At 43.4% G+C, this 144,179-nt stretch overlaps 4 protein-coding genes across 6 annotated transcripts in view; 2 read left to right on the top strand and 2 right to left on the bottom strand.

Moving 5' to 3' along the window:
* Positions 1-27,884, bottom strand: part of CTNNBIP1 (catenin beta interacting protein 1) — a 58,715-nt gene extending 30,831 nt beyond the window's left edge. Inside the window, exons 1-2 of one of the 2 annotated variants that reach the window (XM_043995146.1) lie at positions 19,884-19,911; positions 1,637-1,720 (exon numbers count right to left, since the gene is read on the bottom strand). The gene's annotated coding sequence lies outside the window, so the exon portion shown is untranslated. Of the gene's footprint in view, positions 1-1,636; positions 1,721-19,883; positions 19,912-27,614 lie in introns of those variants that run through there. The other variant, XM_043995147.1, reaches the window with a different exon arrangement.
* Positions 27,885-55,247: 27,363 nt separating this feature from the next.
* On the bottom strand, positions 55,248-71,629 carry LZIC (leucine zipper and CTNNBIP1 domain containing). Of its 2 annotated transcripts, XM_043994973.1 has the most exons (8): positions 71,495-71,549; positions 66,925-67,074; positions 65,522-65,656; positions 61,788-61,923; positions 61,391-61,489; positions 59,768-59,863; positions 57,690-57,771; positions 55,248-57,144 (listed from the first exon to the last, which is right to left on the bottom strand). In XM_043994973.1, exons 3-8 carry the CDS (start codon positions 65,620-65,622, stop codon positions 57,086-57,088), a joined length of 573 nt encoding a protein of 190 aa, XP_043850908.1. In that variant the 5' UTR covers positions 65,623-65,656; positions 66,925-67,074; positions 71,495-71,549; the 3' UTR covers positions 55,248-57,085. The 2 variants fall into 2 exon arrangements, with proteins under 2 accessions (XP_043850908.1, XP_043850907.1); XM_043994972.1 differs by lacking the exon at positions 66,925-67,074 and having other exon boundaries at positions 71,495-71,629.
* NMNAT1 (nicotinamide nucleotide adenylyltransferase 1) lies at positions 71,629-106,603 on the top strand. The gene is made up of 5 exons (XM_043994971.1): positions 71,629-71,752; positions 99,129-99,266; positions 102,116-102,299; positions 104,402-104,547; positions 104,827-106,603. The coding sequence occupies exons 2-5, from the start codon at positions 99,149-99,151 to the stop codon at positions 105,213-105,215; spliced, it is 837 nt and encodes a 278-aa protein (XP_043850906.1). The 5' UTR covers positions 71,629-71,752; positions 99,129-99,148; the 3' UTR covers positions 105,216-106,603.
* Positions 106,604-120,802: 14,199 nt separating this feature from the next.
* RBP7 (retinol binding protein 7) lies at positions 120,803-139,815 on the top strand. The gene is made up of 4 exons (XM_043997224.1): positions 120,803-120,964; positions 136,258-136,436; positions 136,530-136,631; positions 139,580-139,815. Exons 1-4 carry the CDS (start codon positions 120,892-120,894, stop codon positions 139,628-139,630), a joined length of 405 nt encoding a protein of 134 aa, XP_043853159.1. The 5' UTR covers positions 120,803-120,891; the 3' UTR covers positions 139,631-139,815.
* Positions 139,816-144,179: the final 4,364 nt, after the last annotated feature.

Raw genomic sequence — 144,179 nt, 5'->3', positions numbered from 1 at the left:
AAGGTATCATCAGAGGTAGCCCTGAAGCTCGAATTCTGAAAGAAGCAAGAGATTCTAAGAGATGGGGAGGAGGGAGTGCACTCCCAGGATGAGGGGCAGGCCAATGCAAAGGCATGGAGATGGAAATGGATATCACATCTGAAGAACCGCAAAAAAGGCCTGTCTGACTAGACTACCGAATGCAGAAAGGTATGTAATGTATGATGAGGCTGGAAAGCTAGGTTGGGTCCTGAGTGTGGAAAACTACAAGACAAACAGAGGAGGTTATACTTGACCCTAAGATCAATCGAAGCAATTGAGGTTGCTGAATAGGAAGGGAGGGACATGGACAGACCTGCAATTTGCTACATTTAGGGAAAAATCACTCTGGTAGAGTCCTGTAGAGGAAGGGCTGGAGTGGAAAGAGGCTTTAGAATTAGAAGGCTATTTTATACAGACCTGTACTAGTGTGAGGGCTATGAGAGGTGAGAAAATGAGATGAATATGAGATGTTGCTGAGAGAGAAACAACAAAAATTTGGATAAATGGGGTAAAAAGTTGAGGAAGGGACGAAAAAAGAAAACAAAGCATTCATTAATCACCAGGAACTGAGCTAAGTGCTATACAATATTATCTCACTGGATCCTCACAACAATCTCTAGAAGGTAAGTGCTATTATCATCCCCCCCCCACTTTTACGAGGAGAAAACTGAGGCAGTGAGAGGTTAAGTGATTTGCCCGAGGTACACAAATAGGAAATTACATGAGGCCAGGGAACTCGGTCTTCCCAACTGTAGGCCCGGCACTCATCCACTGTGCCACCTAAGCTGCCTGAAGTGAAAGATATCGTCCTACTCACCCCCTGAGGATATCCCTCGTTTTGAACCAGGATGATGGGCAGGATGGTGGTGCCCTTGACAGAAAACAGGATGTTCAGAAGAGGGGAAGGAAGGCTGGTGGGGAGGAGGAAGGAAAAGACAACGAGATCCAGAGAGGTCGGTGACTTACCCAGGGTCTCAGAGCTAGTCAGGTACAGAGCCGGGCCCCAGAACCTCGGGGGATCTTCCCAACACAGTACCCAGGGTACTGTGAGGTTCATCTTGGGGTAAGTAGGCTACTTACTGAGAATTCTTTGTATTCACCAGGCTACTTTCCCTTTGGATCTCTACCCCAGAAATGTCACCCATTTGAAGAAAAAGACTACAAAACTCAACTCTTCTTCTGTAGCCACTACTAGCCATGAATATAAACATGATGCTCTTACTAGTTTATCTGAATCTACCTACTGGAAATTCATTCTTTTTTTTTTTTTAAATCATAATAAGGCACACTGACAAAAACCATCATGATACAGAATGCGTTCTTGGGTTTGCTGGGAAACTCATTTCAGGCAACGTCCAACTAGGCGATTTCTTTCAGAAAAAAACAAACAAAAACCCCGCCTGCCATAGCCAGAAATCTCTGCTGTTGTCTCAACACATCGCTTTTGCCATAAAAACCTAACAGACTGAGACCATGTCTTGAGAAAACTAAAACCTGTAGATTAAGGTGAAGAAACAAAAGGGTAGTCACTTAACCTTGCTTGAGTTGAGAAGCAGCAGCCTTGACATTCCCACCCTCCCCGGGCTACCTGGGTCACAATTCCAAGCCCTCTTACCTGCTTTTGGAAATCAGCTTCGGCCAAATGGATGCTTAGTTGTGGTCAGGAGAATCACAGGGTGGGAGAAAAGGAGGTGCTGCCCTGTGGAAAAAATATAACCCAATCACACACATGGAAGAGGGTGGGAAAAGAGGGTGGCACCTCTGCCAGCTTCAAATCCTGAGGAAAGCTCTGTCTCGTCATCCCTCACAGTGTTCCAAGAACAGCTGGCTCCCCCACAGGTCCAGAAATACCTGTGTTTCTGGCAAGCCCAAAGGGAACCAGCACCTGGGGGGAAGAGGACAGTGAGGTGGTGATGCTTACTCAGCATTTCCGGCAGAGAATCAGGTCAGCCAGCCTGGTATCACACACACCCAGGCCAGCAGGAGGCCCAGGCCCAGAGTGAATCACTCTAGGACAGCTGATTGACAGATTTCCAGGTTCAAGAAGATTTAGTTCCACCCCACACATGCCCAAACCCAAACCCAAACAAACAAAAAAGCTGGAAATCAGTACTTAATCTCTCTGTGTGCTTACGTATTACATCTTGTAATTTTATCTTACATACATCACACGATTTACATATAAAATACCCTTTGCTGATAGATCTGCAAAACCTACCAGCCAGCGCCAAATTTCTGCTAGCCCCATCAAAATTTCTACCAGCTCATAAACCCGCCCAAACCTAATCATGATAAAGAAAGTTTTCTAAATGCACCTCCCTTTCCCTTCTTTGTCCAGGTGGGGGAATTATGGGAATTAAATGCCATATACACTTTCAGACTCATGCTTACTCATCATAGGTTGCTTTTGTTGAACTTCTTTTCCTCTTTTTAATGTTTTGTGACAGGAGAGGAGGAAAAAGAGACAAGACCAGAAATTAAGGTGATGTAAAGTCCAAAGAGTAATAAAGTTAAAAAACCCCACAACATTGTCTGCCTGTCGTGTATACCCCCTCTCTTCTCTCACCTTTCCAAAGTAACCTAAAGCCATCAGAGGAATCACAGCACCATAGATTTGGAACTGGAGAGGACCTTGGGGGGGGGGTCATCTAATCCAACCCCCTCATTTTACAGATGAGGCAACCAAGGCTCAAAGCAATGAAGTGACTTGGTCATGGTGACACAACTAGTAAACGTCAGAGTCAAGATTTGAACTAGGTCTTCCTGATTCCCAGGTCAGCACCCTATCTACTGTGCCCCCCCTCTCATTCTATGCCAACAAACAAACCAAACCAAACCAAATCTATGTGCCAGGGACAGGACAGAGGTAGAGCTAACCAGTGTCTGCATGCTCTCCTAGGCAACTGGGGGGAGGGGCAGATCACTAAAATACATGCAGAAGGCCACAAGATTAGGGTCCCTGCTCCCCCACTGTTCTTTCTTTTGTCCTACCACGTAAAGCAAGGGATTTATAGTCAGCCTACCCCCATCTTCTAAATGGGAGTCACCAAAACAGGAAACAGGTGTTGAATTCTCACCTCACACTTAGCTACCTACTATGGGCAAGGCACGGTGCTATGGTCTACCACTCACTGTGTCTACACAAAAGGCTAGCTCTGCTCAAGTTTGCTACCAATGGCTAAGAAAGATGCTCAGTCCTGAGGAGGTGAAGTGACCTAACCCTTCCCTAAGGTAAATCCCAATCTCCTGTCTGCCTACTCAATCTGTTTAATGGGTTTTAATGTGCAGAGCCCGAACTGAGGCCTGGCCCCACAGCTGATCATTCACCAGCAGCATCAAAACATGCCACTTTCAGGACAGCCCCCCATGCATAATAATGAATGCTTTTTTATTCCCCTCAGTGTCAAAACTCTAAGATCCCAAGGAGCCTAAGAAATCTGCCCTCCCCCCAAGGCCCTGAATCCTTCTGAGCGTAAAAGAACTAGTCTTCTACTTCTGAAGGGCTCAGTTTCTGCCAACATGACCAATTATCCTCTCCTGTTGATGTGGCCCTAAGCTAAGAACCAAAAAGGCACACTGTGCATTCATGACAGAAGGGACGAAATGGCCCTTTCCATGCTTCTCAAGGCACCGGCTTCTTTTTCCCTTGTCTCGAATCCATGACCCGTCGGCCAAACTCTCTTGTCTACCCTCACCCAGAGTTTTTTGAAAAGCAACTGACACAGGCCAGGAAAGTCTTCCCAAACTGGGGAGGGGGTTTGGAAGGTGGGAAGAGGAGGAGCTAAGGAATAATCCTGACATTTCTGCTTCTGGTTCCTGTTGGTTAGTGATAACTGAGTACGTGCAAACTAACCTATTTTAAACCATCCAAAACTAGAGGCTGGCCCCCTTAGATATCTGGTCCTTTGGTCACTTTTACCATCCCCTAGTCATCCAGGCACCCACATAGGCCTACACCACTGACCTGCTCCCCCTTACCTAGACCAGCACAAAATGGAGGCCTGGATCTCTATCCTGAGATCTTCCGGAATCCTGGCTTCAGTCATTCAGGAAACTAATTCATTCATTGTTAGGACTCCCACTCCTGGGCCCAGCCCAGATGACTGGAAAATGAGTATATACAAGGTAGGCCATTTAGCCCAGTGCACCCATTGGCTGGCTCTCTCCCTCCCTCTTGGAAACTTCTTCCCTATACGTGTTTTCTTCCTTATGAGAATATCAGCTCCTTAATCTTTGCCATCCTAATACTTAGCATAGCACCTGACACAGTAAGCATTTAATGTTTTCTCATTCATATATATAAGCTCATTAAAATGATATTTATTGACCATCTTTTCTGAGCATTAAACATGTTGCTTGACATTGTGAGGGATACAAGTAAAATGTGTAATCTCTTGCAATCAAGGAAATTGTCATCTTGATGAAAAGACAAAAATGCATGTGAAAGTTATGTATATATTATCATATTTTTATGTGCTAAAATGAGTGTCACAGGCATTCTGAAGAGGAAGCAATAAATACAGATGGAAATTTTAGAAGTAGGCCTTCTGGAGAAAGTGGGGTCTTGACCTGAACTTGAAAGAAGAAGAAATGTAACAGATGGTAAAGAAAGAGTCAAGGCAGAGATAGTCAAAGGCATCAAGTGCTCTAAAAAAGAGGAAAACAAAGGCTGGGGAGAGATGCTGAGATGCAGTGAGGATGTGGTGGACTCCAGCTTCTGTAGAGAGGTAGGGGACGAAGCTAGACTGCAAAGGTTGGGGTGGAACTGCTGCTGGTCTGTGTGGTGCCTGCACACACTCTGTGTCAAACTATGCTAAGTCCAAAGGCAGCAATCACGGGACACCCAGAATGGGGCTACTAGGATCACTCAGGGCTCCAGAGGTCCTCTCTTCCCCCATGATCATCACTTGATATTCATTCAGCCAGACTCAATTGGCCTTATAAGGGGGTGGTACAGGTAGTACAAAAGAGTCCCTTAAAAGTCTGACACACGGGGCAGCTAGGTGGCGCGTGGATAAAGCACCGGCCCTGGATTCAGGAGTACCTGAGTTCAAATCGGCTCAGACACTTGACACTTACTAGCTGTGAGACCATGGGTACGCTCACTTAACCCACATTGCCCCACAAACACAAACAAAACAAACAAAAAAAGTCTGACACACAATTTAGAACTAAGCCCAAAGGGCTATGGGCTGTGCATACCCTTTGACCCCAGTAAGACCACTACTAGGTCTGAATCCCAAAGAGATCATAAAGAGGGAACGGGACACACACGTACAAAATCTTTATAGCAGCTCCTTTCATGGCGGCACCCAAAACACTGGAAATCAAGGGGATGCCATCAATTGTCTGGAATGGCTGAACAAATTATTGGCATATTTATGGTAATGTGAATAACTATCGTGCTGTAAGAAATGAAGAGCAGGCAGATTTCAGAAAAACCTGAAGACTTACGTAGACTGATGCTGAGTGAACGTGAGCAGAACCAGGAGAACATTGTACACAGTGACAACAACATTGTGCGATGATCAGCTGGCTCAGCTGTGACAGACTTAGCTCTTCTAAGAAAGACAAAGATCCCAAGACAATTCAAAGGACTCATGATGAGAAAATGCCCTCCACATCAGAAAAAAAAAAAAATCCGAACGCAGATTGAAAAACATACTGTTTCCACTTTTGTTGGGGTTTTTTTCTTTTTGAGTTTTCCCCTTTTGTTCTGCTTTTTCTTTCACAAATGACTAAAGCAGAAATATGTTTAATGTGATTGTACATATATAACCTATATCGGTTTGCTTTCTGTATTGGGGATGGAGGAGTGAAGGGAGGGGGAAAGAAAAATTTGGAACTAAAAATCTTATAAAAACAAATGTTGAAAACGATCTTTATATACAACTGGAAATAATAAATACTTTATAATTAAAACAAAGAAAATATATAATTTTTTAAATCTGCAGCACATCTCTCACCAGTCCATAACAGAATCCAGGGGAAAGTGGGATTGGTGAATCAGGTCATTCACAGCTTCTGAAAGTCTCTTTGCTAGAGTCTTCAAGATGTTCCCCCTTTGGCTATAGGGGAAGCTTTGTGATGGCTCCACGTGGAGCTCAGCCTTGAGTCTGGAACCTGCCTGTCTTGCCTCTTGATGCAGACACTGCTATCTCAGGGGACTCGGGGGAGCGATACTAGGATGCCATGGGAGATCCAAATCCTCTGGATTTTTTCAAGCTCCAAGGGCCCTCCTCTGACAAGAGGCACAGGAAGGAGGTCAAAGTCAAGTTCAAGGCTCTCTGCCCTCTGCTCTCCCCCAGCAGTTCTTTCTTAAGTGTTTGGCTAGAACTCTCATTTCCCTAGGAGTTTATATAGACCCCAGAAGTGTGCCCAAGTCCCTCAGACAATCTAAATAGACTTTTTGTCACATGAAGGGGAGCTGTACAGGCTAAGTCACCACTTAGTGATCAATCAGATGTGCTTTTACTTAATCAATTTTGTAGCAAGGATTCTTATCTCTTACTTTAGAAGTAAGTTTAGGCTGACCCCCACCTTCACATCTGAAGAAGAAGAAAGAGAGAGGTGCTAGTGAAGGGGCATAGGAGAGCCAAGAGAAGGGCTTTTCAAGTGGCTGCTGTTATGATCTCTGTGTGTATAAAAAAAAATTTCCCTTTTATTTTCAGTTCCAAATTCCCTCCCTCCCCTCTCCCTCCTCTTGGTGACCCTTGAGAAGGCAAGAAATATTATACCCTTCATACATATGAAGTCATACAAAACACACTTCCAGTGTTAGCCATGTTGGGGGGGGGTGAAAGCAAGAAAATGAAGAAAGTGAAAAAAAATTGCTTCAATCTGCACTGACAGATCAGTTCTCTCTGTGGAAGTAGACAGTATTTTTCATCATGGGTCCTTTGGAATGTCATGGGCCACTACATTGTTGTTGTGTGGATATTTGAAGGTGAAGAAGCTGGAAAATGAGGCTGAAGAAGAGGATAACTAAGAAAGAGATCCATCAGGGGCTCCGGAAAGGACAGCATCTAAGGACTCAAGTCACAGAGAAAAATCTGAATGTAGCCCTGAAAGGACATGTGAAAAGACTGGATATGTCTCCTCCTTTGGGAATGGGATGAAGGGAGGACAGAAGTAAACAGAGTAGACTGAGGTGGAAGGGAAGGTAGATGAATGGGTCTCATCGATACAGAACTAGGATGGGGGGGGGTGGAGAGGGAATGGAAGGAAGCTTGATGACAACAGAAAACATCTGAAGCAAGTCCTGTGAGCAGTGGAGCAGGGAATTCAGTGGTGTGATCAAGCCAGATAGCATGACTTTCTAGGGAACTGGGGCTTCCAACAAAATGTCTTTCACCAAAGTGCATACGGTAGCACCTGGGAGCTAGATGGATTCTTTAGCTTATGGGGAAATCCATGGTGGCACACATGGCAATGCTCATCAAATCATAGCTCACAAAAAAACCCACCAAGCACTCTTTAGGTTTAAGGCAGAGATTACTCTGACCAACATGCCCTTCCTTGGTGGTAGGGCCCAAAAGGCTGTTCTTTTCTTTTCTTTTTTTTTTTTTGGCAGGGCAATGAGGGTTAAGTGACCTGCCCAGGGTCACACAGCTAGTAAGTGTCAAGTGTCTGAGGCCAGATTTGAACTCATTTCCTCCTGAATCCAGGGCCGGTGTTCTATACACTGTGCCACCTAGCTGCCCCAAGGGCCGTGCTTTCTATAAGGAGCGTGATTACAGTATCCACCAGTAAATAAACATGAGGGAAGCCCCCATGTGCCAGGCACTTCACTAAGAGTGCTGGGGATACAAAGAAAGAAAGAAAAAAGGCAGTCCCTGCCCTCAAAGGGCTCAAAGTCTAATGAGGGGGACAACATGCAAACAACTCTGTCCAAACAAGTTACAGACAGGACAGATTGGCAATAATGGACAGAGGGGAGAGGTTAGCATTAAGAGAGATTGGCAAAGGCTGTTTATAGCTGGGACTTAAAGGAAGCCAGGGAAGCCGGAAGGTGGAGATGAGGAGGAAGAGAATTCCAGACATGACAGAGAGCCAGAGAGAATGTCCGGAGTCAGGAGATAGAGTGTCCAGGGAGATGCAACATCACATATCATTAGTCTTCAGTGGGGAGCCATAGCTTCATAGCTAGGGGAGTAGAATACATGCTTTGATCAAGGACCCTCTTATTGAGGAATTCACTGCTCCCACAATGAACCCTCACTTGCTCACTACCAGGAGGTAATCCAAGAGGCTCAGCTTCTGCTCTCCCCTAATCCTCTCTGGAAGACTACTTCCCAAGGAGTAGGCCACCACACTTAGAGCCGCTACCACTCACCAAAATAAACCCCTCAAGCAGGAAGGATCAAAGGAGAAATCGATCCCCTTCCCACACAGATTTTTCTTTTTTGCCTTATCCCAGAGAGTATTCAGGCTGTGACCAGGTTGTACAAAAAGTAGCAAAGGAAGCCACTTCAATTCACACACGTCCCCCCTGTTAATAGCACTCAAGTATATATATGATCACTGACAAGAGGTCTGATTTTATTTCATTAGACCCTTAGAGAAAACAGGAGCTAAGATCACTGTGGAACAGTGTCTGGAGGATCGAGGGCAGGGGGGAGTGAACCCAAGGTGTGAAGGGACTTGGTCAGGAAGGACACTTGTTACCTAGCTGTCAGGATTAGAAAGCCACAGAAATAGGAGTTGGAAAGCTGAAGAAAAATGCAGTGGGAGTGTACTGATGCTGCGTGAAGTGAGCAGAATGAGGAGAACACTGTACACAGTAAGAGCAACAGTGTTCGATGATCAACTGTGATAGACCATGCAAAAGGGCTCATGATAGAAAATGTTCTCCACGTCCAGAAAAAAGACCTGCAGAATCTGAATGAAGCTTGAAGCATACTGTTTCCACTTTTTGTTGTTGTTGTTTTTTCTTTTTTGAGGTTTTTCCCTTTTGTTCTGATGCTTCTTTTACAACATGACTAATGCAGAAATATGTTTAATGTGATTGTACACACATAATCTATATCAGATTGCTTTCTGTTTGGGGAGGGAGAAAAATTTGGAACTCAAAATCTTATGAAAACAAATGTTGAAAACTATCTTTACATGTAACTGGAAAAATAAAATACTATTAAGATTGGAAAAAATGCAGTGGGAAAGCTCAACATCTCTGCCTAATTCTTCCCTATCAGTGTCAAGGAGGCCAGGCTGAGGGGTGCAGAGAAATGTTAGTGCCCCCCAAAGGAGGGCAAATTTTGAAAATTAAACAGGTGAGGCTGGACCAAATTTTTCTATTTTACCTACTCTTCTCCCTTCCCCCACACCCTATAAAAAGACCTCAGAGCCAGAGAATTCAGAGAACAACAAAATGAAGCAGAAAATGGAAATGTGGCCTCCTGCTGGGATCTCACCCACCAGGTGGGCAGCACCTTAAGAGCTTCAAGGCAGCTCTGATACTCTCACAACATCAAACCCAGAAAACCAGAGAATGGCCACATATCCTGCTCTCAGTAATTAAACTTCAATCATCAATCCTCAGACCTCATGAGTAACCCCACCCCACTGCCCATGATAATTCCATAGTTCTTAGACGCATTAATATCGATCACACAAAATTTGGGATTGAGCTGCATTCAGCACCTCACAGTATTTTTAGTAGATTTACTATTGGTCTTTCTTACAAAATGGTAGCACGGGGGCTGCTAGGTGGTGCAGTGGGTAGAGCACCAGCCCTGGATTCAAGAGGACCTGAGTTCAAATCCGACCTCAGACATTTAACACTTACTAGCTGTGTGACCCTGGGCAAGTCACTTAACCCCAATTGCCTCACTAAAAAAAAAAAAAAAAAGTAGCACGTACAAGCAGTAGCAGCACAATCTGGGGACTTGGCTTGGAGGTACAAAATGTACCCTGTTGAGGTCACTGACTCTAATCCATTCCTGGAGGGCAGGGGCAGGGGAAATGATCCCCCACCCCCACCCCGCAACAATTGCATGAAGCAAGATAGGAGGGGAGGAGGGAGGAACTCATCCAAGATGATCTAATTAAGATCATAGAAATAGAGCCTAGTCCTGTGAGCTCACTAGTGTAGGGAGCAGTTGGTGAGGAACTTTATCAACCAATGTAGAGAAGCACCTTCTTTGCAATTTATACTCTTAGCTGCATAAAGCATGGAGAAGTGAAGTGACCTGCCCAGAGTCAAAAAGCCAGAATGTGCATATCTGTATATATTCTAGCTCCTGTTGCAGACACTGACCTCATCTGGTCCAGGGATGCTACTAAGATGTCTATATGACAATAGGAACTCCTCCAAAGTTTTGAAGGTTTTCATCTGGTCAATGGAAGTGAGGAGGGATGGCAGAGGAGGCCAAGATCAGGCCAAAGTGCTTCCCTTCCCTCACTCTGAACAACTCCTTTTCAGGAGACTTAGGGAGGATGGCACTTCACTCACTGTTGGCTGGAATCTCTATGTCCCAAGTTTTATATTAGTCTATTCCTGATCAAGTTTCCTCAACTGATCTGGACAAAGTCACTCCGCTTCATGGAATGGCTCTTCAGAGGTATTTAAATTTATCAAGGCCTTTTCAAACTTAGTTGTAATGCTTTTAAGTAACTTGATTCAACTAAGATGAATTCTATGCATTTAAAGCATCAGGACACAGCATTGTTAATTACTTAATTTAGGTAGTATGCAGTCATTTATTGATTATTGAATTTACCCTCCCCTTTATTTAAAACCTATCATCGGGGCATATAGGTGGCACAGTGGATAGAGTACTGGCCCTGGATTCAGAAGGACCTGAGTTCAAATCCAGCCTCAGCCACTTAACACTTACTAGCTGTGTGACCCTGGGCAAGTCACTTAACTCTAATCGCCTCACCAAAACAAACAAACAAAAAAAACCCCACCTATCATCATGTATGATAATGTAAAACATTACCATATTTGTCATTTTATACAAGAAAACCTGATTAAAGATGAAAGAAAGTGAGAAAAAAAAAAAGCCAGCATGTGCCAGAGGTAAGACTTGAACCCAGGTCTTCCTATCTTGAGGGTTAACTCTCTCAATCCACTATGACATATTGCCTCTCATGTACAAAATAGATACAAAAAGAATCCAAAGTCATTTGACAACAAATATGGGCATGTACTAACCACAGGGCTGGGGAAGGATCCCAAAAGGTTTTGTGTGTATAGAAGGTGGGATCTGGCAGGAGCAGGAATTTACCACGTTGTTGGCAGCTGTGTCCTCGTCTGCAAAGGGGGAACAAGAAGCCTTATGGCGCCTAACTCTCAGGGTGGTGGTTGAGAAGCTCAAATGAGATCATTGGCACATCTTAGAGCCAGCTCTAAATGTCAGCAACTATTCCATGGGTGCTTCTGCCCACGGCAAAGCACACAGTGCCCCGGCGAGGGCACAGCCTCGATCAGAGGGGATGAGGAGGCAGCCAGGACAGAACATACACCTCTATTCCAACACAGGATACTGGACAGGAAGAAAAGGAAAGAACAGCTGGCATTTCCCCACCTCCATGAAGATTAAGCTGTCCAGCACACTTCCTCGGGTGGGGCTCTCTGGAGGGAAGACCAGCCAGAGTCAATATTACTTAAGAGTCACAAAGGAAATATCCCAGCTGCAGGAAGATCTTGCTTTAGGTAACTTTAAGGGTCTGTGTGTATGAAGACATGCATGTACAAATGTGAATCTACACTGGAGGTCTCTGTGAAGGGCTGGCGATGAGAAGGCAAGTTCCCAATGCTGCGGTCCTGTTCACATGCTAAGACGGCGCTTCCACGGAGCAGTTGTCCTCCTGATCTGGGCCTAATTTAGAATGAAGGCACTCTTCATAGTTTGCTCTCTTGTCAAGCCCTAAACCACACAAAGCCCACCTTCTGACAGCTCAGAAGAAAAACTGGCAAGCCAGCTGGGCCCGAGGCAGCATCCCCGCCCCCAGCAGCACGCCAATGGCCGCAGGCCAGCCTGCCTGAAGAGGCAAGAGGCTGCAGCTCCAGAAGCAACACCACACCAAGGGTAGCCATTAGTCTCTCGTTGTAGCCCAAAGGAATTCAGTGGTTCCACCCCTGCTCACAAGTGGGTGAGCCAGGAGAGAAGGAAAACAAGGCAGCTCTCTGCTTCACTGATTTAGAAGGATACCCCCCCCCCAGCACAGCTGGAGCCCTGAACTCTGGCAGAGCTAAAGCATGAAACCTGAAGTCAGGAGCCACAAATTCGCTCCAATTCAATCTGACTTGTGCCTTCATTCTGCCATGGGAAGTCCATGGTAAGGGTAGATTGCTCATCTCCCCAACATGCTATTGATTAATGGCACAACCTTCCACCCTAATTCCTGTTGCCTCCCATTCTGGGGGTGACATTCACCCAATAATGCACATTTGGAATCCTATCACCTTCAAAAGTCGTCCAGGTTTTTTCATTAGCCAATGTCAGGGGGGGAAAAGACCCATGGGATGGGTAACTGGGATCCCTTCTTGTTCCAGGCTATAGCTTACATTCAGATTGCACTTAAGGGTTTACAACCATCTTATGAGATGGGTAGGTTCTTACCCCCATTTTACAGATGAGGAGACTGAGGGTCAGAGAGATGAAGTGCCTCACCCATGATCATACAGGCAATAAGCACTGGGTCAAGAATCTGAACCCAGGTCACTCCTGATTTCAAGCCCAGGCTTCCTTCAACCACACCACTTGGCTTCTCTAATCCAGAAGCTAGGACTCCTCCACAGTGTGCTGATAGCCCTTGAGAGAGATTCTGGTTCTTCTGTGTGAGGCCAAGTCCATTAAATCTCAAGCTGAAATCAACCCTGGGTTGGAAAGTCAGTCCCAAAAGCGCTCTCAGGAGGAGGCCCTCCATAGACATAAGTCGCATATGACGGATGTCGCCCCTCGGGAATTAACTAGGATAGATTTTATGTATTAGAAATTCCATCCACCCTGCCCACTTAGATTCATGCTCTGTTCCCCTTCCTTCTCCCCCAAATCACAGTATTAAATCAGAAATATCAAAACAAAAACAGGAAAGGAAAAAGAAGAGTTGATGCTATTTACTTATGGGGAGGAGACCATTCAAACTTCCCACATGCTGAATCAATGTGTTTACTTAGGACTGGTGACAGTCACACAGGAGCAAGCCTTGTTTTCTACTGGGGGAAGATGCACAAGTTGGAGCCAGCCGCAGCATGGCCTGTTGCCCAGCTGCCCAACACTGCTGAGGAGCATCCAATTACAGGGCCCCCTCCCCACTTTCTGCCTCTCTCCACTCCACTCCCCCCACTGCTTTTCCTCCAGTAAAGTTTCCTATAATTAGTTCAAATAAACAAGCTTCCTGCACTGAGTTCATTGCATTCCCCTAAGAATCACAGCAACTGGGAAACCCTCCAGCTTCCTGTTGGGAGGATTAGGTCATTAAATCAATTGGGTCGCCTGTAGGATGAGTGCTCAGCCGTCAGCTCCCTGGTCAAAGACTCAGCTCCATGCATGCAGCAGGCCAAGGACCATCTCTCTCCCCAAAAGCCTCCTCTTTCGGTAAACCTGAAGGACAGAAGTGAGACTACCTACCCTGAGGATCCTTGCCCTATAATCTTGCTGTGGATCTCCTTATCAGCAATAACAGGGCACTTATACACATGCACATTTCTCCTGCAGAACAGAATGAAGGGTTCCTGAACAGCAGACAACCAAAAGACAAAGCTGAGGAGCTTTTTCTTTTTAAAGACAGGAGTGAGATTCATTAAAAAATCCTTAGACTAGAGGCCTTCATGCTGTTGGCATGAGCACTATTTATTAGCAGGAATACTGTGGGGGTGTATGTATCACACAGACCCACAGATCCATGATTCTTTTAATGTGGGTATGACCAACAACGGTACAGATCACAGCTCATCCTATCCAACCCTTGTCCTTGTCCTCCCATCAAAGCACCAGCATGGTAGGGGCCCTTCAAGTTCTCTTGACCTTGCTTACCAATAGAGCATACCGGCTGTCCACTGGCTGATTAGACCTTACTAGCCTAGCATGGGCAGTCCATCATTTTTTCCCATCATTCGTCTCTCTGACAATCTCCTCCAGGCCACTTCTCCAGCACAATTCCTCACTGGCCACATGCTTTAGCTTGTTCCCACCCACTGCACCCCTCTCTTCAATGCCCTCTGAGTGATCCTCAACTTCAACCCCTCTTAAAAATTTTTATTTATGAACTTAATCATCAAGCTCAAACATTTCAATACACAAAGAACAAAAAAGGTTGCACGTGAACCTGTGAACTTCTGTTATGTGGTTTAAGGTAGCCGTTACTACCTTACTAACCTAAATTAACTTAAAGTCACCCCATTTGGTTCCTTTTCTCAACTTTGTTTCTGTGTATTCTGAAAATGTTTTATTGCCACTGTTCCTTTTTTTTTTTTTTTGCTTCTCACATCTCAGTGACAACTCTTCCCCTTCCCCCAACCCCTCCCAACAAATACAGTTAAGGCACTGCACTTCCATTCAGCAGAGACTCTAGTATTCTGTCCCTTTCAACTACACAAAATCATGAAAGAACATTGGTGTGAGAGAGAGGCCTTGGTTTCAGATTGGGGGGGGGGGGCTCCTTAAAAAACAGTACCACTTGGGGCAGCTAGGTGGCGCAGTGGATAGAGCACCGGCCCTGGATTCAGGAGTACCTGAGTTCAAATCCGGCCTCAGATACTTCACACTTATTAGCTGTGTGACCCTGGGCAAGTTACTTAACCCCAATTGCCTCACCCCCCCCAAAAAAAACAAACAAAAAAACCCAGTACCACTGGATCCTAAGGGCAATCTGGCCCCTCCTCCCCTGTGCAAGACAAAGACGTGTCAAACACTGGGCCGAACCAGATTAAGATGTAATTGGGGAATACTTAGCAAAATAAACAAAAATACAATAGCACATGGATAATATTCCATTTTAAAGCTCAGTCAAGATGAGGCCTGCAGAGATCTTGAAGTATGAATGAGTTTGACACTCGGCTACCCAACTGCATGACACAGTCTGTATGATCCCACTTGGATTTTTCACTGTGAATGATCATGTTGAAGTGCTCTGAATGATTAAGGAATGGGTCTAATTAAGATATTTAGGAATAAATAATGATGATGGTTAGCATTTATATACCATTTTATGGCTTACAAAACATTTTGCAAATATTACCTGATTGGATCTTCACAAGAACCTTGGGAGGTAAGTGTTATTATATAACCCCCAACATACAGAAAAGGAAATAGAGGAGGGCAGAGGTGAAGTGACTTGCCCAGGGTCACATAATGAGTAAGTGTCTGAAGTTGGATTTGTAATCAGATCTTCTTGACTCCAGGCCCTGAATTCCAACCACTGTGCTGCCTCAGTTTCAGGACTTGCCTCAGCCCAGCATTATCCCACAAAAAGAAGCATCTAAGGGCCTTACTGGTTACAGGTAATCCCTCTATGCTGCATACCCTGCCTGAGAGTGAGTGATAAACCACCTTTGGTAAGCATAGGACTCCCTGTTGTTTCAACTGGACAAAGGCATAATCAGAGGGTAAAACAAAGGAAATTTCTATCCCTTAAAACATGCAAGGAATGCCACGAGTTCAAGCTATGTATGGTAGAATGTACTGGGAGAGAGGCTTTAAGGAAACTTTTTGCTCTATTGAATCATGTTGTTTTAGTTTTTTATAGTCAACAATTCCTCACAGTGAGATCTTGTAATTCTCTATACAGGATTGTGTGACTGTCAAGATGGGGTTGGTTATAGAATTGTTGTTTGTCCTTTGTTCTCGAAGAAGACCATGACACCAGGAGGTTGTCATGACTTGCACTGAATTGGATTTAAGTGAGGGAGGGCTGTCCAAGGTCACCAGCCTCACTCTCTCCTCCAGAGCCATCTGGGTCCAGTGGCAAGATAAATAATAGCAGGACAACCAGAGATGGCCCAGGGATGGTTTTTTTTTTTGGGGGGGGAGGGGTTGGTGAGGCAATTGGGGTTAAGTGACTTGTCCAGGGTCACACAGCTAGTAAGTGTTCAGTGACTGAGGCCAGATTTGAACTCAGGTCCTCCTGAATTCAGGGCTAGTGCTTTATCCCCTGCACCAACTAGCTGCCCCACCCCCCATGTTTTTTAAGGCAATTGGGCTTAAGTGACTTGCCCAGGGTCACACAGCTAGTAAGTGTCTGAGGTGAGATTTGAACTCTGGTCCTCTTGACTTCAGGGCCAGTGCTCTATCCACTGCTCCACCTAGCTGCCCCAGCTATGGAATATCATTTGTGCCAAGCTACCTATTTGGTTCTTATTCCTATGCAGGGAACATTTTTACCAATCAAGACCTCTTTGGGGTTCTTAATGGCCAAGACAGTAGAGCCTAAGCTCTGCCAGGTTTTACCGAGTCAGAAAACCAGAGTGTAGGCCCCCTATCCAACCATGGCTCCATTTGAAGATGACCATCATAGATAGGAATGAAGTCCACCAGGTGATGGGCTTTTTGGCCACAGCTGTCCTTTAAGATCATCAATCAATCAACAAGCATTATTAAGCTCCCACCATGGGCCAGGCATTATTCTAAGTGCTGGAGAGGCAACGACAAAAGTCAAACAGTCCCTGTCCTCAGGGAGCTTACTTTCTCCCCCTCTCATTTGCCCCAAGGGGCAATAAGGGTTAAGGGACTTGCCCAGAGTCACACAGCTAGTAAGTGTCAAGTGTCTGAGACCAGATTTGAACTCTGGTCCTCTTAAATCCAGGGCTGGTGCTTTATCCACTGCACCACCTAGTTGCCCTGGGAGCTTACTTTCTAACAAGGGAGACACTATGTACATAGAGAAGTGTAAACAAAATAAACAAAAGGTAGTTAAATTCAAAGATGCCATCTATTAAGAAGGAGAGAGTGCAATCAATGTGCATTGATGGGAGTCCTGCCTTTGCAGATTTTCAGAATGACTTTAGTATATAGAGACACACAGAGAGTGCATATACACACTACAAGTTTACAGGGAGAAAAACATACACACTGTTTATACACAGATGTGTATGTGTATACATATATGTGTGTATATATTATATATATTTTATATATGTTTCTAGTCTGTTATTAGTTGTGTTCAAATAAGTGCACCTGGTGTTTCACAAGCATAAGCCCTTCCCATTTCTCTCTTCACACTCCCAAATAAATAATCCCAGGAGGAAGGAAATCTCAGCTCAAGACACCCTGTTGGGTAGGACTCAGTTTCCTTCCTCCCCAAGCATTTCACCATTTGATACACGACGTAATTCAAACACAGAAGAAAGTCAGAATCCCCAGGAAGTTTATACAATTAACTGTATATAGTTGAAGCAGGGCACTGCAATCCTATGGCCCAAAACTCTCAACAGATCACAAACCTAGTCTATGCTATATTTTTACTCATGTCTGAGCGGAAGGTGAGGAGCCTGACAGCCTAGGATTGTGGGTACAAGAAGATGAGAACAGACACACAGCAGCAACATGATGAAGAAACAAAAAAAAAAAAAGGACACCAAACCCTTCAAAAGCCCCCTTATGGTTTGTCCTCCCAACTCCAATATTATTTCTGGCCAGATAAGGAACTTTAATATAGGACCACAGGGAGCTAACTTCCTGCTTTGGTATCCAGGCTAAGCCACAAGGCCCCCAGGTGGATACAAGCTCTAGACCTATGCCGTGCCAAACACCCAGAATCAGGCACACCCTGATGAACTGGCTTTAGAAGCCCAATCCTTATTATCCATCAGTAATTATGCTGCCCCGTTCCCAAACTCATGAAACCATTAGTCACCAAATTAAATGGGAGCTGGAGCCTAGGCAGGAATTAGCTTGCAGAAGCTCCCAGGTCAAATGACTCCAGGTTTTATAGGCTAAAAAAGATTGTCTCACTCCCAGAATGAAACCTGGGAGGCTTTTACAAGTCTGGACCTAGAGAGCACACACAGAGTTTGTCCTTCTTACACACAAATTATCAACTGAAAAGAAAAAAACAACAGGATATTAACTTGGTGAAAAGTTAATGTAATTACAATCACGAAGTCATAGAATCTTTGAGTTTAAAGGGACCGTGGTCTCTTAGTCTAACCCCAACCAGAAGCACAAAAGAAAAAAGTTAATTTATCTCTAAGGTAATGTAATGTTCCTCCTCCTGAGGATGAAAGCCAGTCAAAAAACCTCTCTCTAGAACTATATAGCAAAACAAATTTTATTTAGGCCACACGTTTGTTATGCAAAAAATTTCCAGCACAAAAGCAGATGAAAAAGCAGATCTAAGTAGTATTATCTGAAAGTACTTCACCATTGAAAGTGTTCGTTCAAATGTCACTGGTAAACAAGAGTTCTGAACTAGTACAGAACAGCAAGGTCAGCCCCAAGTAAATGTGCTCTTCCCAAAGAAGGTGGCCCTTTCCAGCAGGGGCCAAAGGTCAGGAGGGATCTAGGGATAAAGCACACAGAGGATAGCAGCCAACTCTTTGGAAAAGGGTAAAGTAGAAGATGGGTAGTTTACAATAAAAAAGTCACCCAAGTAGGAACTCCCTGAGCTAAGAGCAAACACAATGCGAGAGGTTACAGATGATGAAGACAAGAGTTGAGGGGAAAGCTCATCAGCAATGGGCAGCCCAGACAAACTGTGGCAGCCCTGCCTCTCTGTGAACTCTGGGGGCTCATCACCGGTACCACAAGCCTACAGGCCCCAGAACTGGACCTGCAAGGTTGTATGGAGTCTGGGAAAGAAAGAAGCCCAGCAAGTGCCTCTTTATCTGGCTGAGCAGCAGAGTGCAGGTAGAGAAAGAATCCCTCTGAGAATTCTACCTGTCATCTGGTGCAAGCTGGACTCCGCTTCAGGGAGCCCTGGAAGGCAACTTCCACACAAGAAAGTACTCAGGGACACAAGTCCACTGATTCCAGCACTGAGGGATCATGGGACCACAGGATCATAGATTTAGTGCCAGGCTGCCGAGATCAGCCCTTTCATTTGACAGAGGAGGACACTGAGGCCCAAAGTGGTGAAATGCCTTGCTCCAAGTTCCCAGGTAGTCGGAAGTGCCAGAGGGGGGTTCTGAGCCCAGGTCCTCCGACTCCAAACCCAGTGTTCTTCTCTGGCACCAGGCTGTCTCCATTAGAGCCCGTCTGCGCCTTCCTTTGGGTCTCCAGCATGAGCACCACGCCTGGCACACAGTAGGTATTTAATAAATGCTTACTGGATTGGATTGTCAGAAACTCACAGACTCTGGCCCCCAAAAGTCTCAACTGAAGCCTCTCCCTTTCTCGGAACGCACTGATCGTTAACTAGGTCACACTGCCTCGCTCTCAATGCTCACACAGACAAAGGGCAGTCAGCTCTCCTCTGCACTCCTCTGGGATTCCCCTTCAATCACACTCTGAAGCTCTCTCTTGGCTCCTGCTGAAGATGAAGCTTAGTAGTACCACGAGCCCTCATGAAGCAATCATTGTGTGGAGAAGGGGGGGAAGGCACCCACAGAACCATTGCACCCTGGCCTGCATGTTCCCCTTGGGCAGCTTGTGGGTGGAAAGCTCATCCAGGCCTTTGCTTGATCTACCTGAGCCTGGCTGGAGGGTGAAAGGAAGAACACTGTGTGCCTCTCACTGAAACTGCCCTGCCTCCTTCAAGAGATTTGGGGACCTGGTGGCTGGTAAACCTAAAGAAAAAATTTCCTTCTGACTGATTCTGCCCCTCCACTCACTGCCCTTCTCCCCCACTGTGTGAATGCCATGTACACATCTGCTCACAACAGGGGTTCAGGAATGCAGCTTCCCAAGCCCACGATTAATGACAGGAAGCTAATAAATCCCACCAGAGAGTACAGGACCCTCAGCCCCCCAACCTACCTGCTTCCGTGTGCTTCTGTCCTCAATTGGCAGAGAGAGAGTTGGCCCACCAGGATTTGGCAATAATGAGGAGAATCTGGAGGAAAGAGGTCTAGTGACGGTTACATAATAAATGTACAAGATTGCATCTGATCACTAGCTGTCAAGAAAATCTTGGGGGGGGGGGTGGATCAAATGAGAAAAAAAAATAAAGAGAGACAGACAGACTATGATGTTTTGTAGAAGTTTAAAACTCCAGGCTCCTAAACAAAAAGTTTAGGAAAAGGGGCCCTATTTCACCAACAATTTCCCAATGTCTATTTTATCATCATCACCCATCCTCATTATTCCTCTTCATTCAATGCAAATACACTAATGAGCTAATAGAAAGGAGCTCATCAAGTGATACGCTGCCAAGGTGCCCTAGTTTCTAATGATCACTCAACAAAGTCAATCTTTGTTAGTTAGGCATAGAACTGAATTCAATTCAATAAATAATTATTAAGAACCTATACACAGGGCGCTAGGTGGCGCAGTGGATAAAGCACCGGCCCTGGATTCAGGAATTCTTGAGTTCAAATCTGGCCTCAGACACTTGACACTTACTAGCTGTGTGACCCTGGGCAAGTCACTTAACCCCCAACTGCCCTGCAAAAAAAAAAAAAAAAGAACCTATACACAACACTATGGCTGAGGGAAGCTCCAAGAGAAATAAGACAGGGTCCCTCCCCTCAAGGAACCTACAATTGAGTCACTTCATTAATTGACCAGCTTAACCTATTAACTCTTTACTTCCATTCCCATTACTCGAATAAGCCTCTTTGCCTGGGCTCTCTCTTCCTGAATACTTCAGGAAAACCTGGCGGAGCTTGAAACCTGGGATTCTGACCATTCCTTTCTACCCAAGAGGTGGAGTCAAATCCCACCACTGAAGCTCATTCCCTAGCTGTGGATTCTGGTCGCCCCAGGGGCTAGGCTGATTGTTATCCCCAATACTAAACACTTGCATTAGTGTCAAATGATGGCCTGGTGTGTCAGGCCCCAAAGATTCAAATCCTGGTCCTGCCCCACTTGTGACCTTGGGCAAGTCAGGGTGGCTCTGCAGGCCTCAGTTTTCCCATCTGTAAATAAGGAGGTTGGAAGAGATGGGCTCCAGCCTAACCTCAATGATCCTAGAATTCTGGTCATCAGTTTTTCCTTCACAAACTGTTCTACTTTATAGATGAAAAAAAAATGTAGACATGAAGGTCAGAGAGAGGATGCCCTGCCTAGACTGTGAGTTCCCTGAAGCCAGTGAGTGCTTATATCTGTATCTCACTCCTTTTGTGCACCTAGCATCTGAGAAGGCAGCTCCTTCAATCACAGAATCCAGGCATGTTAGCACAGAACACTCCTTAAGAAACCACCTAGTCAAAACCTCTCGATTTACAGACGAGGAAACTAATGCCACAGAGCTGAGTGATCTGTCAAAGAGAGAGGCGGTGGCAGGACCAGGTGTCCTGCTCCCAGGCCATCATTTCACCAGGCCTTGAGGATTTGCTGCTGCCGCTGTCACTGCCACCGCCAGGGAGGGACAGTGAGACAGCACAGCCAGGAGTAGAGTGCAGGTACTCAGCTGGCCCGGTCATGCTCCTGGCTCTATCAACTGGCCCCCTAATGACTCCAATGCTATGCTCGTTGTTATTGTGTGTCCTCTGTTCCCTAAGGACATCAGGTGATGTCATGACTTGCACTGAATTCGATTTAAGGGAGGGAGGGCTGTGCCACAGAACTGTGCAGGGTGAAGGAAGAAAAACACCCCCAGAGGAAGCCTGTGTAAACTCACTTACAGGAAAGAAAGAGAACATACAGAATCATTGCCATAATACAAATGAACCCAGCCCTAAAAACAGCCTCATTCTGATAACATACAATGTTTCATCAGGTCCCAGGGAACAGAAAAGAAACCAGGTTTTTCCCCTTTCAGAAGAAGGATGGACCACAGGCGTGGACTGTTGTAAATGGGGTCCAATGTGATATAGGCTTCTTTCACTTATGCATTATTCTTTGCTATAGAGAAGGTTCTAAAGGGCAGAAGGGAGAACTGTAAGGGAGGGACAGTGGTACAAAGAGCAGAAAAATGAAAAGGAAAGGAAAACACCCAGGACTCTTACTCCTTGAAATTATTTGGAAGGTGAAAACTAATTAGAACCATCTATTCCTTCCATCTCCACCTATAATAGTCTCTTAATTTCTCTTAGGGATTATCCTTTTCCCTCAGTGATGATTATGCCATCAGAGCACAATAAATTATTAATAACAATATATATACAACACTTGCTACTCACCCGCCCCTTTCATAAGAAGAGTTTCAAAAAGCAGTGGAGCTCAACAACATAATGCCCCTGGGAGTTATGAAAGTAAAAAGTATTATTATTCCATGCATGGATGGAGGAAAGTGAGGCCAAGAAAGGTTGAGTCCAAGATTAGACAAGTTAAAAGACAAGAACAAAATAAATAAACTAACCCAGAGTAACTCAACCACAGCAAAATCCAGGCAACACTAAGGTACCTCCATCATCGCATCCATCTCATTTCCGTCTTGTTTTCCCTTGCTATAGGTGACTCCCAACTAAAATGCATTTTGGATGTTGCCAACGAAAGGTCCAGGATGCTGAAAGTGACTTTTACAACATGGCTCTGGAGTCAGAGGAACTGGGTTCAAATCCTCATTCCTCATCCACAGAATGAGGGAGTGAAACTACACAACCTTCAAGTTCCTTTTCCAGCTCTAAAGCTAGGATCTGCTACAAAAGTGAACTATGATCTATGACCCTAACTCACTCACTCCCCTGGCTCTCCAAAGGTAAGAGAAACAATTACTAGGAGGCCACTCATCAGGAGGCAAAGCCTAATTTTTCTGCATCACAATCTGGTCGCCTGGACCATCTAAGGGCTTCCTAAGAAGTGGAGCTTCCAGACTTGAAATGTCATGGGGGGGGGGGGGGGGGCGGCGGCTGAGTTTTCCATCTCTATCCACCCTTGACCAAAGGAAAATGTTTCTTCGTGGCAGAACTGCTTCTGCATAGGGAGGTAATCAAACAGGAAATGCTCAGGGTGACAGAGCAGCTACCTCTCTGTAGAGGACTTGACGCTGAGAGAGTCCTTCTCCCTTTCTGCCCTCTCCACTCGCACCCACCCCAGAAGTATACAGATGGAGATCAACAGCAAAACTGGAAGATCAATGGAATGTCAGAGAAAAGTGAAGAGGGTAAGTCTCTACATCATCATCCATTGACAAGCAAAGAGGAGGAGACAGCTGGGTCTTAGTGTTTCACGGGCCTTGGTGCAGGGGCCAAGCAAAAGCTGAAAACTTAGTGGTGGTAAGAAAGCAAACCACAATGAGCTTGCAGACGCCAAATGCGTTCTTCATTGGCCTCTCTACCTCTAGCAAACCTTACTAAAAGCTCCCACATCTCCCGGCCCAGATCCCAAGAGAGAGCTAGCTGGTCTGCCAATGAGTTGTGATTAGCACAAGGCAGAGCAGAAAAGACCCTGGTCACCGGGTGGTCTTGAGTAGCTTTCTTGGGCCAAAGATGGCTCCCTCCACCCACTCTTTTAATACCTCCTAACTGGGCCTTATTCATCTGCTGGTAAAATAGGTAGGGAAGAGGTGGTCTTAGTTATTCTTTCAGTTTCATACTGGGTAATAGTTCATTCCCACTCAAATGTTTCCACCCACCATCTCATGACCTGACCATGAGAACACTTCCTAGCTCACTCTGTCCAGCTCCATTCTCAAATATTCTCAAAGCGCTTATCCCACTGCCAGATTAGCCTTCCAAGAGAAGGGCGCTATAAGTGAAGAGGCCCAGGAAAAGACGCCATCACAAGATACAAGCTCCGATCCCACCAGAAACGTGTTTAAAATACTGGAGGAATCGCAGTGTTGAGGATGGAGCGACAAAGCTGGAGTCAGGAAGACCTAGACTCAAATCCTGATGCTGTGTAGCCCTGAGCAAGTCACAATCCCTTTGGACCTCAGCATTCTCACCTGTCCTCTAAGGCCCCTTCTAGTTTTATCTTAGGATTCTGCGGTCACGAGTTCCACCAAAACCACTTAAAACCTCTCCTGTCTCAGAGACAAAACCGAGGTTACAATGGCTAGTGCCCCAGAGCCTCCTTCTTTCCTCAGTGAGGCTCTCTTCCCCAAAGGGTGTCTTCATTGACTGTTCTGCCCACTCCGATAGACCCCTAACCCTTACTTCCTGTGGAGGGGCCTTTTCTTAAGGACCACTGACTGCACATCGAAAATGCAGTCCCAGGGGACGTGGGCATGAATCTGGCCCTGTCCTGGTCTTCCTGTATGACCCTGGGCAAGTTAGCTCAGACCTGGAGGGCTGCTGAGATGACCTCAAATGATTCCCATTCAAAAGTCTCTGGGCTAGGGGGCAGCTAGGTGACACAGTGGATAGAGCACCAGCCAGGGATTCAGGAGGACCTGAGTTCAAATCTGGCCTCAGACACTTGACATATATACTAGCTGTGTGACCCTGGGCAGGGCACTTGACTCTCACTGCCCTGCAAATAAAAAGTCTCTGGGCTAGACACACCAAGAACAATTTGCACCATTCATGACTCAGGGACCTCAGAGCTGGAAGGGATTTCAGGGGTCATGCATTCTAATCCATACCTAAGCAGGATCCCATTTGCAACATCCCTGAAAAGGGAGCCATTGAGCTGCTGCTGGAAGGTCTCCAGGGACAGGAACTCGGTGTTACTTGAGGCAATGAGTTCCACTTTGGGATCTCTCTAGTTGTTAGGAAGTTTGTTCTTGACATGGAGGTGAAATCTGCCTCCCTGACTCCTTGGGACCCCCATTCCCAGCTCACTGCTGCCCAAGCAGAACAAAGCCTGGGAACTTCAAATTCAGATGCAGGATCACAGACAGATCAAATGTCATCAATCCAAACCTGTCATTTTACACCAGAGGAAACTGAGGCCCGGGAAGGCTAAAGTGCCTTGTGCAAGGTCACACAGGCAGTAGCAGAGGCAGGTCCTGACTCCAGAGCCAGTACGCTTTTCATTGAGCCCTCCTGCCTGCCTCATGCATTAAGAACCTACTATGTGCAGAGCACTGCTCTGCGTCAAACATGGCTGATTTCATTGGCTGCTTTATAGCACAAAAGGTCAATATGACTGAGGCTTTAAATGCCAGGCGCTGGAACCCAAAAAGCTAACAAAGGGAACTAGGCCTGAGCAGCCAGCAGGCAGGCAGGCCTGCCCAAGCCCCATGGGCCAGGGGCCCCTCAAAAGGGGCTCTTCCCCTACCTCCATTTTTCTAGTGGGAGACTGCAGGCACACGCCCCATCCATGCCTCAGGAAGGACACCAGCTAAAGTAATTAACACCCAAGAGGCACCGGGAACTTCAGATGGGAGGTGCTGCCTCCCAGCTCAGGGCTAATAACGCTTCTCATTTGCTGCCAGGGAGGGGAGTCCCCAAACCGCCCGCTGGAGAGCCAAGTTGGCAGCCTCGCACTAAGCAGCAGGCACTGCTCAGACAAGTTCGGTCTAAGCTAGACAGGGAGAACCGGAGGGGAGGAAGCAAGGCCCAACACAGCTCCAGCTCCCAGACCTCCACAGGCCTCTGGCCTTTACTAGGTCCAAGGAGAAAGACAGTAAGGAGCTAGTGGGGAACCAGCTGGAGAGGTGAATTTTGCTGTCACCTCGAGCCAGGCAGGTGAAGAGCCTGCCTTAAACGGGCCCCTCTCCTGGGAGACTGAAGTTGGGTGACAGAAGAGATGCATGAAGGGATTTATCAAAAGCCAACGTGGGAGACTGGGGGGGTGGGGCTGGGAAGGCAGGGAGACAGGCAGAAGGCAGGAAGGTGAACCAGGGTTATTTTTAGGAGTTACAAAGAGTTTGGGGAGGGGAGAAAGGGTAGCAGGGGAACCAGGTGCAAATGAACAGAGATGGGTGTCAAGAGAGCAGGGAGCCTGGACACTGTGCTGGGGTGGATGGGGTCAGGGAGTCCAGTGGGAGAGAAGAGTGCTGGCAGAAAAGCCACCCTGGGTCTCTGTGTGACCTCTCTGGGCTGCAGGGCTGGCTACTGCAGGGATGCTCACTGTGGGGGTGGCCAGGAGGGGGGAGGGGTCCAGGCTGAATAGGGGAATGTGATGGGCCTCAGGGACAGTTGCCTCTAGGCACCAGGAGAGGGAAGGGTTGAGATGAGGACAAGGGGATCCTAGCCAGGCCCAGGGTCAGAAGTGTGTAGAGTATTATTAAGCAGGGGTGATCAGAGAGCTGAAAAGGGAGAATGCTGGGGGTGGGAAGGGTTAGGACCGAAGCTGACTCAGTGGAAGAGGTTGGGGTCAAATGGGACTGGATGTGACTGCGGTGGGGCACTTATGTGTGTGCTAGGAGTAGGGACAGAAGGGTACTCAGGGAACCTAGAGAACTGGTCCAAAGTCCTGGGGGTCAGTGAGTAGGGAGAGAAGTCTGTCCAGGTCAGCCCCAAGGTATGCTAGAGGGGGGAGGGAGAGGGCACAGAGACTCCTGATGGGGGATGGGGTTGAAAGAAGGGAAAAGTAGGGGAGACTTCTATCTGAACACCTCAGGCTGGTATGTGTATCGAGTGAGGGTGCAGAGGACTTGGTGGGGAGCGGTACAGTGAGGGTGCAAAGGGACAAATCTGTTCTGCTAAGTGGGAGACAATGGAAGTCTGTATTTTTTCTGGGGTGGAGGAGCAGATTCAGGTGATCTGGGGGCTACTAGGGGTAGACAGGGACTCAGGAAGATGAGAGTGGAGACCTTGGCTGCAGACTCTGGGGTCAGAAGGGACATTGAAGGGAAGGACACAAGTCTGTCCAGGCTAAGCCAGGATGAGTGGATGGATGAAGAACAGGGAGAGAGGCAGTGGCTAAGGGTGCCCCTTTGAGGTCTGGCCAAGGGGAGGAGGGGCAGGGGCAGACAAGGGGGCATTGGAGTTCCTAGGATGGCTTGGTGGGGAAGTCTGGGGAAAAGTGACTCTGTCTGTCAAAGCCAGATGGGGGGGGGGGGGGGCCCAGAATTCCAGGCTGGGAGAAAAGTGGCCTGTCTGCCTGGCCAGGTCAGGATGGGGGTGTGCAGAAAGGGGAGGCGGTCCTGGAGCACCGGGCTAGGGGAGGAAGGAGCCTGCCTGGCCCAGCCTGTTCAGAATGGGTTGGGGGGTAGCCCCTGGAAGCCTGGGCTTGGGGAGGAGGGTCCCTGTTTGCCCCAGTCGGTCAGAGTGGGGGTGTGAAGGGGGAGGGGCCAGAGGCTATAGAAGGAGGGGGCCTCGTTAGATCTGGGTGTGTGTAGGAGGGTGGGTGAAGGTATGGGACAGAGGTTGGAGTGGGGACCTGGTGAGGATGGAGGTGTGCAGTGAGAGACTGGGGAGGAGGGGCCCCTGTCAGATTGGGGGTGTGGACGGGGAGGGGGAGGGGACAGAAGCTACGGGAGGAAGGTACCTCAGATTCGGGGTGTGCACGGTGTGGGGGAGGGGAGGGAAGGACAGAGGCTGGGGGTGTGCACACGGGGTGGAGGGGGCAGAGCCTGGGGAAGAGGGGGGCTGGTCAGGCTGGGGGTGTGCAGGGGGGAGGGGATAAGGCGCCCATCAGTGCAGCCGGCTCTCGTTTGGCTCCGGCCGGGGGGCGGGGGAGGGGGGGGTCGCCTCCTCGCCGCCCCTCCCCGGGAGACAAAGAGCCGGCGGCTCCCCACCGGGCCCGGCCGCCCGCCCAGCGCGCGCCGCTTACCTGGGCCAGCCCCGGGGCCGGAGCGCGGGGCTGCGGGCCCAGCTTGCTCCGGGGCACGCTCTGGCTCGGCTCGCTCGGCTCGGCGGCAGCGGCGGTGGTGGCGGCAGCGGCGGCAGCGGGAGCAGCAGGAGCAGCAGCAGCCGGGCCGCCTCCGCCTCAGCGTAGCCTCCGCCTCCCGCTCCGTGAGTCACCGCGGCGGGGAGGGCGCGAGGGAGGCGCCAGGCCGCCGGGGGTGGGACCGGACCAAGGGCGGCCTCGGCCCCGCACAGGCCGCGGCGCGGGTGGCTGCAGCGGCGGCGGCGGCGGCGGCGGCAACGCCCGCCTGTGGAGAGGAGGGCGCGCCGGCCGAGGGGAGGGACCAGGAGGCTTCAGAGGCGGGGATTGGACAGCCTCGAGGGGCGGGGCCGCGAAGAGAACCGGAGCTTCCACCGGAGGGGGAGGAACCTGAACGGGAAAGAGGCGGGGCCGCAGAGGGAGGGGGGGGGGGGGAGACGTCTGCAGCTGGGAGGGCGGGGCCAGGATGGGGGAAAGGGGCGGGGACTAGGAGGGAGCAGGCGCTTTCTCCAGTAGGGGGAGTGGCCTGAGACTCGGGGGTGGGGTCTGGACGGGGATAGGGCGGGGCATAGCGGAGAGCTTGGTGGAGGTTGGGGAAGTGGCCGGGAGTACCCTGGGGAGGCACCAAGTGGGCGGGGATGGGGGCGTGTCAGGGGCAGGTCCGGAGAAGGAGTTTCTGGGGATGGAGCCTGCTGATCACCACGGGTCCTGGGGCCACTGTGATCCCGTAAAACTAATGTCCTCTCCTACGCACAGAATTATATTTCAAAGCAGGAGAAAGCCAAACCAGGAAGGGCCCAGAAAGCCAGTTTGAACTTGTTCGACTAGTCCTGGAGCTGGGGGAGAGAGAAGGGGGAGGAGAGAATAGCTCAAGTCAAGTCAGAAGCATTTATTAAGCTCGTACTGTATACCAGGCAATAGCTGAAGATTCAAAGAAAGGCAAAAGACAGTCCCTGCCCCGAAGGAGCTCACAAACTAATGGGAGAGACCACATGCAAACAGCTATGTACAAGCAAGCTGTCTACAGGATAAATTGGGAGTAATAGCTATGATGGATGTAGAATTGGGAGCTGGGGAGACAAACGGGAAAGCTGGGGCGAATTTAACAGGATGAAGTTTAGTAGGGATAAATGGGTCCAAAGATTCCACTGCAAGAGCATACAGGAGGTGGAGTGGAAACGTGATTAGACATCAGTTCCCGTGAAAAAGACCTTGCAGCCAAAAGATCTAATGCCAATAAAGGTTGCATTAACAGAAGCACGGGGCTGATTGTACTCATTGACAGACAGCTTTCCAGCCTCCACATCTGGAGTGCATTTTAGAAAGAACATTGACAAGCTAGAGGGAGAACAAGATGAACAAGATGGGAAAGGGACTGGAAAGCATGCCACACTAGCATTAGGAACTGGGGGTGGGTGGCAGTAATAATAATAACCCATAACAATAACAGGAAAGGCAGTGTGGTTTAGTGGAGAGAAGGCTGGTCTTGGATTCAGGAAGTCCTGGATTCAAGTCCTACCTTTGTTACTTGCTAAGTATGTGAACCTTGGCAAGTCCCTACCTCTTGGTGCCCTCAGAAAAATCTTTGACCATAAGTTTCAGAGAAGGTGTTAATCAGGATGGGTAGAGAGGAAACTCCCTATACTGATGAACTCACCAGTCTGGTAAAAACAAACAAAACTCTGACATTTATCTATCACAGGGGTTCTTAATCTGTTGTTGTTCATTGGTGTCTGATTCTTTGTGACCCCATTTGGGGTTTTCTTGGCAGAGATACTGGATTGGTTTCCCATTGCCTTCTCCAGCTCATTTGACAGGAGAGGAAACTGAGGCAAATGGGGATAACAGACTTGCCTAGGATAGCACAGCTAGTAAATGTCTGAGACTGTATTTGAACTCAGTATGATTTGAACTCAAGATGAGTCTCCCTGACTCCAGGCCTGGCATTCTATTTACTGTGCCATCTAGAGGCAGCAACAAGAACAACAACCACCTCTCATTGAAAATTAGCATTTCCCTCGATTATAAATTAAAAAATATATATATTAACCTGAGAAGGGGACTGTATTCACCAGAGAGCCAGAGTCACACACACACACACACACACACACACACACACACACAAGATTAAGGACTTCTGATCAATCAGTTGCCTGAAAGTGTGTATCTCATAAGAGCCTCACACTAATCCAGAGAAGTAATTGCTACAAGGGGAGACTGGGCTATATGGGGAGAACTAGCAGCTCTGGTGAGAGGACTTGCTGGTCCTTTTCAGGGCTGCTCATCCACCTTAGTTTTTCATCTGTTATCCAGCTCTCACCAATTTCTCCAAGAAGCTGTAGCTTGTGCATCAGCCCTGGTAGTTGTTGCTTGTCCTTCATTCTCAAAGAGGACCACAACACTAGAGTACTTTCACGACTTGCAGTACTATCACGACTTGCAGTGATTTAGATTTAAGAAAGGGAGGGCTGTGCAAGGTCACCAACCTCACTCTCTCCTCCAGAGTCATCTGGGTCCAGTGGCAAGATATATATATAGATAGATAGATAGATAGATAGATAGATAGATAGATAGATAGATAGATAGATAGATAGATAGATATAGATATAGATATAGATATCAGGACAACTGGAGATGGCCCCAGATGTTTGAGGTAATTGGGGTTAAGTGACTTGCCCAAGGTCACACAGCTAGTAAGTATCTGGTGAAATCTTCCTAGCAGACTGCTGCATCGGGTTGAAGGTAACAGGCAAGTCCCAAACCCATTGATGAGTTAGGTAAATGCCTACCCAAAGCATGTGAAGACTTTCCCTGGTGGAATGAAGAGATGAGAGTAATTTGTTCAAACAGTCATGAAGACAGCAGAAGCAGACACTGTGAAGCACTTAGAACTTGGTCAGACATGGAAGACACCAAGGTCACCCACTGCACCCCAGGCCTTTGTCCTGACTTTTGTCCTGCCTTTGCACTTTGATGGCTCAGAAAGAGAGATAGAGGCCGATGACTTTGTGCAACTCTGTCTCACTTAAATCCAGTTCACACGCAAGTCAAGATGTCACCCTGTGACATCATTGGTGCTCTTCCAAAATGAAGGATAAACAACTTGACAAGAAGAAATTGAGGTTAAGTGACTTTGCCCTGGTTTTTCAAATAATATGTATCACAGAAAGGTTTAGAACCCAAGAATCTGACAGGTACAGCCTTCTGTCCACTACCACATGCTGCTAAGTAACATACAAGTTTTCTTGACATGTATCATGGGCTGGCATGCAAAAGTGGGATTAGAATTGTTCCATTTGACTGAATAGAGAAGCAACAGGACTCATGGAGAGGAAGGGAAGTGTTATAGAGAGATAAACTTTGGCTCTTTTTAACAATAAGGCCTATCCAACAGTGAAATAGACCGGCAGAGTAAGTGCAGTCTCCCAATGCAGAAAGTGTCCAAGGGTATGGCCAATGACCACCTTTGGGGTATGTCATAGCTGGGATTTCAGCTCTAGGACCTAGACTGCGAAAATCCAAGGGCCTCTTTGGCTCTCGGATTCACTGACCCATAAATCCAGAATGGACAATTCCAAAGCATTCAGAGATGTGACCTACTTCTCATCAGAATAGTCTGCCTTCCAAGTATTCATGTTAATATTATTGTTCACGTCTCTGAATTCATAACTGTTTCCTATGGAGCAATTAGACCATCAAATGTGCAGGAGGTCTTAGCGTGGATTCTGTGAAGCTGTTTCTCTTTAAAAAAAAAAAAGTTTTGGGGGTGGCTAGGTGGTGCAGTGGATAAAGCACCGGCCCTGGATTCAGGAGGACCTGAGTTCAAATCCGGCCTCAGACATTTGACACTTACTAGCTGTGTGACCCTGGCAAGTCACTTAACCCCCATTGCCCTGCAAAAAAAAAAAAAAGTTTTTTGATAACTATTTCAATATGATTGGTTCCCTTTACAATCCTATGTATTTTATGTTATGCATTTAAAAAGTACTATCCTGAGAAGAGGTCTATAGGCTTAACCAGACTGCCAGAGGCATCCATGACACCCAAAAATGCAAAAAAAGGAAATTGTTTCAAATAAGATTCTCAGTTCTGACCTGGATGAGTGCTGAACTTTTTTATTTCTCAGCCTAATGGATGGAAATGTCTGGGGCAATCCTACCCCTAATGGATTGGAGTGTCTGGAGAAATTCATTTCCAACTGTGTCTTTTAGAAATGAAGAATAAGGGGGCAGCTAGGTTAGAACAACCAGCCCTGGGGTCAGGAGGCCCCAAGTTCAAATCCAGCCTCAGACACTTATTAGTTGTGTGACCCTGGGCAAGTCACTTAACTCTGATTGCCTCCCCTCCCCCCCCCCCAAAAAAGAAAGAAATTAAGGCTAAGACTTAACAAGTATTATGTTGCTGGGATAAGGGGCAATGGAAAGAGAATAATAGTATGGAGGCAAAAGACCTTGGTTTGAATCCTAGCTCTCCTGCTATGGGTGTGACCACAGGCAAGTCACTTAAACCTCTCTGGGTCCCAGTTTTCCTTATTTGTGAAATGAGGAACTTGGGTTTCATGCACAATCTCTAAGAGCCATTTTCTTTTCTTTTTTTTTTTCCTGTTTTTTTTTCTAATACCCATTTTCAACTTTAAACTCTTCTGATCCAGTGGCAGGGGGCAGCAAGAAATGCTTCCTAGTAAAAAATGTAATCCTAGTATTTCTCCAGTGGCTAAAGGTTAAGTGGGAGAGATTTTTTCAGATATGTATGGGAGCATTCAAGACCATGGGAAAATGCTGGATACCTCAGAACATCATTAAGCCCAGAAATCTGTGTGCCATAGGCAAAATTTGAATTGATCACCCTGATCACCAGAAGCTTTGAATAATCTTCACAGTAACACTTGGGACTAATCACTAACTAAATACAGACCACTGAGGGGAGAATTTCCTAGCATTACAAATGTGTTTATAAGATTTTATATTTTTAAATGTTCCTTGATCCTTTCCCTTTGTCTTCCAGGTCCAGAAAGGTCAGGACTGAAGGGTGGTAACTATTGAATGTTCCCTGGGCTTACAGGTTTGGGGTTTTATTCAGTAAAAATTGCCCTGTAGGGGGCAGCTAGGTGGCTCAGTGGATAAAGCACCAGCCCTGGATTCAGGAGGACCTGAGTTCCAATCTGACCTCAGACACTTGACACTTACTAGCTGTGTGACCCTGGGCAAGTCACTTAATCCTCATTGCCCCACCAAAAAAAAAAAAAAAGCCCTGCAGTGAACTCGGGACTCAGTGGCTTCTTGCTGGCTTCAAGGCAATAATTGCTTGCAGAGGACCCAGTTATTTTTGTTGTTAAAGCTAAACAGTTTGGGGGGGCGAGGTCTCAGCTTCCTTATATTTTTGTGTTTCTTTGTTTTTGCAGGGCAATGGGGGTTAAGTGACTTGCCCAGGGTCACACAGCTAGTAAGTGTCAAGGGTCTGAGGTCGGATTTGAACTCAGGTCCTCCTGAATCCAGGGCCGGTGCTCTATCCACTGTGCCACCTAACTGCCCCTTCATTATATTTTTTAAACCAACAACAAGACAGAATTGGACTTAGATGATAGATGTTCAAACTCTTAACAACTTGTGACTCTTAGGGTCTTGGGTCCTCTCTAGACTTTTCATGCCTACTCCTTTTCCTCCAAGTAGGAGAAGGAGGGATATCTCTAGGTATGGTCAGAATATCATAGAATTCTAGAACTAGAGCTGCAGAGATTTCAGGGTCATCTGGTCCAACCCCCCCCATTTTACAGATGTGGAAACTGAGGCCTAGAAAGGTTAAGTGACTTGCTGAAGGTCACATAGGTATTCACCATGAGGGGCAGGAGATAAATGAAGGCCATACAGCTCCAGAACTTAATTTCTACATTTTAACTTAATCATAGCACTTAGCTTGGCAGCCAAATTCAATGTTCTTTATACCTGTCATCTCTTTCCCCCTCCTTTTGCCACCTCAGCTAGGTGGTGAATTGGGTGGAGCACCGGGCTTGGGGTCAGGAAGACCTGCATTCAAATTTAGCCTCAGATACTTCCTAATGGTGTAACTTGGACAAATCACTTAACCTCTGTCTGCTTCATTTTCCTCATCTGTAAAATGCGGATAATAATGGTACCTACTCCCCAGGGCTGCTGGTAGGCTCAAATGAAATAATATTTGTAAAGCAATTAACAGTGTCTGCCACATAGTAGTCACTTAATCAAGCACTATTTATTAAGCACCTACTATGTGCCAGGCACTGTGCTAAACTTTGGCGATACAAAGACAGAAGACAATCCCTGCTCCCAAAGAGCTTACAATCTAATGGGGGAGACAACATGCAAACAAGGCTTGTTTCCTTTCCTTACCTAACCTTCCTACCCTTCTTTTTCCCTTGAAATGGGGGAGCAAAAGAGAGAATAAGGGAGGGGACACTTGGTACTGTAACTCCATTATCTTCCATACAGTAATAGGCATCTCACTGGGAGCTTATCACTGATTTTAATAATTACATCTGTAATTGGGAGCTTTCTTCTTCAGGGTTAGAATGTATTTTGCTCGAAATATGTTTAATGTGATTGTACATCTATAACCTATATCAGATTGCTTTCTGTCTTGGGGAGGGGGGAGGGAAGAAAGGGAGGGAGAAAAACTTGAAACTAGAAATCTTAGCAAACAAATGTTGAAAACTATCTTTATATATAATGGGAAAATAATAAAATACTTTTATGATTAAAAAAAAAAAGAATGTAGTTTCCTCTTTAGGAATCCCAGAGACTAAAGAGAGGAAACCCACACCAACAAATTTATAATGCAGAAGATCAGTTTAATACATTCCATTTATACAAATCAATGAAGAAAATTAGACGTGGGTTTGATTGCTTAATAAAATGCTGGTGACCTTCAAGCCCCTCAGTCAGACAATCTAAGAGAAGAAGCTCCTGGATTTCCATCTGCTAATGTCTCTCCCACATTTTACCTCAGATTTACTTTGCATTAACATTGTATATAAAATAGAAGGACCTCGAGAGTAGGAATGGTTTCTTTATGTCTTCGTATGCCCAGCTCTGTGGCCTGGTACTCAGTTGGCGCTTAATAAATGCTTGCTGAACTGACTCTGTACCTCATACTCCCAGAATGAAGCTCCCCAGCTCTCCAAGGTGTCCCTGTTAATGCACCGGCCCCAGGCATTCCAAGCACAGTACACTTTAACAATCCCTCCCAGAGACGACTCCCTTTGTTATCCAAACCAGAAGAGGGACTGGCTGCACTTAGTAGAACCTTGGGCCAAATAAGAGAGGAAGGTGCTAATAATGCCGACTGGTTTGAATGCTATTTTGGAGGCCGGGAGGGCCTTGTGTGGGCAGCGTGACCTTTTAGCTCTTACTGTGTAAAGAGTCCCCTTCTCTGCCCTTAAAGGGCAGGCAGGCACAGAGCAGCCAGAGAGCCCGATTTGGGATCAGGAGAGAAGGTACAAGAATCTGTGCTGAGTATAGGCCTGGAATTACACTAATTAAGATGTAACAAGCATTTAATTTAAAACATTAAGAACTAGCCAGGGAGCTAGAAAACTTTTCTTTGACACAGTATACACATTCGTCATCTTGTTTCCCTTTTGCATCACTCTGACTGCCTCCTTTCTCCAAGGACCGGTACTGATGAGGAGAGGTAAGCTGCTAACAAATTAATAAAGCTTTGGAAGCACAGCATTCTCCTGGCCTTTGCCTTGGCAAATAATTTTCACCTGATTTTACTTTGGAGATGACAAAGAATTATTAAACACAGTGATGAAAGCATTTTGTAGATCAGTGAATATACATATTTTGTGTCATGAACGGAATAGGTGCGGCTGTGAACATCTGGCTCTCTGCCCACAAGGCTCGGAGTGTTGGTATCTGCAGCCTCTGATGACTGGTACCTCCCTACGTCACAGAACCCTTCTTGTACTGCACTGGGGCCTGGGAACAGGATCAAGAAATATTTATTCATTATTTTGGCTGAGTGTTTTGATAGAATAAAATTTCTCGTGAATGTTGTTTAGTCTGCACTGCCTAAAACATTCTGCCTACCCAGTAAAAGCAAGTCATACCTAAAACCTCAGATTAAAGTCAAATACTCAGAGTAGCAGCTATCAAAGGCACTAAGAACCCTGAATTCCTTCTTCCCTGGTCTTCAAATGAAATGAGAACAAGAAATTTACTGGCCGGTCAGAAACTGCTTGGGCAGCTAGGTGATGCAGTGGATAAAGTGCCTGTCAGACCTGGAGTCAGGAAGATCTGAATTCAAATCCAGCCTCAGACACTTACTAGCTGTGTGACCCTGGGCAAGTCACTTCACCTCAGTTTGCATCAGTTTCTCATTTCTAAAATGAGCTGGAGAAGAAGGAAATGAGCAATGATCCTAGTATCTTTGTCAAGAAAACCCCAAATGGGGTCAACCAAGAGTTGGACAGGACTGATCCATGAGAAAAACAGCAACTACTAATAAAAGGAGTCTTTTCTACTCACCCAGAAAATGTGTCCTTGTTTTCTCTAAAGATGATGTCAATAATCTTGCTAACAGTATATAATAGCATATAAACTTCTTGAGGACAGGGACCTATTTAATTTTGTCTTTGTCTCCCCGGCACCTGGTACAGTGCTTGGTACTGGTGTAATGCAGAGAGCACCAGGCTGTGTGATCCTGGACAAGTCACTTAACCTCTGCCTGCCTCAGTTTCTTCATCTGTAAAATGAGATAATAATAGCACTCGCCTCCCAGGGTTGATTTGAGGACCAAATGAGATATTTGTAAAACACTTGGCACAGTGTGTAGTGCCTGGTGCTTAGTGGGCATTGCTGGATGGATGCTGGTTGAATTGAATTTCGAACAACCAACCCCTTCCTTGCTGTCCTCAGGTAGTCTGTCCTGTATTTGGTAACCACAGGCAGTAGTATTACCAAAGTGACCTTTACCTAAAGTGAACGCATGACCATGTGATACTCCCCTCCACAAACTCCAGGTGCTCCCTATTATCTATTTGGTTTTCAAAGCTCTTCACAACCTGAGTCCTTCCTACCCTGCTTTTTATTTCCAAACACACACACACACACACACACACACACACATACAATCAGTATTTCCTAACACATAGTCTAAGATTCAGTGACACTGGCCTCCTTGCTGTTCCTCGAGCACATAGAGTTGGGGTATCACCTCCAGACTCGATGACCTTTCATTGGCCATGCCTGGAATGCTTTCCCTCCCACATCCCCCTCCTCTTGGCTTTCCTGGCTTCCTTCAAGACTCAACTCAAAATCCCACCTCTTCCAGAAAACTCCCCTAGTCTGTTCCCTCCCACCTGGCCCCCACCCCCATCACCATGGCCAGCGCCTTCCTTCCTGTATGTACACAACTGTTTACACTGTTTGTTGTCTCCCCAGCTGGAATGTGAACTCTTTGGGGGGCAGGCAACTGGTTTTCTCTGCATCTCCAGTGTTCAGCAGTGTCTGGCACATAGCATACACTTAACAAATGCTTGTTGACTGAGTCATGGTTTGGGCACAGATGGTAGGTCATTTTGGACTGGCCGCTATCTGCACAGCTGTATCAGGATATAGAGAGAGTTCCAGGGCGGGTGTGCACAGGCTGCAACCTGCCTTACAAACAAGGAATTATGCTGGACTAGGGTGTGTGTGTGTATGTGTTAAGGGGATGATAGACAAGCTATCTAGGCCGGACAAAGGATAACCAATGGGTAGCCTAGCCCAAGTGCTCCCTCAGTTATCTCATCCTGTCAAGAGGATGGGCCTCTAGGTTCTGAACAAGGACATGGATGAGAGTGGTGTGGGATTGGTCACGGTATGCACAGGGACAGGAATGCCCACCCCAGTGAGATCTCAGATCTACTGGCATTGTTGTCGTTTGGTCATTTTTTCAGTTGTGTCTAATTCTTTTTGTTTTGTTTTGTTTTAGGCAATGGGGGTTAAGTGACTTGCCCACGGTCACACAGCTAGTAAGTGTCAAGTGTCTGAGGCTGGATTTGAACCCAGGTCCTCCTGATTCCAGGGCCGGTGCTTTAACCACTGCGCCATCTAGCTGCCCCCATGTCTAATTCTTCATGACCCCATTCGGGGTGTTCTTGGCAGAGATACTAGAGCAGTTAGCCATTCCCTTCTCCTGCTCATTGACAGATGAGGAAACTGAGGGAAACAGGGTCAAGTGACTTGCCCAGGATCACACAGCTAGTAAATGCCTGAGGCAGGATTTGAACTCAGGAAGACGAGTCTTTCTTCCTCCAGACTCTATCCACTGTGCATTATTAGAATATTATTGAAGTAATAGAGCATAATCTACCTGCCTCGACCTAGGATCCTGAGATTTAAGTGCAATTTTGTGATATTAAGACTTTTCATTTTTGTTCAACAAAGACCATTCAGTCCAAATCAATTTCGCAGCTGTACAGCCCTGCACCACCCCCTCCACCCTTCTACCATCCTGCCCAGAAATCACTTCCCTCCATAGCATTCATCTTCAGCCGGTGAAGCAAGGTGGGAAGGGTCCTTGCTTTATGGTTAATCAACACCAAAGGCTGAGGCCGAGTCACAATTCTACCCCTGTGCCCACTAATGAAGATTTTACATGAAAGGGATGCAAGAAGGGTGAGGCATGGAGCAATACCCTGGGATCTGAGGCGCTTACCCAGCTTTCCTCCTGCACCAGAGGTAGCAGCCGGTAATGGTGATTAATTATTTAAATGAGAATATATGAGAGCCAGCACAGGCAGTGAGAGGAGAGGTGGAAGCGTCGCTCTGGGATCTTCCTGGTGGAATCATGTTAATTAGTGCAAGATATGTTACTTAGGGAAAGAGCTGAACATACCGGGTAGTCAAAGAATTAGAGCTTCATTACACTTTTAAAAAAAGAATCCAAGTGAGTAAATTACTGACAAAACGCCTTTTGAAAATCAAATTGCCTCCCCTTCCCCCTTCGAGTGGCTGATTTTTGAGATGTCCTGATGACATAAGGTAAAGGGGCAGGGGGTGGATACAAAAAAAAGTCTCTCTCTGGAGTATGGGCCCAAACCCAGGCTTTTGGTATGCAGAAGGACTTTTTTTGCGGGGGGCAAAGCAGCAAGTGACAGGTGACTATCACTCTTCCATCCTTGCCTTTCTTTCCTTTGCACACTGATCTGGAATTTTCCTGATCTTTGGGGATCAATGATAATAGAAGGGGGCAGCTAGGTGGCGCAGTGGATAAAGCACCAGCTCTGTATTCAGGAGGACCTGAGTTCAAATCCAGCCTCAGACACTTGACACTTACTAGCTATGTGACCCTGGGCAAGTCACTTAACCCTCATTGCCCTGTCAATAATAATAATAATAATAATAATAATAATAATAATAATAATAATAATAATAATAATAATAGAAGGAGTACACCATAGTCCTCCATAGTGTAGAAGACAGCTAGGTGGCTCAGTGGATAGAGTGCTGGGCCTGTATTCAGGAACACAAGTTCAAATCTGACCTCAGACACTAGCTAAGTCACAACATTTGTCAGCTTCAGTTTCTTCAGCTATAAAAAGAAGATAGTAATAGCACCTACCTCCCAGGGTTGCTAGGGCAGCTAGGTGATACAGTGCATAGGGTGCTGGGCCTGGAGTCAGGAAGACCTAAATTCAAATCCGGCCTCAGAAACTTACTAGCTCTGTGACCCTGGGCAAGTCACTTGACTCTGTTAGCCTCAAGTTTCCTCGTCTGTCAAATGAGCTAGACAAGGAAATGGCAAACCACTCTGGTATCTTTGCCAAGAAAACCCCCAAATGGAGTAGCAAAGAGTAAGACATGACTGAAACAACTGAACAAGAATATCACCATCATAGTGAAAGGAGGGCTGAACCTGTAGTTTCCAATTCAGCCTCCAACAATTGCTAGTCCCTCTGACATACAAGGCAGTCTGGTGTTGGAGCAAGAAGGTTGACTTTGGAGTCAGAAGACCTGGGTGTGAATCCCACCTCTGCTTCATACTATCTATATGACCTTGGCCAAGTCACTTAACTTTGGGGGGGCTCAGGTTCTTCATCTGTACAATGAGAGCTGGATAAAGAAACTGAGGCTCAGAGAGGAAATGACTCATCCGTGTAAATACCAGCAACTGGATTTGAACAATGGTCTTCCTGATTCCAAAGCTGGGATCTCTATCCCTGAGTCCAAGCCTAGATCTGTGATCCTAGGCCATGCTGCTTCTCAAACCTTCCTCATTCACAGTTTCCCTTATCTGGCTGTCCTGACACTTATGCTAATATCTTTATATTAAGTCATTTGGGCCAATAAGGCTACAATAAAGTGATACTGGTGCCTTCCCTCTCTTGCCTATTTCCAATTTATCCTCTTTGTAGTTTGTTGGTACTGAGTGGTTCTCTGCCTCATAAGACTGGGAGCTCCCTGAGGGCAGGGATTGTCTTTTGCTCTTCTTTGCACCCCCAGAGCTTTCTATAAGGCCTGGAATGCATGCAGTAAGTGCTTAATAAATGTTTCATGCCTGATTCTTGATAACTGCACTAACAATGGGTCTAGCCTTATTCTGCTCATTTCAGAATTCTAGGACTATCGTAATCCCAGAAGCAGGGTAGTATCATGAAAAAAGCTACCAGAGACCTGGGTTCAAATACTGCCTCGGACACTTTTAGCTGTTTGACTCTATGCAATACTCTCTTCTTCCCAGGGCCGAAATTTCCTCACCTATAAAATGGTGATGATGTCCGATAGTACCCAGCTCTCACGGTTGTTGTGAGAAAAGTGGTTTTAATGCTGTAAACACTATGCAAACATGAGCTATTATTGGCCTCTTCACCGCAGTCCAACTCTTTCCCCTTGTAGAGCTGAGTTCTTTCTGACAATTCCTATTTTAATAACATCTGTGAAATTAGAAATCCAGCTTCCCCTGTGATTACCCAGCTGGCTCTAGAGCTAACAAATAGCCATGTTCTCCTCACAGATGGTTTGGGATGACTTTTTCTGACCTTGTTTCCAGGTAACACATCATCTGTTGTTCAGTCATTTCAGTCGCGTCCAACTCCTCATGATCCCATTTGGGGACTTCCTGGCAAAGATAGTGGAGTGGTTTGCCATTTCCTTCTCCAGCTCATTTGACAGATGAGGAAATTGAGGCAAGCAGGACTTGCCCAGGGTCACACAGCTAGGAAGTGTCTGAGGCTGGATTTGAACTCAGATCTTCCTGACTTTAGGCCCAGGGCTCTATCCATTTGTGCCACCTACCTGCCCTTGCCTCAGTTTCCTCATCTGTAAAAATGGGGGAATAACAAACAAGGGCCTCTAAGTCTCCTTTGTGTTTGAAATCTATGATCCTGAGTATCCAGCTTTTGAAGAGCAGGAAACACATGGCTTTGACAAGAAACTTTCAAATCCAATGAACCCATTTTCTCTAATGATGGTTTCTATTTGGCTAGGGATGGGCTTCCATTACATCAGGACATCTCATCCTTGGAGAGGCAGCATGGTATCATAATGGAATGCTGTTGCTGAAATCAGGAACACTTGGGTTCAATCCTGGCTCAGACACTTAGTAGCTTTGTCAGCTTGGACAACTCCCCTAACCTCTCTCTGCCTCAGTTTCTTCATCTGTAAAATAAGGATTCTATTAATAGCCCTTACCTGGAATGTTTTGTTATGAGGCTCAGATAAACTCTACAAAACTTTAACATCCCATATAAATATGGAGACATTCATATTATTGGCACTGACTGGTGGGAGTCCCATCCTTCACACTCAGAGATGCCGTTTTCTGTTTGTTCCCTGGAGATCTGAAATTCTCTAACGGGTACCCAGATATAAGTCACACTTTAAGGGGAAAAGAGAGAGAGACAAGTCCTAACTTCCCTTTGTCCCAGATTCTGGGTCCTACTTTCATCTGGGCGATTGCTTTGCATCGGGTTTTGGCTTGATTGCAGAGCTGCTACCAGCAGGAACCCTTGGGGGGCCCTTAAAAGAAATGGGGCTTTGCAGAGGCCATCAATATGTTGTTTTCAAGGAAGGGGGTGGCAGGGGGAGGCTCAGGAAGGGGACAGATGAACTTCTTTAGCTGAATTCAAGTTGGAGGCATTCACTTGAATATCCCCAGTGCCCTTGCAGTGCTCACAGATGGACTCTAATGAGTAGTTAGACTGAAATAGCTACAGACTCCAGGGGGTAGGCTGAACCTATTGAGGGCTTCTCCTAGGACAGAAAGGAGCGTATAGAGCTTGTACCGAGGAGAAATGTCAGCTTCCTCCAGGCCTCTAGCAGAGTGCTCAGCGTGGGAGCATTTCTGCTCATCTTACTAATTGGGGGCTAAGTACAGACAGAACAGAAAGGGGCACTTATGTGGCTAATAAGCAGAAAAGCTTCCTTAGGAAAATGAGGAAGACAGAGAGGACACAGAGAACCCTCAGACAGGCATGCAGGTGACACTTGTGACTTTGTTGGGGTTTTTTTTTAAAGAACTTTAAGCAGACAATTTCCATTGAGGCTTTCTTTAGAAAGAGAGGCTTACAGAAACTGTGTGCTAAAGGGGCTGCGCTGTCTGAGAAAGATAAAGGAACCAATTTTAATTTGCCTACCATCGCTGATGCTAATGACACCCTGCTGAGACTGTCTGTAACATTAACATACAAATCCCCACCAAGCTAAATTACATTTTCTCGGCTGACATGTCTTAGGCCATTGGGGAAATCTCTGTGACTCATCTTAGGTGGTTATGAGGAAATAAAAGTAAAAGGATGATTCTCCTCCCCTACATGCAGCACCACCATGGAAGAGCTGAGCTGGAGGGGCCTTCTAACACAACAATGCTTAACCTTCTTTGGGTCTTAACCTTTGGCAGGGCAGTGAAGCCTATGGACCCCTTCTCAGAATAATGTTTTAAAATGTGTATAATAAAATGCATAAGATGACAAAGGAAACCAATTATATTGAAATAGTTATCAGTTTTTAAAAAAAGATCATGGACCCCAGGTTCAGAAACCCCTGCTCTGATATTAGGCAGATCAGTTTTTATTTTGTAGCCCTGCTCGCTTTTATTTTATGATTTTTCATTTCCTACAATTACTAAACAGTCTCCAAATAATTAAGCAATGGATACAAAGCCACACAGCCAAAAAGAACATAATGCCTGTCTTATTTATTGTCAGTCGGTCAACAGGTATTTATTAAAGAGTTTACTATGTACCTGGAACTGTGCCGGGCCTGGTGGATAGAAGAAAAAACAAAATTTGTCCCTTCAGGACCTTACATTTTAATGGGGGAGGCAATGTAAGCAATTCAAGGTACATTTTTACACTACAATTTCTTTTTTATTAAAATTTTTTTTTCCTTTGGTAAAGGAGCTAGGATTACAACCATACAATATAATTTCAAAGCAGTTCACAAAAATTTGTTATCCATTTACCATGAAGATGCCTATATTTTGTGCAGTGCCGTGGCCAAAAAATCTGCCACCAGGGGACAGGCCTATGGGCGACACACTGCTCAATTAGTTTAGCTATGCTGGTCCTTGGGAAACAGACCCAGTCTGTTGCCAAGGTCACATTCAAAGCCTTTCCAGCATTGCAGAAGCTGCCAAGGCCTAGGGTCCATTGGCAGAGCCTTTGAGAACCCAGGGTCACTTCCAGGCCACAGTGAGGCATCAGAGCAGGACTCTGGCAGCACTATGCAGGTGAATACTGCAAGCAGGTCCAATGCAGAGGGAAAAACCCCATATATACTAAAATATTTATAGTGGTATTTTTATGGTAGCAAAGAACTGGGCACAGAAGGGGTGCTCACTGATTGATGCATTGCCCACCAAACAGTACATGAATGTACTGAAAAACTTGTGATATCTCAATGCAGTCATGTTTTAGTCATGTCTGACTCTTTATGACCCCATACGTCAGTTTCTTGGCAAAGATACCAGAGTGGCTTGCCATTTCCCACTCCAGCTCATTTTATATATGCGGAAACTGAGGCAAACAGGGTGAAATGACTTGCCCAGGGTCACACAGCATCAGACATAAGTGTCTGAGGCTGGATTTGAACTCAGGAAAATGAGTCTTCCTGACTCCAGGTCTGGCATTCCATCCATTGTGCCACCTATTCCTATTGTGTCATCCTTACTATGGTGATAAAAAAATGACAAATATGAAGAATTTAGGGAGACTTGGGAAGACTTGCATGAATGGATACAGAACAATGTAAGCAGAACCTGAAAAACAATTTCCTTAAAAGTATTTTATTATTTTCCAGCTACATATAAGGATAGTCTTCAACATTTGTTTTCATAGGATTTTTAGTTCCAAATTTTTCTCCTACCTTCCCTTCCTTCCTCCTCCCCAAGACGGAAAGCAGTCTGATGTAGGTTATATATGTGTAATCACATTAAACATATTTCTGCAATGGTCATGCTGTGAAAGAAGAATCAGAGCACAAGAGAAAAACCTCAAAAAAGAAGGAAAAAAACATCCCCAAAGTAGAAACAGTATGGTTCAACCTGCATTCATAATCCACTATTCTTTTTTTCTGGATGTTGAGAACATTTTCTATCATGAGTTCTTTGAAACTGTTCTGGACCGTTGCATTGCTGAGAAGAGCCAAGTCTATCACCATTGTTCAAAACACAATGTTGGGGGCAGCTAGGTGGCGCAGTGGATAGAACACCGGCCCTGGAGTCAGGAGTAACTGAGTTCAAATCCAGCCTCAGACACTTAACACTTACTAGCTGTGTGACCCTGGGCAAGTCACTTAACCCCAATTGCCTCACTAAAAAAAAAACAAACAAAACCACAATGTTGCTGTTACTGTGTACAATGTTCTCGGGGTTCTGCTCCTCTCAGTCAGCATGAGTTCCTGTAAGTCCTTCCAGGTTTCTTTGAACTCTTCCTGCTCATCGTTTCTTACAGCACAATAGTATTCCATTACATTCATATACTACAACTTGTTTAGCCATTCCCCAGTTGATGAACGTTGCCTCGATTTCCAATTCTTTGTCACCACAAAGAGAGCTGCTATAAACATTTTTGTACATGTGGGTCCTTTTTCCTCTTCTATGATCTCTTTGGGACACAGACCTAGCAGTGGTACCACTGGGTCAAAGGGTATGAACAGTCCCATAGCCCTTTGGGCATAGTTCCAAATTGCTCTCCAGAATGGTTGGATCAGTTCACAGCTCCACCAACAATGCAGTAGTGTTCCATTTTTTTCCATAACTTCTCCAACATTTATCATTTTCCTTTTTTGTCATATTAGCCAATTTGATAGGTGTGAGGTGGTACCTCAGAGTTGTTTTAATTTGCATTTCTCTGATCAATAGTGATTCAGAGCACTTTTTCATATGGCAATAGATAGCCTTGATTTATTCATCAGAAAACTGCCTGTTCATATCCTTTGACCATTTCTCAATTGGGGAATGACTTACATTCTTATACATTTGATTTAGTTCCCTATATATTTTAGAAATGAGGCCTTTATCAGAAATACTGCCTGTAAAAATTCAACATTCATTTCTTTTTTTGTTTGTTTGTTTTGATTTGAGGGGCAATGAGGGTTAAGTGACTTGCCCAGGGTCACACAGCTAGTGTCAAGTGTCTGAGGCTGGATTTGAACTCAGGTCCTCTTGAATCCAGGGCCGGTGCTTTATCTACTGCACCACCTAGTTGCCCTCAACATTCATTTCTATAAGATTTTGAGTTCCAAATTTTTCTCCCTCCTTCCCTTCCTTCCCCCCTCCCCAAGATGGCAAGCAATCTGATATAGGTTATATATATATATGTACAATTACATTAAACAGGGGCAGCTAGGTGGCTCAGTGGATAAAGCATTGGCCCTGGAGTCAGGAGGACCTGAGTTCAAATTCGGCCTCAGACACTTGACACTTACTAGCTGTGTGACCCTGGACAAGTCACTTAATCCTCATTGCCCCGCAAAACAAACAAAAAAAGGCATTCACATTAAACATTTCCACACTGAAAAACAATTTCCATGATAACTTCATGAGTAGAAATCAGGAGTTCTGAACCTTTTCTATGTTGTGGACATCTTTGACAGGCTGGGGAAGCACTCTTTCTTGGAATGGTTTTAAGTGTGCAAAAAAAGTACAGAGGATGACAAAGGAAACTAATTATAATGAAATACAGTTTATCTGTCCATTTATCTACCTATTTGTCTGTCTACCTATCTGCCCATCCATCCATCCATCCTTCCACCAATTCATCCATTCATCCATCCATCCATCCATCCATCCAAGCTCAAAAGTTCCACAAGAACTCCTGGTGTAAAGGAAAATAACATTGAAAAACAGCAGAATTCTGGTCTAGGTAATAATGACTGTTGTTGACCTGAGGAAGGGAACCACTGCCTTTTTCTTGGCAGAGGAGTGGCGGGTCAAGTGGGATAAAGGATATCCTGTCACATGTAATCAATATGTCCATTTGTTTTGCCCAACTATACTTTCATTAGAAGGGAGGGTTCCATTTTCTACTGGGGGAAAGGATATTGCAAAGAGATGGAGTGTTAAAAAGAGACACCTTAATGCTGCAGCATCAATAAGCTATTAAAAAACAGCCCTGAGGGCAGCTAGATGGCACAGTGGATAAAGCACAGGCCCTGGATTGAGGAGGATCTGAGTTCAAATCCAGCCTCAGACACTTGACACTTACTAGCTGTGTGACCCTGGGCAAGTCACTTAGCCCTCATTGCCGAACAAAAAAAAAAAAACAAAACCAAAAAAACAACCCAGCCCTACAAAAAACTGGGGAAGGATAAGTGATGTGACCAAGGTCAAGGGGGCGATATTGGTGAGAGGATATTCCAAAATAACTTAATAAATACAAAATCCTCCTAATGGTGTTTTCTTAGTAGGTTGATTAAAGGCAGAGTCTCAGGGACAAGAGGTGGGAGAGTCATTGTAGATCAAGGGGTCTGTAGTCCTTAAGCAATAACAATAATCACTGGCATTGATAGCATGCTTCGAGGTTTGCAAAATGCTTTACAAATAGTATCTCATTTAATCCTCACAACAAGTCAGTGAGGTAGGTACTGTTATTATCCCCATTTTAGAGAAGAGGAAATGTAGGCAAACAGAGGGGATGTGACTGACCCAGGAAGTGTCTGAAACAGCATTTGAACTCGGGTCTTCTGACTCTAGGCCCAGCGTTCTATCTACTGTGTCACCTGTTCCTCTCATTCCCATGATGTAATTTGTTACCATTCATCCCAGTAGAGGTTTGAAGATCTTCAGCAAGAATGCTTTTACAAATTTCTGCAAACTGTGACATAGCCACAGACTTTTCTTTATTGCAAGGTCTATTTATAAACCTAATCCTGTCATTGTTCTCTGGCTTTGCTATACGGTATTGTTGTTGGTGAGTCATTTCAGTCATGTCCAACTCTCCGTGACCCTATTTGGGGTTTTCTTGGCAGAGACGCCAGAGTGCTTTGCCATCTCCTTCTCCAGCTCATTTTACAGATGAGGAAACTGAGGCAAACAGGACTTGCCCGGGGTCACACAGCTACTAAGTGCCAGATTTGAAATCAGGAAGATGAGTCTTCCTGACTCCAGGCCAGGTGCTCTATCCATTGTACCACCTAGCTGTCTATCTCTCCTAAGCTGGCAAAGAGCAGTGAAGTCAGAAATTACCTCATGGGGAGCAGCTATGCCACAGAGTCAGACTCCCAGAACAGGCCCTGGCACATTAGGCAGGGCACCCTGATGTTAGTCATTCCCTTCCTCTGCCCCACCTTCCCCCCTACCCAACCATGAACAACGTGACATGGAAAGCGGTTTGAGGCCTTGTTTTTCTCTTTAGGCGATGGACAGTGGGGACAATGGCCTTTGCCCACTGCTGCTATAAATGGATGCCAGTGGGTATCCATTGATACGGAGGGAAAGCTGAAGAGGAAGGAACGCAGGGGTCCTTGGTAAGCCACTAATTCCTAACCATGGTATGTTCCTGCCCAGGGACAAACTGCTGAGGCTGCTGGAAACGTGGGAGGCAGGGCCTAGAAAAGCCGGGATGTTGTTTGTCCCCCAAAGGGTTACTGTTCCTTTCTGGAGTAAGCACAAAGCATCTCGCTGAATCAGTCCAAATTCAAAAGTCGCCATCATCAGACATAAGGAAGAATGATGGGACACTTGGTGCAACGCTGAGACGCTCCAGAGAAGGAGCCAATCTGCCACCTCATGGTTTTGGGTTTATTTATTTTTTTTCCAGCTAGAAGAGTAAAAATAAATGCACCCAATTTTCTGTGTCTGCTGCCAAAGCCAAGGGTAGGATGGAGGTAGTTATTCAGATTAGGCCCCAAACCTGCTTGCATCTTAATTACCTGGATCGTTTGCTTCTCCTTTAGGTAACCATCTCAATTTTCAACTTGGCTCACCTAACACAACCCTGGCTTCTATGTATTGAGGGGCAGGACGCTAGGCTAAATGGAGCAAATGTTGATTTTTCACATGAGCCATTGTTCACATCTCAGCCTTGGGATCATTTTTTAAGAACTTGAAATTGATGAAAAATACATTCCCCCGCCCCCTTCTCCTTGTCCCCTACCCCTACATTTTTTATCAGATAGGGGAGTTCTAGGTACTGTAACGATTGGAATAACGCCACCTGCTGGATACTAACTGTAGAAGAGTTCTGCCCATGAAGCGAAGGTCTTTGAGGGCAAGACCAGGAGTCTTGTCTTTGGTATCAGGAAGTGACGCGGACTAGTGGGAGGAGGAAGGAAGAGACTGGCGCGGAGTCTCGGCTCTTTTTCCTCTGGACTCTGGTGGAGAAGGGAGCTAGAAATGTGCTCTCCCTTTAATAGATAGAAATCTAGGCCTTTCTCTCTCTCTTTACCAAATTCTTATTCTCCTTAATAAATGCTTAAAAGTCTAACTCTTGCTAAAGCTTATAATTTATTGGCGACCACTCATTAGATATTTTAGACAGTTTAGCTAGAATTTTAGCCCTTAACAGATGGCTGACCACGAAGAGGAAAGCTAACCCTCAGTCTTCTTCTGATCTGCTGGTTGGGTAAGAAATTTCCCCTCCCTCTCCCTTTAACTGCTAAGTACTGGTGTACTGGCTGTGTTTTTCCTTTGAATTTTTTCGAATGGACCTTTTAAACTCCCTAATTATCCTATTTTTGATTTTGGTCTGTTTAACCAGACAAATGGGAGATAAGATCATGTTAATGCTTTGTTTTTGTGGATTTTCTATTTTTCTTTTTATTTTTGTTAAAAGAGCCAGCAACTTACTCACACAAGGAAATATCTCTCCCTCTCCCAACCATGCTTTTTCAGAGAAACCTGAAGAGATTCCCGCAGCTTTTCCCAGTTCTAACAGTAATTGTTGCTCTAATTTTGCATGCCTGGAGGCAATGACCCACCCTCTAGAAGCTTTTAATCCCCTAGCACCTGGAGGCAAGGTGGGGGAAGAGGAATCCAGGCCTGAGTTCAAAATCAAGTCTGATTCAAATTGCGCTGGTCCCTCCCCCCCTCTCCAGACTCCACCCTCTACTCCTCCCATGGCCAAGCCCATTGCTTCCCCGGCCTGGGAAGTCCAGAGATCTAATGCTCATGCGCAACTTTCTCTAACTACATTTGCAGCTTCAGGCTCAGCCCTTCCCCGGCCTGGCTGTGCTTCTGAGACAACCTTAGAAAACCCTTTAAATTCCAGATATGCTCGTTTTGTTCTTAATTTTGCTAACCTGCTTTTGTCTTTAATTAGTAATCTTATAAAGCATTTGTATGGTGAAAAGGCTGACAGACAATATAGAGGGGTTAAAGAAGAAAAACTTAAGCTGAATAAGAATGACAATCATCACCATAGTTCAAGACTCCGCTTCTTTTGCCATGGAAGGGTACATATTTTACAGAAATGTAGAAGTAAGCAGCAAGGTATTGATATGAGTATTGGGGATTTTAGATATCGGAATCAAAAGTGTTCTGAATTCACTCAGAGTAATAGTATCAGTTCAGAGGTTGCATAGGATTTCTATGCTATTACATATGCATTTTGAAATTAATGGTATAGGTTTATTTTCATAGAGATTTTAATGCTTTTGAGATTGTGTCTTATACTTAGTTTCTAAAACAAGGAGAATATTTGTAAAAGCTTTTTATAGTCATGCGATCAAGTTTATATTTTGTAATACTCTTATTAATATTAAGTTCATATTCATTTAGATTTCCCTAGTTTGAATTTCATTGTCTTTTATTATTCCACGTGTATTTTCTTCTATTCATTTGTCTATCTAATTTTGAAACATTGCAAGATGGGTTTGATTTTATTATACAATGTTAATTCTAGGAGTATTGTGCTCCCATATTCTGAGTTGTTTGTTTTTGTTATTTTTTTTTCTCAACTGATTATTTGATCAAACTCTTTAAAGCATTTCCCTGGCAAATTGTTTGCCATGGCAAGTGTAAATTGATTCTAGAAGTATTATTTTTGATAAGTATATTCCAAAAAAAAAAAAAAAGAGGGGAACATTTGTAAAAGTTTTCTTTTTTAAAAAAAAAAGTTTTCTTTGAGATTCTGTTGTGCTTTAACTTGTATTTAAGTATGTTCTGATTTTTCACAAAAGTAATTGTATACTAAGTAAAAAAAAGGGTATTATTTGAAATTGTTGCATAATTATATATTATATTTTGAGTCAAGATGTATTCACATTTTTTGCAATCATTTATTATCCTCAATTTTTAAATCCATATGAGACTTGGATTATGGGAACTTATCATTTAAGACATTAATTGCCTTTATTCTGAGTTATCAGATGCCAGTTGGCCAAGATGCCATCCAATCACAAGAGGAATACATGCAAGAGCAGACACTGAACTGTCACATGAGGGGAGACATGCATGAAGTCAAGGTATGGCCGAGGGAACGGCTTTTGACAAATGTTGAGGTTGGATTCTCTTGGTTTAATATTTTATTTTATTTTTCCCCACAATATTGTACAGATGGCTGGAAGTATTGATCCCACCCATCTCACTTCTACACCTGGCTTCTATGCTCCCTCCTATATGCCTGATGCCATGGACCATCTCAATCCCATGCATCTGATTAAGTCTGACTCAGTTTCCTCCAATATGTTCGGTGGCATGGACATATATTCCATCCACCTATTTTAAGCCTGGCATACTGTATGGGCAGTACATATTGCTCAAGTGTGGGAATGCTCATATCCCATCATTTCTCTGTTCTTTTATGGTAACCCCCATAATTATCTCAGGTGTCATGATAAATACAGTGTTGAATTTGGCCTTGACACCTGTTACCAATTATATTAGATTTTTTAATTTCTCATAATGGCATGAGGATAATTAGGCAGATGGTGCAAAAAGTGATGAAACAAAGATAAAAAATTATTTTTAATAATTAATATCGCAGCAATTGTCTTCTCAATTACCCTCCATAAGGGGGGACTATAGTAATATTATAATTTTAAAGAATGTTTCAATTTTTGTTTTATTATATGTTTCATGTGTAACAACTAAGATTCTGAATTCCCTTAGACATGTTTTTGAGAACTTTCATTGTTTGATTTGATTATTGACAAAGCTATTTTAAAGTTGTGTTAAGCTCAATTTTGTAGGAAATTTTCCTGGCTGATTACCAGTATCCACACATCAACCCCTGAAAAGACTTCCATTCCACGACTACACCTAGAGGACATCTAAGAAAAGACTTTCAGAGACTTTAAATGAACAGTTTTGATTTGTTGTTTTTGTTGTTTTTTTTTTCTCTTTCTGTTATAATATACACCATCTGTAATATGTATTCTCTGCAGAGGCCCTCCCTTTGCAAGACTAATGTCAAAGCGTCAGTTCATGAGGACAAAAAAAAATCACCCCTCTGGACAAAACTTTCCTCTCTTCCTTTTCTATATTGTTGTTCACATATTATTAGTTATCAATAGTTATTATATTCTTTTTACTGTTCCGTCAAGGAAACATTTTGTTTCTTGAGGAACAACAGGGGGGACTGTAACGATTGGAATAACGCCACCTGCTGGATACTAACTGTAGAAGAGTTCTGCCCATGAAGCGAAGGTCTTTGAGGGCAAGACCAGGAGTCTTGTCTTTGGTATCAGGAAGTGACGCGGACTAGTGGGAGGAGGAAGGAAGAGACTGGCGCGGAGTCTCGGCTCTTTTTCCTCTGGACTCTGGTGGAGAAGGGAGCTAGAAATGTGCTCTCCCTTTAATAGATAGAAATCTAGGCCTTTCTCTCTCTCTTTACCAAATTCTTATTCTCCTTAATAAATGCTTAAAAGTCTAACTCTTGCTAAAGCTTATAATTTATTGGCGACCACTCATTAGATATTTTAGACAGTTTAGCTAGAATTTTAGCCCTTAACAGTACTATCTATTCCTCAATGGGTGCAATAACTGAGAAGCACGAATATATATCAAGTTCAAGTTCGCCAGTCCCTTGCCAGACATTATCTCATTTAAGCTTCATAATAGCTATTGAAATTATTCCCTTTTTACTGAGGATAAAATAGGCTTGGAGGTGAAATGACCTGCCCAAGGTTAGTTACATCATGAGTACAAGCATCAGAGAAAGGATTTGAACTCGGATCTTCCTGAATCCAAGACTGACAACTCTATCTCTTATAACAGATTGCCTCTCCCATGGAAGCTCCTTGAGAAGGGACTATCTGCATTTTTTGTTTGTATTTCCAACGGCTGGCATGGTACCTAGTACACAGTTGGCATTTAATAAATGCTGGTTGGATAGTTAAAAAGAAACAGTATGTCCCAGGGGACTAAACAGTTAGGAAGATGCCATTTATTTATAGTGTTCTGCTGTTGATAGAACAGCTAGAGGGCCTTCCTCCCATATGATTGGAAATTTTTTAGGGGTGTGTGTGTGTGTGTGTGTGGGAGGAATGAATCCACAAAGCCCAACTCCCAAGCCTCCAGTGGGCCCTCCCTCTACCTTGCAGGGAATTCAGTCTTCATAAAGCCTTGGGTTTTTAAAACAAGCCTTGGGCTCTATCGAAGTATTCTACAGCAGTTTTCACCCCAACAGTCAATAAATTCATCTTTATCAGGTTTCCATTAATAACTTTGTCTGTTACCTTGAGTGTTTTTTATTTTATTTTATTCTTAAAAGAGAGAGTTCCTTAAAATGGACACACTGTTACATTTCTGCCTATTCTTTCTCATTTTTTCTAGTGACTGTGGGTCACTCTTCTCTCTCCCTCCCCCCCTCTTTCTCTCTCTCCTCCTCTCCCCCTCGCTCCTCTTCCTTCTCTCTCTCTTTTTCCAAGGGGAAAAAAACAAACCACACAAAACACCAGAGTTCAGAATGCCCCTAGAGTTAAGAATAGCTATCTTGTCCTCTAATATTCTTTCAATATGGACTTTAAGTGGAAATATTATTTTCCCCAAAAGTTTCTCCCCCCCTCCCCTCCCTCCCTCCATCCTTCCCTCCCTCTCCTTCCCCCCTTCCCCTCCCTCCCTCTATCTTTCCATCTCTCTCTCTCTCTCTCTCTCTCTCTCTCTCTCTCTCTCAAAAAGGCTCAGAAATTACCCCTTTTAAAATTATGTGCAAAATAGTTCCAGCTATATAGAAAATGTATTCAGCTTTAGGGACTTTTTTTTGTATTGTGATGCTTTATTTGTACAGGATTTTTCCTTTATGGATGTAATTTGAATTTATTGCCATTCATTAGTGTTATTTTCATTGTAAACATGACTGTGCCAAATGTACTGTATTCAAAAGGATGTGAATGTGTATGTTTCAGAACCTAATAAATACAACTGATATTCAATCTTATCAAAAAAAAAAAAAGAAAAAGAAACAGTAGGAGAAACAAACCATCTAAGACGTACATGACTGCGTTGAAGTCATGGCTTATGATGCTGCTGCAGTGGCCCAATAGGCTTCTGGGGTGGGGGAGGCCTTTGAGTTTAGGGTCATGAGTGCCTGTTAATGACATAGGGAAGGAGCTGCTGCACAAGTCTCACCAGAAGCTTTCTGGTAAAGCACCAGATTCTATTTCCACCTAACTCCTCATACACTTGGGTGGGTGGGAGCCCTTCTCTCACTTCACCAGTTGTTTGGGTTATGATTCAGTAATTTTCATTTGGAGCTCGCTGTCTGATAGAAGGGCTCAGATCTCAAGGAAACCGAGAGGGCAAGGAAGTTTGGGTTTGACCATCTAACTCTTCTCCACCCTCTCCATCCTCTGCCTGCTGGGATCGGCAGCACCCACCATTTCAGGGATGTTCCCCAGAGAATCATCTCAGGTTCTTTGTGTTTGGAGCCCTTTAAACAGGGCTCTGATCTGCTGGGAGGGTGAACAGGAGAAATTTCTTATTGGGCACCAGGGTGATGGAATAATACAGCTCTCGTTTTAGGAATTGTTAGGACAACTGGGATTTTTAAAAAGCCTATTCCCAGGTCAAGAGAACTGTGAAATCCTAGTTGCCGGGTTACTTATTTTTCTCCGATGCCCCAAGCCTTCCCATTTCCAGGGCTGTGGAGATTGGAAGCAATTATGTTGTGCAGCTTGGTCTGGGAGGTCTATGAGAATGCTGACGTAGGGAGAGGGAGACTGTGTTCTTTGGCCTTAATGATGATGAAAAAGGTGAGGAGGCAGTTGCACTGTTAAGAGGCAGAACAACTAGAAGGGTTGGAATTTTCTCCATAATATATTTAAGGGTTTTTGTTTTTTCCCTCCATAAGGTATTTAAGCCCAGCATTAGGCACCACGAGATCCTCCTTCAAAGCTGGGGCTGCTCAGTCTTTTGTCTCGGGGCTGATGACCGTTCCCTGGCTGCATATCCTCAATTAAAGGCCTAACAAGAACAAGGCTGAGTCTTGCCGGGCTCTCTCCCTCACACCCTGACCCTGTCTTCACCATAACCTCTGACTCTACTACCTAACCCCTTCCCTTATCCTTCCTTACCTCCCTAGGGCAGAATCTTGCCTGGCCTTGTTAAGAAAGCAAAACCACATAAGGCTGGGGCAGCTAGGTGGCGCAGTGGATAGACCACCGGCCCTGGATTCAGGAGGACCTGAGTTCAGATCTGGCCTCAGACACTTAACACTTAGTAGCTGTGTGACTCTGGGCAAGTCACTTAACCCCAATTGCCTCACTAAAAAAAACCCAAAAAACACATAAGGCTGAGTTTTGCTCATCTTCCAGGTTGGGGGATTTAATTTCAAATCAAGCCTTCTTTTATTCCTTTAGCTAACACACCTGGAACCCCACAATTTGAGGGTCATGAGTTAGTGCTAGTGGGGCATGTCCAAGCTCTAGTCACATTTAAACTTTTAAAGGAAGGCAGCTAGGTGGCGCAGTGGATAGAGCACCGGCCCTGGAGTCAGGAAGTCCTGAGTTCAAATGCGGCCTCAGACACTTAACACTTACTAGCTGTGTGACCCTGGGCAAGTCACTTAACCCCAACCGCCTCACTAAAAAACAAAACAAACAAAAAAAACCCCCAAACCCCCCAAAACCAAAACCTTTTAAAGGGAGAAAGTTGTCTTTTAACAAGAAATCTTACTCCCCTCCCCCAGAAATGGCTGATCCGCACACACGGGTAGATACACAGAAGCAGAGAGAAAACTGCCAAAGTTTGAAAATCATTTAATGACTGTGGTTTGCATAGGATGTTATTCACTTTTCAAGGTCTCTCCTTTAATGAAACACCAGATCCCCAGCAGAGTCCATGGCACATAGACAGAACCGTTCAACAGTACACTCTCTCTCAAACCATTTCCTACAATACTCCACCCTGGCAGACTTTGGGGAGCACTCGTGCATTTAGAAAGAGGTGCCGGGTTTGCCAGTGGTAGAGATCTCCCCTCATCTGAGCAAGGCAGGCAGGGCCTCAAAGCCTCTTGTTCCTCTGGGCACCACAAACTTGGCCACTTCAACTGGTCTTTTTAAAGGGAAATTCGCTTCAAAACACGTGATCAAACTCAAGATCAAAATGATGAAAGCCAAGTTATGTCCTACAAGGTCACGACTTGGTTTAAAGGAGACAAAACAAAACTGGGCTCCAGGTCCCCATAGAACCTTCCCAAGGGGGCCTGGACAGAATCTGCTCCTCATCTTGGCTAGAATAAAAGGCGGACTGCTGAGGAACGGCCCTGGAAGGAAGAGGACGGAGGCACAAGGTGCTGATTAGCAGGTGCTTCTGGGAGGTCAGCCACAACTTCATGGGGTGGGGGCAGTGGGATGTCTGTGAGGGAAGACAGGAGGTAAGTGGGACTAAAAGCCACAAGCAGTAACCCTGGACAACGGACTCCTACTGCCAGTTCTAAAGAGGCCATGATTTCTACCTAAGACAGAATTCTCCTCCATGAACCAAAGAGCAGCTTAAAGTACATGGAAAGCTGCAGATACGTGATATTCTGTGTGATGTGCAGAGAAAACTAAGCAGGGAAAACAGAGAGCGCATCAAGAATGGCAGAAGATGAGTAAATGAGGAAGAGCTGAACATACGCATGAAAGCCAACAGGGCAGGATGGCTTCTTTCTCGGTCCTAGAAAACCAGGGAGGGAGGGATAGCTCCCAGGCGCTTGGTCCAGGGTCAGAGCCCAGGTCACAGAGGGCAGGCCTTGCGATGCCATTTCCTATGGATTCCCAGGCGAGACAATGCAGGAGGTTCGGTGATTCCGGGAGGCTCCCACCAACAGGGCCCCCATTGTTCCCTGTTCCAAACTCAGAGCTACAATGGCCTCCATTCATACGGAGAGCAGACAGGCTGCTGGGACAGAGTTTTCAAAAAAGCCAGCCTTCCTCTAAATATCTTTCTCAAAATGTATAGAGCAAGACTCTGAAGACACCACTTTCATGGGGCATGAAGGCAGCATGGCGTAGTAGGAAGAGATACACTGGGAGTCTGGAGATCTGGGTTCTACTCCTGATTCTGCCACTGACTTGGAACAAATCAGTTCACCCCTTTGGACCTCCTTTTTCTCCCTCTGGAATGGGAAGGTTGACGAGGTCACTGAGGCCCCGTGAGTTGGGAAGCCCTAAGGATATGGAAGGAGCAAAGAGGAGAGACAGCTGGAAGAGAGAAACAAGCTGTTGTTCCTGTGAGTCTCCCTTCACCATCAGCATAAGCAAACAAGGAAGCTGAGCAGAGATGGCCAGAGAAGTCAGCCCGCCGTGAAGATGCGCCCTTCTCCCTTGTCTCTGCTGCCTTCCACAGACAGACACTTCTAAGGGGTGTGTGTGTGTTTTAATGAAATCATCCATCCATCCATCCATGGGGCACATCCCTCTCCCACCACCCACATGCTGGGGAAGCACATGGACAAGGCCAGGGGACGCCTCCACTCTACTCTTCTCATGCTGTCACCATGGTTCTCGGAGATGACATTGGATCCACAGCAGAAAACAGAAATGTGCCATTTGTACCGTAACCAAGGCCCAGGGATCTGACACAGCTCCTCATCATTTTTGGTTTTTTTCTACTTCAAAACTTGCCAAAGCAAGGACTTTGTCCCCAGAGCCTAGGGAAGAAAGAAGGCAGAGAATAAACAACCCAGAGCTATCTCAAAAAATGGTTAGCTTGAGCTCTATTGCATCAGCAAAGTGCCAGGAGACAGAATGAGCCTGCCTCAGGACAGTACTCTTACAGACCTCCCTCCACTGACCCGAGACCCACTCCTCTAGCCCAAATACCACAATCACAGCAAGAGAACTCAGGAGGCAGGAATCCCCACTCTTGGGAATATAAGAAAACGGCCTTCCCAGTGTGCAGACATGGGGCACAGAAAGAGGAAACCTGAACTGAAATCACTTAGTGCACTTCAGTTTTATAGTGGCATTCTCATGAAAGACCTCGATCCCTCACAGGAGGAGGGCAGCCGCCCCCCCCTCCCCCCCCCGCCCCCCCCAGGCTAGTCTCTGTGCAAGAAGGGAAAACACGATCAATTTTGAAAAGACAACAATTGAGGTTTGCTGCTGTCCTCGGGGAAAGGGTCTCTGGTTTGCCTCCCTGTACCTGGAGAGAGAAACAATCCATCTGGGGCTCTGGAAAGACATAGAAACTCACCAAGATCAGTAGAGACTTTCTCAAACTGGCTGAGGGCAGCGCCAGCATTTGTGGAAAGGAAGGCCTCATCGTCGGCGGTCAGCTACGTCAAAAAGGAAAAAAATGGCCTGTTAGGAGATAGGTGTTATAAACCCAGGTTCCTAAGGGGTGCGTGTACACGTGTGTGTGTGTGTGTGTGTGTGTGTGTGCGCACGCGCACACGCATGTGCATGCACAGGGCTCTGCTATGGCTCAACCTCACAGGCCCTTGGCATCAGAATAGAGCTGGGGTCAATGGCTCTGGTGTCCAAACCCAGACTTAGCCCTGTGCTTACTATTCCATCTCTATGAAATAAGCCGGATGGCAGAGGAAACCTGCACTGTGCTTTACTGAAACAGGCTGTGGCCGCAAGCAAAGATCTCCGCAAGAGACATTTACTTGGGGCCTGGTTCGGGGCTGGTCATTCACAGTATCTCATTTAAGCAGTGCAGGCATTATGGTCCCTGGGACAGGGCTGGGGAGCTGAGGCCGAGGTCTCCCAACCACCAGCACCTGAGGCAAGACTCCAAGGCAAGTCTTTCCTGACTTAGTTCAGGTACAGCACTCACTCCACTAGGAAGGAACCGAGGCAGGGAATAAGTCACTCTGGAGTGTCCTCATACAATTCAGCATCTCTTTCTTTTTTCCTTCTCTCCTCTTCTCTTTCTTCTCTCTTCTCTCCTCTTCTCTCTCCTCTCCTCTTCTCTCTCTCCTCTTCTCTCTTCTCTCCTCTTCTCTCTTCTCTCCCTCCCTCCACCCCGCCATCTACAGCCATGTACTTTTTTTTTTTTTTGCTTTCTAATGCATTTAATTGGAATGGGTATTATAGGCTCTTTCTGAACCTACTGAAACAATCATATGATTTTTGCTATTTTTTTTTACATATAAGGTATTTTTTTTTTCTGTTACATGTAAAGATAGTTCTCAACTTTTGTTTATACAAGCTTTACAATTTCAGATTTTTCTCCCTCCCTCCCCTAGACAGCAGGTAATCTGATATAGGTTATATCTATATACATATACATGTACATATATATATATATATACACACACACACATATATATATCCATAATAACATTAATCCTATTTCTGCATTAATCCTGTTATAAGAGAAAAAATCAGGGCAGTAATGCAAAACCTCAAAATAGAAGAAAAAAAAAACCAACAGCACCCAAAACAAAAGAAATAGTATGGTTCATTCAGCATCTATACTCCACAGTTCTTTCTTTTTTTTTTTTCTTGGATTTGGAGATCCTCTTCTATCATGGGTTCCCTGGAACTCTTCTGTACCATTGCATTGGTGAGAAGAATATAGTCCATCACAGTAGGTCAACACTCATTGTTGATGATACTGTGTACAATGTTCTTCTGGTTCTGCTCATCTCACTCATCATCAGCTCACGTAAGACCCTCCAGGTTTCTCTGAACTCTTCCTGCTCATCATTTCTTACAGCACAATAGTATTCCATTGTATTCATATACCACAACTTGTCCAGCCATTCCTTGCTAAGCCATGTACTTTTTGAGTAATGATGGTGGGTGTGGCCATTTCCTAACCCCTCTATTGTACAGAAGCAAAATCACAGGCAGGACAACTTTGACACCAAACCCAGCGCTCTGGACAAAGGGCTGACATTTTCCTTTGTGTTGTAACGATTGGAATGGCGCCACCTGCTGGAGATTTACTGTAGGAAAGCTCTGCCATGAGGAGAAGGTGTCTGAGGGCAAGCCATGGGTCAAGGTCCTTGGCGTCAGGAAGTGACGTTTGCTCATCAATCAAGGCCACCAGACAATTAGCTTGGAGCTGGGGGGGGGGAGATGTTCCTAACTTCACAGGAGGCATGAGGTCCTTTGTGGTTCCTGACCTCGCCATGGTGGGTCGGATGATGGGGTCTCTTAGAAATAGATTTTTACCTTTCTCTCTGATCCTCATGCTCTTTAATAAACACTTAAATACTCTTGCTAAAGCTTGTAATTTATTGGCAACCGCTCATTAGATTTTAGATGGTACAACTACAATTTTAGCCCCTTACAGTGCGATCCCTGGCATGGCGATACCTTTTCTCCGAGCTTCCGAAGGGCGGTCAGGATCTCTAGCTTCTGTTGGGTGTATACATCTCTTTCCAGTTTTCCAACCATCAGGTCTCTGTCCATCTAAAAGGAATAAATACAAGGGGGGGGGGAGAGTACTCAAGCCCCTTTGTTATAAACAAAAACCATTTTATTTAGAGCATAAAAGCCAAGTGTTCAGTTCTGATTTAAAAAAATACTCTGTTGCTGAATTGCTCATGAAGATGAAGTGTTCCAGGGCTAGGGTCTGCACACGGCAGTGACTGATAAAGAGTCTGTCCTGCCAGCCTCCATGGGGCAATGCCAGGTTTCTACAAAGCAGAGAATTAACAGACAGATAGTCTTGTGGGGTGAACAACCATACTCCGGAGACTCTCTCCAGGTCTGACAGGGGCAATGTGGAATGTGATATCTTAGAACAGACTTAAAACTATTCTAATGACTGAATTTTCCATAGGTGCCTAAAACTTAACTGGTTTTAGCACCTCAGCTATATTGAAGCCTGTAAAACAAGTGGACTACTTCTTGGGGTGTCATTAATTAAACCTGTAAAATTCTTTGAGATTCTTAGAGAGACGTTGTGTAAGTATAAAATAACACTGTGTATGCCTCCCCACCACTGGACGCTGCAACAGGAGCTCCACAAGTGTAAAGCTTTCTGAATGCTAGCCTTAGGGACAGAATAGAGGCAGAAGCCTCTTACTTCATCTGAGCTCTGCTGGGTGAGCTTCTGGGGTTTCTTTTCTTTTTGTGGGGTAAGGGATATTATTATTGTTGTTGTTTTTTGTTGTTATAGGTAATCAGGGTTAAGTTAATAAGGGTTAGGCCTGGGGTCACACAGCTAGTAAGTGTCTGAGGTCCCATTTGAACTTAGGTCCTCCTGACTCCAGGGGCGGTATTCTATCCACTGCGCCACCTAGCTGCCCCAAAGGACATTATTTTTGAGAAGAAATTCTTTTAAAATTTACTGATGAATTTTGTATTCACATTGCCTTTATTTTCAAATCTTCCCCGCCCACCCTGCCTTCTTCCCTTTCCAGAGTTTGTTTTCAACAGTCACTACTCAACAAAGTTAATTGTTGGATGGTTTAAGGGGTAGACAAAACACAATAACGTATATTTATAAAGCGCATAATGTGAGCAAAGCATTGTATTAGGTTGCTAAGGGAGAGAGAAATTTTGGCTCAGATAGAGTCCCTGCCCATATGTAGTGTACAGATTAGTAAGGGGGATAAGATGTTAAAAGATAACTGGGTAACCCACAGCATCAATAGCCCCTTCCACAGAGACTGAGATAGCCTCAATACAGAAAAATCACATGATTAAGGGCGCTAGAGGTTAGAAGACAAAGCAGCAGGTGAGGACTAAGGAAGGAGAGCTGTTAATGACTGGGGGGGAATCAGGGCAGGCGTTCTGGAGGAGATGGCATCTGAGGAGGGCGTTAGAGGAGCAAAGATCCAAGGAGGATGTGGTACTAGGATGCTTAGAAAATTACTGTTGTCAGCTCTAGAGACCTGCTTCTAGGGCTCAGAACAAAAAACTGAGGGGAAACCTGGGAGCAGGAGTAGAAGTAGACAGACCACAAGTACACCAACAAAGAGCAAACTTTACCTCTGCTAATCTTGTCCGCAGCTGCCCTGGCTGTTTCTTTGCAAACAATCTGATAACCTCTGGCGTTTTAAAGGCCTGGCTGATGGCCGCCTGAATGGCCTGGAAGCACAAGGAGGCAAAAAGTCACGACCACATCTATCTCAGAGATGCCTCACTGCCTAAAAGAGCCTACAAGAACCCGGCAGGTCTTGGTCCTGATGAGGCCGTCTTTCCCAGGGCTCTTCTGCTCCCTTATTAGACATTACAGAGCTCTTCTCCCAGAGAATGGACAGAAGCCTCTGGAAGCACAAACTGTCTTGCTTGGTACATACACAGAAATCAGCCAAAATCTGCACCCATAAAAGCACATGTACACAATCCCATTTCAAATATACTTCCAAACACTAAGAGAGCTTACCAGTTGCATCCCACTAAGTTCATCTACCAAAGTCATGTTTCCAGACATAATTTTCTTCAGTGAATCATTGAATTCACCCAGCTGTTCCAAAGTTTCTTTTTTGGTTTCTTCATATTCATCTGCTTCAAGTTCATCTCTGAAAGAGATATAACAAACTACATCAACTTGCAGGATAGTCTAGAGAAAGTTTTCATCTAAGCATTCGTTGTTTTTTTTCCCAACAAGAGCCTTGCAAACCTTCATTTGCTAAGTTGGGGTTTTTTTTTTTTAGTTTTCAACATTTGTTTTTATAAGATTTCTAGTTTTTTTCTCCCTCCCCCCTCCCCAAGACAGTAAGCAATCTGATATAGGTTATATATGTACAGAGGTATTTCTGTATTAGTCATGCTGTGAAAGAAGAACCAGAGCAAAAGGGAAAAATCTCAAAAAAGAAAAACAAAAATAGTAGAAACAGTATGGTTCAATCTGCATCTAGATTCCACACTTCTTTTTTTTTTTTCTGGATTTGGAGAGCATTTTCCATCAATAGGGACTGGCTGAATGAGTTGTAGTACATGATTGTGATGGAATACTATTGTGCTATAAGAAATAAGCAAGATGCTTTCAGAAAAACCTGTGAAGACTTACCCGAAGTGATGCAAAGTGAAATGAGCAGAACTAGATCATTATATATAGCAAAAGCAATATTGTAACTATGATCAACTGTGAAAGACTGTGATCAATACAATGATCCAAGATAATTCCAAAGGACTCATGATGAAAATGCGATCCACCTCCAGAGATAGACCTGATAAAAATCTGAGTGAAGACCGAAGCAGTATTGTTTTCATTTTCTTTATCCCTCCCCCCACCCTATTTGGCAACATGGTTAATAGAGAAATATGTTTGCATGACTTTATATGTATCATGTTATCCTATTGCTTGCCTTCTCAAATGGGTGTGGTGGGGGATGTAAGGGAGAGAGTTTGGAACTCTAAAGAAATTAATGTTTAAAAAAAAAAAGAAAAAGGATCATGGATTTAGAGCTGGCAGGGCCCTTAAAGGTCATCTAGACCAACATTTTTATTCTTCATAGACAGGGAGTGGGGCCCAAGGCTACAGAGGGAGTAAGTGGCAGAATCAGTTTTGAACCCAGGTTCTGTGATTCCAAACCCAGCTATCTCTCCAGGGCGGCTGTGAAGATTCAGCGAGCTGACACATGTGAAATGCTTTCTAAATTGTTGTCCAAATGAAAGCTTTTCTTATTAGTATAATGTATCTGATTACTAGGTACCTAGAGCCAGGGACAGGTTTCTATATTATTACTTGTATTAATGGTCATTCAATTTAAATACTGTGTTACAAGAAATGATGAAGGGGAGGGTTTCAGAGAAAGCTGGAAAGATTTGTATGAACTAATGTAGGGTGGAGTGAGCAGAACTAGGAACACAACTTCTATGATAACAGCAACTTTGGTAAGTATAATGAGTGACCATAATTCCAGATGAACACGTCACTCACCTTTTGACAGAAAGGGAATGAATTCAGAGGGCAGATGGAGGAATATGTTTTTTGAACATGGCCTGTTTTGCTTGACTCTACAAGTCTGTAACAAGGGGTTTATTTTTCTTGCTTACTCAATTAGGAGAGAACAAGGGTCTATAAATAAAATAAAATTTCATCTTTTTTTTTTTTTTGGTGGGGCAATGGGGGTTAAGTGACTTGCCCAGGGTCACACAGCTAGTGTCAAGTGTCTGAGGCCGCATTTGAACTCAGGTCCTCCTGAATACAGGGCCGATGCTCTATCCACTGCACCACCGAGCCGCCCCCAAAATTTAATCTTAAAAAAGATTGCAGGTGGTGCAGTGGATAGAGCATCGGCCCTGTATTCAGGAGGACCTGAGTTCAAATGCAGCCTCAGACACTTGACACTTACTAGCTGTGTGACCCTGGGCAAGTCACTTAATCCCAACTGCCTCATACAAAAAAAAAAAAAGATTGTAGGCAGCTAGGTGGCACAGGGGATAAAGCACTGGCCCTGGATTCAGGAGGACCTGAGTTCAAATCTGGCTTCAGATACTTGACACTAGCTGTGTGACCCTGTGCAAGCCACTTAACCCTCATTGCCCCACAAAAAAATAAAATAAAAACAAACAAACAAGCAAACAAAAAAAGATTGCTCAATATGACAACTATTTAAGTGCCCACTGAGTATGCTAGGCCAGAGGGAATAGAACGTGTAGAGAAAAAGCAGTTGCTGCCCTAATGGTGCTGACCAACCAGGAGGACAGGACACAGGCACAGATAATAGATCACAATGTATCCGAAAGGTCCAAAGTGCTGTTATGTGAGACCCCTGGGGAAAGTTTAGAGCCACTGAGAATCAGTAAAAGCTTCCTGAAGGAGCTGGCGTTGGAAGTGGACGTTACAGAAGGTGCAGAACTTCAGGAAGCAAAGACGGAGGAGGGCAGGTATTGCAGGCCTAGAGAAAAGCATGAAAAGGAATGAAGGACGGGCCCACGCTAAACTTGAAAGGGAACCACGGCTTCTGGGAGCGGGAGATAGGCATGGCTTGGATGTGAGTGATCAGGGGCAGCAGGTGAACACTGAGTTCAGAGAACAGCAACTATCCAGTTTGGCTGGAACACACAGTGCTGTGAAACAAGACTGCAAAGCTTGCTGGGAGCCGGGCTATGGAGGGCCTTACACTGTGTCCTCTGGGCAATAGGAAGCTACTGGACATTTGTGAGCACTGGGTGGAAAACAAATTGTCCAGGTGAGATAATGCATAAATGCTGTGCTATTTCAGGTAAGAAATGAGGGGGGCCTGAACGAGGGTGGTGCATCTGTAGGAAGAGAAGGGAATGAACATAATGGGACAGAATCTATAAGGCTCAGGAAATGATTAGATGGGGCCAGGGGGAAGCCAGAAGGAGTCGAGGACAATTCCAGCACTGTCAACCTGGGTGACTGGGAGGATGGTGGTGTCCTCAAAAGGAACAGGGAAGTGAGAGGAGGGGCAAGTCTAAGGGTGAAGACCATTTCCCCTCTGAACCTACTAAGCTGAGATCTCTACAGAATATTCAGCAGGAGGCTCACACTGCAGTTCCCCATTCTCTCTGGGAAACAGAGTTCAGGACAGAGATTGAGAGTGTACTCACCTCTGTAGAGGGGATGAATCAAGGCACAGGAATCAAGGAGATGAAAAAGATTATCTATAAGCTACCAACATTTCTGAACAGGGTCATTACTGAAGGTGGAGCTTTTCTATCACAATGACAAACATCTGGGGGCAAATGGGTGGTGCAGTGGATACAGCACTGGCCCTGGATTCAGGAGGACCTGAGTTCAAATCCAGCTTCAGATACTTGACACTTACTAGCTGTGTGACCCTGGGCAAGTCACTTAACTGTCAGTACCCCAGAAAACAAACAAACAAACAAACAAACAAAATCCCCCACTCACAATAACAAACATCTGAGGCCTCTTCCCCCTGGAAGTTCACTCCACTCCTGGACTTCTCCCATCAGAAGCACCCCATAACCCTGTGCCTCCTCTTCTGGTTCCTCCCAGAGCTTCCATTATAAGGAAGACACTTGGGCCAGGCATGTCTTCATTCCTGATTCTCTAGACTTTCTCCATTATGCCCCTGATCAAGTACCATGTTCCTACTCGCAAGTAGTATACAATCTAGTTTGGGGAGCTAAATAAGACATTTCCCCCCATTCTAATAATACAAAAGCTCTTAATAATACCTGCACTCTTCCAGATCTTGTAACTGTTGCATTAGTCTGTCCAATTGTTCTTCTAAGTTCTGTTTTAATTTACTTGTCTCTGTCTTTCCTCTAGATGCCATTTTATTTTTTTCATAGAAAGATGGATAGATGTACCTAGAAAATGAGAATAAAGTTGATCAGAGAAATCTTACATATGAATTAAATTTGAAATTAGCTAAGTGATTCCTGTTGTTGTTCACAGGAAATAACATTTTAAAGAGTTAGTCAGTCAAGGAAGAACACAAATTGGGATGCTAAGGATTAAATACCAGAGGCAAAAATAAACCCAACGTGTAGGAAAAAAAAGAAAATAGACTGAGATAACAAACTTATAAAATGAGATATGTTATCAAAGTCAGTCTTCATAATAGAACTGATAAACTGGCGTGGCTGAGTTTATAATATATAATAAATATATATTTATATATTAATTTATATATTCAATATATAATAAATGTTTGTATATTAATTTATATATATTCCAGCTACTCATTGCATAAAACAAGGTATACAAAATACCAATTCATAAATAATTTCTAAAAGAGCTTCATATATTCCTATACATGAGAGGGCCTAAGAAAGACCTGGAGCTGAAATGGGCTTGAGAGCTTATCTATTCCCACTCATTCATTTTATAAATGGAGAATATCAGACACACAGGGGTTAAGCGACCTGTACAAAATCATTCACAAAATGACAGAACTCAGCTCAGTATGCCTTTGTTAGGTGGGTTAGAAAAGGGAACTCAAACCAAGAGACTTGATTCAGGATTGTCCTGAAGTTCATAATTAAAAATCAATTTTTTCTACTTGAGCTTTAAAAAAAAAATCTTCATTAGAGCAATTGGCACCTGCACCAATATGTAAATGAGTACAAGCTCAAACATATACAGAAATGTTATAGCTATATGTGGTATGTCTACAATGCTATGTCTAGAAATGTACATATTTTTCTATTCCATTTGTTGAATTTTATGAATTACTGAATAAACTGAAAGTCTGCCCAAGTTTAAAATATAATGGATAAAAGGCATAAAGGAGCAAGTTTGAATTTCTTGAATCAATTTCAGGAAAGACTTTCTTTGAATAGTCTCTCCCCCAACAATTATTTACCAACTAGCTATTATTACTACTATTCATTTGATGAAACATTTCTGATTGAGACTGAGTCAGAGGAAAGCAATTCAAGGGCACCCCCTAGTACTCAGTGAAAGCATTACAACTTTCACCAGAACCCCAAGAATGACTTTCTAAAGTAACCTGCTAAGTTACAGCATCACAACTGCCCAAGTCTCAGGTCTCAGACTCTGTGCCCATTGGCTTAATTGGAAACTTGGGCCCTGAGAAACTGTCCTCTAGGACTTTAGGGGACTGACTACTTACTTCCAAGCCTACGAGTTTCTTATCTTCCAAGCAGCAGCCTCCCTCTGGAGCCAACAAACGCAAGCCTTTCATTCAAACAGCTCAGTGGTCACTCTTCCAGATTGTACTGAATCAAGCTGAAGTTGGGCTCTGAGATCTCTGAGGGCCTGTCTTAGTGTGGAGCATATGGAGAAGGGCTAACTTGGGTACAAGGGACTGGGATGGACAAGCACTACTCTGTAAGGGCCTACTTCAGCACACAGAGCATTGTGCTAGGAAGGCACTGGAGGCTTTAGGGAGGAGGGAGGAGGCTTGCTCCTTGACTAAGTCTTAGAGTGAGACAACAGAGTTTTAGGCATATGGGGTGGGTGGTCATTAATGATGAGGGAGGGCTTCCTGGAGGTGGCATTTCAGCTGACATTCCAAAGGCCAAGAAGGTAAGCAGAAGCAAAGGAAGAGAAATTAGTCCTTGGTTTTATTGTGAGGGTGCTACACCAGAACTGGCCCAGCCACAAGCATTTATTGAGAGCCTATTATATGCCAGGCGCTGGGAGGGGATACAACCACAAAAATGAGATAGTTCCTGTTCTCAAGGAACTTTCATTCTATGGGGAGCTGGGGGCACACTTTTGCAGATGTTTCTACAGAGCCTTCTGGGTCCAGTGGCAAGATAGGTATCAGGACAACTGGAGATGGCCTCGGATATTTGAAGCAATTGGGGTTAAGTGACTTGCCCAGGGTTACAAAGCTAATAAGTGTCTCAGGTGAGATTTGAACTCAGGTCTTCCCAACTCCAGGGCCAGCGCTCTATCTACTGTGCCCACTAGCTGCCCCATGAATAAAAATAAGCAAGTCAGGAAGAGGGGTGGATTTAAAGGGAAAGGAAATAAGATGTTCTGGACATGCTGACTTTGAGAAACCTGGGATGAGATGTGCAGTAGGACAAGTCCAGGAGGCAGCTGGAAATGAAGAACTAGAGCTCAGGAGAGAGAGGAAGGCTGAATATACATCGATGGGAGGCAGATGCCTGGAGGTGGCACCTGGCTTCATGAGATCACTAAGAGAGAAAGTACAGAGGAGCGCGCCCAGGGTACCTCAGGCACAGCCACAGAGGCTGCAGAGAAGATGAGGGACAGGCCAGATAGGGAGTCAGAGAACCAAAAGTGAGCCGCTGTCACAAAAACTCAGGGAAGAAAGCTCAGGAGTCGGGGTAGTCATCCGAAAGGATGAGAAGAAAGAGGACTGAGAAAAGGTCACTGAGGAGGGAGTGAAAAGGAAGGGAAGGGGAGAGAGAGAGAAGTGACAACCTTGCAGATTAATCAGTAAGCATTCATTAGCACCTGTTTATAGTCAATTGCACTGTTTGTGACCCATTTAGGGGTTTTCTTGGTAGAATGACTGGAGTGGTTTGCTATTTCCTTCTTTAGCTCATTTTCCAGATAAGGAAACGAGGCAAACAGGGTGAAGTTACTTGCCCAGGGTCACACAGTTAGTAAGTGTCTGAGGCCAGATTTAAACTCAAGTCTTCCTGAGTCCAGGGCTGGAACTCTATGCACCATGCCACCCAGTTGTTCCTCCTATGCACCTACTATGCATCATAAGTGGATATACAGAGACAAAAGGAAAACGATCTTTGTCCTCAAGGTCTTTCTCCTAGGGAGACATCATGAATACATCCAGATAGGTACAAATAGGTACAAGATAACGTCAAAGGAAAGGCACCAGCAGCTGGAGGACACAAAAGGTCTCCAGCAGAAGGTGTCCCTTGATTTCAGTCATAAATAAATCATTGGATTCTGAGAGGCAGAAGTGAGGAAGGAGGAAGAAAATGAACTGATCCCCAGGCACAGGGGACCGTCAGTGTGAAGGTCTGCAATGTGAAGAGCAATGGAGTGCTCTGTGCGGATGGACCACAGAGTAGAGAGAGGCGAGCAGCCTGTGAAATGCTGGGAAAGGTCGGGAGGGGCTTTCAATGCCGAAGGAGTTTATATCTGATCCCAAAGGTAAGAGGGAGCCAGTGCAATCTATTGAGAAGAGAAGTGAAACGGTCAAATCCGGCATCAGAAAAACATTCCTTTGTATCTCCAGTGCATAGCACAGTGGCTGGCACACCGGAAGCACTTAATGAGTGCTCATTGACTGAATCCAAATCATTGTAGGACATGGAGCCACTTCTTAGACAAGACATTATTCTGAGAGCCGGAGGGGACAGACTTCATTTCCAGCACACCTCTGAGGAGTGAAGCACACTGGGTTGTGGGAGAGAGGGGAGCTCTACTGATGTCTTAGATTTAGGCTGAGCTAAGTCCCAAGAAAAGGTCAGTTCTTTCCTCAATTTACCCTATTCTCCAAGCCCTCCAGGACGGTCTCTCCAAGGGTGTTACAATACAATATGCTATTGAGTCCCCCAAATGTTTCCAGTAAACGGAATTTCGCCTGAAACACAAAGAGGTCAGGGGTTAACTAGAGAGAGAGGAAAATTTTAAACAAAGCACTCAAAACACTGCCAAGGCGTGGGGAATGTTCCTAATAAGGCACTCAGGGAGACTGTGACAACTCAGAACTTTTCATCTAAAACAAACTAACCAAGGTTAAACAGGAGAAAATCAAGTGGACCTTAATGAACCAAGATATTGACCTGGTAGCGTCAAATGAACTAATTGTTGGCAGGTCTGCCAGAGGCTATTCTTTTTCTCTCACAGGCTAGTCAGTGCCTTCCCCTCAAATGTGACCTAGTATCTGCTTTGTTCACATCTATAGACAAGTCATCTCTCTCACTAAAAAGTCAGCTCCTTGAACACAGGCCTATTTCTGCTTTTTCTTTGCATCCTTGACTGAGTGCTTGATATACAGTAGTGTAAATTGGCTGGAACCTCTGACCTCTATCAGGGTCAAGAACAAAAGCAGGAAAGGTGGAACCCCAACCGATCCAGGAAGAGGACAAAGGAATAAGGGATCTAGGGCCACAAGGTAAAAATGAACTAGTTAACCAGAGTTAAGATTCTGAAGAGAGGAAAGTGAGACCAGAACATGGGTGTGGGAGTGAGTCAAGGTTGTAATGAGGCCAGAAAAAAAGGTTTAGGATCAGGGAGGCAAAGGAGGGGATAAAAAGCCAGGAGGCTGACAACTGTGTGAACTCTGAACATTCCTTCTAGCTCGAAATCTTAGGTTTTACTTCACAGAGATGAGTCTAAGGTTGGCAGGTGAATATATGTGGCAGAACCCTGCTCCTCCCTTTATCTAACACATCTCCTGTCCTCCTGAGGACAAAGGTAAAACCTCTTCCATCTTATCTCACACACTACTACTACTACTACTACTGATGCTAATAATTAATAATACCTAACATTTATTTAACTTTTTCTGTGCCAGATATTGTGCTAAGTGGTTCACAAATATTATCTCATTTGATCCTCACAACAACCTTGGGAGGTAGGTGCTATTAATATCCCCATGTTACAGTTAATAACAACAACTAACATTTATTTATATAGCTCTTACTATATGACAGGGCAGCTTTGTAGGCAGTGGATTGAGCACCAGGCCTAGAATAAGGAGAACCTGAGCTCAAATTTGATCTCGGACACTCACAGGAGGTGTGACCCTGCCAAGTCACTTCACCCTGTTTGCCTCAGTTTCCTCATCTGTGAAATGAGCTGGAGAAGGAGATGGCAAATCATTACTGTCTCTCTGCCAAGAAAACCCCAAATGGGGTCATGAGGAGTTGGACACAACTGAAAAATTAACAACAATGATGTGCCAGGCACTGCTAAGCATTCAATTATCATCTCAGGCGACCCTCACAACAACCCTGGGAGGTGGGTGCTATTATTACCGCCATTTTACAGATAAGGAAACTGAGGCAGGCAGCGGTGAAGGGAATTGCCCAGGGTCGCATAGCCAGCAGGGGGTGAGACCCTCCAGGGGCTCTTTAAGAGGCTGGAAAAAGGGGCAGCTAGGTGGCACTGCAGTGGATAGAGTACCGGCCCTGGAATGAGGAGTACCTGAGTTCAAATCCGGCCTCAGACACTTGACACTTACTAGCTGTGTGACCCTGGGCAAGTCACTTAACCCCCAATGTCCCGCAAAAAAACCCCAAAGAGGCTGGAAAAGGCCGAAACAAGCACCGGGCCCGACCCTCTCTTTTCTTGTCAGTCCGAGATTCCCCGGACACCGAACGGCACATTCGGGATTCAAGAGCAGGCTTCCGACTCGAGTCAAAAACAAATAGTAGGCGCCAACTGTCTTCGGCGCCCCGTGCCAGGGGCACAACATGGGGGCGGTGCTGTACGCACCCCAGACAGTGGTACAAGGAAAAGGGAGGAAACAGCGAGCGGGGCCGGAGGGGAAGGCGCCGGCCTGGGTAAAGGCGCGGAGAGGGGAGGCGGAAGGTCGAGTCGGGGGATGGGCCCTGCGGATCCTCCGGCCGCCTCCTCTCCCTCCCCGCCCCCCAGGGTCTGCCTCGAACCACGCCGAGGGAAGCCCCTGCGCCGGGGAGGGGGCGCCCTGCAGGGGATGGCTTAAGGTTGGGGGTCCTGGGGGATGGGGTCCCCAGCTGTCGGGCCGTTCGGCCCATCGGGGCCCCGCCTACCTGAAGGCTTGAACTGGACGGGCAGGAGAGCTGGCAGGCAGGCCCCGGGCAGGGCCCGCTTCTTCCTGGCGTGCGAGCTGACGCACTTCCGGCGGGACAGCCAATGAGGAGACGGGCCGTCCCCCCCAGAGGCTGTGGTCGTTTGGGTAAATTGCCTCGAGGCCCCAGAGCGAGGTGGGACTGGACGTGGAGCTGAAGTTGCTGTCGTTGCCGCCGTCGCCGCCTTCACGGTTGCAGCCGCCAGCTCAGTCAGCCGAGGTGAGATAGTGTTTATTGAGGAGGTGCCTCCCCCCTGGGACCGGATGCGAGGCCGGGGAGACCCCCCCTCCGCCCCCCGCGCCGCTGTCCAATCAGCGGCGGGGCTGTTGGGGTTGCGCGCGCAACCCAGCCGTGCCACTAGGCCAGGGTAGAGTGTAAGCATCTTGAGGGCAGCCACTTATGTGAACCAGTCGCTAGAGACACAAACCGCCTTTTATTATTTTTATTTATTTATTTATTTGGGTGATGCAGTTGGGGTTAAGTGACTTGCCCAGGGTCACACAGCTAATAATTGTTAAGTGTCTGAGGTGAGATTTGAACTCAGGTCCTCCTGAATCCAGGACCAGTGCTTTATCCACTGTGCCACCTAGCTGCACCCTTGTCACTTCTTATAGCACAATAATATTCCATCACCATCGTATACCACAGCTTGTTCAGCCATTCCCCAGTTGATGGACATGCCTTTGAATTCCAATTCTTAAGCACCACAAAAAGAGCTGCTATATATTTTTTTTTAACAAATTGGTCCTTTTCCCTTTTCTTTGATCTCTTTGGGATATAAACCCAGCAGTGACATTGCTGGATCAAAAGCTTTGCACAGTTTTATAGCCCTTTGGGCATAGTTCCAAATTGTTCTCCAGAATGGTTGGATCAGTTCACAACTCCACCAACAGTAGATTAGGGTCCCAATTTCCCTACATCCCTTCCAACATCTACCATTTTCCTTTTTTGTTATATTTGTTGCATGTATTCTTGTAAAGATTATTAAATAAGGCTGTTGCCTTGCTTCTTCTCCACTTCCTAGGCATCTACTTTGGAACCAAAGTGGGGTGGTCAGGATTTCCTCTTCATACAGCTCTAATTACATCTGTCAACTATTAGGCATTATAAAAGTAGCTTGGCATAGTGGAGAATGTGCTGGTCATGGCACCCAGAAGTTCTGACTTCAGCCTCATCTCTGCCTTCTTGTGACTTTGGGCAAATGCCTTTATCTCTGTAACCCTCACACAGCTTCCTAGGACTTTCTGGGACACTTGGATTCTCTGAGCCTCAGTTGCCACCTGTGTAAAATGGGGATAATGATACTGGTCACGGATACCCCAGTGGCTTCTCTCGAGGCTCAGATAAAATTATTTGTAGAACAGAGATGAAGAGAGACATATGGGGCCAGGAATGGAAATAGACAGCAGTGGACAGACAAGCCGACTAAAAGACATGGGCATGGGGAGACAGAGAGAGAGAGACCTAGAAAAGTTGAACAAAACACAGATGGGGAAAGTTAAGAAAAAAAACTGAGGGAAGGTAGAAAGAAGTGTATCAAGGGAGAAAAAAAGAATGTGTACACCACACTGCAGACTTCGAGGCACCATATAAATGTCAAATTAATCTCTATTTAGCTGAAGCTGCATTGGATTTGCATCCTGCTGAGGAAATGAGGACTTCTTTAGAAAGTTGCATGATGTTAAAATTGTGAAGAGTTAAGGAGTAATTAAGGCATGTGACCTAGTATCTGCTAGGAGAGAATGAATGACATGAGGCCCAACTCAAGCAGTGAGCCAGAAGTGAAGCCCGGACCTCCAGGAAGGAAACAGAGTGGTTAGAAAAGTGATTTACTTATAGTGATAGAAGCCGAGGGAACAGGAAAATCTACTGTTCAGAGGATCAGGAGAGTTGGTCCATGGAGAATAGGTGAGGAAGTCCAGGTTCAAATACTACCTATGATGGAACCAGGGACAAGTCACTTCATTTCTGAATGTTTCCTCCTATGTAAAATGGGTGAAATCATACCTTTTACACCCATCTCAGAGGGGTGTTGTGAGGCTTAAATGAGATAGCTGAGGTTCTTTATAGACTTTAAAGAGCTCTATAGATATCAGTTATTATTATTATTATTTTTTTTTTTGCGGGGCAATGGGGGTTAAGTGACTTGCCCAGAGTCACATAGCTAGTAAATGTCAAGTGTCTGAGGCCGGATTTGAACTCAGGTCCTCCTGAATCCAAGGCCGATGCTTTATCCACTGTGCCACCTAGCCACCCCCGATATCCGTTACTATTATAAGACAAGTGCTGCTATTCCTTGGCAACCAAGGAAGCTCAGAAAAAGCTTTCAGCCAGCAGAAAGAAGTAGATTGAAACTAGAAAGATAATATCCCACTTTTAGATGATTAGAGAAAGATGAGGTAAGAAACAGACTGGGTTTGGTTAGGTGGCCATTGACACTCGGGACCGAGGGATTCATGAGTAGCAGTTAGTTCTTAAGCTGAGCAAAACAAGCCAGCTATCTAGTCAGTGGGCCTTGGCCTACCCCCAGTACCACCTCAGTCCTTTCTTCCCTGAAGGACTCCTGACTTCCTTGGCTCGCACAGTTCTTTCACTGATTCAGCTCACTCTTCCTCAGTGTCTGAGTTGGCAGGTGGTCTTCATGAGCTGCTGTGGCCAACAAAATGAATCCCCCTGCAGCCAGCCTGGTGATGAGCCTCTCCGTCCCTAGCTGGGGTGCTCTTCAGTTGAGAGACAGACAGAGGACCTGCCAGGCAGATTTCACAGCATCTGCCAGAGTAGACATAAAGTGCAGGAACCTAGCACCTACTATGAGCATCCTACTGCTGGGAGCTCAAGGGGCTTATGATGTCCGTAAAATAACAGTCGTTTGTAGCTTTATGAGTCAGTTCTTGGCCAAAAAAAATTTTGTGATAGCTCAACAACTGCTCTGAGCGTGTTTTTCTCGGTAATTCCCCCCCCCAAAAAAAAGGGTCAATAAGAGATAAAGAGGAGAAGGGAATAAGCATTTATTAAGCACCTACTATATGCCAGGCCCTGTGCTAAGTGCTTTACAGATATTTTCATTCGATCCTCACAACAACCCTAGGAGGTGGTGTGTTAAATAATGGAATTTGGTAGATGCCCAGGGGTCCAACTTGATTGACTTAGTAGTGTTTTAATTGGGTGTGAATGAGGAACTACTAAGTACCCACTTAAAGGGTTGACTACAGTATTTAAAAATACTACCTGTGTTGGGAGCAGCTAGGTGGCACAGGGGATAGAACACCGGCCCTGGATTCAGGAGGACCTGAGTTCAAATCCGGCCTCAGACACTTAACACTTACTAGCTGTGTGACCCTGGGCAAGTCACTTAACCCCAATTGCCTCACTAAAAAAAAAAAAAATACTACCTGTGTTGAATCAAAATGAATTATACCGTTAGCTCCAACATCTACATTTATACACACATATATGTGTGTATATATGTATATCTACATATACACACATATATGTGTGTCATTTGAAAATACTGGGGGGGAAGCCTGACTCTGTTCTAAGTTATTGGGGAACTTAGCTGGGGTTTTTAATATATTACTACTTATAAATTAGTGGCTATTGCACCAGTTTGGGCAGCAAGCATTTATTATTCATTTTACAAAACCCAGCATAGAATTCCAGGGGTGGGGGTGGAGGAGCTGGGAAGAGCCAGCCCTGGGGTAAGGTAAGCGTAAGGTAAGTCAGTATCAGGAAGAGGTTCGGCAAGAAAAAAAAGAGAGCTACCCCCCTCTCCCCAAGGATTTTTATCCTTTCTCAGGTCCAGGTGGGTCACTGTGCATTGATCTAAGCAAATTAGCCAGTAACGTTCAATTTCATTGATTGATTTGATTTGGGAGGTCGCCAAGGTGAGTTAACTTCCTTCAGGAAGTCAGGAAGGTCCTTTTATTAAGCTGCAGGCTTTTCCCAAGCTGGGGGTGGGGGAGTGAGCAGCTTCTGGATTTCTCCTAGAAATCCATTATTAATAATCATTTTATCACATATGTGTATATATAGTGTGTTTAGATATACATATGTATATCTACATACACCACCTTTCAGTTCAAATGCTTAATCTTTCATTTAAAACTGGCAAAAAAATTTGTTACCATAATTAAAGAAGTGTTGATGTCATAAATCAGCAAATCAGACTTTTGTGACCAAAGTTTGTTGCCATTTGTTTTGCATTATGTTGTAAAAAAATAGGATTTGTGCCACCCACAGCACATTAAAGTGTAAAGACAAATCCCCCAAATGCACATTTGTAACTTAGTGTTACTTTGAAGTAATGTGTGTCAAAAGTTGGCCTTGGGAAGAGAGTATGTAATTGTTAGAATGGGCGGCTTCCCCAGGATGGGCCTGGAATCCATGTACATGGTTGTGACATTGTGTATGGTCTTAATGAATTGCTATTTCCTGTAAATATTGGCTCAGTTTGGAAGCAGTAGGTCATTACCCATTAAGAAGTTCTTAAAAGAAGTTCATTTCTGAACTATTCATGTCAACTGGATGACATTGATGGGGTTAAGTCAAGTATGGGGTGATCATCAGTCAAGCCTATTGATGATGTTTTGAACATCCTGGTCAAGGGTATATTTGGCCTGCTAAGGAAGGGCATTTAGTTATCTTGGCTCTTGGGGAAGGAACAGGGATCTGTCCTGTGGTATATGATGTGCCTATAGAAAGAGGGCTGGAATTAGAATTAAGAGAGACCAGAGTTCAAATCCTTCCTCTGACCATGGATAAGTCACTGAGCTAATGAAGCCTCTGATCATCCTCTCTAAAGTGAAGAGGGTGGGATGGCCCCCTTTTCCAAGGATGGCCTTTCTGTCGTCCTTGCCTCCTCACTCTCACTTCCATGACTTATCCAGCCAGTTACCACATCTTGTTGTTTCTGCCTCCTCTAATCCACTGTTCTCTTCTTCCACAGAACCACTTCCCTGGTTCTGCCTTAAACAGCTCTCTTCTGATCTCTTGCTGCAGCTTCCTAATCGGTCTCCTTGCTTTTCAGTCCCTCTTCCCTCTAGTCTGTCCTCCCCAAGTTGTCAGAGTGATCACCTGAATCTGACCATGTCACTTCCCTGCCCAGCATGCTCTCTTGTTTCCCTGCTGCTTCTTTGCAGAAATAGAAACTCCTCTGGTATTTCAAGCCCACCCCCACCCTCACCCCCAGTCTGGCCTCAACCTGTCTTTTCTAGTTTCATTATATGTATGCCTGTGATTTGACTTTTCCTGCAACGTACATTGGATCCAAACCGGTCCTCTTGTTGGTCCTTACGTGTGGCATCCATCTCCTACCTCCATACCTTTGCATGTGCAGTCTCCCAGAATGCACTGCCACTTCACCTTTGCCTCTTGGGATCCTTCCATTGCTTTAAGACTTGTCTTAAGCACCTGTTTGTGTAGGAGTCTTTCCTTTTTTTCTTTTTAAATGGTACTTCATTTTTTTCCAAATACTTGTAAAGATGGTTTTCAACATTCATTTTTGTAAGATTTTGAGTTCCAAATTTTTCTTCCTCCCTCCCTTCCCTCCCCGCCTCTTGAAGCCAGAAAGCAATCTGATATAGGTTATACATTACAGTCATGTTAAACATATTTCCACATTAGTCATGTTGTGAGAGAAGAATCAGAACAAAAGGAAAAAAAAATACAAGAAAGAAGAAATAACAAAAAACCCAACAACAACAACAAAAGTGAAAATAGTATGCTTCAGTCTGCCTTCAGATATCATAGTTCTTTTGTTGGACATAGAGATCATTTTCCATCATGAGCCTTTTGGTATTGTCTTAGATCATTGTATTGCTGAGGAGAGCCACGTCTATCACAGTTGATCACCCCACAGTGTTGTTGAAACTGTGTACAACGTTCTTTTGGTTCTGCTCATTTCATTCAACATCAATTCATGTCTTTCCAAGTTTTTCTGAAATCTAACTGTAAATTTACAGCACAATAGTATTCTATTATATTCATATACCACAGCTTTTAAACATTCCCCAATTGATGGGCATCCCCCCTCAGTTTCCAATTCTTTGCCACTACAAAAAGAGTAGCTATAAATATTTTTGTACAGGTGGGTCCTTTTCCCTTTTTTATGATCTCTTTGGGATATAGACCTAGTAGTGGCATTATTGGGTCAAAGGGTATGCACATTTTTATAGCCTTTTGGTTATGGTTCCAAATGACTCTCCAGAATGGTTGGATCAGAAGAAGACTTGAATAAAAAAAAAAGAAAGTGAAAACAGCAAGCTTCAGTCTGTATTCAATCAGTTGTACCTATTTTCTTGTATTCTCTCCAACATTTATCATTTCCTCTTTTGTCATCTTTGCCATTCTGATAGTTGTGAAGTAGAACCTGTGTTTTTCTAATTATTAGTAATATGGAATATTTTTTCACATGATTGTGGATAGATTGAATTTCTTCCTTTAAAAACTTTCTATTCATATCTTGTAATCATTTATCAATTGGGAAATGGCTCTTGTAAATTTGAATCGATTTCTTATAAAGCTTAGAAATGAGACCCCTATCAAAGAAACTTGCTACAGTTTTTTTTTTCTCCAAAGTTATCAGCTTCCCTTCTAATTGTAACTACATTGGTTTTGTTTCTGCAAAAACTTTAAAATGTTATACAGTCAAAATTGTTAAAATGTTATACAGTCACAATTTTATCAACTGCGATCTTCTCTGTCCCTTGTTTTGTCATGAATTCTTCCCCATACATAGATATGAAAGGTAATTTCTTTGCTCTTTTAATTTGCTTGTCATTGGCTTTTTTACGCCTAAGTCATGTATCCATTTGGACCTTATCTTGGTATATAGCATGAAATTTTTATGTATATATAATTTCAGCTTGTCTCCTTTCACTTTTACCCTTGAAGCTGTTGTCAGATAGTGAGTCCTGACCCTGATAGCTGGGGTTTTGAGTCTTATTCAGCACTACCCTACTGTGTTCATTGGCTTTTGCATTTTGAATGCCTAATCCGTTCCACTAACTGATCTCTCTATCTCTGAACCGGAAACAGATTGAGGACAAATATAGTAGTATAGTTAGAGATCTGGCACTGTCAAGTTCCTTCCCTTCCTCCTCTTTTTCATTATTCTCTTGAGATTTTTTACCTTTTGCTCCTTATTATAATTTATGTAATGCCTTAGTAGCTGATTGTTATGGCAACGAATAAGAAAATTGATTTAGTTAGTATTATTTTTCATTATATTGCCCCTGCCTACCCAGGAGCAATGAATATTTCTCCAATTATTTAGGTCTATTTCTGTAAACAGTATTTTCTACTTGTATTCACTGTTAGAATGTTTTACAGTGTTATTAAAGGAGGACTCAGATAACACTTCCTAAAGATATCATTGTCAAAAGTCATTCATGAGGCAGGGTAACTTTAAGGGAGGCATTTGGGCCTGTTTCTTTTTTGCCTTCATTCCGTCTTTCCCTTCAGAGCTGCTTAGAATGACAGGTACTACATTTATCATGCTATTCCTTTTAAATATATAATAAAGTTATTGTAGAACTTTCTTTTTCCCCCCTCTTTCTTCCCTCCTCCCTTCCCTGCCCTAGAGATGGCTTATCATTAGAGACAAATATCTATGTATGTGTATGTATGCATGTATGTGTTTGTGTATGTGTAAAATTATTCCGTATACCTATCAATTCTTTTTCTGATGCAGATAGTACCTCCCTTCATATGTCTTTTGTAGTTAATTTAGGTATTTATAATAGTCAAAATGACTTAGTTGCTTAAAGTTGTTCTCAAAACAATATTTCTGTTGCTATATATAACATTCTCTTGGTTCTCATTTCTTTTTCAGCCTTTTGATTTTGTTTTACTACTTATTGTTCTCTCATGGGGTTATTGGCTTTTATGAAGTCCATTCAGAATTTCAGGGAGATTGTTGTATAGTGTGTTTTCTAAATTATTTGGGCTAAAGTGGTTTTCTAAAATTATTATTTGTTACTTATGTATTAGTGGCTATTTATATAATAATGTCTATTGCACCCATCTTGGTAGTGATATTTATTATTAATTAATATTGAATATCAGTAAAGAATCAACCATGTGGCAGTTCAGCACAAGCAGGAGAAAGGTTCCAGAGGACTCATGCACAGGCCAGGGGAGTGGTGAATGTACCTCTCCTTAAATCATACCACCTTGTACCCCCTGAAGCTTGGGACAGTGCATCCTAGAAGAAGTGCCCCATTTTAAGAAGGAGTTAAAAGTCAAGAAATAGGGTAGGAAAATGAGCAGACAGAAAAAAATTCTGGCCCTAGAAAGTTTCTATGGTGACAAGAAAGATCGAGGAAGATAGCAAGGTCAAGGCTCCTACATCCAAAGCTTCTAAGAAAAATATGAATTGGCTGCAGGCCATAGAAGAGCTCAAAAAGGACTTCTGAAAATAAAGTAAGAGAGGTAGAGGAAAAAATGGAAAGAGAAATGAGATGCAGGAAAGTCATGAAGAACTGAACTTTCTGAAGTGGGAGGGAGAAAGGGACTAAAACTGGGTCTGGGTCCCCTCCAGAAACTTATTAATAATTATTTTCTCACAATAGGCAAGATTTTGTACCTCTTGTACTAAGCTATTCCCTTTTTTTGTTCTTCTATAACCCTTATTTCTTTTCCAATTTTTTTCCTCTAGTGTTCTCATTTCATTGATTAAAAAACAAGCAAACCTTTTTTTAACTCTCTTTAAAAATTCTTGCTTTATGTCTTCTAGGAATTCTAGTTGCATGTGTATCCAAGCTGTGTTTTTTGGTTTTTGCTACTTTTTTGCTAGATGTTTTAGAGTTATTCTTGTCTCCTGGGTTTGTGCCTTAAGGATCTCTATCACCATAATAGTTTGTTTGTTTTAATGGTGGGATTCTTTTTTGTTTGTTTGTTTACTTATTCTTCTAGCTTGCCTGGACCTAGTGCTTGATATTGGGTTTTATCTACTTCATCTACTTCTGGAGACTGGTCTGACCAGTTCTATTGCTACTTTCTTGGGGAGTTGAGTATCATGTTGTTCCAGGATCTAAGGGACAGCTCGAACTAGGGACTATCAGTGCTTCCAGAGTTATCTGATCTAGGTCAAAATCTGATTGATGACTCCACGGTCTGAGCTCTGCTGGTTCTTGAACTAAGTTTAGGTCTGAAATACAGTTACTGTTGTTAGCTCTCTATCAGCTAGGAATCTCTTGAACAAACCACTGCTAGTTCCCAGCCAACTAGGAAGCTCTGCTGATTCAGAGTAACAAGACTGCAGGCTTCAGACTGAGCTAGAAGCCAGAACTGAGACCCTGCTCTGCTCCTGGGATCCAAGTCACATGCTGCTACTTATTTTTGAACTTAATCCTCTCTCAGTACACTATCTAGGACTTGCAGCTCCTCCTTACTCTTTAATACCACCCCTGGATACTGGTCTACCTTGTATCTGTGACCTGAAAATAGGTAGTGACAGGCTGCTAGATGGCACCTGTTCTTGTCATGGTGCCCTGGTATGTGTCTGGGGATGCTCCTATATGGGTCTGGGACCTCCCATTATCCTGATGTGCAACCTTTCCCTGTGTTGGAATGCTTCACAGGAGTACTTCTGGCCAAACCTTATCCCCAGTTATCTGCAGACCTCTCTGTCTCCCTATACTAACCTAGGCTGGAAAAATGACTCACTATGGCCTTTTTTCTTCATCAAGATTCAGTCTAGTGCATTGTCTAGGTCTTTTTGGAGTAGTTTTGAAGTGTGGAGCTCACTGTCCTGTTTCTCTTGCTACTCTGCCATTTACCTAAAATATCTTTCTGCCTTCTGGTTTCATTTATGGCAGAACTTCGAGAACAGTACAATTCATTTTGTTCCATAGTGTTTGTCATTCGATAAGTATTTGTTATGGGCCTGCGGTACCTCAGAAATTTTCTGGAGGAAATCAGGTAACCCTCTCCTTGAGAAGCTAAACCAAAGGACAGACACACCTAAAGAGATAAGTGGCACCTGATAGGGACTGAGTTAATTCCAAGACCACCACCCTTCATACCTATCTCCCCCTCAGGGAGATAAGCTTAGGCCTGGCTGCTCGCTTGAGTGGTGCCAGGGGGACAGAGATAACTGGAGAGATCGAGCCACCTCTTGCCCAACTTCTCCATGCCCACCCTTGGGTGATCACCCCCAATAAGGTAAATTTCTGCAGTCAGATAATCAACACATTGGTCCCACCATCGGTCCTCTATAAAAGTATTTGCCTTTCTCCTACTTGAGGAGATAGGTATCTCAGAGAACCAAGTCTCTGTGCCATGCCTTCTCCCCATGAGAAGTTCAAGGATTTCTCTCTTGCTTTCCATTTTCTAGAGCCCAAATCAAATATTATTTTATTCTAATTGGATTTGTTTGCGAGAGGGTATAATTCTCTAAAAAGGAATTTCTAAGGACCCCTACCCCAGCACTCCCCCAACCCAACCCATTTCCCCCAAGACATATTTTACATTTAGAGTACTAACAACGGCCAGTATTTTTAAAAAGGAAAAAAAAGTGCTAACCTTTCTGCAGTATCTCTACATGGTTATATAAGATGGTAACGGGTAGGTACCAAGGGCAGTGTTCTCCAACAAGGATTGTGCCACTTTGCAAATTAGTCAGATATGGCAAAGATGGTGTGTGTGTGTGTGTGTGTGTAAGAGAGAAAGGAGAGAAAAGCATTTATATAGCACCTACTATGTGTCAGGCACTGTGCTAAACATTTTACAATATTCTATCATTTGATTCTGACAACAACTGTGGGAGGTAGGTGCTATTATTATCTCTATTTTACAGTTAAGGAAACTGAGGCAAACTGGTACAGTGGCTTGCCCAGAGTCACACAAATAGTGTCTGAGGCTGGATTTGAACTCAAGTTCCTGACTCTGGGGCCAGTGCTCTGCTCACTCCACTACCTAATCAGATGTAAAAATAAAAGATATTCATAAAAATATTTATATTTTAAAAATTTAAAGATTCAGTACAGAAACTCATGTATTTTGTGTTAGAAAAAGTTTGTATATCTTTCTTTGCTTTAACATTTTTAACTTGTGTCAGAAAACAACTTAGTTTATAAGGTATTGATAAGATAAAAGGAAAGCAGTTTTGAATGAATCTACCATCGGCTAAAATTGGTTCTTGACTTTGGTGCAGAAATGATGAAACTGTTTAAGGTACCACAGGGTCTTTCCCAAGAGGGGAACATCTGATTAAAAGCAGCTCTCCCAACATTGCTGATTAATTATTGAGCAACAGACCTTTTCGCTAAGTCTGGGATGTCTGGGATTTGCTGTTAAACTTTGAAATTTGTAGTCTGAAATGAAATCTCAGGTTGAATTTGTTAGACTCATAATCTGATTTAAAAAGTAGAATTTCAGTAGCTATTTTTTTTTTCTGGAGCTAGGATAAACTTCTCATTAGAAATATCGAGCAGGCCTTTCTGCCACAGGGAAGGAATAGATTTTGTGGGAAAATAATACTGACTTAAGTTGTTGGAACATTCAAAGTAACCTGCAGGGACTGTCCATTATCTCCATGACTTTCCCCCTTCATTTCTGGGAGTTCGAATTTTAAAACAGAATTTAGGGCAAGGTTATTATTTTCAAATAGGTTCTGCTTAAGGCGGCTGCTCTAGGTGATGGTTATTTCAGGGAGGGCAGAAAGCTTGGCTAGTGTGACCAACAGAATTTAGGAATCTCTGGACCTCTGTGGGAATCCCACTTCTCGTTATCTTCATGACCTTGGGCAAGTCACTCACTTCTCAGGGTCTTGGTTTTCTCATCTGTCCAGTAAAGAGAGGACTGGACTCAGTGATGTATTATAAGGTCCTTGTAGAGCTCATTTTGAGCATCCCGTATTCTCAGGCATTACTGTGTGAATTGGTGAGTATGTCAAGGACTTCTGATTGCACCAGGCGGGAAGGTCTGGTTGTGACTATAACCCATTGATAGTGATTGATGCTGGGGGCAGCTAGGTGGTGCAGTGGATAAAGCACCAGCCCTGGATTCAGGAGGACCTGAGTTCAAATCTGGCCTCAGACACATGACACTTAATAGCTGAGTGACCCTGGGCAAGTCACTTAACCCTCATTGCCCCACAAAACAAAACAAAAAAACAAAATAGTGATTGATGCTTGTGTGGCAGTCTCTGCTCTAGGCCCTGCTGCCTGAGGGCCAAGGCTATTACATTTCGTCCTCCTACAGTTCTCGAGTACTATGGGGGGTGGGGGTGGGTTGGGGTATCTAGGCTCCTTGCTACTGACACCAGCCTCCATGAATGGCATTCTCTCAGTTGTAGGAGGATCCCTGCTCCTCCATTCCATTTAACCATGTAAAAGTCAGATTAGCTTTTACAAAGCAGTATTGACTTCCCAAGTATGTGGGGGCTTAATCATGCCCTTTTTGGGGGGGGGGAACCATAAAGGTTAAGTGACTTGCCCAGGGTCACACGGCTAGTTAGTGTCAAGTGTCTGAGGCCGGATTTGAACTCAGGTCCTCCCAAATCCAGGTTCTGGTGATTTATCCACTGTGCCACCTAGCTGTCCCCCTTAATCCTGCCTTTTGCCACCTCCTACCTAGGCTCTCAGGTTAGTTCGGTTCCCATATAGCACAACCCCAAGCTCCAGGTCCAGAATTGCCTTTGGGCTTGAGCCCCAGGTATCCTGGCCTCCCAGGGCTTCCCTGCTGCACTGGACGGCTGCATGTCGGGCCTGGAATCTTGGCTCCAAGGTCTCCATGGTGATTCCAGGCTTCCATTGCCTGTGCCTAGAACTGACGAGACAAATGGAACAGGCACACTTCTAGGGGGCCACAGAGTTTAAAAGGGGAGAGCAGGAGAAGGCAGCCCTTCCCCCCTTATCCACACGCTTCATGGCACCCATGCTGTGGGTGAACTTGGATCTTCACCCTCTCTGGAGGATGAAGGTAAGGGAGCAAGACTGTCTCAGGCCAGTCGTTTTAAAGACACAGCCAATTGAAAGGGGGCGGATGGGATTGCTGAGTACCCTCTCCAAGAAACAGAGCGCCTCTGCCTCCGTGTTAGGTGGTCTGGGAGTGTGCCAAAGCCTCTCAGTTTTAGGGACCCCCTCACTCCTCATCAGCGCGTATATTTCAGACTGGATTTGAACCCCAAGCCTGCCACTCATTCCACTCCGTTGGGCTGCCTCTTTGGGGTCACCTGGTCGAGTTTTTGCTGTGTCGTTCTCTTTCTGGGAAATAAATGTTAACAGCTAACTCCCCCTGCAGTAACTGAAACCAGAATGAAAGAAAATTGATTGGATGATCTCTCGTGTTTCCTAGTCACCAAACTGCTGTTATAGTTCCAAATGTGACCCGGTGAGATGGTGTTTATTACACTGTAGTATTGGACTTCCTCCGCCTTCTAGCAAATGTATCCTGTTGTACTTCCAGAAGAAAAGGGAGCAAGCAAGCTAGCCAGTGGTCACAACAGCAAAGGGGGTGTGTGTGTGTGCGCGCGTGCGCGCATAACCAGGTCGTTCCTATTAATAACCCCAAATTTGTAAACAGAAGCAGAGGGAATAAGAGTCTAGCCATGATGCAATTTAATGACCTGCTTTCTCTAGAAGATCCCAATTAGACATTGACATGCAGAAAAGCTTCTTTGACGTGGGGGGGGGGGCGGCATAATACTTGGGATAGTGCCAGGGATTATTGTCATTCCCCCAGGTTTCCACTGATTTTTTTTTTTAAGAAGCAACAACTTGACCCTGTTCAAACCTCCAGTCTGACTCATTTTGTTCTTTTGAAACCAAAGCTTTGTGCATTTTTACAAAGATGCTACCAATTCCTTCTTCCTCTTTTTTAGTAGCTGTTTCCATAGCAACACTTCTAGCTGATGCCAGGGTGAGGTCTATGCTCCAAGAAGTCCCCCGAGCACTTACTGCCAACTGAAAACAGATCCAGAATGTCAGAGCAGATGTCTTGAGAGTATTTGGACAAACGGTCATTTTAATGGTGAAGTTGATGCCTCAGAAATCCCCCGGATTTGAGCTCAGCTGTTTATCAGCCCCCTTTGGTCAGTGCATGTGAGTTGTTAAAGCTAACTCAGCGCTGTGTTCTGAATGCCCAGTTTGGACGTTGTACCCATGGTGGCTGCTGCAAGGATTAACTCATCTCTTCAGCTCAAAGAAATGGGACCAGAGACCCGGGTGGGAAAGCTGCCAGCAAAAATCTGTGGTCCCAACAAACTGTTCATTGGCCAGCCTGCCAAGGACAGCTATCTGAGACAAGAGAGCATCCTGGCCCACATGCCCAGGCCTGGCTGTTGGTTCAGCATCAGGCCTGGAGAAAGCGTGTTGGCCAGCCAGATCAGCGCCATGATGGAGAAGAACCCTAAAGAGAGAGAGAGAGAGAGAGAGAGAGAGAGAGAGAGAGAGAGAGAGAGAGAGAGAGAGAGAGGAAATACAGAATCTTACAAGTGGAAATGAAACTGGTGTGAGAAGGCTTTCTCCTATTCTACCAGAATCCTTTGTCCCTTTTAGTTCCATGTAAAAAGAATCAGGGTTTTCCCTGGCTGGCTTGCTGCTCCCAGCAGATGCTTCTCCTGAAGTGTCCATGACCCACGTTTAGTCCACTCATCCCTGATGAGGGTGGGGCCCTTGACAAGTACTTACACCCACCTGTAGAAACCAGGCTGCCGGCTGACAAGAGCAGAGACAAGTAGTAAAGTTCAGGGGTGGTTTTCTCCTGTATAAGAAAGGATCTGTGAGGAACCATTGCTTTCCTCGATCTAGCACTATGCATTGAAAATATGCATCACTGGGTATTTCTATGGGAAGATGAATTGATATTTCTTTGGCTGTTAAAGCAAGAAATAGGAAATTTACTCCCATGTCATACTAACCCAACAGTTTAATTTCTTGCCATTAGCATAAGTGGTTTTTAGATTACTTTGGGAATATGGAATTTTTAACCACTAATGTAAAAGTCCCCTGATTATCCCTTGGTATAGCAATGTGATACAGTAGTAGAGGGCTGCCCTTGGGATAAGGAAGATGAGGGTTCTGGTCCCACCCCGACACACACATGCACGCCCTGAGCTTCTCAGAGCCTCATTTGAATTGCTGAACAATATAGGTAGAGGGAGTTATCACACCAGAAGTGCCCTGCACTGATGAAATTGCAGGTCTAGACTAAAAATAAAAACCCCTTAATTATTAAATTGAATGTGTTGTGGTTCTCTGCTCCCTCAATCATTAAATCTGTTAAGACCTGGGTCCGAGTAGTCATGCCTATCTTTCCACACACAAGCATTTTCTCTTTGTATGTGCTGAATACTCTAGTGGTGTGATTTCCTTTTTTCCATCAACAAGCATCTACAAAGTATCACCAGCACATGAAGAAGGAGGAAGGAAGGGAGTGCATTCCAGGCAGGCAGCACAACCCGTGCAAAGGCACAGTGATGGGAAAGGGAGGCCATGTGTGAAGGACAGGAGACACAGTTTGCCTGCGTGATCTCTTACATGACTTGGGTTAAGATGAACCAGTAGGAGCACACTCCCTCAGAAACTTACGCAGTCAGAGGCCAGGGCAGTTAAGACCATAGTGCAGACTCCCTCAGCAAAGGAGGCGACCCCCAAGACTGCAAAGAGTCCCCCCAGGGCCTTGGGCCCTGGTTCCACCTGAGTGAGGAACAAAGCGAGGCCTGAAAGGAGAATAAGGAAACAATGAGGAGGACTCAGCTTACAGATGCTCTTTTAAGTGCAGATGTACCTCATCTCTCTGTATCTGTCTGTATATCTCTATCTGCACACTCGCGCGCACACACACACACACACACACACACACACACACACACACACGAGTCTATAGAAGCTAAAGGAACCCAGGACATGGAATCAACTTCTTTGTTTCCATATGTTAGTTCTGGGAAGACAGAGCAGGAAATGACCCAGGAAATGAGCTGTTTGGCCCCTGTAGCTCAGTATTCCATTAGAATGGTCAGGAACTTACCAGTGGTGAAGAAAACAAAGATGATGTTAACCACCAGGTTGCAGAGGAGGGGCTGGCTGCAGTAGTGCGCAGACTTGGGCCTGGAAATCAACGCACCCCACGACAGTTTAATCCCCAGACCTGCCTGCTCCGCCGTGACTCGGGGGCTGCCGTTCCCTCTGTAGCCCTGCCTCTATCTGGAGCTCTGGGCAGCCGGCTTTTCAATTTTGTCCCATCCCCCCCATGTTAGTGAGAATAGCAATAGCCCACAAGTCACGAGTTATTTCACAGAGCCATTTGGCTTTGAATGTGAAACATTAATGTGATATATTGATGAGAGAATAATTTTTAGAGATTTTGTTTTCTTTGCAACAGTAGATGAGTGATACGAGAGACTGTGTAACATAGTGGAAAGTGTGCTGGATTTGGAGATGGGGACCTAGATTCGAATCCCAGCCCTGCTACTTACTACCTATGTGACCTCGGGCTTCATTTCCTCATCTACAAAATGAAGGGGTTGGACAGGTGACTTCTCAAGTCCTTCTCAGCTCTCAATCTGTGGTGCCACGAGCCTGTGTTTTAAATTGTCCATCTTCTGCAACAACAGAATGATAGATTGGAAGCCGGAAGAGGCGTGAGATGTATCTCATCTAAACTCAGTATACAGAAGGGAAAATGACTTCCCTTAGGTCACCTGGGAAATAGATAGCAGAATCACGCCCCCACCCTCTGATTCTTGATCCAAAGCGCTTTCCATGCTGACACTGCCTTCTATCTGCAATGGCAGCCCCCAAGCTCAGAATTAGGCTGATCCTGCAGGCATCTAAAAGAGAAAAGCCTTTTCTTCTGTCTCAGGTTGGTCCCAGGCCCAGGGCTTTTGAGTGCCCACATTACCAGCATACGCTTTCTTGATGCCAAGCATGGTGTCAGGTGCATCAAAGTGTCCCTGAATTCATTGACTTAGTGGCTGAGTCCCTTATCGGCCCCTTGTGGTCTCATTCTGGTTTTCTATCAGAGGATCTTTAGAAGGAGCTTTGTTCTGTCTGGGTGATTTTAGTTGGATCATCCTCAGCCCTTAGACATTAGCTGATGTTGCACTGGTAAGAATTGGTCCCTAGGGGATGCGGAGATTGGAACAAAGAACCTCTCTCAGTGTCTCATTTGGAATGGCTTTGGATGCTCTAAGAAGCAGGCTTTGATCTCAGGTTACACCTAAACCAGCCCCTCTCTAGCCCACCTAAACTTACGTTAGACATTTTGTATGAATCATTTTCTATCTCCAAAGAGGTGACTAGATCTGACTGGAGCCAGGAGAAGAAGCCATGGGACAGTCTGCAATTAAATTCTTTTCAGGGACTCGCAACTCTGCAGGTAAGACAAGCTTTAGGGCTTCGAGGTGCCCAGAATCCCCCTCACAATAGTGGCAGCTGCAGGGGCTGGGAAAGCACTTACCTGAACAGGACCCAGAAGTGAAGGAGCAGAATGGCCAGTCCAGAGACGAGGACGGTCACCTGGCTGAATACAGGTTGTTCATTACTTATTCAGGGGGTAAGATCATCTCCTAGAAACCAACTCTGGGTTTTGTTACAAGGCAGCGAGTGCAGTGGGAAGTTGCGGAGGCTGTTGTTTGTAGCCTCGCCGCGCTCCCACACTCGAAGTCCATCCCACTAGACTCAGAGTGTGGCAGACTCTGCCTTGGGAACAAGCCTGCACCTCTAGGTTCCCTCACACCAGTCAGCCCCTCTTCCTGAGGGAGCAGATGCCTAAAAGCCTGTCTCTCATTGCTCCCAAAGGCAGCTTCCAGTTGAGTCCTTCACGCTTGGCTCCTAAAGCACAAACCCTTGTCATGATGTGCTTGTCCTCATATGCTTGGGATATGCTTCATCTAACTTAAGGTTCCCTGGGGCCGGGGCCTGGGCTGCCCACTTCTGTCATGTCTGGCTTCACATGACAGTAATGTCATTCGGGCCCTTTTCATTTGGAATGGGTTTTTAAGGGGAGTTGAAGGGGCAGCTAGGTGGCACAGTGGATAGAGAACTAGCCCTGGATAAAGGAGGACCTGAGTTCAAATCTGACCTCAGACACTTGACACTTACTAGCTGTGTGACCCTGGGCAAGTCACTTATTGCCCTGCAAAACCAAAAAAAAAAAAATAAGGGGAGTTGAGTGGCATAAACTTTCAATAACCCCAAACTTGAACTTTTTTTTGCTAATGTTGCCAATGAGACTGATTTATTTTTGACCTAAATGTGCCATAACTTCCACATCCACGTGTGGAGTACAGATACTTGGCCCCATTAGTTATTTCAGCAGTACTGCCACTGTTCCAGATATTTTGGGAAGTGATTTCTGAATAAGTATATGAGCCTTAGAACACAATTGCTTAGACCCAGAACTGGCATTACCCAGCTTCCTTGACTTCCTATTCTCCTGACTTGGCTCTGAGACTTGGATATTTACAGAAATTCAATACATTCTCCAAGGAGCCACTATGCAGAATACTTCATGAAGTGTTGGCAGACCGTGTCGGAATAGGCCAACTCTTATTTAGAGGAGCCTAAATTCTGCTCCCTTTGGGAAAAAAAAATGAGGCACTCACTGCTTTAGTTATTCTTCCTAAACACAGATGCCTCTTGTGAACATGCTGCATTGTCCCTTGGAGAGCTGGACAAGTCAAGATTCCAGTCCCTTTTCTCCCCTCACACCATCAGGCCTGATTTTAAAATCTTGACTTGACTAATTCCTCAGAAAGAAATAAAAAGTCTTCCCTATTTAGGCATGTTCTTCAGCCCCCAGCCAATGTTTATAGGTAGAGATACTTACAGCCTGAGGTGGGTAGGTCTGGGAGGCCAGGGTCGTAAGTGATAGGCTGTGTGCACCAAAGTAAAGTGAATCATGGTTAAGAGAATCCTTGAACACGTGTGAGAGCCAAAGCCTTGGTGTTAAGCCTCTAACACCAGGCGTTCTTCTAATGCTGGTGACATCCAGGACCCCTGAAGCCTAGGGACTCTGTCTCAGATTCCTGTTTTTAAATACATAGAGTCAAATACACAGGATTACAAAGGAAACCAACTATATTGAAATATAAGTATCAAGACATATTTTAAAAACAAGGTCATATCCCAACAAACAAACAAAAAACCAAAAACAAGGTCATAGACTGTAGACCATAGATCTATCTGTCAGGCCTTACCCAAGCCACTCCCTCAGGTAGGTAGAAATTTCTGTTCCCTGAGTCATTCTGGGCCTCAGTTTGGGGGGTCAGATGAAGGCTTTCCACCGCATGGTTTCTGCTCTCTGAGACTGGCTATGCTTCTCAGTGACTCCCATTTGAGAACAGTAACAGAAGCTTGTGACAAGCAGAGCCAGAACACTCCTGGCTCAGGTGACAGTAGTCAACTCAGTTGGCCTGCCCTCATCCCACACCCTCCCAGCTTCACTTGGGAGTGTAGCCAGCTGTCGACAGGTAATGATGCAGTTCAGTTTGCCCAGGAAGATATAATCCATGACTTGGTTACCATGGGACCCAGAGGGAGATGACTGGCCACAGTCTTGCTCCAGCAAGCCTGATTTAACGCCATTAATCTCTTTTCCAGTCGAGATTGGACTAGCATCGTTTATTTAAACAATTGTAGATTGGGTAAGAAAGAAACTGATATGTGAATAGCATATGTCGAATATCAGTTGTTCAGAGAAGCATGGGAAGGGTTAGGAACCTGTGTAGAACGAAGTAAGCAGAACCCAAAGAACAATATGCCCAGTGGCAACCAACACATATGAAATGATCAGAGAAAGGAAGAGGGAGTGCAAACCAGTGCAGTACCAGAGGAGAGACGATGAAACACTCTTCTCCACACATTAGGAAAGGAAGGAAAGGAATTGGAACAGAATGCTACATAGATTGTCAGATAGGGTCACTGTATGGGGTGTTATTTTCTTTGTGAAAAGGGAGAATTTGGGGCAGCTAGGTGGCGCAGTGGATAAAGCATTGGCCCTGGAGTCAGGAGGACCTGAGTTCAAATTTGACTTCAGACACTTAACATTTACTAGCCGTGTGACCCTGGGCAAGTCACTTAGCCTCACCAAAAAACAAAAAGGGAGAATTTAATCTAGGGAGAGTAGGAGGGGAGGATATTTCTAGAGATGGCCATAAAATAAAACAAGACAAAAAAAATTTCAGGAGAAGGGAGTTAGAAGAATGGTAATGAGGCACCCATAGTATGTGGGGATGGCTCTTAGACATACATAAAGGAAGCCAAAGAGTTAACATGCAAACCTTACCAAAAAGGTTCAGTATTGGGGCCAGTTTTCAATGGAATATCCCTTACTGATTTGGGAATTTGAAATTAAATCAGATATTCATTAGGTAGGCTAGATTTAGAGTTATAGAATCTTAGAGGTCATCTTACCCAACCCTCCCATTTTACAGAAGAGAAAACCAAGGCCCAGAGAGGTTAAAGTGACTTAACCAATGTCAAGATACAGTGATGGATCAATTGATTGGTAAAACATTTAACCCTTCCTGTGTGCTAGGCACTGCGCTAAGCACTGGGGTGCTTGCCCCCAAAGGAGGTGTGACAGAGTATCTGGGAGGTGGTACGGAGGCCTGGCTCCCAGCAGTACCAGGCAGGTGCTGACCTTTCCAGGAGTAGTGGAGCCAAGGTGGAGGAGAGGGTCCAGGTCAAGGTGGCTCAGAACGGATCAGGATCTGAAACCAGGGCCTCTGCTTCCCCTCTTCCCACTACACCACAGTATCGTGAGAGAGCCTTCCGAGAACATTCTGGAGAAGCTTAGTTTTTCTAGTTATGATTCATATTTACTAGTAAAAGTCCCAAAAAAGAATAGAGAAAAATCCGAAACCTAGTCATATAGACTCTTCTTACCAGTAATAATATTTGGGGGAAAAGTATAAAGTGTTCCACTGTGAACAGCATTAAAAGACACAGAAAAAATGACAGGAAAGCAGGATCAAAATGGTCTCATTGATTTCTGCCTAGAGCTCAATCCCTGCCCACACTCAGCTGTGGTTTGGACCACACCCAGCATGGTGCAGAGTAAAGAGGCTCAGGCTGGGAGTCGGGAAAGGCTTGGGTTCAAATTCTGACTGACGTTTAGCCAGTGTGTGATCAACCCCTGTGTGCCTCAGTCATCAGTAAATGATATGATGCAAGTGAAATGCTTTATGAACCTTAAAGTGGGGCAGCTAGGTGGCACTGTAGTGGATAAAGCACCGGCCCTGGATTCAGGAGGACCTGAGTTCAAATGTGGCCTCAGACACTTGACCCTAGCTGTGTGACCCTGGGCAAGTCACTTAACCCCCATTGCCTTGCCCCCCCCCAAAAAAAAGAGCCTTAAAGTGCTGTGTTAATGGCACCCACCCTTTTTGTGTACCTTGGTGTCTTCAGAGCACCTTGTACTTCTCTTGGCAATGTGGGTGAAAGGCAGGACTTGGGGTCAGGAAGGCCTGGGCTCGAGGAATCATAGATCTGGTTCTGGAAGAGACCTTAGGGGCTTCGCATCCAGCTCCCTTGTTTTACGGTTTAGGAACCCAAGGCCCAGGGAGAAAACAATCTGGCCATCTTCTCATTTGTAAAGTGGACACAAGAATCCCTGTGGCTCTGCCTCACAGGGTTGTCCTGAGGCTCCCATGAGATGGTGGAGGTAAAATCGTCTGCAGACTGGAAAACCCCTTAGAATTAATAGTTATTACAGCACGGGGCCCGGTCAATGTTTGACAAGTACAGGAGTGTCGGTTCTTCCCCAGAAATGCCTCTCCTACCCCTTCCTTCCCATTCTCACCTCCATCACCCCAAAGCTTCACCTCACATCTGGACCAACACAGGAGCCTCCTAAGTGTCCCTGTCTGCAGCCTCTCTCCTTCCCATTCTGCCTACTCCTACAAAGATGAGCTTTCCTGAAAGGCCACATTTATCACGTTATTCCTTTATTCAGAGAGGATACACTTTGCATTCCTAACCTCTCTCGAGGCCAGCCTTGAGCCACCACTCCAGTCTGGTCTATCATTATTCCTACATAAAAAAGAGCACTGAACTAACTGGAAGATAGAAGACTTACCCTCAGGATTATCCTACGCAACTATTGACTGACTCTTTAACCTTCATTTGTTAAATGGCTGCAGTGTTGGTAGAAGAAGCAAATGTGTCTCATGGGTGGCATTGAAGACTGGCTCAGTCTTTTTTTAAAAAATAATATTTTATTTTTTCTCAAGTTACATGTAAAGATCATTTTTAACATTAAAAAAAAATTTTGAGTCCCCAATTTTTTCTCTGCTTCCCTCACTACCCCCTCCCTGAGACAGTAAGCAATTTGATATAGTTTCTACACATTCAGTCATGCAAAATACATTACCATATTAATCATGATTTGAAAGAAAGCACAAACCCAAAGAGGAAAGAAAACCTCACCAAAAGAAAGAAAGAAGGAAGGAAGGAAGGAAGGAAAACATACTAGTATGCATTCAGATTCCATCAGTTCTTTCCCTGGAGGTGGATAGCATTTTTCATCATGAGTCCTTTGGAATTGTCTTGTATTGCTGAGAATAGCAAGTTCATTCACAGTTGATCATTGTACAGTATTACAGTTACTATGTACAGTGTTCTCCTGGTTCTACTCACTTGACTTTGCATCAGTCAATTCATATAAGTCTTTCCAGGATTTTCTGAAATCATTTCTTATAGCGCATTAATATTCTATTACTACAACTTGTTCAGCCATTATCCAATTGATGGATATCCCCTCAATTTCCAGTTGTTTGCCACTACAAAAAGAGCCACTATAAATATGTTTTGTACAAATAGATCCTCCCCCAGCTTTAAAAAATATCTTTAGGATACAGACCTAATAGTAATATTTTTTTTAAGTGATAAACATCCTTTGACCACTAACCAGTTGGGGAATGGCTTGTATTCTTACAAATTTGACCCAGTATTCTATGTATTTGAGAATGAGGCTTTTATCAAAGACAATTCCTATTAAAAAAAATCATTTCTCAGCTTTCTGCTTTCCTTCTAATCTTGGTTGCATTGACTTTGTTTATACAAAGCCTTTTTAATTTAATATAATAAAAACTGTCCATTTTACATCTAATAATGCTCTCTATCTCTTGTTTGGTCATAAATTTTTCCCTTCTTCATAGATCTGACAAGTAAACTATTCCTCGCTCTCCCAATTTGCTTATGGTATTACCTTTATGTTTATATCATATACCTATTTGGATCTTATCTTGGGTGTAAGATGTTGGTCTATACCTTTCTGACATAGTTTTCCAGCTTTCCCGGCATTTTTTGTCTACTAGTAAGTTCTTGTCCCCTGGGACAAGTTGGGATCTTTGGGTTTATCAAGCACTAGATTACTCTGCTCATTTTACTAATGAGTCTTGTGGACCTAATCTATTTCACTGATCCACCACTCTATTTCTTAGCCAGTACCAGATGGTTTTGACAATTATCGTTTTATAATACAGTTTGAGATCTGATATAGCTAAACTACCTTTCTTCACATTTGTTTTTGTTAATTCCCTTAACATTCTTGACCTTTTGTTCTTCCCTCTTAATTTTGTTATGATTTTTTTAGCTCATTAAAATAATTTTTGGTAGTTTAGTATGGCACTGAAAAAGTAGATTAATTTAGATAGACTTATCATTATTATATTGGCTCAGTCTATGCATGAGCAATTAATAGTTTTCTAGTTGTTTAGGTCTGACCTTATTTGTATGAAGTGTTTTGTAATTGTGTAATTGTGTTCATATAGTTCTTGGGTTTGTCTTGGCAGGTATTTTATGTTGTCTAGTTATTTTAAATGGAATTTCTCTTTCTATCTCTTGCTGCTGGACTTTGTTGGTAATATATAGAAATGCTGCTAATTTATGTGAGTTTATTTTATATCATGCAACTTTCCTAAGATTAACTATTTCAACTAATGTTTTAATTGATTCTCTTTCAGGTAGTCCAATAATTTTTAAATTATTTCTTCTGGATATATTTTCAAAGTCAGTTGTTTTTCCCATGAGATGTTTCATATTTTCTTCTATTTTTTCATTCTTTTAATTTTGTTTTATTGTTTCTTGATATTTCATGGAGCCATTAGCTTCCACTTGCCCCATTCTAGTTTTTAAGGAATTATTTTCTTCAGTTAGCTTTTGTACCTCCTTTTTCATTTGGCCAATTCTACTTTTTAAGGAGTTGTTTTCTTCAGTGAATTTTTGAAAAAAAAATAAATTTAAATTAAAAAGCAAATTTTTTTATATCTTTTTCTATTTTTTGTAACTCCTTTACCAAGCTGTTAACTTTTTTCATGATTCTCTTGCATAACTCGTTTATTTTCCCAATTCTTCTTCTACCTCTTTTATTTGATTTTTAAAATCTTTTTTGAGCTCTTCTAGGAACTCTTTTTGGGCCTGAAACTGGTTCATATTTCTCTTTGAGGCTTTGCATGTAGGCATTTTGACACTGGTGTCCTCTTCTGAGTTTGTGTTTTGATCTTCCCTGCCACCATAGTAGTTTGGCTTTCTATAATTAGGGTGTTTCAGTTTGGGGTTGGGTTTTTTTGCTCATTTTTCCAGCCTATTTCATGACTTTTAAAATTGAACTCTGCTTCTGGAATACAGGGGATACTATCCTAGGCTTCTTGTGCTGGGGGCCAGGAGCATGGCCACTGGCCTGCTACACCAGGATCTCTGGGTCTGGACACTCACCTGCTGTTCTGGGGCTGCCTGACTGGGAGCTGGAAGCCTCACAGCTGACCTGCAGTGCACTAGACTGCTGAACTGGGTCCTCCATTACTGATCTGTGCTGGGGCTAGGGTCTTCCCACTGACTTGTCTGGACACTGGAGTGATACAGATCTTTCCTTCAGTACTTCTAAGTTATCTTGGGCTGCATTCTGCCACTCCAGAATTCACTTTGACATCTGATTTAAAGTTGTTTGGAGGGGGAATTTGGGAGAGCTCAGGCACGTTCTTGCTTTTTCTCTGTCATCTTGGCTCCACCTCCTGGCTCAGTCTTTCTGAAAACTAATAATAAAAAAGGCACATTTTTATAGGCCAAATATAGAGAAGTTGTTATTCAGCTGTGTCCAACTCTTGACCACATCTATGAGTTTTTCTTGGCAAAGATACTGGAGTGGTTCCCATTTTACAGATGAGGAACTGAGACAAATTAGGGGTTTAATGACTTTCCCAGAGACACACAGCTAGTGTCTGAGGCTGTATTTGAGCTCAGATCTTCCCAGTGCTCTATCCACCGTGCCAACCAGCTGCTCCCAAATATAGAGAGGAGATCCATGCAAAGCACTTTCCTGGCAACTGCTCTGTGAGGTATGTGGTGTAGTATCGTTATTTCCATTTTACAAATGAGGAAACTAAGGCTCAGGGACATGAAGAGACTTGCCTGTGATCATATGGCTAGTAAGTTTTGGGACAGGGATTCAAAGCTAAGTCTCCTGACTCCAAGTGCATCATTCTCTGGCAACATGGAACTAGAAAGAAAGATCCTTTTATGCCTCTTGACCTAGTCATTTTAGAGTTAAGTGGATCCCTTTCAAAGCAGTAACACAAAAGGGGAAAACTATTGATGCGTACAAAGAAATTCATAGGGGCAGCTAGGTGGCACAGTGGATAGAGCACCGGCCCTGGAGTCAGGAGGACCTGAGTTCAAATCTGGCCTCAGACACTTAACACTTACTAGCTGTGTGACCCTGGGCAAAGTCACTTAACCCCAATTGCCTCACTAAAAAAAAAGGGGGGGGGAAGAAATTCATAGCAGTGCGGTATTTTTTTTTCTGTAGAAAGAAGGAAAAAACAATTTATTCTAAAGGGAGAAAGACATTTAATTTTACATTCTTTGGAAAATACAGCTCAATGCACCTCCAATACCTTTAGGGTCCATTTTTCCTCTGACCATGCTCTCCAGGAGATGAACAAAACTGTCGACATTCATCTTGCTGCAGGAGTCTCAAGTACATTATTTGTTTGATACAGTAAAATGGTGGAGGGAAGAGGGCATAGACCATCTCCCTAAAATCCTGGTTTTCTGCATCCAAAAAGGACACATTCGCTTAGCATGCTGGGCATGGACTTTAGATCAAGTAGGCACACAGTTTCACAAAAATTTGTAAACATGTATTAACAGGAAAAAAATGCTGCATTTTAGAATAAGGGGGAGGGGCAGCTAGGTGGCTCGGTGGATAGAGCACTGGCCCTGGAGTCAGGAGGACCTGAGTTCAAATCCGACCTCAGACACTTAACACTTACTAGCTGTGTGACCCTGGGCAAGTCACTTAACCCCAATTGTCTCACCAAAAAAAAAAAAAAGAATAAGGGGGAAATTCAACTGTAGCGAAAATGTTGAGGGCAGCGGATCTCTAAACAGACGAGTTAAGGTGGTATTTGGATGAAGAGGTATTTCAGCATGCAGAGCGTTTATCTTCTTTACCTAGATGACAGAACTGCACAGATCTTCCTCCTCCTTAAGGCTGGTGACATTTGAGACTCCAGATGGTTTCACTTTGACTCTGGTCCAGAGGGAAGGGGGGACTGGGCCAGAGTAGCCATCAGCCAAAAGAGATAGTGACACACAGCACAGGCTGTCAGCGTGGTGATGATAACACCTCAGCCGGGGCCTTTGGGGAAGAAGCAGAGGACTCCCCCTCCCAGAACATGCTTGTCATGATGATGGGCACCAGAGGCCTGGGGACGCCAGCAGCAGAACCATTTCTGACAGTGACACCCTGGAAGTTCCTCACATATGCAGCAACAGGGGAATGGGCTAAACAAAGCACAGGCTACTAAGAGGCTAGAATACTGTCAGGCCATCAGGAGTGAGACTGGGATCGGTGTCAACACCTGGAAAGGTTTGTATCAATAATGTTAAAGGAAAGAAAGCAGAAGCCCAGATAGTGTGTCACAGTGATTGCAGTGGGGTCGAATTGGGCATTTCTTTCACTTAGGAATTTTTACAAAACACGATTCTGAGAAAAGAGCCAGAGGCTTTACTGGGCTGCTCAAGGGCTCCATGACACCACATAGATGAAGAACCCCAGGCTTAATAATATATGCTTATTAATGGATTGATTTTTTAAAAATTGAGTTTTGAATAGGTTTTGGTTTTTAAAAGTCCCTTAAAGTCCAAATAAAAATGAATAGAATGAAGGGTTGGATTAGCTGCTTGCTCAGGTCCCTCTTTCCTTTGAGGACCCTTTTGTACTTTGCTCTGGTCGGCTGCAGCCAAAGAAGTCATTGAGTTGTGGCCAGGCTGCTGCTGAGGCCCTGGGGAGTGAGGAAGAAGGTGTGACTGTTTGGGCCCATGGCCTTTGCCTCTCCATAGAGTCAGTGCAGACAATCTCACGGGTTACAAAGCTGAATTCGGGTTTCTGTCGGGTCACTTGTTTTTTTGTTTTGTTTTTTGTTTTTTTTTAGTGAGGCAATTGGGGTTAAGTGACTTGCCCAGGGTCACACAGCTAGTAAGTGTTAAGTGTCTGAGGCCGAATTTGAACTCAGGTCCTCCTGACTCCAGGGCCAGTGCTCTATCCACTGTGCCACCCAGCTGCCCCTGGTCACTTGTTAAAGAGAAGGCCCTCTGGCCCTTTCTTGGTCCTCACCAGCCTCGCTTGTTCCTCCCTTCCGTAGTGGCTTGTACGGGCCCCACCATGGAGGATTTGGAGAACAGAACGGAGGTGGTCCTCCTGGCCTGTGGCTCTTTTAATCCCATCACCAACATGCACCTGAGGCTGTTTGAGCTGGCCAAGGACTACATGAATGAAACAGGTAAGGCAGCCGAATAGCCGTCTAACCCCTCATGGCTGGAGCCATCCTCGCTGGTGTGGTTGCCTGGGTTCTGGACCAGGTGGGGTCCTTCAGAGGCCGCAGGCTTCTGTTCCTGGTCTTTGAGACCCACCACCACAACTCGGCAGCCCCCGATCTTCCCAACCTCATCTCGTGTCCTCTGCCCAGACTGTGCTCAGTCCAAAGCGGACACATCTCCCCAGACACACGCTGTTCTGCCCTCTCTGTTTTGGCTTATGCCGGAGCCTGAGTCCCAGAGGGCAACCTAGGGCCTCCCTTTCTCTCTTCCCCACTGAATTCCTACCCAGCCTTCAGATGCCATCAGCTTAGCACAGAAAGCACCTTCAGCAATCAGGGCGAGGTGAGAGGTGGGGAGTGCTGCCCGTGCAAACAAGAGGCCTGGGGTCAAAACCTGCCTCTGACATGTCCTGACTGTGTGACCCTGTCCATGCCCTGGACGGCTCTTGGAATGACAGGCCACAGTGCTAGAGCTGGGAGAGGCCTCAGTGGTCCTGCGGTCCCACCCTCTCCTTTTACAGAGGGAGAACGTGAGAGCCAAGCAGGAGACATTTTCAAGGTGTAAGCCTCAGAGACGAGATTGAACGTGGGGCTTATCATTCCGGAGCCAACCCTTTCTTCTCTGGTGCCAAGTAGCCTCTCTCGAGGCTCTGAGCTGCAGAGCAGGTGGCGATCTGCTTTGGTGAAATTGACTTCCTCCCTGGAAGTTTGGCACTGCTGAAATCACGGGTTCCTGAAATCCGGTACAAAGGGCAGGGCACTCACTGGGTTCGGTGCTGAGAAGGGTGTTCTCAAGAAATTTATGTCCTCATGTGGTGTGGGCAGAAAACAAGTGTGTTTCCAGGTGAGTGAGGGGTGGGGCACAGACATTTAGACAGATACAGAAGATGTAAGGGCTAGGCAGCATTTTCAATTGGTCAGAGAAGAGGGAGGTGAAAGTGTGTCTCAGGCATGGGGGACAGACTGCACAGGGTGCACAGGTGGGAGGCCCCCAGCTTATCATAACCTTCCCCCTCATTCCTTAGGTAGCTCAGGGTTATGCATCTCCAAGACATTTAATAACTACTGAGAAGTCGTCTGTATTATAGACACCTGTGTTGGTGCTTTATCCTTTTAATTGACCTATGGATGTCTTAGATGATTCTGATTCTCCCTGTCCCCATTGCTCTCCCACCCCCTAGCAATTAGCTCAGTGCTCTGTACACACTAAGAATTTAATGGATGCTTATTGTTCCATTTTATATCACATTCTATCCGGACTCAAGTATATACACTTAGGTGAGGAGACTGTGAGGGGTGGGCCCAGTTTACCACTGTATGTGGCCAGTGGCCTATGAGACCAATTCATTTTTACTGCACTTTTAGAGAAGGAGAAATAAAAGAGCCTCAGCCACATTCAGTCCCTAAAAATTCCCCGGTCCTGGCTTCAGGAACCTTTATCTGAACCTCTTTGCAGAATTAATTCCATTGATTTAAGGCACCAAGCCATAGATTTTGCCCTTCATGGTCAATTTATAATGTGCTTGGAGAAACCAGAGGAAGGGGGTCCCAAGGGGCTGGGCTGAGGACTGGAATTGTTCACAGTGAACCTAGACAGCAACTCCATCAGAACTCCCCTGTGGGGCACTGACCAGTTATGGGGATTTCTGGTGAAGCAGGCCCCCAGCCTGTCACCAGGTGGGCGTGGGGCTCCATGCAGGGCAGAGCCAGGCATAGGTTGGTTTCATTTGCTCTAGTTCTTCATGTTTTGTTTGTTTGTTTGTTTTTTGTTTTTTTTTAGTGAGGCAATTGGGGTTAAGTGACTTGCCCAGGGTCACACAGCTAGTAAAGTGTTAAGTGTCTGAGGCCGGATTTGAACTCAGGTACTCCTGACTCCAGGGCCGGTGCTCTATCCACTGCGCCACCTAGCTGCCCCACTCTCTAGTTCTTCATGTAAGGAAGGATGTGGGGCAAAAGGGAAGTGATCAGACTAATGGCAGTCGTTAGAAGTGGCAGGGCTGTGAAACAAATCAAACAAGAATGTCATGTAACTATGAGGGAAAAATCTGCCTATGGAGTCTCCAACAAGTGGGCGGCTCTGACCCTCACAGTTTGTTACAAGTTGGTTGTTATCCTTTGTTCTCAAAGAAGACCAGAATGATGTCATTGCAGTAGAGTCAAGGCCCAGTGTGTCCCACCGAGGCTGATCAGACCAATGTGAGACACAGAGTGGGCACAATCAATCCATTTGGGGCGCAGTCTCTAAATTTGTGCATCTCATGTTTCTTTTGAGCGGCATCAATTCTGCTTTGCTCAAGGAGCACAGCACCTTCTCTGACGAGGGTCTGCCATGTTGGGACAAATGGGCAGAGATGGTCTCTTAGTCCCCTTCTGGCCTCAATCTCATGGACTCCTTTTGTGCCGGTCAGAGAAACTTCTGTCACTAAGTTAAAAAGCCAGTAAAAGAGCTCTGCAACTTAAAGGGAATGGTTCCTAATTCCTGCCTCCTGGAAGGACTCCTTTATCAGTGTGTATGGGTCCTCCCTCCACCAATACAGATTGCAGCCCTTCTACATCTTCAAAGATAGTTCCAGGGATGAGCTTCCCTATGTTTTAGCTGGTTTTTTACGTCAGACACGGAGGTTGTCACTGGGCCCTTTCTGTCTTGGTTAAGCTTTGCCAGCATTTGAGCCCAGCTGACATAGCAGAGCGTTGGTGCCCAGGATCACCTTATCCCATGATGAGGTGTTAGGAATTTTTGCCTACAAAATACTTGTACTGCATGAAAAATCTGAGCTGGTCTAACTACCCTTCATCTTAACTCTGTTACCCAGGAGAATATAATGTTACCAAAGGCATCATTTCCCCTGTTGGTGATGCGTATAAGAAGAAAGGCCTCATCAATGCCCACCATCGAATTATGATGGCACAGCTTGCCACGCAGAACTCCCAATGGGTGGAGGTAGACACCTGGGAAAGTCTTCAGAAGGAGTGGATAGAGACGGCCAAAGTGCTTGGGTATGTACCGAGAGCTTGCCCTGTTCCCTGTCATTCAGGGCCTCTCACACACTGAGCCCCGGGGCCTCTGGGCCTCCTGAGGGGCATCCAGGGCTCCAGGCCAGCACATACAGTTTCAGTGGACAATTACCCTTCAGCATCCTGAAGAAATTTAAGAATGTGAAAAGCCTTTCTACTGTTGAAGCATCTCACAAGGACCCCTACTCGGTAGTTGTACAGAGGCCCTCACTGGGAGTGGGGAGGGAAGGGGAAGCGTGACCTGCACACTTCCTCCCCCCTGCCATCTGTTGTCATTTCTGTTTCACCCAAGACTGTCCACGGGTGACTCGTCGAATTCCAGACGCTCTCACTGTTCTACCCTCATGTGCAGGAGGGTGGTCTTCACCTTCTTATCACCTAAAGAAAGATGATTCTTTCCTATTTGATCTTCCTCTTCCCCAGAGAGGCCAGCTGCCTTCTCACTCCTTCTCCCTCAGGGAGCTCCCGGTCTGATGGGGGAGGCAACATGTAAACAACTGTGTACAAACTAGATAGAGAAGGATAAATTGGAGATAACCACACAGGGGAGGGAGACCAGGACATGGAGGTGAAGATCCTGGAGATGATAGGGAACCAGTGGAGTTTGGTGAGGAGGAGGGTGTCTTGGTCAGAGCTGCACTTAATAAATTTTTGGTAGCATGGATTGGTGTGGGCAGAGAGAGATCCACCGAGGCTACAACTTTAAAAATACCAAAGCGTCCTGACCATTCCATCCTCCCCGCTTATATTTGACATAACTCAAAGACTTTTCTAGCCCTGGGACGGGTCCATAAATTCACATCGCTTTGTGGAGTGAGTTCTTTTTGCACAGTCTTCCTGCCCATTCTGCATCCTGACCTTTGAGGGTGGTCTAATGAAGGTAGCATGGGACCAAGTCAGGAGAGGACTCTGCTACTGGGGATGAAATCAAGTAACAGGCATTAAGTTTCTAGAGATGATTGAACACATCAGATACCCAGGAAGCTTTGGTAAAAACTAAAGCAGTTAATCCACTGTTGGTGGAGTTGTGAAAAGATCCAACCATTCTGGAGAGCAATTTGGAACTATGCCTTAAGGGCTATAGAACTGAGCATACCCTTTGATTCCCGCAATACCATGCTAGGTTTATATCCCAGAGACATCCCCAAAACGAGAAAAAGACCTATTTGTACAAAAATATTATAGCAGCTCTTTTCGTGGTGGCTAAGAATTGGAAATCGAAGGGATGCTCATCAATTGGGGAATGGCTGGACAAACTGTGGTATATGATGGTGATAAAAATGACAAGCAGGATGATTTCAGAAAGACCTGGAAAGACTTGTATGAACTGATGTATAGTGAAGTGAGCAGAATCAGGAGAACATTGTGCATAATGACAGCAATATTGTTTGATGAGGCACTGTGAATGACTTGACTATTCTCAACAATACAATGATCCGAGACAATCCCAAAGGATTATTGATGAAACATGCTATCCACTTCCAAAGAAAGAAGGGATATTGGGGACAGCTAGGTGGTGCAGTGGATAGAGCACCGGCCCTGGAGTCAGGAGTACCTGAGTTCAAATCTGGCCTCAGACACTTGACACTTACTAGCTGTGTGACCCTGGGCAAGTCACTTAACCCCAATTGCCTCACCAAAAAGAAGAAGAAGAAGAAGAAGAAGGGATATTGACAGAACAGAATGAAGCATGCTATTTTTCACTTTCTTTCATTTTTTTCCCTTTTAATCAGTTTTCTTGTACAAAATGACTACTATGGTAATGTTTTACATAATTGTACATGTATAACCTATATCTGATTGCTTGCTGTCTCAGGGAGAGGGGAAGAGAGAGAGGGAAGAAGGGATAAAAATTGGAACCCCAAACTATAAATAAAAATGTTTATTATATTCAAGTCAATCAATCAGTGAATCAATGATTTAATTAATTAATTAACCAGTTCATCCATCAATTAATTAATTAATTGATCAGTTGGGAACAAAACACAACTAAAGCAGTATTCTGCCTAGTGGCACCTGCCTGGGAGGAGAGGAAGCTGTGCTTGTGTCTGAGTGTCCATGAGCTTCTCCTGTTCTATTTGCAGCTACCATCAACAGAAATTGGAAGCTAGGAACTCTGACAATAGCACAAGGGCCTCTGTTTCCCCAGTACTTCCTGGAGGGAAGAGGAAGAGGACTGATGACTGCCCAGATTTTAGTGAAAAGAGGCCACCTACCCCACAAAAAAAGGGTCAGTACATTTGGTCAGACTTTGCTGAGGGGCCCGGGATTGGACAGAGCCACTTCCAAAGCCCAGGATCCCCAGTGGGAGAATTCCTTTTTCCGTTATGTTTAATGGAGAAGGTAGAGAAGGGCCTGGTGTGGGGGGAGTGTTGTTGGTGCTTGGTGTGAGGGGTAAACTTAGTCCAAGTTTCTAGCTACCATTTCAGAAATGAGGGAAGGATCTTTGTTGAGGCAGAAGACAATAGAGAAATTCCTGTTAAAATTCTTCTTTTGTTCTTCTCCCCAGGTCCGCCACAGTTGAAGTTGCTGTGTGGGGCAGACTTTCTGGAGTCTTTTGGTGTCCCCAACTTGTGGAAACCGGAGGATATCAGCACCATCGTGGCAAAGTACGGGCTCGTGTGTGTCACCCGGAATGGAAATAACGCCGAGAAATTTATCTATGAGTCAGATGTTCTTTGGAAACATAAGAACAACATTCACCTGGTGAATGAATGGATTACCAATGACATCTCGTCCACAAAGATTCGGCGAGCTCTGAGGAGAGGCCAGAGCATCCGCTACCTGGTGCCGGAGGCTGTCCGACAATACATCGAAAAGCACAACCTGTACAGCTCAGAGAGTGAGGACAGGAACGCAGGCAGTATCCTGGCGCCTTTGCTGAAAGCCAGGCAATAAGGGAGCCGCTGCCTCCTCCCGAGAAGAAGTGACTCAGGTTTTAGCAGACAGGATCTTGTTTCATAATCGAGTTAAAAGTTAAAATATAATAAAAATCACCCGTTTTGCTTTTTTATCTTGGCCTATGATGAATGACATAGTTTGAGATCATTTTAAAACTTTGGTTTATTTTGCCTGAACCATGATTTTTACCTCAGTTCATTTCATCTTGTGTGAGTCTGAGGCTGTCTTTCTACAAGCCCCCCATGGAAGACCTCCTCAGTGCACAGAAGGCTGTCTTCTTCTCTTTGAATCTTGGGAGAATTCCTCAGCCAAATCCACGTCTTGGTCGTCAGGGAAGAAGCTGTTTGGCTTCAGGATGAGAAATTCCAAGGCCCAGTGAACGGAATGAGGCACGAGCCACATTTGCTGCAAATAAGCTGAACTCGGGCACTAGTCTGGCTCTTCCAGCCAAGAAAAAGCAAACCATTGCTCTGTCTAAAGTCCCTCCAGCTTTAGTAGCCTGGGTTGGTTCAGAGGGACTCAGGAACAGGATTCTTAAAACTTTTTTTTAAAAACAGTTCCATTGAACATCCACAGCTGTGCAGAGAATGTAACTGGAAGAACATGTTGAATCGGAGTATGTGCACCATATGTTATGGTACAGATAGGAGGCCAGCCTTGGGATGATGAAGACCTGCGTTGGAGTCCAGTCTCCGATCCTTGCTGGCCCTGTGAGCCATCCTGCACAGATCCTCTGCCTTCTCCAGTCTCTCTTGTGAAGACTGTCTGGTTCCAGGCTGGATGCCTGTGTGTGTCAGGGGGAGGAGCTTACACACTTGCAGTTTCTCATGTGCATAAAACACAAGTCTGAATGGGGGAAATAATAGCAAAACTCACTAGCATTTATATAACACTTTAAGGTTTGCAAAGCTTTACAAATACTACCTCACTTGATCTTCACTTCACCTCTTAAAGTGCCTTAAAGGCACTTGATATTATCAATTCCGTTTTATAGAGGAAGAAACCGAATCAGGCAGTGGTTAAATGACTTACCCAGGGTCCCACAGCTAATATGTGCATGTGTATCTGAGGCAGGATTTGAGCTCAGGTCTACCTGACTCTAGGCCCAGCACACCATACACTGTGCCTTTTAGCTATTCCAAAAGCATTTAATTTAATTAGGATTATTCCTCATATATACTAGGGATAATATTTATAAAACAATATCATAAGGTTGGTGATATGCCTTGAACATCCCTAGCTTCCTGTTGATAATCCAGGAATTTATTTCAACTACACTCAGTTGGTTTTGTTTTGTTTTGTTTTTTTGGTTTGGTTTGGTTTGGTTTGGTTTTTTGGTGAGGCATTTGGGGTTAAGTAACTTGCCCAGAGTCACACAGCTAGTAAGTGTCAAGTGTCTGAGACTGGATTTGAACTCCGATCCTCCTGAGTCCAGGGCCGGTGCTCTATCCACTGCGCCACCTAGCTGCCCCTGTTTTTTTTTTTTTTAATGGATTGATAACTGCTTTTTTTCACATCACCTACATTTCCTACTGTATCCCTGCAATTTTCCCTGTTTTCTTATGTTTCATTTTCTTCCCCATAAAAATTTGAATAAAAACAAATTATTGTCATTAAAATACTGAAGTAAAAGGTGGTTGTCCTGGATCTGAGCCCGTGCTTTGTTCAGGAAGCACCAGCATATTTTGGGGTTGTTAGAGATGAAAACTCAGTACTCACTTAAAAAGTCGTTAGAGGAAGAAAGGAAGCTGCCTTTTATGGCACAAGCTTGGTATTTCCTAACTCTGGTTTGCAGCTAAGATGGAACTAAATGGAATAAAGTTCAAGTTTCCTGAAAAAACATCCTGGGATCATGAGCCTTTTTCACACCTTCAGCCTGGTCTGAACTTGAAACAAAGATGGGAAAGGAAGATGCTTAAGCTTAGCCCTTTAGCCTCCTCCTCCTTCCCAGAAACTACATGGAAAGGGCATGGAAACCCCTCTACCCCCCAACTACAAGGACAGGCCTTCGGACGCCCACCTACTTACTTCTTTTTTTTTTTTTCTTTTTTTTTTTTTTTAGTGAGGCAGTTGGAGTTAAGTGACTTGCCCAGGGTCACACAGCTAGTAAGTGTTAAGTGTCTGAGGCCAGATTTGAACTCCAGTCCTCCTGACTCCAGGGCCGGTGCTCTATCCACTGTGCCACCTAGCTGCCCCCACCTACTTACTTCTTGATCTGGGAGACTGAGAGTCACTACATTGTCCTCTTGCTTGGCCCCTAGTGAAGAACCAAATGTGCCTACAAGCCACATCGGGAAGTTTTGACCAAGAAGAGGCAGGAGCTGTGCAGTCCTAACCTCTCATCATTTGAGAGTTAGAGGAGACACAGAAATGAGACAGTGGTGCTTGCAACTTCTCCTCCCCTCTCAGCTTTGAGGCCAACTTGGAGCAAAAATTCTGTTACTCAGATCTTAGGAGAAAGTACTGCCATCTCACACAGTACCCAATAGCAAGCCCCAAATGCATCAACCTTGGAACTCCGTGGGAAGCTTGCATGAGCTCTTCAAAAGACTCAGCCAGGCTGGAATGACCTTATTATTGTGCCGTTTATAGAACACCAGACATATTGTTATCTCAGGATGTTGTTAACTGCAAAGCAGAGTCTTGGGTGTCCTCAAAGGGTGAGTTTCCCCTCTATTTGAATAATGGAGATTGTAACAATCATGGTCATAGGGCAATGAGTAATAATGAATGTCACAAGCTCATTTAGGGAAAAGGGGAAAATAAGTCTTTTTTAAAACAAAAACTACATGAAAAGACAGAATGGAAATAATGTGAATTTTTGTGAGGAGCCGTTTGTCATATTGCTAGATTATTGGTTTGGTTTAGTTTTTCATAATTGTATCATTCAGATAGGGAAAAACTGAGTAGTCATATGTTAGAAGAGTTTTCATAGGTGCATTGTTTACTCATGTAATTAGCAGTTTTGAATACAGATTTAAATAAATTGAGTTCTATTTTATTAAAATTCCGAGAAGATTCGAAAAATGATTGGTACTTTATCGCCTCCTATCTTCTGCTATGCTCCACTGGGTAAGATTCATTTACTTTCCCAACCCCTGCCCCTCCCCACAAAAAACAAACCCACAAACTTTCTGAATTATACTTCCCAAAGCACCGGGAAGCTTTTCACGTCACAAAACATTTTTCAGAATTCAAATTAAATCCAAATCTGGGGGCAGCTAGGTGGCGCAGTGGATAAAGCACTGGTCCTGGATTCAGGAGGACCTGAGTTCAAATCCAACCTCGGACACTTGACACTAGCTGTGCGACCCTGGGCAAGTTACAACCCTCATTGCCACGCAAAAAAAAAAAAAAAAATCCCAATCTGGCCCCTTTCTCATGCTTGTCACAGAAATTTGGGGCCTGTAGTGGTACACTTCACCTACCACTCATGCCATTCAATACAAAGGCATAGATGATTAATCTTCACCTCTGAAATAGCAATTTCTTTTTTGTTGATGCTCACAGAAGGGAAAATCTGGAAAATGTTTCCCATTCTCCAAGTGTCCTAAGAGGACTGTGCAAGGTTTATTTTTTTTTACAATTATCAAAAAAGTTTATTTTTTAAAAATCCATAGACTCCAGGTTAAGAACCTTTGTTCTAGATCTTTTCACATTGTGTGTTTACCAGTAGAGCAAACAGAACATCCAAATTATCCTTACATCTTGCTACATAACTAGCCCACCTCTTACCCTGCAAAATTTAAATGACCCCTCTGTAGATGAAGCCTTGAGAATGGAAATAGCAGGTGCACTGGGCCCTAGCAGTGTACCTTCTGAACCTAAGCTTCTTCCTCCATAAGTGGAGGAACAATTCTCATTGATCTGGATGCCATTGGTCAGTGGTTCATTGGCCACTTCTGATATTCAATGATTCAGCGACTTAAACCGCACAGTAGGAGAGTAAGCCCCAGGCTACAATGATCACTCCTTGCTTCAAAGGACAGCAACATGCTAATGATTTAATTGAATAATTAAATTGACATATGGCACTTCCAGAATAGAGACTGAGCCTTATTTCAATCTCTTTAGGACATAGGTTGAACTAGCCCAGGCAGATGCCAGTGGAGACAACCTAACTAATCCTTTTCTACTGTGCTGGCATCGGATTCCAAGTGATTGATCTACTATTATCTCTTCCACATCCATCTCATCTCAGGTTGGTAGAAGAAATTAAAATGGGAATTTTGCAGAAACTGCAGACACGCAGAGGCCTTTAGATGACACAGAAAAATACTTAATGAACAAAAGGTCAAAAAAATCAAGGGAAACTATATTATGAAGCAGCAACCATGAAAATTTTGGTACTGGCTAAGAAATAGAGAGGTGAATCAGTAGACTAGGTTAGCACACAAAACACGGTAGTAAATGAATATAGCAATCTCCTGTTTAATAAACCCAAAGACTAGCCTCCAGGATAAGAATTCATTATTTGACAAAAAATGCTGGGAAAACTGAAAAATAGTATGGCAGAAACTAGGTATAAACCAGCACCTTATACCATATACCAAAATAAGGTCAAAATGGGTACATAATTTAGACATAAAGGGTGATGCCATAGGCAGATTAGGAGAGGAATTGAATCTATGAAGAGGGGAAGAACTTATGACCTAATGAGAGATAGAGAATATTATGAAATATAAAATGGATCATTTTGCTTACATTAAATTATAGAGGTTTTGTATAAACAAAATCAGTGCAGCCAAGATTAGAAGGAAAGCAGAAAGCTGGGAAACAATTTTTACAGTTAGTGTTTCTGATAAAGGCCTCATTTCCAAAATACATAGAGAACTGAATCTATAAAAATGCAAGTTATTCTCCAATTGAGAAATAGTCAAAGGATGTGAACAGGCAGTTTTCAGATGAAGAAATTAAAGCTACCTATAGTAATATGAAAAAATGTTCTAAATCACTATTGATTAGAGAATGCAAATTAAAACAACTCTGAGCACCTATCCAATTGGTATTTTTTTAATTTAATTTTTGTGGTTTTTTTGTGGGGCAATGAGGGTTAAGTGACTTGCCCAGGGTCACACAGCTAGTAAGTGTCAAGTGTCTGAGGCTGGATTTGAACTCATGTTGTCCTGAATTCAGGGCTGGTGCTTTATCCACTGTACCACCTAGCTGCCCCTATCCAATTGGTTATTATGACAAAAAAAGGAACATGATAAATGTTGATGTGGGGAAGTTGGAACACTAATGCATTGTTGGTGGACTTGTGAACTGATCCAACTATTCTGGAGAGCAATTTGGAACTATGCCCAAAGGGCTATGGGGCTGTGCATACCCTTTGACCCAGTAATACCACCACTAGGTCTGTATCCCAAAGAGATCATAAAAAAAGGGAAAAGCACCCATATTCAAAACTATAGCAGTTCTTTTTGTGGTGGCAAAGAATTGGAAACTGAGGAGATGCTCATCAACTGGCCAAATAAGCTGTGGTATATGAATGTAATGGAATACTGTTGTGCTGTAAGAAATGATGAGCAGGCAGGTTTCAGAAAAAACTGGAAAGACTTAAGTGGATCAATGCTGAGTAAAGTGAACAACCAGGAGAACATTGTACACTCTAACAGCAACATTGTGTGATAATCAACTGTGATAGACTTAGCTCTTCTCACTAATACAATGATTTAAGACAAATCCAAAGGACTCATAATGGAAAATGTTCTCCACATCCAGAAAAAGAACTGTGAAATCTGAATGCAGATTGAACCATCCTATTTTCACTTTGTTATTTTTTCTTTCTTGAAGTTTTCCCCTTTTGTTCTGATTCTTCTTTTACAACATGAGTAATGTGGAAATAAATTTAATGTGATTGTACATATATGCCCTATATTGGATTGGTTGCTGTCTTGTGGAGCAGGGAGGGAAGGGAAGATGGGAGAAAAATTTGGAACTCAAAATCTTGAAAAAATGAATTCTGAGGGGAGCAGCTAGGTGGTGCCGTGGTTAAAGCACCAGCCCTGGATTCGGAAGGACCTGAATTCAAATCCAACCTCAAACATTTGACACTTACTAGCTGTATGACCCTGGGAAAGGCACACACACACAAAAAATGTTGAAGACTGTATGTAACTGGGAAAAATATATTCAGCTTGAAAATAAATAAATTAATGAATAAAATTTTGATGGAAGGGGAGAAAAATCACTTTATAAGCCAAAAAAACCCCAACAACTCCATTTTATAATAAGGTACTATAAATACCCCATAAAAGAAAAAGAGAAAAAAATCAGACCTTCTATGGTACGAAGGGAAGGCCAAACATTTTTATGTGGTTTTTCCAGATCATGGGAATATCAGGCTGCTATCCCTCATGATCTGTAAGGGATAACTGTGTACCTTCAGACACAGAGAGTGGTCAAGCCTTACCTGAGTGTAGGAAGAGTCATAGTTAGACTGCTTAGCATAGCACAGCTTGATGAGGTGTAATTAGGCCAAGGGAAAGCAAGAGCTCTGATAGGAATGTTTTGGTTTTTTTTAGTGAGGCAATTGGGGTTAAGTGACTTGCCCAGGGTCACACAGCTAGTAAAGTGTTAAGTGTCTGAGGCCAGATTTGAACTCAGGTCCTCCTGAATCCAGGGCCAGTGCTCTATCCACTGCGCCACCTAGCTGCCCCACTCTGATAGGAATGTGTCCAGGACGCCCTTCCTTCTCCAGAGAGGTGTCTTGGACCCCATAGAAAATATACCTGAATTGCAGAGGAGTGAAAGTCTCTTTAGCTCACTGAACCTTTCTGAGCCTCAGTTTCCTCATCTGTAAAATGGGGAAGATATTATTATCTTCCCTACCTGCCTCACAGGTTGGTTGTTGAGGCTCAAATGAGCACTTTTCAAACTTCAGAGCACTTAACATGACCCTGTGAGCACATCTGACTTTACTTCATGTGAAACTCAGAGGCAATGGGGTACAGTTCCAAGAGTGGGGAAATGTACCAAGAAAATGCCCTGGATTAGGGTTCAGAGGACCAAGGTTTGAATCCCACTCCTGCCATTTATTATTTCTGTGGCTTTAGGCCAATCATCTGACCTCTTTGGGCCTCGTTTTCCCCATCTGTAAAATGAAGGGGTTTGGATTAGAAGGTCTCAGAAGTCTGTTTTGGCTCCAGATCTGTAATCCATTTTATTTCTTCAACTATGCCCTATTCAAGTTGGCCACAAGCTACTCAACTGAAACTACCACTTATAAATGTGGCTCATTCATGTTCTGGCCAAGTTTTGTAACAATAGGGCAGGGAAAGGAAGTACGTGCAATATCTCAACATCCTCTTACCATAGTTATGGGGACTCAAAATAAGCCCAATCACTGTCCTGAAATCTGGTCAGAGTTCATGGTTCTTTATGCTTTAAACAACTGAGTAATGTCCAATTCCAGCACTTTCAACCCAACAGACCCACCGTTCAAGGAATGAATCTCTAGTTAACTAAAGAGCTAACAAGCTCACTCTAGGTATTATACGATGCTGCTCTTAAAAATGAAAACCTTACCTCTCATTAGAAAAACGTCCACTTATTCCCCATTCCACTCTACTCCTACCTAAAAACACAATCTAATAAAATTCAGCTAACATTTAGGCACTAGGCACTGTACAAGGCTCTACATCCATCGCCCTGACATTCAAGTGGGCTTATTTTGCATGAGTGCACATGTATAACTTATATTGAATTGTTAGATTTCTTAAGGGGGGGGTGGGGAGAGAGGGAGGAAGAGAATTTGGAATACAAAGCTTTAAAAATCGATGTTGGGGCAGCTAGGTGGTGCAGTGGATAGAGCACTGGCTCTGAAGTCAGGAGGACCTGAGTTCAAATCCAGCTTCAGACACTTAACACTTACTAGCTGTGTGACCCTAGGCAAGTCACTTAACCCCAATTGCCTCACCCAAAAAACAACAACAAATTGATGTTAAAATTTGTTTTTACATGTAACTCGAGGAAAAAATTCCAAATAAATAAATTGCACTATCTACATTCAATTGGGCCACACAACACAGATAAAAAAATGTGAAATATATACTTGTTAATTCCAGTGGGGAGACCATTGAGAGAGACAGGAAAAACCTTCTGGAGGAGGTGGGAATTCCTACAGGAGCTATGCTTCAAAGGATGCCAATTTAAAATTTAGCATGATAGGGTGGAAAGGCCATTGGATTAGGAGTTCGAGTCCTGACTTTGCCACTAAGTACCTGCATGACCTCGGACAAATTATTTTCCATCCTGTGAACCCTAACTTCATCTTCTGTAAAATAAAGGGGTTGGACTCAGTGATCTTTGAGGTCCCTTTCCAGTCTAAAATGTGTCAACGTGGTATAGTGAATACCATCACTAAGCTTGGACTCAGAAAGACACGAATTGAGATCCTGACATAGAGACTCCCCTAGCAGTGCGATCCTGCATAAGTCACTTAATCTCTGCCTCAGTTTCCTCATTCACAAAATGGGAATAATAAAATCCTCTACTTCCCAGGGCTGTTGTGAGGATCAAATGAGATAATATTTCTAAAACACTTTGCAGACCTAAAAGTGATATATAAATACTAGTTCCTCTTCCTTCTCCTTCTTATAGGATATTAATTATACTCCAGATGTTCTTTGTCTCCGATTGTCCATTCATTCAAATGTTATTAAGCACCCCTTCCTAAGTGCATATTATGTATCCCCTCACATTTCACTTTAAAGTTTGCAAAGCACTTCTTATCCAACAACCCTGGGAGGTAGGTAGTGTCATCCGCATTTTATTCATAAAGAGGAAATGGATGCTAAGAGAGATTAAGTGATTTGCTCAAGGTCACACAGTGAATGTTTGAAGCAAAATTCAAACCCAGGTCCTTGCCACTTCAAATTCAATACTCTATCCACTACATAGTCCCTTTCAAACTAATCAAAATTTCAAGTAAACTTAAATAGCTACAAAGAAAGAGAAGTATAAGCATTCAAAAAAGGGGATTTAGGGGCATCTAGGTGGCACAAGGGGCAGCCAGGTGACACAGTGGATAAAGCACCAGCTCTGCATTCAGGAGGACCTGAGTTCCAATCCAGCCTCAGACATTTGACACTTACTAGCTGTGTGACCCTGAGCAAGTCACTTAACCCTCATTGCCCTGAAGGAAAAAAAAGGGGGAGGATTTATGGGATTGTAGCACTCTCTCCCAATTTGAACAGGACTCCTAAGGAATAACCCCCCCCACAGATTCAAGGTGTTCTGTGGGTTCACATGCCGAAAACCATAGCTCACAAGCCCCTGCTAGGGTGTTTACCTTTCAGTGGTCAGCTAGAGAAAACATTTAGCTCAAAGAAAAGCCATTTACAAAAAGAAGAAAAGAAGAAAAATAGTAAGAAAATCTCTCTCCCATAAACTTAGGCTAAACTCTTCCACAAATATACCTGGCATGAGAAAGGAGAGTAAATATACAGAGGTCACAAATAAAAAGGCACATATTTCAAGAACACTTGTGGCAGGGGCAATGGGAGGGGTGTACACAGGGAACATGTGTAACCAAGGCATGGAGGAGAAGGACAACTGATGCTTTTGATACTGTAGGGGTGCTAATATCTTTACACTGCCCCTACTGACCTTATTCTCTAGTCTCCACCAGATGCTGCTGCATTGATAACTGCTGGATGTTACTTAAGCTATGGTTTCCACTGCCAGCTTCTAGATCAGCTGAAATCAGAATCATGTGGTGTTTTTTTTCTTCAGTATGATAATTCATACTGAAGAAATAGGCAAACATTTGATATCGGGGCTTGATATAATGCTTTATTAACTGCTTATACTTAAGAAAGTGTGGGGTAGCTAAGTGGCGCAGTGGATAGAGCACCAGCCCTGGAGTCAGGAACTCAGGAGGACCTGAGTTCAAATCCGACCTCAGACACTTGACACTTACTAGCTGTGTGACCCTGGGCAAGTCACTTAACCCCAATTGCCACACCAAAAAAAAAAAAAAAAAGAAAGTGATGGAGGATATGTTAATATTGCAAATTAAATTTAAAAGTGCATCATGATGACTAATGTAGAAATACATTTAATGTGAGTGAACATATACAACCCACATCAGACTGCCTTCCCTCTTGGGGAGGAGAGAGGGAAGGGAGGGTGGGAGAAAAATTTGGAACTAAAAATCCTGTGAAAACAAATGTTGAAAACTATCCTTATATGTAACTGGAAAATAATAAAATACTTTAAAAAATAAGAGATAAAAGTGCATCATGAATACATTTTCCCCACCAGAGATCTGGTTGTTAAATATTTATAAGTAGGCACCTGCATGAAATCCTTAGCTAGAGTACTGCTACATTCTCTTAGAAAGATTAGGAACCCTTATCTGGCCTTGGCATCATATCAGATGCTTTTTAGGAACCATGTGGACTGTCTTCTTGCTTCTTCAATGAGCAAAATAAATCAAGAATTCTTTCTGGAGAAGATACAGTGTCTAAATTCAAACTCAGGAACTCTTGAATTTGAAGTTATTCATTAGATAACTAAAGACTCTGGGGTCCCTTCCAGCTCAAAATATATGATTCTTTGACCCCAGTCCCTGCCCTCAAAGAGCTCACAGTTTAATGGGGAAGACAATACGCAATCAACCATGTACAAGCAAGCTATATACAGAATAAATTGAATGATCTCAGAGGGAAGACACTAGGGTCAAAGGGGATTGTGAAAGGCTTCCTGTAGAAGATGAGATTTTGTGGTTTAAAGGAGGCCACAGAAACCTAGAGGCAGAAATTAGGAAGAGAGAGCATTTGAAGAATGGGGGACAATTGGTAAAAATGCACAGTCTGGAAATGGAATGTCTCATGTGAAGAACAGCAAGGCCATTGTCACTGAATCAGAGTATATATGGTCTGGAAAGGAAAGGTATAAAGAGATCAGGTTATGAAGGGCTTTAAAAGCCAAATTGAGGATTGTATATTTGATCTTGGAACTAATAGGGAGCCACTAGAGTTTTTTTGAGTAGGGGGTGACATGGTCAGACCTGTGCTTTAGGAAAAACCACTTTGGTAACTGAGTGGGGGATGGACTACAGTGGGGAGAGACTTGAGATAGGCAGATTCCCTCAGCAGACTATTGCAATGTCTATGTGTGATGTGTTGATGGTCTGCACCAGAGTCATGGCAGAGTCAGAGGAGAGAAAGGGGCATATTTGAGAGATGTAACAAAGGTAAAATCAACAGGACTTGGCAACTGATCAGGTATGGGGAGTGAAATAGAGGATACAATTGAAGAGGAGAGCAGTGCTGGATAAGGGTCTAGGGGGATAGGGTAGAGGTGCTGGGGATGAATGGCTAGAGAATGGTAGCAGAGAAAAGGAGTCTTTGCCTAGGCATCCTTTGATTCACACAGTCTGAAACACAGTGATTCCCAGAAGAAAAGGTCAAAATTTGCTAGCCATATATCAATAGATTATAATACCCAAGGAAGAAAATTATTGTGACCAAATACTGCTGTTTAAATCCTTTCTTGCTAATTCTGCTTGCTTCATGTTTACCTTTTGTGCTAAATAGCCTAAGGAGGGGAAGAGATATAACTAGTCATTTTTGTACTGAAAGCAAATTCATTTGAGTAGAGATGGGGGAGGAAGGAGACATTTGGCTGGAGGACAAACCAACCTTGGTTTGTTACACTGGGAGAGAGCATGTCCTCCAAGCGTTCTGACCTTTGCCCCAATGGGAATAACAGAGCAAAGTGAGCCTGAAGAGAGAAGTGGCAACTAAGGGACAGTTGAGGCAACATGGACTAGTGGAGAACTTTAGGATGAGGTGGTGGCAGCTACCAGAAAGAAGCATGGCTTTTGTCGATACTGTCACCTTGGGATAAAGCCCCGTTGCCTAGTGCTAGTTAATTCCCTGAACATGAGTTCCCCAAATTAAGCAGACATGATCTGCATTTCCTCAGTGAGTAATTCAATTTTGTTTACATAGAGGTCAACATATAGCAACTCCTAAACAAATATATATGGATCTTCAACACTTTAAAAGTCATGCTCTAGGGGCAGCTGGGTGGCACAGTGGATAGAGCCCCGGCCCTGGAGTCAGGAGGACCTGAGTTCAAATCTGGCCTCAGATACTTGACACTTATTAGCTGTGTGACCCTGGGCAAGTCACTTAACCCCAATTGCCTCATCCAAAAAAAAAAAAAAAGTCATGGTCTTTTTTAGTGACTGGTTATTGAATAATCTATTTCCAAGTGCATAGGTCAATATGCACTCACTGGATTGGAAGAAAATTAGTAATTAAGTTGCATCTTTCCATTACTAAGACCTTGTGACTTAAATATATACATACATATATGTCTATACATATATACACACATATAAATACAAGTGAAATGCAACATGACTAATGCAGAAATATGTTTAATGTGATTGTATATATATATAACCTATATCAGATTGCTTTCTGTCTTAGGGAGGGGGGAGGGAGGAGAGGGACGGAGAAAAATTTGGAATTAAAAATCTCATGAAAACAAATGTTGAAAATTATCTTTACATGTAACTGGAAAATAATAAAATACCTTTATGATTTTTTAAGAGAAAATCAGCAAACACTAAAATAAAATACTAGTGAAATCACCGACCCTAGATATTTAAGCCTTCCAATGAGCTGAAAGAGAAGAGGATTGTTCTTTGACTTCTAAGACAGAAAAGACAATGAACTTTGACTGTTAAAACAGCATGGGAAGGGATGAGATGAACCAGGGGCCAGGGTGTAGGTTCGATTTCATAGAATTTAAAACTGAGGTTCCTTTTCACAGAATCTCAGTTGGATGGTCCCCCAGAGACCATCTGATCATCATTCAAAAGGCACTGATCAACTAGAGTCTCATCCTTTCCTTTTGGCTGCCTCCTTTCTGTCCGGTGACATTCTGGAGAGAGAAAAGAGATGAAAAAGAAAGGGAAGGGGAGATCACAAATGTAACTCATGAATCTGGGCCTTGCATTTGTTCTTTCATTTTAGGTGAAGGAGAGTGAAGGCTTCAACCTTGAGAGTTTCAAAAAGTCAAGAGAGTGAGTGCCCCCCCAAAAAACAAACAAAAACCATACACACCACGACAACAACAACAACAACAAAAAGAGAATGAGTCCCCAGGAAGTCTCAGAGTAGAGTCCATGCTTGGGTGTGAACTTTGTGGGACCAATGCTGAGTAGAAACTGCAGAGGGTGAAGGGGTGTAAGAGTGTGACCCTGAGGTGTTAGTGACAAATGTTTGTACTTATTCCATTCTTGATATATCTTAGAAGTAAATATCTCTTTGGGAAAACTAATTGATGTCAATTGGCTAAAAGGAACTTTACCACTAGTCCCTGGCAGCTAATAGTGACTGGACCAGGGACACAAGCTGATAGCATTAGAGAAGATAGCCCTAACCCCACAGGAGTACCCCTAGAACTCTGAGAAGGATATGTGTAGCCAGTCTCCCTCTGGGAGAGTAAGTCTAGAGCAATTACTACACGAGGTTTCAGAGAGCCTTTCACTAAAGAATCAAAGAGCCTAACATGGAGTTTTGTACATAGTAGGACCTCAATAAATCAAAAACCACATCTTAAAGGAATGCTGTCCTGATTCTCCCAACTTATTAGTTCCCTCCCCCTAGAAATTGCCTTGTATCTACTTGTCCATGTGCATGTTGTTTTATAGAATATAAGCTCCCAACAGAATGTAAGCTCCCTGAGGACAGAAATGATTTTATTTTTCTTTGCATCCCTAGACCTTAGCACTATGCCTGCCTCATAGGTATATAATCAATGCTTGTTGAATGATTTGCAGATGGGTGTCCCCATGTAAGATATGAACCTGTGACCTGTGAAAGACCTTAGTTTAAAAGGCCATGGTCTCCTACTGCTTCCGGGACCATCTCCTGTTGTCTTGATCCATAACTTACCACTGGACCCAGATGACTCCAGAGTAGAGAATGTGGCTGCTGACTGCACAACCCTGCCTCAGTTAAATCCAATTCACTGCAAGTCACGACATCACCTCCCCTCCTGATCCTCTTTGAGAATGATGGCCAAACAACAAACAACATATGTATATCTACATGGATTGTCTAAATGTAAAAAATACACAGTTCATGATCCAACCATTCTGGAGAGCAATTTGGAATTATGCCCAAAGGGCTATAAAGATATACATACCCTTTGACCCAGCAATACCACTATTAGGTCTTTCTCCCAAAGAGATCATAAAAAAGGGAAAAGGACCCACAGGTACAAAAATATTTATAGCTGCTCTTTTTGTGGTGGCAAGGAATTGGAAATTGAGGGGATGCCCATCAATTGGGGAATGGCTCAACAAGTTGTGATATATGAATGCAATGGAATACTATTGTGCTGTAACAAACGATGTGCAGGCAGATTTCAGAGAAACCTGGAAGGACTTACATGAACTGATGCTGACTGAGATAAGCAGAACCAAGAGACCATTGTACACAGTGTCAACAACATTGTGTGTTGATCAATTGTGATAGACTTGATTCTTCTCAGCAATACAATGGTTCAGGATAGTTCCAGAAGACTCATGGTGGAAAATGCTCTCCAAATCCAGAAAAAGAAAACTGTGGAATCTAGATGCAGATTGAACCATACTATTTCTATTGTTTTTGTTGTTGTTTTTCTTTTTTTGAGGTTTTTCCTTTTTGTTCTGATTCTTCTCTCACAGAATGATTAATGCAGAAATATGTTTAATGTGATTGTACATATGTAACCTATATCAGATTACTTGCTGTCTTGGGGAAGGGGGAGGGAGAAAAAATTGAAACTAAAAATCTCATAAAAACAAATGTTGAAAACCATCTCTACATGCAACTGGAAAATAATAAAATACTTTTATAGGAAAAAAATACACAGTTCACAGGGGGCATGGTAGAACTCTCTGGAATCTGGCTCACTTCTCTCTAAAGGAGACTGAGATTTCATTCTTGATGGAGGTAGCAAAAGAGCCTTGGATGGGTGTTTCCTCCTTCTCTCACATATCTCCAAGAGGAGTATCAGACTAGAATTAGATCTCCATGCCCCCTCAGATAGTGCGGCTCTGGGGTACAAGTCTGATTGACAGCAATAGCCAAGGTCACACAGAGGACACTGGAACCAGGCTCCTCAGATTCTGCATCCAACGTCCTGTCCACTATACCAACATTCCAAGTAGAAACGACTTTAGAAACCTCCTAGCCTATTTCCCTCATTTTATACACAGATGAGAAAACTGAGGACTAGAAAAGGGCAGGAATTATTTGCCCAAAGCCCGTATGTAGCAAAACGGAGATTCCGTCCAGGACTCCTGATGCCCGTCTTCTGTCCGCCACACGCGTGGGTGCTGAGCTTGCCTCTAGAGGAGGCCAAGGAGACGTGGTCCTAACTCCCAGGGCACCCAGACGCTGTGTCCGTGCCCTCCTGAGTTCCACTCACAGCCAAGTTGAACTTTCCTCTCCTTTGCTCCCCTCCACTTCCAACTTTCCTCCACCGCGCCCACCTGTTCCCAGGGGCTCCCAGTCAATGTTCCTCCCTCCCCGTAACTCCCCCGCCGCCACACCCCCATATAGGGCTGAGCCACTGGCAGCCCACGCTGCCGGTGTCATTCAGCTCGCTGATACACAGGCGCGCTCTCGGCCAGCCGGCTCCGCTCTGCTCCCCAGCCATGCCCGTGGACCTCAGTGGCACCTGGAACATGGCCAGCAATGAAAACTTCGAGGGCTACATGCTGGCTCTAGGTAGGGAAATAGTGGGAGGAGGGGTGCTCGAGGTGGGGGCGGGGGCACTCGGGAAGTGCTGGCCGGATATTCGGGTGTACCCTGGCCCGGGCGCTAACCTTACCAAGCCTTAGTGGCAAGGGGATGGATGACCTCGTTCCTGCCTGCCCTTTCTCTGTCTCTGACCCTGTCTCTGTTTAGTTCTTCCTCTCCCTCTCTCTCTTCCTTCCCCCTTCCCTCCTTTCTCTTTCTCTCCCTCTTTTTTCTCTTCCTCTTCTTCTCTCTTTTCTCTCTCTCTCTCTCTCTCCCTCTCTCTCCCTCCCTCTCTCCTTCCCTCCCTCCCTCCTTCCCTTCCCTTCCCTTCTCTGTCTCTGTCTCTGTTTCTGTCTCTCTCTCAGGATGGGACCCAGGAGGACTTACTCCCTTATAATAGGACCCACAGACTGTTTAAAAGCCAAAAAGGAACCAGTCTCCCCAAAGCAGGTGATGTGCCCTCTTAGCAGAGAGGAAAGTAGCTCAGGAAGGAGGCAGCAAGTTGGGGGGGGGGGGGCTTTGATGCTTGCCAGTCAGTCTGCTTCCACCCAGTGCTTTCAGAGAACTTAGGTGAGCAGCCTCCGGCCCTCCTGACCTTCCCCATGCCACTATTAGAAATCTGCCCTTCTGTGCTCTGGGCCAGTAACAGTCTTGACATCTGTGCTTTAGCACGTACTTGATTTCTGGAGGTCTTAGGGAAAACACAAGGAATCTAGGTTCAGAGTGAGATGAAGTATCTATCTATCTATCTATCTATCTATCTATCTATCTATCTATCTATCTATCTATCTATCTATCTATCTATCTATCTATCTATCATCTATCTATCTATCTATCATCTATTTATCACCCATCATCTATCTCTATCCTATCATTCTGCCATCTAGATAAATAGATGAGATACAATGTGCTACAGTGGAAAGATCCCAAGCTCTAGAATCAGAGAATCTAGGTGTGAATTTTCTCCCTGGTGTTTCCATATCCCTTATGTGACCTTGGGTAAGTCACCTAACCTAGACCTCAGTTTTTTCATGTGTAAAAGGTGAGCTTTTGATAGGATGGCTTCTGAGAACTCTTCCAGTTCTAAATCTCTGATCCTAAGTGAGTCAGAGAGCTCGAACACACACACACACACACACACACACACACACACACACACACACACACACACACACACCCCTTTGGAATCCAAATCCCTCTTCTGCCCCCTGGTTTTGACAATTATCTCTCTTAATGACAAAGACATTAAGTAAAAAAAAAAATTTTTTTTCGGGGCAATGGGGGTTAGGTGACTTGCCCAGGGTCACACAGCTAGCAAGTGTCAAGTGTCTGAGGCTGGATTCGATCTTGATGGCTCTTTAGGAAAATACTGGAGCTGACCTTTTAATCAAGCTTAAATCCAATCCAACAAACCTTTATTCAGCTCTTATTCCATGTCAGAAACTGTATTCATTTCTGGGTGTCTGGGAAGGATCAACAACTAGTGAAAGTCCTTGCCCTCCAGAAGTTTATAGTCTCATGGGATCATCCAGGTTCTAAAATAGTGTAGTTCTTCATCATTATGTTGGCTTAGGCTAAGGATTTTTAAAAGGTATATTATTTACCTTCTGACCAACTTTTAATTTCCCAGATAACTTCTTGAATCAGTCTCTAAATGAAATGTAGATGAGCACACTGCTTCTGTTACTATAGTAAATCCACATCTTTCCTACGCTTAGCCTAATTTAGTTTTTGTCTGCTGTTAAAGAACTGATGAATTAATACACAATAAGGGATTGGGTCTCTGTCCCACCTCTACTCCCTACACAAACCCTTTTCTCCCACACTATGAAGAGGAAATGAACATAAATGCCTTTAGCTAACTGAAAGACAGAAGTCTAATTCTGGTTGTGATGGACTCATTAATATCTAATCTCATTTCCTCTTTCTTTCCCCCCACCTTTTTCTTTTTCTTTTTTTTTTTTTTTTTTTGGTGAGGCAGTTGGGGTTAAGTGACTTGCCCAGGGTCACACAGCTAGTGTCAAGTGTCTGAGACCAGATTTGAACTCAGGTACTCCTGAATCCAAGGCCAGTGCTTTATCCACCGAGCCACCTAGCTGCCCCTTCTTTTTCTTTTTTTGGTGAGGCAATTGGGGTTATGTGACTTGCCCAAGGTCACACAGCTAGTAAGTGTCAACTGTCTGAGGTCAGATTTGAACTCAGATCCTCCTGACTCCAGGGCTGGTGCTCTATTCAGTGCACTGCCTAGCTGCCCCACCCCCTTTTTTCAAAAATGAAGGTAAGGGGCAGCTAGGTAGTGCAGTGGATAGAGCACTGGCCCTGGATTCAGGAGGACCTGAGTTCAATTCTGGCCTCAGACACTTAACACTTACTAACTGTGTGACCCTGGGCAAGTCACTTAACCCCAATTGCCCGGCCAAAAAAACAAAACAAAAATTAAGGTAATACTTAGGTCTCCAAGGGCAGAGAGAGTTTGGTTTTATACTTTCTTTATCATGAAATATGAGACATTATTAAAAATTGTTCTTGGGGCAGCTAGGAGGTACAGTGGATAGAGCACTGGCCCTGGAGTCAGGAGTACCTGAGTTCAAATCTGGCCTCAGACACTTAACACTTACTAGCTGTGTGACCCTGGGCAAGTCACTTAACCCCAATTGCCTCACTAAAAAAAAAAAAAAATTGTTCTCCCTGTGGAGCCCCTGGCTCCTGCCTAGCTTTTTGTACAGATGGTGAAGCTTTAAAAATCAGGTGAAGTTTTTAGCTTGCTTGGCTACCAAAGCTTGTTGTTAAGAAATAACAATGGCTTAAAATACACCACGGGGTAACAACATAGCTATGAGATATCTACTTAGTAAACTAGGAGGAGGAAGAGTTTTCTCTGTTTAAGCCCAGAAACACACTGTGTGAAGGTGGGTTACAAAGGAGAAATCAAAATTCCATAATAGATTAATTTAATTTATTGAATAGGGAGAGTCATTTGCCTGCTTCCCAAACTGTTTGGCTGCAATTTCCCCAAGCTTCTTCAGAAAATTAGGTGACTTGCCCAGGGTCACACAGCCAGAAAGTGAATGGGGACAGATTTTAATTCAGATTTTTCATATTCCAGATCCAACACACTACCCCACTGCACCACCTAGGGGATGATTGGAAGTATTTGAATGCTTCCAAAAGGTTTCCCAGCTTTTAGATATGTTCTGATATCTAGGTCTCTCAGTTGATAGAGCCCTAGACATGGAGTCAGGAAGACCTGGGTTTATATCCCAGAACACCTCACTTAATAGCTGTAAGGCTCCCTAGTTGTGTGACCCTGAGCAAGTCACTCAACCGCTATTTTCTCATCCATAAAATGAGAATAATGAATGCACCTACCTTCCAGGATTGTTGTAAGGATCAAATGAGATACTGCTTTTAAAAAGTCTTTCATAAACCTTAAAGCATCATGGTTCCCCTGTCTTGCTCTTTGATTTCACTTAGCTTAGGGCCCCTCTTTGAGCCAGGCAGCTCTGTTCCCCATTCCCTCAAATATCTCTCCTTAACTGTAGTCTCAGTACTTCTGCTGGTGTGCTGGTTTGGAGTCCAGAGCCATCATTTCATTGGTATGAGGAGAATAGAAACTCCATCCACTGCTGCATTATGAGAGGCATTTCTCATTAAGTGATAAGGGGATTTGCTCATGGGTACCCATAATACTGGCAGGACTTGAACTCAGGTCTTCCTGACTCCAAGTATGGTGGGCTGTCCACGGCACCGTGCTGTTTCTCTATGCTTTTATACCTTCCTGGATTTCACAATACTACCAACCTTTTCCCGCTCCTACTTATGAACCTCAACCCACTTAGCCACAGTAACCCCCTTCTTTCCTCTGATCTCCTGACAATGGCACTTGCTGTTCACACCACTCATGCCACTTAATCATATGCTGCTATATGATAGGATGGTGTAGGTGGGTACGTGAATGTCTGTGACTTGGAATTGGAAAGACCTGAATTCAAATTCAGCCTCAGACACTTACTAGTTGTGTGACTATGGGCAAATCATTAACACCTGTCTGCTTCAGTTTGCTCAACTATAAAATGGAAATAATAATATCTCCCAGGCTTGTCATGAGAATCAGAAGACATAATATTTGCAAAAACAAACAAACAAACAAAAACACTTAGCATAGTGCCTGGTTTAGTAGGCACTATATAAATGCTTATTCTCTTGCCAACAAATATGTTTGTGGAACTTCCATAAGGGCTCAGTGTCCATTACCACCTGCTCCCAAACCCCAGTGTTACAGGTGTGTGTGTGGGAGAGGGGGGGTATTGCAGGAATGTGTTCCCCATCTCTCTAAAAGGATTAAAACCTCTTCCTGAATACCTGTGAGCTGCCATTATAAATCACACCAAATCGAGGATTTGGCTTCCACTGGATTTTCTTTGGTTATAATTGAACAAAGTGCACCGATGACAATGTGAGGGATGGTGGTTGGTAAACCCAGTCAAAAGGTAAATAGCAAAAAAAAAAAAAAGACTGGCAGGGGGCAACTAGGTGGCACAATGGATAAAGCACCGGCCCTGCATTCAGGAGGACCTGAGTTCAAATCCGACCTCAGACACTTTGACAGTACTTGCGTGATCTTGGGAAAGTCATTTAACCCTCATTGCCCGGCAAAAAAAAAAAAAAAAAAAGACTGGCAGCTTTGACAGCAGCCGGAGGCGATCAGACCCCTCTTTTTCTCTGATTCTTCAAACTAAGCAAAAAGCACGGTGGGACTGGTTGCAAGCAGCCCATCATTTCAAAGCGCCACCATCCATACCTCATCAGAGTCCCGGAGGATGCAGCTCGTCCCAGCCCATGTACATTTCTCCCGTATAGTGCAAAATGCATGATGTTTCTTTTTTCTTCCAGCGCTCCCTTTCCATAAGTGTTCAGAGCCCAGTGCAAAGAGGCATCGTCAAACTACTGAATTCTAGTTCAGAGCCAAGTGCAAAGAGGCATCGTCAAACTACTGAATTCTAAGCTAACACCTGCTTGAATGTCTTGTCTCCGTTAGATCAAAGCTTACAATTTAGCAGGGGAGGCCAAACTAAGATCACATGGGCAGCACGGCACTAGGTTCCCGGGTTCTCCACTTATCCACTTATCTTATCCACTGCGCCATCTAGCGGCAAGATATAGCTTATTAAAGTAGCATCATTACTAACAGCTAAGGAAAGCCAAAGAAAACAAACCAGGAAGTCACCTTGAATTCTATTTTAACAGATTTATGTCCTTTATTGCATACCTATGAGGAAACTACTTCCTGCCGTGAAAAAAGTTTTAGTTTTTTGTTTGTTTGTTTTTTGTTTTTTGCGGGGCAATGGGGGTTAAGTGACTTGCTCAGGGTCACACAGCTAGTAAGTGTCAAGTGTCTGAGGCTGAATTTGAACTCAGGTACTCCTGAATCCAGGGCCGGTGCTTTATCCACTGCGCCACCTAGCTGCCCCCAGGTATATTTTTATATAGATTTGGCTGGTATGTGTGGGGTAGGGTTCTGAATTTTTTCTCTCTTTTTCAAAAAAATCTTTGTTACAAGACATGCCTTACTAAGTAGGAAAAAAGGGGGCAAGGCGAGAAGCATTTATTAAGCTCTTACTATATGCTAGGCACAATACTGAGGGATATATGTGTGCGTATATATGAGTGAGTATATATATGTGTGTGTATATATGAATGCACATATTTTTATAGCACCTTATGTGCTATGTAGCACCATATGTGTATAGATACATATGTATATACATAATATGCACATATATATGTATACACACATATATTGATGGGGGTATATATAAATCTCCATATACATAGATATGTGACTTCACATGTATCATTGATATATTGCTTGCATTCTCAAAGGGTGGGGAGGGGCTAGAGGGAGAAAAGGTTGGAACTCAAAATTTTAAAAAATAGATATTAAGGGGCAGCTAGGTGGCGCAATGGAAAGAGCAACTGGGGGCGGCTGGGTGGGGCAGTGGATAAAGCACCGGCCCTGGATTCAGGAGTACCTGAGTTCAAATTCGGCCTCAGACACTTGATACTAGCTGTGTGATCCTGGGCAAGTCACTTAACCCCCATTGCCCCACAAAAAAAGAAAAAAAGAAAGAAAGAAAGAAAGAGCAACTGGCCCTGGAGTCAGAAAGACCTGAGTTCAAATACTTACAGATACTTACTAGCTGTATGACCCTGGGTGAGTCACCTCAATCCAGTTGCTTAAAAAACAACAACAAAAGAATGGTAAAATAAATAAAGCATAATTATTTTTAAATTATTTTATTTTTAATTTATGGAATAAAATTAGCATTTCCATAACATAGTATGGGTTGGGGTTTTTTTTGCAGGGCAATGGGGGTTAAGTGACTTGCCCAGGGTCACACAGGTAGTAAGTGTCAAGTGTCTGAGGCCCGATTTGAACTCAGGTCCTCCTGAATCCAGGGCCAGTGCTTTATCGACTGTGCCACCTAGCTGCCCCTAGTATGGTTTTTAAAAAGACAATTGCACATGAAACTGCAAATCTATTGTGTACAACTTGCTATTCCTTTTAAATATATAATAAAGTTATTGTGTAAATTTCTTTTTTTCCTTTTTTTCTTCCCTTCCCCCACCCAAGATGGCTACCATTAGACAAAAATATGTATGTATCTGTAAAATCGTTCTATACACACTTCTGTTTATCAATTTTTTCTCTGGATGCAGATAGTGTCTCCTTTTATTTGTCCTTTGTAGTTAATTTGGGTATTTATAAGTCAAAATGACGGTCACTCAAAGTTGTTCTTAAAACAATATTGCTAAGGGGCAGCTAGCTGTGTGACCCTGGGCAAGTCACTTAACCCCAATTGCCTCACCAAAACAAAACAAAACAAAACAATATTGCTGCTACTGTATACAATGTTCTCTTGGTTCTGTTCATTTCACTCTATTTCATGAAAGTCTTTCTATATTTTTCTAAGATAATCAAGCTCATTATTTCTTACAGCACAGTAGTATTCCATCACAATCATATACCATATCAACTTGTTCAGTCATTCCCCCAATCGATGGGCATTCCCTCAATTTCCAGTTCTTTGCCACCACAAAGAGCTGCTATAAATATTTTAGAATATATTGGTGCTTTTCCTTTTTCCCTAATTATCTTTGGAAACAAGCTTAGTAGTGGTATTGCTGGATCAAAGGGTATAGACAGTTAAATAACTCTTTGGGCACAATTCCAGATTGTTCTCCAAAATGGTTGGATTACTTCACAGTTCCACCAAAAATGAATTAGTGTCCCAATTTTTCCACATCCTCTCCAACATTTGTCATTTCCCCCTTCAATCATTTTAGCTAATCTGATAGGTATAAAATGCTATCTTATGGTTATTTTAATTTGCATTTCTCTAATCGATAACAATTTAGAACATTCTTTCATATGACTATAAATTGGATTGACTTCTTTATCTAAAAACTGCCTGTTCATATCCTTTGACCACTTGTCAATTGGGGAATGACTCATATTCTTATAGGTTTTATGAAGTTCTTTATATTTTTGATATATGAGACCTTAACTGTCCATAAAATTTCCCCCCTGATTTTCTGCTTTCCTTCTGATCTTGGCTACATTTACTTATTTGTACAAATTCTTTTAAATTTAATGTAATTGAAATTATCCATTTTATACCTCACTCTGCTCTCTCTCTCTTGTTTATTCATAAATTATTCACCTATCCACAGGTCTGATAAGTATTATGTTCCATGTTCTTCCAATTTTCTTGTAATAGCTCTCTTTATAATGTAGGTCATTTATCCATTTTGACCTTGTCTTGGTAAATGCTATATGATATTGGTCTGTGCTGAATTTCTGCCAGACTACTTTCTTACCAACAACTTTTACCTAATAATGAATTCTTATCCCCCAAAACTTGTCTTTACACTTGTCAAATGCAAGGTTACTACTATAGTCATTTGCTGCTGTGGTGTATTATATGTCTACCCTGTTGTACTGATCTACCTTTCTGTTTCTTGCCAGTACCAGATAAGTTTTCATAATTACTGCCTTATAATATATTTTAAGATCTGGTACTGTTAAATCTCTTTCCTTTACATTTTTTCATTAGTTCCTTTGATATTCTTGACTTTTTATTCTTCTGAGGGAATATTGTTATTTTTAAAAATTCAGTAAAATAATTTTTGGTAATTTAATTGGGATGACATTGAATATATAAATTAGCTTAGGTAAAATTATCATTTTTATTATGTTGGTCCTGATATTATAGCAATAATAAAGTTTTTTAAGAACCATGTGATTATATCAATAGATGCAGAAAAGGTTGTTAAAGTAAAGCTCATTTCTATTTAAAAAAACACTTGAAAGTATAGGTATAATTATTTATTTATTTTTTTTAGACTTTTTTTTTTTTAGTGAGGCAATTGGGGTTAAGTGACTTGCCCAGGGTCACACAGCTAGTGTTAAGTGTCTGAGGCCGGATTTGAACTCAGGTACTCCTGACTCCAGGGCCGGTGCTTTATCCACTGCGCCACCTAGCCACCCCTAGGTATAATTATTTTAAAAAATATATTTATGTACAGAACAGAATCAAGGATCAAGTCCTGCCTCTGACAGATGTTGACTGTATGACCTTGGACAAGCCACTTGACATTTCTATCCTCCTAGCCAACTTTTTGACTCTAAGTTACAGAAAAGGTGATGATCTGAATGCATGGAGGAAATGTCTTCTTTGGGATTTCACAAAAGCATTAAAGTCACAGATCAGATTAAAAAAAAAAGGGGGGTGGAGTATAAATAAGATAAATAAGTGTCACTAGCTATCCAAACAGAGTCATGGATATATAATTTTATATATATCATTCAACCTTTTTTTTTAATAGAAAAAAGCACAATTTGAATTCAGCAAACCTTACTTAGCACCTACTGTATACAAGGCACTAGAGTAGGAAATAGAAATACTAAGTAAAAGCAAATTAGTCCTTGCCCACAAAGAGCTTACATTCTACTAGGGTATGTAGCATGTACCCAGATGCATTAAAACAAATGAACAAAGAAACATAGTAATAGAAAGAAGGAGAGAGAGCACTAAGCATTGAGGGAAATCAGGGAAGGCTTCAGGTAGGAGATATTACCTGAGGTGGCTCTTGAAGGAAAGGGAAATGAACGAGCAACTATTAAATGCCTACTGTATACCAGGCACTGTACTAAGCATTTTACACATCGTTGAAAATTTCTGAGTGGTAACATGATGGGACCAGATCTGTTGTTTAGGAATATCAATTCTAGATCAGGAGAACCAAGAAGTCATGAATCCTTTTTCCAGGAGGAGAGAACAGTGTCCCAGACCAAAAGGGAACTGGTGTTTCAATCTCTCTGAACCTGTGTAACTCTCTCAGAGGACCAGTAGCACTAGAGTCAACCAGTAGTCTTCTGAAACTCCCAGCCATAAACTAGCCAATAGACACAAACCTGGTCAGGAACTTACAGAACTTAGATCCAGGGAGGGGGGTGCAGTGAACAGACCTCCCCAGATCTTACCACTTTGGGGGCACTGAAAGTTTTGCAAGTCTCCAGTCAGAGTTATGAAAGCAACAGAAGAATATAAGAAGACAGATGTTCAGGCCAAACATTTCCCCTCACCTAAAGAGTACAGCACCCAGCAGTAATGTAAAGTCCAAAGTTAAGAAGTAGGCTGGAAAAATAACAAAAAAAAACAAACAAAAAAGAAAATGATCACAAAGAGCTACAACGGTGACAGGGAAGCTCAAGACACAAACTCAGAAGAAGACAACAACTCAAAATCATCTACAAGCAAAATCTCAAAGAGAAATGTACCTTGGACACAAACTCAGCACAAATTCCTAGAAGAGTTAAAGAAGCATTAAAAAAAAAAGATTTTAAAAGCCAAATGATACCAATAGAAGAAAGATGGGAAAAGACATAAAAACCAGGAAAGAATTATATGAAAAAAAGATGTATCAGCTTGGGAAAAGAAGTACAAAACCATACTGAAGAGAATAATTCCTTGAAAGTTAGAATTGGCCAAATGAAAGCTAATGACTCCATGACACATCAAGAAATAATCAAAGTCAAAAGACTGAAAATAAACTGAAGAAAATATGAAATATAGCAAAAACAACTGACCTGGAAAACAGATCAAGGAGAGGTAATTTAAGAATCACTGGACTGCCTGAAAGTCACGAACAAAAAATTGTCCTAGACATAATATTTCAAGAAACTATAAAAGAAAGATCAGAGAGCAAAGTAGACATTGAAAAAATCCACTGGCGACCTTCTGATAGAAACCCCCAAATGAGGGGGCAGCAGGTGGTGCAGTGGATAGAGCACCGGCCCTGGAGTCAGGAGGACTTGAGTTCAAATCTGGTCTCAGACACTTGACACTTACTAGCTGTGTGACATTGGGCAAGTCATTTAACCCTCATTGCTCCACACAACAAACAAACAAACAAACCACCTTTAACTATAAGAAGAGAATCTTCATGTCTTAATCAATAAACATTTATGAAGTACCTACAATGTGCCAGTACTGTGGATACAAAAAGGGTCAAAAGACAGTCCCTGTCCTCAAATAGTTTATAGTCTAACAGGGGAGACAACATGCAAACAAATATGTATAAACAAACTATGTACAGGAAAAACAAGAAATAATTAAGAAGGTGCTAGAATTCTTATGGAAGGGAATGAATGACAATAGTGATACTAACTCACTTTGTGTAGGAGTAAATCTCAGTGCTTTACATATATGACCTTTGAGTCTTGTCACATCACTATAAGAGGTGAACTAATATTATCCCCACTTTATAGATAAGAACACTGAGACTTAGAGTGGTAAAGGGATTTACCCAGGTTCCTATAGTCAGGCAGTACAGATCAGGGCTTCTTAAAATTTTTTCACTCACGACCCCTTTTCACCCAAGAACTTTTTATGTGACCCCAGTATATAGGTATACATAACTGTTTGCTATTGCTAAATTTTTTGAGACCCCCACATTCAGTTACCATTGAGACCCACAGTTTAAAGAAGCTTTGCCTTAGATGAGATTCGAATCTAGGTCTTCCTAAGTCACACAGGATTCTCCAACATACATTGATTCCTAAACCCCTTAGAGCCTGAATGATAAAATGAAGCTCTAATTTCAGATACCCATTTCTTTTTGGAGGTCATCATGGTTAGTATCTTACCCAGGGCCATACAATTACGTGTCTGAAGCTGGCTTTGAACTGAGGTCCTCTGAACTCCAGAACTAGTGCTATATTCGCTGCACCACCTGGCTGCCCCAGTGATTCCTGTTTCAAGGAAGGAAAATAACACTATGGCCCCTTGATATTTCTACCAGGGTCTATCTTCTGTATACTTTATTCTCCAAGTCACATATTGGAATGAATATCAGTCCTCATGACCTCTTTCTAGGAAGACAGGGAAATAAGAATTTCTAAGTACTAGCTGTACTGGGCTCTGCATCATCAACCAGCTAGGACATCATGTTTCTTTGGCCAGCCAGCACAAGGATTAAAAACCAGGGGTTAACCAGCACATTCTCTCTTCTGGATTGAAGGCTTTCTAGTATGTGTATAGATTTTTTTTTTCTTTCCTGTATTGGTTGTTAGCACTGGAATATATGTTGATAGTGGTAGGAAATACCTATTCTAATTTAAAATCTCCTGATACATGTGTGTTTTTATTTGATTTTAATCTAGCTACTAGTAACCCCCCCAGATTACCCAGATTATATTTGGAGGTGGGGTATAGACCCCGGTGGGTTGTGGGGGCATGATGCAGGATGTGAGTAACCCCTTTCAAGCACTCTTCTAGACAAACACCCAATCCCTCAGCCCAATACTTTATTAATTCTTGATCTTTGATTAATTGATTAATTCTTGATTCTTGATCTTTCAGGGTTCAAAAGGCAGTCGAGGGGGCAGCTAGGTGGCACAGTGGATAAAAAGCACCAGGGGGCAGCTAGATGGCGCAGTGGTTAAAGCACCGGCCCTGGATTCAGGAGTACCTGAGTTCAAATCCGGCCTCAGACACTTGACACTTACTAGCTGTGTGACCCTGGGCAAGTCACTTAACCCCCTATTGCCTGCAAAAAAAAAAAAAGAAGAAGAAGAAGAAGAATAAAAAGCACCAGCCCTGGATTCAGGAGGATCTGAGTTCAAGTCCAGCCTCAGACACTTGACATTTACTAGCTGTGTGACCCTGGGCAAGTCACTTAACCCTCATTGTCCTGCAAAAAACCAAAAGGCAATGTAAGGGCTTATGTTCTGCAGTAACCTCAGAAATGAATGACTGAAAGCACAAAAATGGTCAAGCCTCCAACCTGATATATAAAAACAAGGAAATCTTTTTTTCCTTTTTCCATAAAACTTTTTTTTCCTCTCTCAAAACCCAGATGTATAGGCTTAGACAAATATAAACATTATTGGTTAATTAATAGTAATACATAATGAAGAAACATGAAAAAACATTTAATCGGTATATTTGGCTGCAATGGGGCTCTCAACAAGAGCCACCTGGGAAATTAGAGGCTAGTCTAAGACCCAAATTGGAATTCCATTGCCAACAGGCAACCTACCAAGGATTCTCTTTCTTCCAGTCAAGTCCTTCCAGTCCTTTGTGATCTTCTTCTTCTTCTTCTTTTTTTAGTGAGGCAATTGGGGTTAAGTGACTTGCCCAGGGTCACACAGCTAGTAAGTGTTAAGTGTCTGAGGTTGGATTTGAACTCAGGTTCTCCTGACTCCAGGGCCAGTGCTCTATCCACTGCACTGCCTAGCTGCCCCACTTTGTGATCTTCTTAAAGCTATAGTATCATTGTCCAAGATCCCTACAGGCTGTTTTAGCTGGGGTTATATTTGTGTATACTTATACATGTAGTATTGGCTTCCTCCCAAAAAAGAAAAAAAGTATGTTCCTTGAGGGAAAAGGCAGTTGGATTTTTGTCTGTCCTCATATCCTTTTCAGTCATGTTTGACTCTCCATGACCCAATTTGGGGTTTTCTTGTCAAAGATCCTGGAGTGGGTTTGCCATTTCCTTCTTCAGCTCATTTTACAGATGAGGAAACTGAGGCAGACAAGGTGGAGTGACTTGCCCAGAGTCACACAGCTAGTAAGTGTCAAGTGAGGTTGGATTTGAACTCAGGTCCTTCTGACTCTAAGTCTGGTGCTTTATCCACTGTACCACCTAGTTGTCTGCTAGACTGCCTTTTGAACCCTGAAAGATCAAGAATTAATAAGGTATGGGGCAGCTAGGTGGTGAAGTGGATAGAGCACCGGCCCTGGATTCAGGACTACCTGAGTTCAAATCCGACCTCAGGCACTTAACACTTAGCTGTGTGACCCTGGGCAAGTCACTTAACCCCAATTGCCTCACTAAAAAAAAAAAAAAAAAGAATTAATAAGGTATTTGTTATAGTTACATAGTAGAAACAAGTATTTGTCAATTGACTTAAGGTTCTTAAACATATAGATCTAATTAGCTTTGACTAGCTAAACTTTTTTTTAAGGTTTACAAAACAATTTATATGTTATCTCATTTGATGTAAAGACATGTTTTGTTTTGTTTTTTACAACAGATCCATGATTTCATTGATATAGGGAATTTCCTGTGAGAAAACTCCCTTTATCAACATTTGGCTAAACTTTTTAAAGGCACTACTAGTCACGTGCTGTCTAAATATTTTTGTAATGGGGTAGGTGAAGCACAGTGGAAAGAATCCTAGATTTGAAATAAGATCTGGGTTCGAATTCTGACCTGTTGCTTGCTACTTCAGGATGGAATGGTACTTATGAAAGAGCACTGGTTCAAAGGACCTCAATTTGAATCCCGCCCTGATCCCCATCTCTGCCTCCTGGTTTCCCTGGCTTCCTTTAAGTCTTGCCTTCTGCTAGGAGCTTTTCTTGGTTACTTTAAATGCTGGTGTCTTCCCTTGGAGATTACAACCAAGATATACTGCGTATATCTTGTTTGTAATGTGTTGTCCCTGGAATTAGATTGTAAAGTCCTTGAGGGCAGGGACTATGTCCTTTCTTAAAATCTCCCCAGCATTTAGCACAGTGCTTAGCACTTCATGCCTGTGTGACCTTGGGAGGTGACTTCATCTACCTGGGCCTTAGCTCCCTTCTCTGTAAAGAGACTAGAACATTTATGAGTTTCCTTTCAGCTTTATGAATATGAACTGAACTATTAATGCTTTTTTGTTTACACATTAATTTCCAAATATGTCTCTATCCGACAAATGAGCCCTTGATAAAAAGAACTTATAAAGAGAAGGGAAGGGCAGCTAGGTGGCACAGTGGATAGAGCACCAGCCCTGGATTCAGGAGGACCTGAGTTCAAATCCGACCTCAGACACTTGACACTTACTGGCTGTGTGACCCTGGGCAAGTCACTTAACCCCAATTGCCTCACTAAAAAAAAACAAGTAATCACAGCCTATTGGTTCTCAGGGATCTGCTAAGGGGAGTGCCAGATTCCTGTCTGCCACAAACACTGTCCCCTGTAATTTGCTACATTGAAAACCTTTCCTGAGCTCCTACTCTATGACAGAGGTTCTTAACCTGGAGTCTATGAGATTGTTTTTTAATTAATTAATTTTTTTTTAAATTTTAGTGAGGCAATTGGGTTAAGTGACTTGCCCAAGGTCACACAGCTAGTAAGTGTTAAGTGTCTGAGGCCGGATTTGAACTCAGGTCCTCCTGACTCCAGGGCTGGTGCTCTATCCACTGTGCCACGTAGCTGCCCCATATGAGATTGTTTTTTAAAAAAATATTTTACCTAAATAGACTTAGTTTCTTTTCAAAGTGTTCCAAAAGTCTTAGTGCAGTCTGCATCAAGATTTTTGGGACACACTGTCTTTTTATTCTATGCATTTAGGAACAAGATTCTGAGACAGGGTCCATAGGGTTCATCAGCTCACCCAAGGGGCCTGGGACATACAAAAAAAGATAAAGTACCCCTGATCTTTAGCCCTGTCTGAACTCTTTATCCATTTATTCTCACTTGCTTTCCCTCAGATAACCTCTTTTTAAAAAAATTAATATCTTTCCCCAGTTACATGTAAAAATAATTTTAAGCAGATGACCTCTTGACAGAGGTGAGACCTGACACTTTCCACAAGTATTGACAACAAATTACCCTGACTCTCTTGGGGGTGAACATCCTAGGCTGCTTTTGAGTCAGCTGCCAAATTATTACCTGGTTTCAAATTAGCCAAAATTGACAATTGAGATTTTTCTTCACTTACTTTCAAGGCATCGACTTTGCTACACGAAAGATAGCAAAGATGGTGAAGCCACAGAAAGTGATCAAACAAGATGGTGACAGCTTCACTATCCATACACTCAGCACTTTCCGTAACTACCTTGTCCAGTTTAAAGTTGGAGAAGAATTTGATGAGGATACCAGAGGCTTAGATAACAGAAAATGCAAGGTAAGGATGGAGAAAGTTACTGATATCTGATACTCAAGAGATCTTTGGCCCACAAGCATCCCTCGGACCAAACCTCATCTTCTCTTTCTACAGAGTTTGGTAACATGGGACAATGATAGACTCACCTGTGTCCAGAAGGGGGAAAAGAGGAACAGAGGTTGGACCCACTGGATTGAAGGGGATGAATTACACCTGGTATTTGTCAATTACATGTTTCCTTTTGCTGGAAGACAGAGCTTCTCATGCTGGTGTCCATAGAACCCCCCATCTCTCAAAGGGTTGTGGATCAATTTGGGTGGGAAAAATTACATATTTATTTTTAGTAACTGTTGGTTTCCTTAGTAATCCTATGTCTTTTTTGGGGGGAGGCAGTTGGGGTTAAGTGACTTGCCCAAGATCACACAACTAGAAAGTGTCTGAAGCTGAATTTGAACTCAAGTCCTCCTGACTCCAGGTTCAGTGCTCTATTCACTATGTCACAATCTTCTGTCTTTTATTTTATGCATTTAACAACATGATTCTGAGAAGGGGTCTGTAGATTTTACCAGACTGACTGCCAAAGTTGTCGCATATGCATGTGTGTGCACACGTGCGTGCGCACACACACACACACACACACACACAGAGTTAAAAATCCCTGCTTTAAAGATAGATTGTTGTATAGGCTACATGAAATCAAAATCAAAAACTTGAACCTAAATTGCAAGATGGTTACTTCTAGTTTCTCTTTCTCCCTTCTATATCCTATTTTTTCCCTTTCCAACCAGTGATTTCATTGGAATAGGAAATTCCTGGTAAGGGAACTCCCTCCATTCATCAATCTGCATATATTAAGTGCCTAGTGTTTGCCAGACACCCTTCTTGACTTTGGGAATACAAACAAAACAACTCCTTCCCTCAAGGAGTTAAGGGACAGCTCCTGCCTCTGTCATAAGAGTCAGGGGTTAGCAACTCCTTGATGGACAGCTCCTGCCTCTGCCTTAAGAGTCAGGGGTCAGCTAATCCTTACTAACTTAGAGTCTTAGAGCAGCAGTTCTCAAAGTGTTGTCCATCCCTGAGTCTCTTTCAAGGGGTCCATTAGGTCAAGACTATTTTCACAATAATACTAAGAAGGTTTCATTTCTAATATGGTAAACATCAATAGACATAAATAATCATTTAGAGTAAAGCTCTTGGGGGGGGTCCCCAATTTTTAAAATTAAAAAAATTTTTTTGTTTTATGTTTTTTGCAGAGCAATGAGGGTTAAGTGACTAGCCCAGGGTCACACAGCTAGTGTCAAGTGTCTGAATCTGGATTTGAACTCAGGTCCTCCTGAATCTAAGGCCAGTGCTTTATCCACTGCGCCACCTAGCTGCCCCGGGTCCCCAATTTTTAAGAGTGAAAAGTGATTCTGAGACAGGTAGAGGCTGCTGGATAGCAGAGTGGATAGAAGGCTGGGTCTGGAATGAGGAAGACATGAGTTCAAATTTGACCTCAGACACTAACTCTGGGACCCTGGGCAAGTCACTTAACTTAGTTTCCTCAACTGTAAAATAGAGATGATAATAGCACTTTCCTTTCAGGGTTGTTGTGAGGCACAAATGAAATAATATGAGGCAGCTAGGTGGTGCAATGGATAAAGCATTGGCCCTGGATTCAGGAGGACCTGAGTTCAAATTTGACCTCAGACATTTGACACTTACTAGCTGTGTGACCCTGGGCAAATCACTTAACCCTCATTGCCCCCCCCCCTCAAAGAATGATTTGTTAAAAAAAAAAACAAATGAAATAATATTTATTAAGTATTTAGCACAGTGCTTGGCATATTTGTTGTTGAGGCATTTCAGTCACATCTGACTCTTCGTGACTTCATTTGGGGTTTTCCTGACAAGGATACTGGAGTGGTTTGCTATTTCCTTCTATAGCTCATTTTACTGATGAGGAAACTGAGGCAGACAGGGTGAAGTGATTTGGTTAGGGTGACACAGCCAGTATGTGGCAGAGGTCCTGCTGATTCTGAGGGTAGTTCTTTTTCCACCATGTCTCTGCCCGAGTCTTCTTGCCCTTATGCATGTCTGTCATAGTAGCTAAACTAATGATGAGCACTTTTTGTGTGATATTGAGTGTTGTTTTCATTTGCTATTTTATATTCCCCCAATTACACGTAAAAACAATTTTTAACATCCATTAAAAAAATGTTTGAGTTCCAAATTCCCTCCCTATCTCCCTCATTGAGAAGGCAAAACAATTCCATATAAGCTTATATATGTATTGTGGTAAAATATGAAAGTTTTTAACAGTCGGTTAGGATAAGTGAAAGACGCCAGTTTTTCAAGGACCACCCTTTTGGGGAGGAGATGAACAGTCTGCCTGCTGCGCATGTCAGACTGCCTGCCGGGTACAGTCCGCCTGCTGCGCATGTCAGACTGCCTGCCAGGTACAGTGCGCCTGCTGCGCATGTCAGACTGCCTGCCGGGTTTTTTTGGACTTCCGGGGTGGAGAGAACGGGAGTAGCCTTTTTTTGCCGGCTTGGCGGGACTCCGGGCGGCGCGGCACAGACGGTCTGACTCACTCCAAAGGTGGCCTAAATCGGTTTGGTGAGTTTTTATAAGGAATATAGACAGCCTAGATTTAAGACGATTTGTACTGTATTTCTGTTTTCCTATCCTTCTAATCAACAACACCTTATATACAATAAAGGCTCTATCTAGAAAACCAGAAGCTTCTTCCATTTACTAGTCTGGGAGATGAATTAAGGGAAGGGTTAAGTAGGGGAGATTTATGATCTAATATCCAATTTTAAATCTCACAGTATAGTCATGTAAAATACAACAATGAATATTTTAAAGCTCTTACTATGTGCCAAGCACTGTGTTAGGTCACACTGATATTGTGCTTTATAAATATCTTTGATTCCCTCCCCCAGCCCCCATTAATGGTAGGTGGGATACACCTTGCAATATGTTTTGCTCAAACACCACAAAGCTCCTGCCAAAAGCCCATGGTGCCTTGGTACTGAGTCCCGTGGCTTGTGGCCAAGCTTGACAAGTTGGTAATTAATCCATCTAAGATCTCAGGGAAGAGACTGTGTTCTTGAATGCTGAGCTCACCCTTTTTTCTTCTCTCCCTCGAACCCCTTCTTCCCTTCCATGTCTGACTCCAGGAAATGTTCTGTGAAGGCCAAGTGTGCAAACAGACGTTCCAGAGAGCCTGAGGGAGAAAGCCAATGCTGAGTGTGTATATCCACCCTGAGGAGACCTGTAGCTTTAACTGAGCTGATGCCAAACAACCTTACAAGGGCTGGTGGAGCAGAAGACTAACGCCCTCTTCTCTCTTTTTATTAACCTTGCCTGCAGATATTGTCACAACTTCAGTCTGGCCAGTTACAATAAACTTTTTTCTAAACAACTCGAGTGCTCTGTTGTTATGGGTCCAAAGGGACCATGATCATAGATATAGAGGAGGAAGGGACCTTGGAGGCCGTGTGGTCCAACCCCAATATTTTACAGAAAAGGAAACTGAACCCCAGAAAAAGGAAGTGATTCACCCAGGGCCAGGGAGACAGATGTGAGATTTGAAACCTGGTTCTCATTTTACAGATGAGGAACTGAGGAAACAGGATTAAGTAATTTACCCAGGGTCACACAGCTACTAAGTTTCTGGGGTGGGATTTGAACTCATGATGCTGGGTCTTCTTCATTCCAAGGCCAGTGCTCTATCCACTTCACCACCTAGTTGCCCACCTGGGATATAGTAGGCATTTATTTATTATTATTATTTTTTTTTTGTGGGACAATGAGGGTTAAGTGACTTGCCCAGGACCACATAACCAGTAAGTGTCAGTAAGTGTCAAGTGTCTGAGGTCAGATTTGAACTCGGGTCCTCCTGAATCCAGGGCCTGTGCTTCATCCACTGCGCCACCTAGCTGCCCCTTATAGTAGGCATTTTTTAAAAAATTTGTTATTTTGAGCTTAAGAAATAAAACAAGCATTTCCATAACAGTAGAATAGGGAAAAAAAAGATGATTGCACATGGAACTGCAAATCTATTATGTATAACTTGCTATTCCTTTTAAATATATAGTAAAATTATCATGTATGTTTCTTTTTTCTTCCTTTCCCTCCCCCACACCACCCTAAAGATGACTACCATTAGACAAAAAAAATATGTATATGCACATACATATATATGTAAATCCATACTATATATACTTCTATGTATCATTTCTTTCTCTGGATGCAGATAGCATCTTCCTTCATGTGTCCTTTGTAGTTAATTTGGGTATTTATAATAGTCAAAGTGACTTGGTCACTCAAAGTTGTTCTTTTTTTTTTTTTTTAGTGAGGCAATTGGGGTTAAGTGACTTGCCCAGGGTCACACAGCTAGTAAGTGTTAAGTGTCTGAGGCCGGATTTGAACCCAGGTACTCCTGACTCCAGGGCCGGTGCTCTATCCACTGAGCCACCTAGCTGCCCCTCAAAGTTGTTCTTAACACAATACTGCTATTAGTATATACATCCTCCTTTTGGTTCTGTTCATTTCACTCTTCATTATTTCATGCAAGTCTTCCCATGTTTTTCTAAAAATCATCAAGCTCATCATTTCTTATAGCACAGTAGTATTCCATCACAATCATATACCATATCAACTTGTTTAACCGTTCCCCAACTGACACATATCCCTGCAATTTCTAGTTCTTTGCCACCACAAAGAGAGCTGCTACAAATATTTCGGAATGTTTAGGTTCTTTTCCTTTTTTCCTAATCATCTTTGGAAACAGACCTAGTAGTGGTATTGCTGGGTCAAAGAGTATAGGCAGTTTAATAACTCTTTGGGCATAATTCCAGATTCCTCTCCCAAATGGTTGGATTATTTCACAGTTCCACCAACAGTGAATTAGTGTCCCAATTTTTCCACATCCTCTCCAACCTTTGTCACTTTCTCCCACAATCGTTTTAGCCAATCTGATAGGTGTGAAATGATATCTCAAGGTTGTTTAATTTGCATTTCCCTAATTAATAATGATTTAGAGCATTTTTCCATATAACTACAAATTGTTTTGATTTCATCATTGGAAAACTACCTGTTATCAATTGGGAAATGATTCATATTCTTATAGATTTTATAAAGTTCTTTATATATTTGAGATGAGACCTTTAGCTGAGAAACTAAAAATTTCCTCCCAATTTTCTGCTTTCTTTCTGATTTTGACTATATTTGTTTTATTTGCACAGAATCTTTTTAATTTAATGTAATTGAAATTACCCATTTTATACCCCCCACTACTCCTTATCTCTTCTTTATTCATAAATTGTTCACATATCCATAAATCTGATGGGTTATATGTTCCATGTTCTTCAAATTTTCTTGTAATACTTGTCTTTATATTTAGTCATGTACCCATTTTGACCTTATCTTAGTAAATGGTGTAAGATATTGGTCTATGTCCAATTTCTGACAGACTACTTTCTAGCTTTCCCAACAATTTTTACCAAATAATGAATTCTTGTCCCCAAAACTTAAGTCTTTACATTTGTCAAATACAAGGTTATCAGAGTCATTTGCTGCTAGAAATTGTATGTCTTCTCTGTTCCACTAATCTCCCTATTTCTTAGTGAATACCAGATAGTTTTGGTAATTACTCCCTTATAATATAGTTTAAGATTTGGTACTGCTAAACTACCTTCCTTTACATTTTTTCATTAGCTCCTTAGATAGTCTTGATTGTTTGTTCTTCCAAATGAATTTTATGATTTTTTTCTAACTCAGTAAAAGAATTTTTAATAATTTCATTGGGATGACATTGAATATATAAATGAGCTAAGGTAAAATTGTCATTTTTATTATATTGGCCCTGCCTATTCATGAACAATTAATATTTCTCCAATTATTTAAATCTGATTTTATTTGTATAATTTTTTTTTTTTTACAATTTTGTTCAGGCAGTTCTTAGGTTTGTTTTGGCAGGTGTAATCCCAAGTATTTTTTATACTTTCTAGAGTTATTTTAAATGAGGTATTTCTTAATATCTCTTGCAGGTTTTTGTTTGAGATATATAGAAATGCTGATGATTCATGTAAATTTACTTTATATCCTGCTACTTTGCTAAAATTATTGCTTCAATTAACTTTTTAGTTGAGTCTTTAGGATTTTCCAAGTATATCATCATATCATCTGCAAAAAGAGATAGTTTTATTACCTCATTTCCCATTCTGATTTCTTCTTTTTCTTGTCTTATTGCTATTACTAAGATTTCCAGTACAATATTGGATAATATGGTGATAGTGGGCATTCTTGTTTCACAGCTGATATTGCTGGGAAGGCTTCTAGCTTATTCCCATTACAAATAATGCTTGTTGGTGGTTTTAAGTAAATGCTTTTTATCAATTTAAGGAAAATTCTTATGATTAAAAGCAGCAAAGTAGAAATATTAAAAGCATGCTTTTTATATCACAACACAATAAAAATTATATATAAGAGACCACAGAAACATATATTAAAAACTAATTGAAGACTAAGCAACCTAATCTTAAAGAATAAGTGGGTTAAAGAACAAATCATATCATAAAAAAGGGAAAAGGACACACATGTACAAAAATATTTATAGCTGCTCTTTTTGTGGTGGCAAGGAATTAGAAATTGAGGGGATGCCCATCAATTGGGGAATGGCTAAACAAGTTGTGGTATATGAATGCAATGGAATACTATTGTGCTGTAAGAAACTATGTGCAGGCAAATTTCAGAGAAACCCAGAAGGACTTACATGAACTGATGCTGACTGAGATGAGCAGAACCAGGAGAACATTGTACACAGTATCAAAAACATTGTGTGTTGATCAACTGTGATAGACTTGATTCTTCTCAGCAATACAATGGCCCAAGATAGTTCCAAAGGACTCATGATGGAAAATGTTCTCCAAATCCAGAAAAATAGAATTGTGGAATCTAGATGCAGATTAAACCATGCTATTTCTATTTTTTTCCTTTTTGAGGTTTTCCCCTTTTGCTCTGATTCTTCTTTCACAGCATGACTAATGCAGAAATATGTTTAATGTGATTGTACATATACAACCTATATCAGATTGCTTGCTGTCTTGGGGAGGGGTGAGGGAGGGGAGGGAGGGGGAAAATTTGAAACTAGAAATCTTCTAAAAACAAATATTTAAAACTATCTCTATATGTAACTGGAAAATAATAAAATACTTTAATGAAAAAAGAACAAATCATAGAAACAATCAATAATTTCATTAAAGAGAATGACAATAATGAGACTATATCAAAACCTATGGAATACAGCAAAAGTAAAAATGTAGAGGAAAATTTATATCTCTAAATGCTTGCATCAGTAAAATAGAGTAAGAGAAGATCAATAAACTGGGTATGCAATTAAAAAACTAGAAAAACAAACAAACTAAAAATCCCTAATTAAATACTAAATTGGAAATCCTTAAAAAGTGATCATTAAATTAATGTAAATATAAATAATAGGTAATAAATAATACATGACAATACAGTAATACATTGTATATTATATATAGCAGATATTTTAAAATAATATGTAATATAATATATAATAAATTAATATGGCATGTATATAAATAATTAAATATGGGCATAGGGGATATAAATGAATAAATTGAAAATAAAAATTTAATAAAACCAAGTGTAAGAAAATCTTTGAATTAATAAATCAAACTAGGAGTTAGTTTTTTGGAAAAAAATAGATAATTGGTTAATATAATTTTTTAAAAAGAGAGAAGAAAA

This window comes from Dromiciops gliroides, chromosome 3, assembly GCF_019393635.1.
Source record: "Dromiciops gliroides isolate mDroGli1 chromosome 3, mDroGli1.pri, whole genome shotgun sequence".
NCBI classification, from domain to species: Eukaryota; Metazoa; Chordata; class Mammalia; order Microbiotheria; family Microbiotheriidae; genus Dromiciops; species Dromiciops gliroides.
This window is presented reverse-complemented; position numbering and strand designations above follow the sequence as displayed.

Bases quoted from the DNA above. Each gene is read 5' to 3' on its own strand.
- LZIC (XM_043994972.1), bottom strand. From the start codon at position 65,622: ATGGCATCTAGAGGAAAGACAGAGACAAGTAAATTAAAACAGAACTTA. The intron at 59,864-61,390 runs GTAAAGTTTGCT...TATTCCTTTTAG, and splicing joins TGCGGACAAGATTAGCAGAG to ATGGACAGAGACCTGATGGT. The intron at 57,772-59,767 runs GTATCGCCATGC...TTTTTGACGTAG, and splicing joins TTCGGAAGCTCGGAGAAAAG to CTGACCGCCGACGATGAGGC.
- NMNAT1 (XM_043994971.1), top strand. From the start codon at position 99,149: ATGGAGGATTTGGAGAACAGAACGGAGGTGGTCCTCCTGGCCTGTGGC. The intron at 99,267-102,115 runs GTAAGGCAGCCG...TCTGTTACCCAG, and splicing joins GGACTACATGAATGAAACAG to GAGAATATAATGTTACCAAA. The intron at 102,300-104,401 runs GTATGTACCGAG...TTCTATTTGCAG, and splicing joins GAGACGGCCAAAGTGCTTGG to CTACCATCAACAGAAATTGG.
- RBP7 (XM_043997224.1), top strand. From the start codon at position 120,892: ATGCCCGTGGACCTCAGTGGCACCTGGAACATGGCCAGCAATGAAAAC. The intron at 120,965-136,257 runs GTAGGGAAATAG...CTTACTTTCAAG, and splicing joins GGGCTACATGCTGGCTCTAG to GCATCGACTTTGCTACACGA. The intron at 136,437-136,529 runs GTAAGGATGGAG...CTCTTTCTACAG, and splicing joins TAGATAACAGAAAATGCAAG to AGTTTGGTAACATGGGACAA.